At 37.7% G+C, this 135,325-nt stretch overlaps 6 protein-coding genes across 11 annotated transcripts; 2 read left to right on the plus strand and 4 right to left on the minus strand.

The window, feature by feature from the left end:
- The first annotated feature begins 3,158 nt into the window (after positions 1-3,158).
- On the plus strand, positions 3,159-15,138 carry gucy2f (guanylate cyclase 2F, retinal). Its single transcript, XM_084418815.1, has 19 exons — positions 3,159-3,820; positions 5,008-5,801; positions 6,731-7,032; positions 7,119-7,473; positions 8,110-8,194; positions 8,286-8,382; positions 8,475-8,603; positions 9,053-9,133; positions 9,226-9,402; positions 9,544-9,700; positions 9,813-9,962; positions 10,074-10,222; positions 10,956-11,119; positions 11,220-11,412; positions 11,589-11,763; positions 11,928-12,026; positions 12,109-12,203; positions 12,649-12,734; positions 13,331-15,138. The coding sequence occupies exons 2-19, from the start codon at positions 5,057-5,059 to the stop codon at positions 13,413-13,415; spliced, it is 3,324 nt and encodes a 1,107-aa protein (XP_084274941.1). The 5' UTR covers positions 3,159-3,820; positions 5,008-5,056; the 3' UTR covers positions 13,416-15,138.
- A 5,087-nt stretch (positions 15,139-20,225) lies between these two features.
- On the minus strand, positions 20,226-24,196 carry serpinh1b (serpin peptidase inhibitor, clade H (heat shock protein 47), member 1b). 3 transcript variants are annotated; one of them, XM_084419766.1, is made up of 6 exons: positions 23,926-24,196; positions 23,195-23,242; positions 22,038-22,651; positions 21,559-21,657; positions 21,238-21,470; positions 20,226-21,153 (listed from the first exon to the last, which is right to left on the minus strand). In XM_084419766.1, exons 3-6 carry the CDS (start codon positions 22,618-22,620, stop codon positions 20,851-20,853), a joined length of 1,218 nt encoding a protein of 405 aa, XP_084275892.1. In that variant the 5' UTR covers positions 22,621-22,651; positions 23,195-23,242; positions 23,926-24,196; the 3' UTR covers positions 20,226-20,850. The 3 variants fall into 3 exon arrangements, with proteins under 3 accessions (XP_084275892.1, XP_084275893.1, XP_084275891.1); XM_084419767.1 differs by lacking the exon at positions 23,195-23,242 and having other exon boundaries at positions 23,926-24,014; XM_084419765.1 differs by lacking the exon at positions 23,926-24,196 and having other exon boundaries at positions 23,195-23,404.
- Positions 24,197-28,095: 3,899 nt separating this feature from the next.
- On the plus strand, positions 28,096-87,639 carry gdpd5b (glycerophosphodiester phosphodiesterase domain containing 5b). Of its 4 annotated transcripts, XR_014628796.1 has the most exons (18): positions 28,110-28,431; positions 50,394-50,568; positions 62,731-62,834; positions 66,516-66,609; positions 66,821-66,880; positions 67,144-67,242; positions 70,915-71,008; positions 72,407-72,552; positions 74,343-74,425; positions 76,209-76,359; positions 76,980-77,201; positions 78,161-78,318; positions 78,675-78,822; positions 79,154-79,236; positions 81,240-81,254; positions 83,421-83,533; positions 84,944-85,179; positions 86,447-87,639. XR_014628796.1 is itself a non-coding variant. In XM_084419528.1 (17 exons), exons 2-17 carry the CDS (start codon positions 50,452-50,454, stop codon positions 86,512-86,514), a joined length of 1,755 nt encoding a protein of 584 aa, XP_084275654.1. In that variant the 5' UTR covers positions 28,110-28,431; positions 50,394-50,451; the 3' UTR covers positions 86,515-87,638. The 4 variants fall into 4 exon arrangements, 2 of the variants coding, with proteins under 2 accessions (XP_084275654.1, XP_084275655.1); XR_014628795.1 differs by lacking the exon at positions 81,240-81,254 and having other exon boundaries at positions 28,096-28,431; XM_084419528.1 differs by lacking the exon at positions 84,944-85,179 and having other exon boundaries at positions 86,447-87,638.
- hspa13 (heat shock protein 70 family, member 13) lies at positions 87,612-95,368 on the minus strand. Its single transcript, XM_084419531.1, has 5 exons — positions 95,239-95,368; positions 94,346-94,686; positions 94,058-94,271; positions 90,492-90,659; positions 87,612-89,404 (listed from the first exon to the last, which is right to left on the minus strand). Exons 1-5 carry the CDS (start codon positions 95,261-95,263, stop codon positions 88,836-88,838), a joined length of 1,317 nt encoding a protein of 438 aa, XP_084275657.1. The 5' UTR covers positions 95,264-95,368; the 3' UTR covers positions 87,612-88,835.
- A 936-nt stretch (positions 95,369-96,304) lies between these two features.
- Positions 96,305-114,731, minus strand: samsn1a (SAM domain, SH3 domain and nuclear localisation signals 1a). The gene is made up of 16 exons (XM_084419325.1): positions 114,622-114,731; positions 110,951-111,094; positions 110,571-110,617; positions 110,391-110,428; positions 110,011-110,094; positions 104,222-104,313; positions 103,994-104,047; positions 103,479-103,575; positions 103,017-103,354; positions 99,433-99,513; positions 99,098-99,226; positions 98,585-98,690; positions 98,345-98,496; positions 98,048-98,266; positions 97,207-97,357; positions 96,305-96,705 (listed from the first exon to the last, which is right to left on the minus strand). The coding sequence occupies exons 1-16, from the start codon at positions 114,643-114,645 to the stop codon at positions 96,602-96,604; spliced, it is 1,860 nt and encodes a 619-aa protein (XP_084275451.1). The 5' UTR covers positions 114,646-114,731; the 3' UTR covers positions 96,305-96,601.
- A 4,036-nt stretch (positions 114,732-118,767) lies between these two features.
- Positions 118,768-119,987, minus strand: LOC311297644 (uncharacterized protein). Its single transcript, XM_084420031.1, has 3 exons — positions 119,796-119,987; positions 119,519-119,614; positions 118,768-119,077 (listed from the first exon to the last, which is right to left on the minus strand). The coding sequence occupies exons 1-3, from the start codon at positions 119,845-119,847 to the stop codon at positions 118,995-118,997; spliced, it is 231 nt and encodes a 76-aa protein (XP_084276157.1). The 5' UTR covers positions 119,848-119,987; the 3' UTR covers positions 118,768-118,994.
- Positions 119,988-135,325: the final 15,338 nt, after the last annotated feature.

The following is a 135,325-nucleotide window of genomic DNA, read 5'->3' on the forward strand; positions in this document are numbered from 1 at the left end:
TCTTTTCTGATTCCGATTTTTTTTATTCTTAAATTAATTATATATATATATATATATATATATATATATATATATATATATATATATATATATATATATATCCCTTTATATCAAGGGAAACACATGCCTAAGGACAAGAGTGTGTACATGTATATCACTGACAAACTCCTTTAAGGAAAAAGGAGTCATCATTTACATTGGGGTTTTATTTTTCACGGTTAAAAATGATGGTTGCCAACAACAATCATGATTAAGACTTTCCCATCAGTAATAATATAAAATTCAATAAATGTTTTAAAAAACTCTGACAGCCCTTTCACATTTTTTTTTTTTTTTTTTAAATGTAAAGTATCAAATAAAACACAATTCAGTCTAATTTGTTATTGATACATTCAGATGAACATATAACCTCATGTTGAAGGTTACCATTATACAACTTGAGATTAAATTACACACATACAAATAAAGGTTCTTTATCAGCATTGATGGATGGAACCTTTAACATCTGTTGAACCTTTCCATTGCACAAAAAGTTCACAAAAAAAAAAAGAAAAGAAAAAAAAAGGTATTTTAAGGACTGTTTACTATTTCTTTGAAAACCCCAAAAATGGTTCTTCTATGGCATTGATGTGAAAAACCACTGAATTTAAGGAATTAAAAAACTTAAAAGATGCATGTAATATTATTTGTATTATTACTTGTTCATTCATTTCTTGCTGGAACTCTTAACAAAGCCTCTTATATTTTTTCTGCTCTCTGCAGAGTTTCTAAACAGATTGATGAAGAAGAAGTGAAATAAAGAGAATGAGTGCAAGAAGCAAATGAAGAGGACAACAGTGGATCTGTAGTATAGTTTTATATTTGATAAAACATGAACTTAAAATCAACTAGTAATCTACACGTTTTTTCCCCCCTCCACTAGATGGCAGTACAATAAAACAAAAACAATTGTCATGAGAGTAAAACAGTTATAAAATATTATAAATTGTAACACAAATATTAGAAAGTATAGTATGTGAATTGCATCTTCAACAGTGGTTAATCAATTATGGCTACCTAGCCAACCCTATTAAAATCTTTATAGATATAACAATACAAACCCAGTAAATGTTTGAAAGGCCAAGACACTTAGGTTTGTTTCCTTTACTGAGTGCTGCAGATTGCTGTATTATTACCTGTAAGTGCTTTGGGCTGTGGTTGCTGAGTTTGCATCATCTGTTTCTGGTTGTAGGGCAGAGGTGTCAAGGTGTAACTTTTAAGAAGCTCAGAGGCTTATTGGATATGGGTCAGCACATCTCTCTCGTCCTCCTCCCTCTCTCTCACTCTCACTGCACAAATCACCAGAAAATCTCTACAGTAACCTGACGGCAAACGTACACAGGCCTACATCGATGCCCAGGTGCATTAAGCTCCTCAAGCAAATCAGAAATCCCAAAAAGTCACATGATCAATCAGAAAGTCAAGACTTACGCAAGCTTTTCACAGCAAACGTTTCTCCAATGTGAAACAATGATGTAATACTGATCACACAGTAAAACAGCATTCGTCCTGTAAATGTTTGTCCTTACCTGTGCTCGTATATCTCTGTAAACCATAAACATTATGCTAATAGTCTAAATGAGCTCAGAGAGACCTCAGATGTGTTCTCAAAACACAAGGTTTAACTGATGCAGGCATATGTAAGAGAACTCTAGGGATCGTCCAAGGGAGCGCCCTTCGTTAACTTTAATTACCCAATACACCTTGTGCAAATTCATCTGAAGTGGGCCTATCACAACTACACCAAACAAATGCTTAATTACACTGCATAAACGCTCATACGCCAGGGGGTTTCCATGGAGAGAGGTGGAAATGGGCTGCTGAGACCTTGCTCAACCTTAAATATGAACTTTAAATATGAAAGACGAGAGCTCAAAAACTTAAATAAAATGCTAAAAAATTGTAGTTTGGCATAAAGTTTCATTTTTGTTTCTTTGAAAAATTAGCAATGAAGGTGTATAACATGAATATTTGAAGCTTTTGTCTGCCAAATCAAGCCATTGTCATGCTTGTCACCTAACCCCAAAATAAACATGAAGAAACATCATTCAGACCCTCAACAAGACTCTGTCAAGTCTTGTGTGTGTGTGTGTGTATATATATAGGATATATATATATATATATATATATATATATACATCTTACCTGCATAATGATCTGATATACACACACACACACACACACACACAAATCTTACATCTTAACCTGCATAATGATGTGATCGATATATATCTATATATACATACATACACACACACACACACACACACATATATATATATATACACACACACACACACCTATATATACACATACACACACACACACACACACACACACACACACACACACACACACACACACACACACACACACACACAAATCTTACATCTTAACCTGCATAATGATGTGATCTATATATATCTATATATACATACATACATACATACACACACACACACACACACACACACACACACACACACACACACACACACACACACACACACACATATATATATATATATATATATATATATATATATATATATATATATAGGCCTATATATATATACATACACACACACACACACATACACACAGACACACACACACACACACACACACACACACACACACACACACAAATATTACATCTTAACCTGCATAATGATCTGATCTATATATGCCTTGTTATTCATAAATAATGATAATAACAGTGATGGTGTTCATAAATAATACAAGGCATGTTTTTAATAATAAAAACATTTTTGCAAACTTATTTTAACATATTTTATTGTTTTGAACAATACAATTATTACTTTTTATTGTTTTAATTCACACATTTTCCAAAATCCTTACACTTACGTTTTTTAACGATTTCTACCTTTTACCACGAATATAAAATATAAATTAATGTAGCCTAAAATAAAATGAAAATCACTTAGTATGGCGTTATGATTGGTTCAGTGCACTAATTATTCTTTTCAGCCCATCAAAAGGTCTTCGTCTTCTTTAACGCTTGTGATGACTGTAGCCTACACCATAATGTGCATTAACAACAATATTTTATATTTCCTTCATTTTTCTTATAAAGGTAACTAATTGATTTCATGACTAGCTCAGTCAGTTAGGTGGCGGGTCTGAAGCGTTAACGTATGTCTGCAATCCTCTTATTTTGTCCCTGACCAAGTATGGATTAGATTCATCCACGGGTCACTTTCAAAGGACTTTCATTGAACAGAGAAACATCTAGGCCTTTTGATATTTTCAAGGAGATTTATATCGAATATCGCTTTCCATTTTATTTTACTATAAAATGTATTTGTTGTTTTTTGAAATCGTCAAGGATTCCAGGAACCTGCGATATAACGAAACTAAGGTAAATAATTTAGCCCAAATTGACAACACTATCGAGAATTTCTGTACAGCAATATTTATAACAGTAAAGCTAGAAAATGTCGCTGAACGTTAGGTGTGAATTGTGAAGGTGCAAAAGAACACCTTTATTGATGACTGCAGGCATTAAGTAGCTCTCCAGGGTGCTTAAATTGAATCTCTCAACGCCACTGACAAGCCTCAGCAAACTGTTGTTTGTGAGCTGAGATCTGCTCACATTTATTTATGCCCACGGAACGACTGATGCTGGAAAACCGTCGTGAAAGTTGACCGTGTAACTCTATGAAGGATATACATCTACTTTCTGAAAGAACCCACTGGAAGAAAAAGTGAATACTTTGTGGAAATGTTTTCATGCATCAAGAGGCCCATATGAATAATGGTAAGTTCAATTTCTAAATGATATTTTATTTAACAATGTGTATTATTATTTTGTGCACTAGCATAACTGTAAGTGGATACACATTTGGAATTACATTGTTTTTGTTGCATTTCTAGTGTATGCAGATTTTAACTAAACAATACAACAATAACCTAAGAAAATATGATAATACTACTGGAAAAAAAATAGTGTGTTGGATTTACATGATTTAATAGTGTACATCGGTTCCACATGAATCAATTAAGTAACTTCAACATCATGGAATTAAGTCAATTTAAATGACCCAATTAAGTAGTCTCAAAGTGAATTTTTAAAAGGCTCCCTGATATGATTCAGGTATTCAAATTCATATATTCACTCATTCAATAAGACTTCATTTATTTTAGTGTAACACAATTGAGTCGATAGACTATAGTTAGCAATAGCACTTATTAGCATCTTAAATGCTATAAGATTTACATGCTCCTTCAGCCAGAGTAGTTAAATCCACAGCATAACCAAATGCTCCACTCTTCTCCACAATGTAACTACAATGTAATTTAAATGGTTCTAATAATTCCAATGTAATTGAACATTCTATCAAGTCTTCTCTTTGTCTCATTTTCTCAAAAACACAAACACAAAAATAACACTTAATTTCAACTTAATTCAGCCATATGCAAAGCATGCTGGGAACTAACAAGCACCGCCCAGTTTCAGTTAATGCAACACAAATCATTCATGTAGCCTAATCAAACACAAACGGATTAAGTAAACTTAAATTTTGCATATATTTAAGCAGATTGAACACAATCAAATTAGGTTAGGACAAAATGTATAGAAATTGTGTTGCTTAAGCCCATTTTTATTAAGCAGCAAAAATCATTTTTTTCAGTGATGCCAAAACCAAAAATGGTTCCTGTCAAAAACATTATAAATCCACTATGTTCTAAACGTATAGTTTAACTTTATTTTCTTCATCAGTTATTACATTTAGAGTGGACAAATGATCGTATCACTTCTGGTGGTAGATTTGGCTTTGATTTTATAAAATAAATAAAAACTTGAACTTAAGTTTTCAATTTTAGTGAGTTGAAATGTTTACATTGTGTAGAAAATATACAGCCTAGCTATTATGTAACAGATAAGTCTATATATTGAATGTTTAGCCTCGAAAATGATCTATTATCTATTCTGCTGTTTTCCAGGTGTCTCTTTGTGACGTCCATCTCTCATAACGGCTTCAAAAGGAGGACAATGCGACATATTCACCTCCCATTTGGAGGTGCTTTATGGGAGTTATCCAGTTACCCCTGCTGCCCTGTCCTCAGGAGCAGACACAGCCTCTCAACACTTCCCTTTTACAGCATTACACTATGGATCATTCTTGGTGTGTTGACGTTCCCATGCTGTGTCCAATGCCTGATTTTCAAAGTAGGAGTCCTGGGGCCTTGGAACTGTGACCCTTATTACTCTAAAGCACTTCCTTCCATTGCGTCCAGACTGGCTGTTGGCCGCATAAACGAGGATTTTAGTTTAGACCTGGGCTGTACAATGGACTTTGTCATCCTTCAGGAAGCTTGCGAGACATCAAAAGCATTGACCTCATTTGTACAATATGAGAACGTAGTTGATGCGTTTGTAGGCCCTACAAATCCAGGATACTGCAATGCCGCTTTGCTCATGGGTAAGAATTGGGACAAGTCTATATTTTCATGGGCGTGCATTAACTATGAGTTAGACCGGGTCCAGGGCTACCCAACATTCGCCCGGACTTTACCATCTCCGACGCGGGTGCTTTACAAGGTGCTTAAGTATTTCAGCTGGGCTAACATAGGCATCGTGTCTTCTAATGAGGATATATGGATCGACACGGCTGCCAAATTGGCTAGTGCTCTCAGAAACCAGGGCCTTCCTGTTGGCATTGTTGCGTCCATGGGGAATAATGACACTATGTTGGAGAACACGTTGATGAGCATTCAAAACGCAGGGGAGATAAAAGGTAAAGTGTTTTGGACTTATAGATTCGCATTGTTAGCATGAACATTCATTTTAGGGGAGGAGTTTACAAGGCTATTTGCCACACATTTTACAATGATTTCTCAGAGTTTTGTGTGTGTGTGTGTGTGTGTGTGTGTAGACATAAACCTGAAAGACTTTTTAAGATGACATGTTTAAACACTAAAACAATAATGTAATTGTTTTACAAACCATTGTTTTAATAAATTGGAACCTTTTAACATTTAAAACACATGACAACTCTTCCTGGTCAACCTTTCATTATTATTTTTTTCAAATATCTTTATAATACATATAAATACTATATAAAATATATATAAATATAACTATTCTATTAATATTATAACTTTACTGTGGTTTTATTGTCTACTTTAAGCATTTGTATATGTACAGGTAATTGGAACAAAAACTATTTTAGGAAGAGAGAGAGAACTAGGTGTTTAAAACTAACTAACTAACAAAAAAAAAAAAAAACAAGCATAGCTGTAATTGGAATTTTCACTCAAAATCCTATAGTTAATGAAATACAGCTCATGTGACTAAACAGATTAAACAGATGACAGCTTAAAGTTTACTTAATCTCTCATCATTTTCACTTTCTTTTGATAGAATTGTCAAAAGATTTATCTTCAACAAAAAAACATAACATGCATTTATTCAGACATGTGTAAAAGCATGCTCTACATTTGTTACTCAATTAAATGTGAAACGAATGTATGTGGAATTTTCCAGTGCACACACTGACTGAAGGTTTGTCTTCAATTGTCAAACTAAAAGTTTCGGATCATGGCCCTTTTAGAATTTAAATAAAGCATGTTATATTAAGATAAAACCTACTGCTTAGACCGTATATTAGTCCTAAATGCTTTTAAAATTCAACATGAATTAATTCAGTTTTCATATTTGTTTCAGTCATCATTATGTGCATGCATTCAGCGCTCATTGGAGGAGAGCAACAATCTTCTTTCCTGATGAAGGCCTATGACATGGGATTGACAAATGGTCGATATGTGTTTATACCGTACGACACACTCCTGTACAGCCTACCCTACACCAACACAACCTACTTCCCACTGCAGAACAACACCAAACTGCGCAAAGCCTATGACGCTGTGCTCACCGTCACCGTGGAGTCAGACCTGATGTCATTCAACGAAGCGTTCAATATGGCCAAACGACTCGGAGAGCTGGTAGTGTCACAAGAGCCAGAGCAGGTGTGGGTGGTGCACTTTGACACATTATGAATCTTATTTGTACACTCGCGTTAAATGCTCGATTAAAATATCCTGCTGCATTTCAGGTCTCTCCTCTCTTTGGTACAATCTACAACAGTTTGTACCTGTTTGCCAAGTCCATGCACAATGCCAGAAGAGCAGGTAAGTGGTTCTCCGGGTCCAACCTGGCCTTCTTCACGAGGAACATCACATTTTCGGGGTTCAACCAGAACATCCGCACGGACGCCCAAGGGAACGGGCAGACAAACTTCGTGATCCTGGATACTGATGGCTGGGGAACTCAACTGTATCGTTGTTTTAAAGTAGACCTGACTTCGGACATGGTGCTGTTCGCTGACAAGTCCATTCATTTCCCTGGAGGTTCACCTCCACCTTCAGACTCCAGCTGCTGGTTTGATCCCGACGCCATCTGCACAGGAGGTACGACAGACCCACACAATGTTGTTCAGTGAGAAACAGATATTTGACTTTTAATTGTTCGACACTTAAAAGTTACACTCATTTCTCTCAGCCTCTATATATGTGTCATAGTTACATTAGCAGTTGTGTATAATGCTTTTTAAGCAAATTGGTATTTTTATGCTCAATATTTTTAGTAAATGATCAATATTAAAAAAGTCAAAGTCAAATAATTTCAAGAAATATGAATACGTATTTTATGCTAAAAATAGCAAAATGCAAATATGCTCAATGTCGTTTAGTAAATGATCAATGTTATTATTACTATTTTTTTAAAAGTTAATTTTAAGGAATGATTAATTAAAATTAATAATTAAAATTAAACAGTAATATTTTATTTTAATCTTGCTAACAAATATATTATTGCTGTTTTACATGATTATTGTTAACTGGTGCATATCATTTTATGTATTATGTGTAACTTTTATTATTATTATTAAAAGATAAATAAAAAAATAAAACAGTCCCTTCTTTTTCACTTTTAATCAATGACGTTGTTTTTATATGTCCACCGTGAACTGATGCATATTGATTTACATGTAATTTGAAACTTGTATGCTCTGTGTTTGTCAGCTAATTCATTCTCTTGTGTTTTAGGTGTAGAATTAATATACGTCATCATAGCGTTTGTGACGGTCTTCATTATAGTTCTTGGTTGTATTGTCCTAACTCTATTCATAAGGTAATTTTGCAATAGAACCTATGATTTATTTCATTTTATGAATATATAGAAGGTACAAGAAGTTGTACCTGATCTTGTCTGATCTTTGTAGGAGGCGAATCCAACAAATCCAGCTGATCAAAGGGCCCAACAGAATCCTGCTTACGCTTGAGGACCTGACCTTCATCAACCCGCAGCTGAGCAAGAGGGTATGCGTCACCTCATCATTAAGCATTAAGCGCGGTTTTCTGAAAATGTTATACTATGTTTTCTACATTTATTATGCACTCTTTGCTCACAGAAAATCACCCTTGAGGATCTTAGCGATTCAAAAAGTTACATTGAGGAGAAGAGCAATGGTGACCGGTCCCGCTCTGTGAACAGCACGGCAACGGCAACACATGAAAATTCAAACGTGGCCGTCTATGAGGTGACTTTATGTGTCATTTCATTTTATTTATTGAACACACCATGTCTTTATCTTAACTTTCCTGTCGCTCAAACAGTACGCTAGCAACGCTCGATAGCTCGATAAAATGTTAATGTGTACCTTTAAGGGATAGTTCACCCCCCAAATTTTTTTTTTGTCATCATTTACTCAAGTTGTTCTAAAGCAGAGTTTCTCAAAGATATTTGAAGAATGTGGGTCCCCATTGACTTCTATAGTATTTTTTTTATAAGTCAATGGGGACCAGCAACTGTTTGATTACCCACATCCTTCAAAATATCTACTTTTGTGTTCAACAGAAGAAATAAACTCATACAGGTTTAGAACAACTTGAGAACAATTTATTTTTATTTTTGGGCGAACTTGGGCGAAAGTTGCTTTGGATAAAAGTGTCTGCCAAATGTAAATGCAAACCGGTTTGATCTTTGCAGGGCGACTGGGTATGGCTAAAAAAGTTTAAGGAAGGACATTTCAAGGAGGTTAAACAGAGCACCACTAAGATTTTCACCAAGGTATTGGCTCTAAACCTTTCATTTAAAACTAACAGTTTGGTATGAGCTTGTTCTTTGAGTGACGGTTCCTATCATATATTTATAATTCCCAGATGAGGGACCTACGGAATGAAAATGTCAATCCGTTTTTGGGGTTCTTCACTGATTGTGAGATGTTTGCCATCGTCACTGAACACTGTTCTCGTGGGAGTCTACATGACCTCCTTCGAAATGAAGATGTCAAACTGGACTGGATGTTTAAATCCTCTTTATTGCTGGATCTCATCAAGGTACTTTCGAATGTTATGATATTATGAAAATGTGAACTTCTAATAACCTTCAGATCATTTTCAAATCCATTACGCACTTTCAATATAATATCTGTCTTTGTCTGCATTATAATCTGATGGTTTCTGTTACCCATCCAATAGGGCATGAAATATCTTCACCACAGGGAATTTCCTCACGGACACCTGAAGTCTCGTAATTGTGTAGTTGATGGACGTTTTGTCTTAAAGATCACTGATTATGGTTACAATGAGATTCTTGAGTCCCAGAAAGCTCCAAAGGAGACCCCACATCCAGAGGGTATGGGTCTTAATTAAAAAAAGACTTATTTACAATGCAAATCTCACTTTTATTCCATCTAATTTCCTGATATTGAAAAAAAGACATAATAAGGCAATTCTTTGCCTTTCAGATCTATTCTGGACAGCTCCTGAATTTCTCAGAGATCCGGAAAGTCCATGGAAAGGAACGTGTAAAGGAGATGTGTACAGCTTCGCGATTATACTTCAAGAAGTAGTCGTCAGAGGAGCGCCGTACTGTATGCTGGGCTTGACTCCTGAAGGTTGGTTGTAAATAAACTGTTCTTACAGTATTAGTTTGATGAACTGGTAAACAGGCTGTGATAACAGGAACTGGGCAGGTATTATCAGTGACATGTTTATTGCATCAACAGAGATAATAAGGAAGGTGAAGAAACCTCCGCCTATGTGCAGGCCCACTGTAGCTCCAGATCAAGCTCCACTGGAATGCATCCAGTTAATGAAGCAGTGCTGGTGTGAACAGCCTGATAGAAGGCCTGCTTTTGATCAAATCTTTGATCAGGTGAGCTTGGAGTGCATTGGCTAACAGAATTAAAAGCCTTAGGATCTAAGGAACGTAGATTTTAAAATGCTGGCTTACTTTGTATAATGATTCTACAAAATATTAGGCCAGCCATTTTATTTTAATTGATTATTTTATTGTAATAATTATTGCTTTTATATTTGTTAGATTTTATTATTACATTGCTTTATTTCATGTGTTATTTTATTATTATTTTTATTTTCATATTTAAAATTTGGGGGTCAGTAAGGATGCATTCAATGGAAAAATGTTTTTTTTAATTCACGGGTTTCCACAAAAACATAATAAGAAATGTGTCTTCAGCACCCAATGATCATATTAGAATGATTTCTGAAGGATCATGTGAAGACTGCAGTAATGATGCTGAAGATTCAGCTTTGCATCACAGGAATATATTAAAATAGAAAAGTTATTTTAAATTGTAATAATATCTCACAATATTGCTGTTTTTGCTGTGTTTTTGATTAAATAAACCCTTGGTGAGCATAAGAGACTTCTTTCAAAAAAAAATTTTTTGACCCCAAACTTTTGAATGGTATAGTGTATTTATATATTCTATTTATAATATGACAACATGTATGGATAGCAGTATTTCCAGATTTCAGGAACATTACAAATAAAGACACTTTAATTAAAGTTTCTTGGCATGTGTCTAAAAGACAACTACATCTAAAGATTTTTTTCATAATGCATCTTAATGGTCTGTTCTCAGTTCAAGCTCATCAACAAGGGCAAAAAGACCAATATTATTGACTCCATGTTGCGTATGCTGGAGCAGTACTCCTCTAACCTGGAGGACCTGATCAGGGAAAGAACAGAAGAGCTGGAGGTAGAGAAACAGAGGACTGAGAAGCTTCTGGCTGAGATGCTTCCTCCGTGAGTGTTTTCATTCTCCAGCACACTTCTCAAGTAAGACATGTTCCTGGATCAACAATCTTTCTATGTCGGATTAAACTTCTTTTCAATTTTCATTCAGTTCTGTGGCAGAAGCTCTGAAAACCGGTGCCTCTGTGGAGCCAGAGTACTTTGATCAAGTCACCATCTACTTCAGTGACATTGTAGGCTTCACAACCATTTCATCCCTTAGTGATCCAATTGAGGTTGTAGATCTGCTCAATGACCTTTACTCCCTATTTGATGCTGTGCTGGGCAGCCACGATGTCTACAAGGTAAGCTTGGTTCAGGGTTATTACAATGTTATTACAGTTATTTTTGGAAAATGGCGACAAATGCCTTCGATGCTTTAATAGTATCTCAATGATACTAAAATAACACTGGCTTGGATGTCCAGGACAACATGCCGATCGATTTCCATGAAAAGCCATTTAACTCATCTTCATCACAGGTTGAAACCATTGGAGATGCCTACATGGTGGCCTCCGGGCTGCCGAAGAAGAACGGCAACAAGCACGCAGCCGAGATCGCCAACATGTCCCTCAATATTCTCAGCTCCGTGGGATCCTTCAAGATGCGGCACATGCCAGAAGTTCCAGTCAGGATACGGATCGGCATTCACTCAGGTTAGCCTCTCAATCTCCAGCTGTTTTTATCTGCTTAGTGGCAATGTTATGAAAAAGCTCTTGTAATGCTCATGTAATCTTTTTGACAGATTCAATTTCATTGGTGAAATATGTAGTTATAAAATATTGCATCCTTTATCTTATCATGTTTCTTCTCTATCCAGGGCCGTGTGTTGCTGGAGTCGTGGGTCTAACTATGCCTAGATACTGCCTTTTTGGAGACACAGTCAACACCGCCTCTCGTATGGAATCTACAGGGTTGCGTATGTTCCATTCAGATATTTTTCTTTACAGATGTGATATAATGTAATGAGAAGATCGGTCAATAAACATAATTTCCATCAGCTTACAGAATTCATGTGAACATTAGTACAGTGAAGATTCTCCACTCACTGAACGATGGCTACAAAATAGAACTTCGAGGAAAGACTGAGCTGAAGGTACTAAAACAAACGCTTTTAATAATCATAATTAATTCAATTATATTTGAACAAAATAATTTCTTAATATGCACTACTGTTAATAAGTACGGGGTCAGTTTGATTTTTTTATTCAGCAAGGATGCATTCAATTGTGAAAAAGTGACTGTAAAGACAGTTATAATCTTACAAAATATTTCTATTTCAAATAAATGCTGTTTTTAAAGAAAATATTTTCAACATTGATAATAATAAGAAATGTTTCTAGAGCAGCAAATCAGTAAATTAAAATGATTTCTGAGTAATTACACTTTTATCAAAATGTTATTTTTAAATTGCAAAATTAATATTTTAAATTGCTTTCAGGAACATTAAACTGACTCCAAACTTTTAAATGGTAGTGTAAGCACTAACTTACTGTGGATATTTTTAGCTTTTTTAAATACATTTTTATGTATTTTTTTAGGGGAAAGGCATTGAAGAGACATACTGGCTTGTTGGAAAATCTAATTTTACTAATCCTTTGCCAAAACCACCAGAGATCAAACCAGGGTAAGATTTGAATAATATTTAACCATTTATTTTACATATAATTTTTTTCTGAAATATTTTAAATAAACTTAGCATTTAAAATATTGTAAACATATATACATTTATGTAAAGCAGTTTGACCTTTTCATTATATTGCCCTTTATTTTACTCTCTCCGAATAAATTGCACTTTCAGATTAATTTATGTGCTTTAGAATAATTCTCGTTGTACTTATGAATGGGATACTATTTACAAATGGGATAATTGGATTTATGCATCAGGGAAGACAACCATGGTTTGAGACCTGAGGACATTGAGGCTTACAGGAGAAGGAAAGCTGAGAAAAAGGCATGAACCCATAGCTTATTTGCAAGGAGGTAGTATCTTGCATGTTGTGCTGTATTTGTCATGTGGTTAGGTTTACTTCTGGTGGGTTTGTGCCGTGATGGTGTTCATTAATTGTGCTGGACTAATTGCATGTCCGTGTATTCGTGCATGCTGTGTATTTTTTTTTTTAGTTGTTGTGAAGTGCATTACTTACCAAAGTCCTAAAATGCATCTTCAGTTCTGTCTGTCGTTATCATTTATAACTTTCTACATCAATTTTCATCTTTTAGAGATAACTGGCAAGACATGGTTACGGAGGAGGTCAAGTCAATATTTCGCAAGGCCAACAGACAAGTGGACAATCCCAAAATCTGAGAAGCGCAAGGATGTTAAAACTGACGAAGAAGGAAAGACACATGACAAGTTGCATGGGAGAGACACAAAGGACAATTCGAGCATGTGTGTTTCAGTGCAGCTTACAAAGACTACTTTAATAGGATTGATTGTCGTCTGTCTAATCCGACTCTGCCCAGCACAGCAGAAACAACAGCGCTAATGAAATGGCAGCTGATGAACAGGTAGTCAGTGAAAGTGTGTTTCTTTCCCAATGTCTAACACTTGATCTGTTTTGGCCCCAGAGCCGCCCCATGTGCATCCCGTACCAAAGGCGAGTCCACGTTTTGGGGGTTTTTTTTCACAGAGGTTTCACATGTTGTGTTTTCATCCATATGTTACTCATGGGGGAGCTTTAATTATTTTTCTTTGATCTTCTCTAACCAAAAAACAGTGTAGTGACATAATCAGATTTGACGAAGCTTAGTGGACATCTGTTGCTAAGACCAAATGCGATATTCTAGCGATGTTTATGCAAAAGCCAAATTGACTGAGGTTGGTTGATACCAAGCAATTACAAATATAAGGCTGCTGTAAGCTGTCTCTGGACTCATGAAAATTGTGAAACGTGACTGTGTGTTTGCTGATTAAGAAGTTGCTTAAGAGAAATTACAAAATGGAATGCAATAATTCTGTGAGTTCTGTTAATTTATGCAAAAATAATTATTTATACTATGCAGAATAATTCATATTAGTTGCCATACATTTAGTAAACAGGGCAACTGCTTTTATTTGACGTATTAAATCAGTTTAATAAAGGGTCCTATCTCTCTCTCTGATGAAGCACTTGTGCTTGTACTGGATATAAAATGAAATGTTTAAGTTTCTTTGCAGTTTAAGTTGTATTAAACATGTAGGCTGGGTTTATCTGAGAGGGATTGACTGCCTTATAAGCTGTTTAAAATGCTAACTTACATTTTCTGTTAATCAAACGGTTTTATTTAGTTTTTCCTTTTTTTTATTCAAAATATTCACAAATTTGTTAACTATATCATGAACTATCTGATATTCTGATTCTCAAATATGTGTAAGTGAATGTGTTTTGTCATTTAAACACCTTTATAATGACCCTGTTAGTTGATATATAATGCCTGATGGGAACCACCATGATAGTTTGCACCACAGTTCAGAGAATCGGATCTTACAACAGTCGGATTTACAACACATAAATTCAACCACTTCTCCCAAAATACATTAAAGTAAGTGACCGATAAACTGAGAGAAGAATAGAGTAAACTATAGTCACCTATACAATGTGTATCTGATATGAATAAAACAGTTTGTCAAATTATTATTGAAAGGATTATTATTGCCAGTTCCATAGACATCAGTGTGTATTTAATGAATTTTAAATGTATTTTTGCTAGCACTTATGTTTATTATATGTCTGAAACCTAAAATAATCATTATGTGATTATTATGTTTGGCTCCAGCCGAAACGCGAAAGCACAATTGATTTTCAGCACGCGAATGCCCATGGAGTCGCAACGGAGCCAGTGCTGCATCCACGCATCACGGGCGACGAGACGACTCGACGCCTGTGAAGAGACGACTCGACGCTGGCGATATGTTTATGCCCTAAATCAATACACGATTAACTAACTGTATTTCTCTATGTACATTTCTGAAATGCACTTTCTGTAAAGCTGCTTTGAAACAATATGTATTGTGAAAAGCGCTATACAAATAAATTTGAATTGAATTTTGTGAAAGTGCGAGGTGACAAGGCTAGGCCAAAAGGAAGGGTAGCGAGACTCTGCTTCTGTTGCTCTCGATGTGAGGAGCTTGTAGATGGCGAGAGATCTGAGAGCGGCGAGGGAGATGTCTCTCGAACACCGCCACCAGCTTTTTTTGCCTCCTGAAACCTCTCAACAACTTAGTTGACAGCATCGCCGAAGAGCCAGAGGGGCAAGCAGGGCATCCATGAGAAAACTTGTCTTTCATACCAGACAAGTTTAGCCATAAATATCTCTCCGTAGCCGACAGGTCTGCCATAGACCGGCTGACTGACTTGGCCGTCTCCTTGGTTGCCCGGAGAGATATATCTGTGGCCCGGCACAGCTTTCTAAATGCGTCCTGGCCCACACCCTTGCCCTCATCATCGAGGTCTCTTAGCAGGTCATCCTGGTATGCCTGAGGAATGGACATGGTGTGCAGGCATGCTGCGGCCTGACCTGCCGCTGAATATGCTTTACACACCAAAGCCGAAGTTGTTCTGACCGACTTGGTGGGTAACGTCTGGGCCTTCAGGAATGATGCTGACTCAAGGGAGAGATTGCTAGGTAGATAGCTACCGTAGGCATCAGCCCATAGCAATGTTCCTTCAGCCCTAGGATTGAGGAATAATTTGAGGTCTGACCGTCTGGGAAATAAAGACCTCAGCCCACCTCAGTGTGGAGAACGGGGGGAAAAAGGCAGGCCCCGACAAGGAGGTTGTGATCTAGAGGGCAGGAAGTGTTTTTCTAGCTTACTTTTATCACGAACTTCCTGCTTCTCTGCTGGCCAGTCGATGTATAATGTAGCCACGGCACGAGTCACAACCCCCATAAGCTCCTCATAAGCAGGAGTGTCCTCAACATCTACCTAGATGCTAACAACATCACCGGAGCGGACCTGCCAACCTGTACGCATTTTGCGTAGCGGATAAGCATTTTGACCTCAAAGTACGCTGGTACGATTTGTCACTCTATCTCTGTGCACGCGCAGTCCTCAAATCAAGCAACAGCTAAAGAAGAAGAGTTCGACCAATCATAGCACTGGGTTTTTAAAATTCGTTAAATGACGAACATTTTACTGTTAACACATTATATGTCGGATTCGTCTAACTTATACTTGATATTGTTTTTAGAATAAGTGATTCGTTTTGCTATTATTGGACTCCTGTCTATATTCATTGTCAACTGTTTTCTATAAATATGTTTGTAATTGGCTAACATTTATTCAGCTAATGCGTGTCCTGTTTAAAAGGTGCAATGTTCAAATGCAAAGACAGCACATCACAAATAGAAGCCCTTTTTTCTGTGGGATTTAGTATAATAATTGGATATTGGAATAATAAATTAAGTAGTCTATCTTAAATCTTAAATATTCTTAATTTTAGACTAGTTGACCAGCACACATTATATGCAATGCATATCTCGAGGAACACGAGCCTATGCGCTCTCCTCAAAGAGCGCCCGGCGGGAGCAGAGCATCCTTGACGTTAGCTGCTCGCAGTGTACACAGTCAGACCCCTCGAGAGCTGGCAGTGCATGCTCTGCTCCAAGACAAACAACACACAAATCGTGTGTATCCCCACCCGTGATGTAGCGAGGGCAGGGAGGAACAAATGATCTAAAATGCTGTTTGCTCACCATTTTAAAATCTTTCTATATAACTCCTGTCTACAATGAAATGTATATGCTTGTGACAGACAAACACCAAATAGACCAAAGACAAGATGATTTCACAGAGAGCGTGAATGGAAAGTCATGATCCATGGATTTCCAGCCAATAAATATGTGTAGCCCCAGCTCATAAAAAACTAATTCATGCAATGAAATGTAATTAAGTTGGTCCAACTAAATTTTGACCAACTTAAGTGAGTTGGTCCAACTCAATTATGAGCAACTTAAGTGTGTTGGTCCAACTCAATTTTGACCAACTTAAGTGAGTTGGTCCAACTCAATTATGAGCAACTTAAGTGTGTTGGTCCAACTCAATTTTGATCAAATAGTTTAGATGAAATGGATACATTTAAAAAAATTGTTTTATGCTTCTTTAACTTAAATTAAAACATTTCATTGAAAAATCAGTTATTTGGAAATCCTTCTTTTGTACCCCATAGAGACAAGAGACAAATCTTGATCGAGATGTTTTTATTTAAAACTCAATAGTTATTTAATGTGAAAAGTATTTAATACTTAGAACAATTATTTAACCAAACAAGCTAGTTGCGACAATGCAAGTACACATTTTAAAGCCCAAGTACACATTTTCCAGTCTGGAAATTTGCCTTTGTGGCACATGAACAGTTTATGGAATTCCAAAGTCAAAAACTTGACTATTAAAAACAAACAAAATAAACTTGACTCTAAAATAAACTTCAGAATCATATATACATATGCATAATGGCTTGTCTTAAAAGGGATAAATGAAAATTTTGTCATCATTTACTCATCCTCAGGTTGTTCCAAACATGTACAAATGTCTTTGTTCTGTTGAACACAAAGGAAGATATGTTAAAGAATATGGGAAACTGAACAGTTCTGGGCCACCATTGACTTCCATAGTGACTTTTAAGTAAAGTTCCAAGAATCTGCATCCCAGGCCAGCATAGAGAGCAGTGGATTGCTTTCAGGACCAGGTGTCAAGGGATACTGACCAAGTTGTTGGAGAGTTTCTCAAAGTTTCTCGAAGCAACACTCGATACACACCGTTTTGTGGTGAGTGAATTTCTGGAAGATTCCTCCGGACATGCTCATTTGCAAATGATACAATAAAAATATCATTGCCATTAGTTAACTGAAAAGTGAATATGAATTTGTTAGGCATCTGAACTGGACACTAATTTACTGAAATACAAACCGGTATTTGATCAGTAGTACGCAGGGAACACAGATATCCTTTCTCAACTACTGCTGTTAAGAGCGTCTGAGGTGCATCTGCTCTAGCTTCTGCTCAGAATGCTGCTGTCATCAGTGGGGAAACAGTAGATAAATATGAATAGGCCTATTTATTAATGAACCATGCTGAAAATCAGTCTATTTGAAAAATATTGTTATCGATACTAACTGGCTAGCTAACTAGCTAGCTAGCTAGCTAGCTGGTGCTAACCTGAGGTCATTTTAAAATATAAAGTTCACAATTTTTTATTCAACCACTTAGCTAGATTACACTTGATGGAAAAACAAAGGATGTGATGTTCAGACCATGATAACTACAGATAGTGGAAAGCGTCGCCCCCTGGGGGCGTTTTACCCCACAGACTGAAAATTAGATCACTTAGGCGCCTACCCTGAAATCAGTTTTCTCTAAGGTACGTCGCCAGTGTAAGCTTCACAGTGAATACTTTTACATCACTTTTTTTTCAACTTAGGCAACAACAAAAACATATAGTGACTTTATCTATAGGTTATTTTGGGGAAAAAAACAGTAGGGGGCGTTTTACCCCAACTCTACCCAAATGTGTTTTAAAGCTTGTTGTTTTGCAGAACATCACAGTTATGATATGAGAATAGTAAGGCATGTAGTTAGGGAGTAGGCTACATGCTATTTAAGGAAAATATTTGTATTTTTAGAATGACAATTTATTTTCAATCCATGAATATTCATGTAGCCTACTAATATCTGAATTATAGTTACTTCAACATGAACTCATGATTAGTGAAGATATAAACTAAAGTAAAGATGAAAAACCGCACTCTCAATGGCTTAGGCCGAAACGCGTCTGTGAGGACATGGTAGTAATAAATGTATGAAAATAGAACTTGAGAGTGCGGTTTTTCATCTTTACTTTTGATAAACGTTTTTTATTACTCGCACCCATAAACTATTTTGCGAGTTGAGCGCGCCTGCTCTGAATACTATTTGAAGATATAAACTAATCATGAACCAATGAAGAGCTATCCTTAACTACGACTATGCTACTAGGCTACATGTTAGCAGCATGTTTGATAGCTCATGCATTAATTAAAAATTAGGGGTAAACTGAAACAATCTGGCTCCATAAGAAGGAATAATAAATGTGTTGACTTTGAAATGATAATTAGTGACTTGTTAGCCTTCATTTTAAGCAGTGACAGCCCCCCAACCGATTTTTTTTCTCACCGATAGGCCTATAGGTAAGCAAGAAAGGTGTGACATGATGTGCCATAAAGAGTAGGCTATGCTTTATGAATTGTGTCTAACAAACCCCTGATACATAAAAGTTTTGTTTTATGTTATTATAGTTATAATGTGATCGTGCGTCTGTCGTTCCATCATTTTTTGATGAGAAACATTTCTCAAAGAAGGGTAGGACTAACAAACAAAATGTTCGAGAACATCAGGACGTCATGTCTGCATGCAGTTTTGTTGCTTACCACAAGATGGCCCTATTATATATGTTTTTGCACTGTAGTCCTTCAGTAGGTCCCGTACATTTAGTAGGCTGAATATTCTCTTTAATCATATCCCTTAAACAAGTTGCTTTCATTTATGAACAGCATATTACATTAAGTCTGCAGGGTTATCCTGACAATGTTTACGCATTGGTTAATTATCTTGACCAAATCTCTTGGCTATTTCTTTAACCTTTCCCGATTGGCCATATCACCATGAGAGCCCTTCACTCCAGCCTCTAACCCGTCCTTTGTATACGTCCTCTCATTAACACATTCAGCCTACAGGATGGGTCTGCTAGTGTGAAAGGAAGTAACTGATTTTCCACATCAAATGTGCTCTTTGTGGTTTGGGGGTTTATGGTGGTGCCATAAAGACAGCAGGCTGTCTGGAAAATATATGTCTCCTAACAGGTGAGGAGGTGAGACAACAATTTAAGCCCTCAGTGGAATAAACACACAGATTAAGCTCCACATTCCAGCTCACAGAGGAATTGGTCACATCAAACCAGGCGGAATGACTGGGATTAAACTATAAGGCTTGACAGAGCAATGACAATGTGCTGTGCCTTTATCTGTCATTATTGATTTTCAGTCATTCATGACAGTGTGACTTTTATTTTATTATTATATATTTATGTATTTATTTATTTGAAGCATTACTTAAAACATATAATTAAAAAAAAAAATCCAGGACAAAATATATATTTTTCATTTCAGTTTATTGAAAAAACATAAACAGAAGGAAAATTGATTTAAAAAAAATCAGCACACTTTCTCAAAAGATATAGATAAAGACAATGAAACATGACATCTAACAAATTGGAGAATTTAGAAGACAGGCATCAGTGCAGGAGTCAGAAAATCTTGATGGAAGTGAAATCAGATTACCTACAATTGTGCTTGAGGAACACTTGCATAGGACTATACCTTTTCCCCTTTAAACATTAAAGATAAGGCAAACCCTACACAGATCTCACATGCTCATAAAGAGGGCTTCTACAAACACAATCATAAATACCACAATACTACAGCTTAACATCAATGACACTACACTTAATGTAAGCATAGTGTCTGATTGAATAATGCACATTAACTAATTGATGTCAAACCTTCGTATACATTTGTAGGGTTCCAATTCCTCACCTATAGGACTGCATTGCTCCTGATGTATATCACCAATCTCCTTAAAACAATGGTTTTGTACTGACAGGTTGACTTAGATTGTCTAAACACAGATAATCCATTGGAATGGGCTCATGAGGTAATAGTCACACCTTTAACAACAATAATACTATTTTAAAACCCCGTAAAATAGAATTCAAATAGCATAAAAGTTACAATTCATCTCTCATTTTGTCACCCTTTGGACGAACAAGCCTGCCAATAAAAAGGATGGAGTTGGTCTTGTTGTCTTTCACAAGGAAAATGAAGGGATGGTCGGCGTAGAAGAGCTTGGGGTTCCTGATCTTATCACTACCATAAATACTGGTGTCAAATGGGTTTCCCTCCGTGTCCCACTCAAAGGCAGAGGCATGGAAGACATTGGCGAGGTAAAGATCTTTCTTGCCAGAAATGTTGGACAGGTCAGCTTTAGACTTGTCCACAGCCTCAGTGAGACCAAGTTCTCCCAGGTGTTTCTGCAAAGCAAGGAAAAAGAAGTTCATACATCATGCTTAAAATTTTAGTTGTGGTTTGCAACCAGCTATATAGCAAAAATTCACCTGAAGGTCGTGGCTGACTTCCATGCTAACTTTAGGCAGTGAGATGGCGACGGCTCTCTCCTCGAGCTTGCTGACCCAGGTGTCCAGCTGCTGGCGAGTGAGCAGTTTCTCCAGTCTCTCCAGAGGCTCCACGTGGTAGGGCATGATGAAAATCATGCTGGACTTCTTATGTGCCAAAGGCATGCTGACCACAAACAGCTTGTTTTGTGTGTCTTCATGGAAGCCGTAGATGCCTGTAAAAGGCCAAGTTAAAAAATGTTGAGTTCTTTTGTAGGTAGTAGATTTAGGGTAAGAGACCTTAAGATAAGCTGCTGGTTTTACCCGTGCGATGCATCATTGGGACAGAGATCGCGTGAGAGCGGGAAACCAGGAAACCACGGTTATCAACCATCTTGTGGTGGAACTTCTCATCCCAGTGGGCTGTGGAAATAGAAACAAACATTAACATTTTTAGTCAGTACTGTGTTTTCTTGTTATTTTTGCCTTGCTCTCTATTATAATATAATTTTATGGACATTCCTGGAACTATCAGAGTAAATGTCCATTCCAACTTTTAAAAAAGCCAGGACGTTACAATTGGGGGCTCGTTCCAGATCTATAATTAGCAATAATTTAATAATTAATTAAATTTGACGATATATGAAATAGACTATCCTGGAATTATTCAAATAAAAATCCATCCTAAAATAACAAATGGGGCTTTTCCCAGGTCAATAATAAATATAATTGAATAATTAAATACATTCCTAAAACTATACAAATATCTATCTTAATTTTAAAGAGCCAACATAAATGCTCACGTTTAAAGAACATAGCATTGACGATCATAGCACCGTCTGTGTTTTTCACATCCTTGGTAATTTCTGGCAGCTTTCCGGCAGTGGACGTGGCAGCCCACTCATTGATGGAGTTGATGGCGCTTCTCTTATCACGGAAGTTGATCTTCGAGTGTTCGTAGTTGTAGTGCTTCTTGCTATTCTTGACGAAGTCCTCTGCGAAGCTGACAGAGCTGGGGCCGTACAGCCTGTTGCTGATCTTCCACGTGACGTTGCGGGCCTGGGGGTCGCTCACCTCACTCAGAAGCTCGGACAGGCCTGTATGCAGATGTTCGTCCTTCAGGGCGTCAGCCTTCAATAGGCTCTTCACTTGGGACGCAGTGGAGGATTTGCCTCCCATGGCTACCATGCCCAGAGAGGAGGCCACCACCACAGGAGAGATGAGGATGTTGTCAAGTCCCTTTTCTTTGGCGACGTTGTGGTAGAGATTGAAGGCCAGGTTTGCGCTGGTGTCTGCCATGGAGGTTGCATGGGCACTCAGCTTTTTGTCCTCACCGGACACGGCCACAGCCAAAAGGCATAGAGTAATGAGGTTGGACGCCCACATGCCTGCTGTATTTTTGGGTAGTAACGAAAGCCTAGAGGAGAAGAGGGGAGATCAGTGATACTGAGTGCAAATTCACCAATTCTTCACCAATGCTAATTTTAAAATGTCTATGTGTTTGTTTTAGGAACAAAAGGCTGCATAGTAAATAGTTTGTTCATGAGTTTTATATCAGTTTGAAATAATTTTGTCTTTTAATTTAAGTTTTACATGTACCCTAAACTGGTAAACCTCCAGAAATGATGCTTGTAGGCCATGATTTCTAGGTCAAGCGAGTTAAACAAAAGCAACGGCAATGACTAATCAGACAGGAATGCGTGGCTTAACATGAGCCTGCTTATTTGCTAAAGTTCTGAAATGTGACACATCACTTTTAATTAAATATCAGAACAGTTTACTGCTTATAGAGATTACGTTGCATGTTGAAATTACGATTTAAAACTATGCTTGAGGGTAAAGTTGGTTGTAAGATGTTATGTGTCCTTATTCACTATCAAGCACAAGATGTAAGTCAGCGTGGTTGATTATTCAGATATTGTTTTCTTCTTTGTATGTTGCTTTTTATCATCTGTGATACCTTGATACGTTTTCATATTCATAGTTGTCAACGATTGCGATTTTCACTCTGAAAGACAAGAGGTGCATTTGGGTAATCTACACAAAAATATATTTATGTACATTGGTTATAGTGCAAAACAAAGTCACATGCAAAATCAGTGACTTGAACTCCTTGCTTCTCGTCCTAATTAAGGCTCGATTTGAAGCAGAAATTTGAGAAGTCTGCACTGCTGCCACTTCATGCACACAGAGAAAGAAAGACACGTAGACTCTTCTTATCGGTTAGAGGATCTTAGGGAGAAACTTTCAACCAATCAGAACTTCCACAGTAGACCCGCATGTGAATTGCACTGATTGAGTGATAGCATAAAACCATTCCCAATGGAAAAATTTGATCACTCTTTACAGTTTAGTGTAAAGAAAAAAAGAAAAACAACTGCACAAATTTACATCACTAAGAAGAAACTAAACATATATATAAAACAACTATTAATATTACACATCCTTTAACTGTGCATGCATATAAACTAGTTTTGACTTGTTTTGCATGACAAAAGTAAAGAAATGTGTTTCCCCTAAATCATTACCAACCTTAGTTGATTATGGATTAAGTTGCATGTAAATACATTTAAAAAATGTAAAAGAAGTAAAAAAAAAACCTATATAAATATATAATAAGAGTAAAAAAAGTATTCTCTGACCCTGTGTTTTTAGCATACAAAATAAAGCCATGCATTCCCCAATAATTACCTTGGACAGCTGTTTGGATGTGTTTCTCTTCTTTTCTTGGATGTGCTCCTCTTGTTTTCTCAGAAGTGCTCCTCTTCTTTTCTCGGGTGCTGCTTTGCTGCAGAGTGTTTGAAGCAGAGGCCTTTATAGTCCGGGAAAGAAACTTCTAGAAGCTGGAACTGGGCTATTCAAATGAGGATGTCTGGCTTTGCTGGAGAAGTTGGGAGAGCCCTCCCTCTGGATCCAATGACCTCAACTCTGACATCCCACCACTGCATGGTCCTAAAGCCTTCTGAAATCGGCAAAAACATTTTTTTTGCTGAACTCTGCAACTAAACAAGTGTCTTCTTTATTAAAACCTGCGAAAAACCGTATATATATTGGCATCAAGTGTGTAATGGAAGATGATAATGTGTTGCATTTTACCACTGAGCCTAGATTTGCTCTGCTGAGTTGGCAGTGTTTTGCAGAACAGAATGTGCATTTTATGCTAGAGTATAAAAGTTAAATAGACTGTTTGTCGAAAAAACTACACAAATAACTTCAGGATATATAAAATAACTGGTTTAATTACGGAGGTTTCCATCTTTGTCAACATTCCTTCTAGATTCTTCTGTCGGGGGATGCAGAGACATGCTCAAATCCTCCCCCAACACTGCCACGTCAAACCTTGAATTCTTTTTCAGGCCGTGGGTGCGGTGCAGGAATGGCTACTATTTGAAACGAACTTTTATTATTTTACCGAGCTTTTTCTGAATGTTGTGGTAATCAGTCTTTTTTACATTTTTTTTTGTTTTGTTGAGCTTATTGGTCTGAGCTCTTTTGCTATCCTAATCACTTTTTCTTTATGCAACTTTTAAATTTTTCATCAAATGCATTTACAACACATTTACCTAATTTACCCACTTTATTACCTTTTTTCTGACCCCTAATGATACACACACCCATGCTGCTGGGTTAAACCATAAATTCTAAAGGCATACAGTCCACTTAAAAAAAGCTATTTTCTTTCTTTCTTTCTTTCTTTCTTTCTTTCTTTCTTTCTTTCTTTCTTTCTTTCTTTCTTTCTTTCTTTCTTTGTGTAAATGAGCAATCCATGCATTGAATGTGCATCAGAAATACATTAAAGATATTGAAAAAAAGCTCGAAAATTGTCCGATTTTTATTAGGTAGCCTACATTTTCAGTCTCGCATGAATCAGATGTCTTGCTTGCAACAGTAGCACAACGCTTGCATGTTAGTTATCTGTTTAAATCTCAGACAAATCTGCACAAAGCAGACATTGAGTTATGGGCTGAACTGGGGGACTGTGCCAAACATGTATGATGTAAGATGTGAGCTAAGTTACTTCTCAAAAGCTGATGTAACTTGATGCAGCGTTGCATGTCTTTAATTTCTTTAATAAGTAGGAAAAGAGATTTCAGTAAGAGAAACAGACCCCCCCCCCCCAACCCCAACCCTAACCCTAACCCGAATCCTAACCCTAACAGATTCATTAATTTCCTACCTGAATTCATGCAAATCATACAAAATAGGCTACCACAAATGAAATTGTGTTGTTTTAGCATTGCAGCAATCAAACGTTTTTATCATGTAGTTAGAGTGATCTGGAACCCCTATTTGTTTTTTGTTTTGTGTCTTTTTTAAGAGGCACAATTTTTTTGCAAGTCAAAATTATTTCTTAAAGGCTGTTCACACAAAGCACGTAGCACGATAACTATAACAACAACAACAATAATAAAGATCTAATATAAAAGAATATAAAAAATAGCAGAATCCACACCACAACTATAATGAAAACTTCACAGAGCTGATTAACGGTAAAAACATTGACAGCCAATCAAAATCCACCCTGCTTTAAAGAGCTCGAGCATTTAAAGTGGCAGATGACTAACGTAGGCAAGCACGCGCTTAGAATAAACAGAACGATATCGTCCGCTGGTGTGCACGCTGCACGCTATGTGTATTATCGTTAAAGTTATCTTTATATAAGCTAATTATCGTTTATTGTATGAACGGGCCTTTATTCATAGATCGTTCATATTTTTATACCACTGTAACGTAAGATGTATGTCGTTGGAAAATAAAAGCAAAATGTAGGCAAACCTCCTCAGTAAGTAGTTAGTTAAGTGAAAGTTATTAACTATGATTTTGGCTCTGTCATGACTAAATGGAACACAATCTTTGCCCAGACTGATGAGGAGTAATTCCCTTCATTGTCTGGGCCTTTAATGAACAGGCTCTTAGTCATCAAGGATAAGGAGTAATTGGCTGTGACCTTAGTCACTTTTACAAATTGAAGTCACAATGATTAGTTCTTAAGGTGTTAATCCCAAAATGTGGCTTGGTATGTTTTAGGTTTTGAGGTAATTATTCAGATAACCTTTCCTTTGAAATAGGAACAAAAAGTTGCATAACTCAAAACTTCTTTTTTCACCCTACACCATGTTGATCACTAGATGGCGATAAAAGAAAGCGGTTGAATAATACAGTGTTGGCTTTCTCAAATTCATGGGTAGTCTGTTCCTTTCCTTTTCCCTCATTAAATAAAATGAAATTGGTATTTGGGGTTTGGTATTTTAAAACTTTTGTTTAGCTACTGTCCTTTTATCAGACCTTTTTGACTCCAGATTCATAGAAAATAAAGATGCCTGCATGGTTATCCACAAGTACCACAGACAAATAGAGGAGTTTGGAGATGAATGAGTTGATTAGAGGATAGGTGTCCAGTTTATTTGAACAGGTCCTAAAATGACAGGGTAAGCAATTATCCTGCTGCAACCTAAACAACAGACTAGTTTTTAGTCTTGGTTCTTCACTTCCACTATTTAATGCATTATGTATTAGTACTAACTTAGCTATTCATTTGAAAGCACAACTTGATTTAACAGTTTTTACATTTTTCCACAGTTAGAAGAATTGTTGAACAAATTTTATTTTTTTATTTAAAAATATGTATATTTTTTTAGGTTATGGCACTTGCTATGTGAACACACACACACACACACACACACACACACACACACACACACAATCATGGACATGATTCAAACAGGTTAAATGGCCCTGAAAAAAAATTGTCACACTTGTGCTCCTCGCAGTCAAAAAAGACTGCATTGGAAATTAATGGGAGACGAATTTCATCTAATGAAAACTTTTGGTACTGCGGCCAAACAAACTCTTACTGAAAGCAATTTTTTGGAGATATCAAGCTCAAATTTGGAACACAAATTGTTTAGATTCATGGTTTGGGTTTTCTTGCAGTTTTAGAGTAAAACGTTTTTTTAATATATACATTTTTTTTCACTTCAGCAATAATCTGCCAAGTGTCATCTTTGAAAAGAGATCAAACTTAAGTCTGTGCAGAGAATTCAAGATTTACGACATTTAATTTTCAGGTCTATGCTCAAAAAGTGAATAAATGGATTATAAATACAGTGTAAATATAATTTAGTACCATAAAAATTCTCTAAAATAACAAAATATTAAATAAAAAACATTATAAAACTAAAATATAGTACATTAATTTCATTGAAATACTTTTTTTGACCGACATGCAAAGAGCAGAGGGTTAAATGCCTTTTAAATAAAAATGAAGTAAGAATATAAAAAAGATAATGAAATAAGTGTACACATTTTAAGGTGTCATTGTTACAGTGTACAGTAATTATATATTTAAGTACTGAGTAATATTTATTAACTACATGTACTTATAGGGTTAAGGTAGGATTAGGGTTTGGTTGAGGGTTAGTTGCATGTAATTATGCATAATTTACTGTTATCACTATAGTAACTACCTGTAACATATGTAACAAGGACACTGTAAAATAAAGTGTTACCGGTATTACATTAAAAGCCTTTGTTTGAACAAAACAGAATAAGGACTTTTTGTAATAATTCACTCCTGCACTTGAGTTCCTTCCTCTATAATGGTCAAACTCTTTTTTAAACTATATGCAAATAATGTTTTTTTCTTTGACAGTTTACGATTAAGAAAGTAATTTACAAATGAATGATAAAAACACTACATAGAACATAACAAATGTTGTATTTTTAGCTCACGGCATTGCATTGAAAATTGGACTCCTTCAACTGGACAGTAGGGAGCACAATAAGACAGAGCAGCATTTGGCCCCGCCCTCAGCGCATAGGCCCCGCCCATAAGCTAGCGGCAGGACTGCTCTGTGCTGTCTTCACTGTCTCCCAGAAGCTGGAGTGCAGGTACACACAAAGACCGCCCGGAGCCCAGAAAACAAACAGCATGCCCTCTGGACCCTTTTAGTTCAGACACTTTTAGTTTTTAGTGTTTTTCAAATTGCTTCTCGTGTCTGCCGTTGCACTCGCACTTTTAATTTACGTTAGTCTCATATTCTTTAAATATCCTTCGATAGAGTTGCTGTGTCAGTTGTTGGCTGCTACCTGTCCCGTTAGGTGTTGAAGGAAAGACGGAAGGAAGGAACGCACACAGGAAACGTTCCTCCAGAGTTCACCAGCTAAAAAACTACAGGGCAAACGCGTCGAGATAAGGTAAGAAACTCGCTATAAACGTGTTTTTCTTATTTTCATTTGATCCTCCGCACTTTAAATGATTTGTTTAATCGCTGACCACCATTAATGGTGGAAAAAACTGTTAAAGCCCTACATGTATTGTGTTAAATTAATGCAAGGCTATTCGTGTAATGTAATATTTAATGTAATATTAAAATTAGAAGGCAATCAGGTGTTACAATGGTACGTTTTACAATGTTGACAGGGTGCGGTGGGGGAGTCTTAAAAATCCCCACCAATGGAAGTCAAAACAAAAAGTTGAGTGGGTTCATCTTGAAAGTATGTATACATTTTAAACATATATATGTTGGACTTTCAAATATTTCAGTAAGCACAAAAGTTAGATTACAAGCTCTTTAACCGAAATCGCGTTGTAGCCATAGCAACAGTATGGCGTTCTCGCACTTATCCAAGTGGTGCTCACTGCAGAGCCAGATGATGACGTCCAGCTTTCCCTCTCTGAACGTCATTGGTTAAGCTTGACCTAGGCTGCATCCGAAATGCCATACTTACCTTCTGTATAGTAGGTGAAAAACAGTATGTGACAAAATAAGTTTGTCTGAATTCACAGTACTCATTACAGAGTTGGCAAATGTACCCGGATGACCTACTACTTCTGATGAGATTCTGAAGTGTGCATATGATGGACACTTTGTGAACGGCAGAGGATTTGTAAACAGCAGTGAAGCAAAGCCACTGACACTGTCAGGTCACATGATAATGACAACATGACGAATGTAGCACATCCAGATTACATTCATACTACAGACTCATACCATATATAACATTCTTTTTTAGCGGTCGTGAAGTCATTTTTCAAAATAAGTAACTATTCGAGAGTATGCGATTCACATACTTCCATACTAGTAGGCCAAAAACAGTATGTGAAAAAATAAGTTTGTCTGAAATCACAGTATTCATAAAGGAGTAGGCAAAAAAAGTATACCGGCTGACCTACTACTTTGGCGAGGTTCTGAAGTGCGCACACTTTACTATCAGGTCACATGATAATAACAGCATGTCGAATGTAGCATGCCCGAATTACATCCATATTACACATTCATACTATAGAACATTTTAGCGGTTGTGAAGTAATTACTTGTTCAAAATAAGTATCTTCTCAAGAGACTATGTGATTTTGGACACAGCCTTAGTCCAGTTTCACCTATCTAATGGATCTAGCCTAATGGGTGGAGGGAAACTGTTATGGGTAGGGTTATGGTGTGGTTGGACCTTCTAGCTCCATCCATTACATCCAAATTACTTTGTTAGGAACATCATCAGATAAAACATGAGGTGCGTTCCAATTTGCATACTTACGCACTATTCTATGACGGTTTTTAATATAAATAGTACGTGTGCGAGTTCACACCACTGATCTATATAGAGAATCAGTACAATGGATATACATAGTGCATAAGTGCTGTGTATAGCGTGTCATTTGGGACGCAACTATAAACCTTGTCCTGTTAATTTAGATTTACATATTGCAAATATGTTGCCACAACTTGAGTGTTTTGTTTTGACTGCTATTACGATCGATGTTTACATTTAAGTTTAGCACAAGGAACACCAAAATACATTTTATGTCGCAAAAAACATCAACGGATTGTTCTGTAAACAAACTGTATTGTTTGGAATTCCCCTTGCTTTGCGCGGATACGTTGTTTCTGTTGACGTCAGGTGACACGATCTGTCTGGTTTCCCCCTCAACATTCATTTGTTATTCCTGGAGCAAAATTCAATCTCCTCAAATTTGAGCTTGTTTTGAATATCCAAAAGAGTGGTGACAGCTTACTCTGTTTTGGCCATTCACTTTCATTATTTTACACTATAGATTGTCAGAAAATATGACAAAATTCTGATAAACATTGAAATATTCTTACGCATGTAAAGTCAACACACTCAGTCATTAATAGGAATGTTGCCAGGAACATGTTTTAATCAGGTGAATCACTTTAGGTACTTTAGATGATCTAATCTGTACAATCATAACCTATATCTCTATGTCATTGGTTGTTCATCTTGCTCCCTGTAATCTTGTAATCTTAATTGACCAATATAAATGCAGCTAATTCTGAGTTAATTCTGACTGAGTCACATTTGTACGTTTTAAAGAAAGTTATGTATTTTGGAATACTAGTAGCACGAAGACTTTTAGATTTTAGATTCCATTTGATTGACACATCTAAAATGCCATTAGAAACAAAACCAGACCAAAAGCTGAAATTAAACCCATTGCTGTTGTATCTTGCGACATACACTTGACTTTTATATTAGCGTTAGTTTGGGAAGAGTAAAGATCTCTTCAAACATCAGTTAGCTGAGTAAAAACACCACTGCCGCCCATCTCTAAGGAAACTGTCTTCATTTATCTAGCATGACAGGTTTAACATTGAATTATCCCTCCTTATCGTAAGTGAGCCGGGTGATGCTGTGAGATGACCTATTATTATTGTCAGTCCTGTGGGAGCTGAGCCATGTGCTGTCTTTGATTAGTTCACACCCCCCAATCCCACATGTCAAGGAATAATGGACGAGACACTCAAAGAACAGCGTTGCATCATTAGTGGACCAAAGGACATCTCTACCCTCTTAAGAAACCGCATCTGAAGAGGTGTATTTTGGGAGTCTTTAAAGGTGCAATACGATATTCTCCACATTATTTTTTTTGTTATGATGGTTGAAAATCTCCTCATATTCTGATAGCAAACACTATGTTAAGCGGTCTAAGTGTATTTTTGTAAATGTCTGTGAAAGGCGTAGGACCATAAAATGTTCGGTCCGAATGAAATGAAGGGATGTGTTCCCTGTAAGTCAGTGTGTGTTTGCATTCACTGCACAGCCTGTTCACGCAGACATCATACATAATCACCGTGTTCACGTACGCTGTGTAGACAGAGCGAGAATGGCAGGCAAACAGTTGTTTACGTTCGTTATTGTAGTACTGTTACTCACTGTACTGTAAAGTTTTCTCACCGGTGAATGACACATGATATAATCCTATAACGCTGTCCCTGTTCGTCTCGCTTCTGTAGTGATGGGTCGGTCATTTTGAACTAATCTTTAATATGACTCGGGACTACCGAGTTGTCTCAGAAAGTGATTCGTTCAGTTTGTGTTGACCTTCTGTATCCGGTACTGACTGCATAGCTCAGCTTATGTGGCTGTCACGTGATGAACGAATGACCCGAACCCGAAGTCAAAAGACTCGAAACGTGAACTATAATAAATTCTGTATCCGGTACTACAGACTGCATAGCTCAGTTTATGAGGATGTCGGGGGATGAATGAACAACTCAGATCGGGAGGTGAGGTAAACTAACAGCCTGAAGACCAAGATAAATTAATAAATAATTTCTGTTTCTCATAATTAGGCCTTTTCATTGCATTGCATCTTTTTTCTTATTCTAAATGCGATCAACATTTTATGAGTTTGGGGAATTTGGCTAACATGTAACATTTTAAATACATTCTGCTGAAATGAACAAAATGACAAAAAAAAGGATTTGTTCATTTTGATGAATGAGATTCAAAGATCCGAGTCAGTGAAATGATCCGAACTTCCCACTTCTTTCGTGTGTTTTGGAAGAGGCGTGGCTTTGGACGGCGATTTGCAGGGAGGGCGGGATCATATGCTTTCAATGCTAGCAGGCTAAAGTTAGCATTTCCCAGATCACCCATTGCACCTTTAAAGGGGTGGTTGATTATGATTTCACTTTTGTAACATTAGTTAGTGTGTAATGTTGCTGTTTGAGCATAGACAACATCTGCAAAGTTACAATGCTCAAAGTTCAAAGCAAAGGGAGATATTTACTTTTACAGAAATCGCTTTTTAAGGACTACAACAAACGGCTGGTCGGGACTACACAAGCTTCCACCCGGGTTAGTGACATCACTAACGCTAACATTTACATAAACTCCACCCCCGGGAACGCATTTATAGATTATCATGACAGAATATGCTAATCAATGACTAGAAGAGAACTACACATAAGCTACATAAATGAATCAACTAAACATTCAGAAATGTCCTGTTGCCTCTACATGTTGTCATTTCTCTCCATCATTGTCTGAATCCAGTTTGAACATAAAAGGCTAAAAGTTTTTGAAATTTTCAGTGCATGTCCATGTGAGTGCTCTTAAAGCTCCGCCCCCTGTGCCACGAGCAGCAGCTCATTTGCATTTAAAGGAACAGACACAAAACGGTGCGTTTTTGCTCACCCTCAAAAAGTGACAACTTTAACATGCTATATAAAAAATATCTGTTGGGTATTTTGAGCTGAAACTTCACATACACACTCTGGGGACATCAAATACTGATTTTACATCTTGTGAAAAGGGCATTATACCACCCCTTTAATATTCATTGTGCTTGATGGTGAATGATTTTTAACTTGGTACTCACAGCAGAAATCTATGGTTAGTTTAAATCGATTGTGAGCCCTCACTTACGTTTTGTCTTTGGTGCACTGAAAAGTTGCATTGAGATAAGATGGAGTCAGGTAGAGGATCAGCTCTTGCCCCCCTCACACTAACTTTTTTTTTATTGAAGTGATATGTTGTGATGACCTTAGCTTGCCAAATTTAGTTAATTTTGGAGCACAGGTTAAGGCAAAGCAGAGGTGTAGTGTTTGATGATTAAGTATAGCCTGTATCATATCATCAGCGAACAAATTGAAGCTTACTGCTGCACATAGTTTTCACGTGATGTCAAACCTGGAGGGCAAAACAAGGCTTCTTTCCTCCGCTGCCCTCTAGTTATTTTTACCAGCTAATGTACTAAGCTTTTATCAACTAATGTACTAAGATGGTGCTATTAAAGGGCAAATTCAGTATACACCTTATTAATGATGCATACTACTGTGTATTGCGGCAAGCAGCAATGCCCTGAATATGAATGCAACACATTACATTTCATGTAAGCATTTTCCCTTTGAAAACCAGAAAATGCTTAATATGGCTTATTTCATTTAGACAGTGATATTGGGGGACCAAATTCAATATACACCTTATTAATATAACATACTATGTACCGGCAAGTAGATGACTCCAGAATCTAAACGCAGTGTGCAACGTTTCACATTAAGCATTTTCCCACAGAAAAACATTAAAGAAACCACTTAAAATCTCAACATCCAATGAACAAACTATGCTTAAAATGAAGAATTCAGTAATACACTTGGATTTGCTTCACAATTTGTTTCATCGTAACTTAAATTGTTTTATAATGTGTAGCAAAATACTGCTGCGGGTGCTGTATATTGATTGCAACACAGGTGCCCAAAACTTGTAGTTTGTTCACATATCTTTGTTTTTCTTCTTTTGAGTGGTGATCTAAAAATTTGCTGCTTGAAACAAATGGAAAAATGGACAGGCTTGTGCTGTAATTCAAGGGATGTTTTGCCCTCCAGATCTCCGCGGCAGTCACATGATTGATACTATGAATTAGCCACGTATCCCATGTTGCCATTTCAGACAGATGGCACCTGTGTTTCCTGCCTCTGAGATTTCATATGGCACCGGAAGGGTTAAGGATTTGATGGCCTTCGTTTGTGCCAGAACAATGTTCCTACTGTTTCCGCATGCCTCGAATGCCTTTGTCAGGTGCCGGTTTTCCAGGGAAACATTTCAGCACCTACTGTATGATTAAGGTCTGATCCAGTATTACTTTTTTTCTCACACTGGACTTAATCTCCAGGGGTTGTTGCAAACTGCTCCATTAGGCCATTCTTGTGCTTTCTGCATTAGCATTTTGGAGGGCAGCGGGTTCAGCTGAATGGAGAACGTGCCAAGCTCAGCATCCCTCTGTTTAGAGTGAGTGAAGCCATCTGAACACAGTATGTTTATGCTGGTTTGTTGTTCGTTTTGATCTGTCCTTCGTGTGTAGGAAGTGTTAAGTCCTTCATTTTGTTTCAAGATATTTTATTCGAAAACATTTTATTGGCAAAGACCGCTTTTTATAGACGGTTGGGCCACTGTTTTTGTATTTGATTTAATTTGCATTGAGAATTGCTTTAGGGATAAAACGATAAATATCCTGTTTGAATTCCATGTTTTGATATTCCACACTAACGTACCCTGTTTAGAGTTAGAGTTTGCCAATATGCCAAAAAACATGCCAGATTTTTGCTGGCAGTCTGAACAAATCCTTAAAAGGCTCTCAAAACGCAACTGGAGAAAGCTTGACACAAGAGTAAATTCTAACCAAATATGGTTGATTGCAGGCAGTCAATTAGTTGGCTGAGGAGGAATGATTACTTAAAGAGCACCACTAAACAGTGTTATGTCTTTAGCTCCATTACCACTCTCCTGAATAAATGATGGGGCATTAAATTAACCACATTTGATCGTTCAAAAATGGCGCTGTTCCACATTAGCACAATGATGTATGGGTTAGAATTGATGCCCTGTCATCTTTAAGCTTTCTGCTCGTAATTAAAACTATATTGTCTCTGATGTGCATAGACAAGCTTGGGTTTTAAAGATGTCAGAGAAAGAGAGAGAGAGATTTATTTTGTCAACTGTTGTATGCACTCTGTTGCAGTTCCAAAACCTGAGGCGAGAAATTCTAATTATAAATTAATCCTGTTTATATTTCATTCAGTACTGAAAAATCTATAAAATAGTTTTTAAAGTGCAATTTATTCCTGTGATAGTAAAGTTGAATTTTCAGCAGCCATTTCTCTAGTCCTCAGTCACATGATCCTTCAGAAGTTATTCTGTTTTGCTGCTTAAGAAACATTTCTTATTATCAATGTTAAGAGCAGCATATCATTTATATTGAAATCTTCTGTAACATTATGTTACTTTTGAGCAATTTAATGCATTCTTAAGACCCCGATATACTTCAAGCGAAATCAAAGAACGAACTGATATGACGTAATTTTGAACAAAATCAATCCAAAATTAAGTTAGGTTTGTGTTCGCTTCAGGAATTCGAAATGGCTTTGCCGAAGCAAACTTACTGGAAAAGTCCACTCTGGCTGGTAAACACCTTCAAACTCCCATTGGTCCATGGCGATTAAGTAATAGGTAGGTGTGCGCTGAGGCTCCACCTTCTTTCACATAGAACTCTTATCGGGTTTATTTCTTCTGTTGAGTCCGTCGATGTCAGACGTCCAAAGGTAAAAACACGAAACACACTGGAGAGGCGCTTTATAGTAGAAAATGAAGTTGTACTTCTGATGAAACGAGACACTGACACTGTTTTTCATGTTTAATACTGTAAAGCTGCGTGCTTTTAAGCAATCTATTGTATAAAGGGCGCTATAAATAAACGTGACGTGAATTTCTGAAGTGCTGAATTGCAGAGCGCGTGCAAACATATTTTCAAACATATTAAAACATACTTTTCTTATGCTTTCTTAAAAAAAAATGCTTGCTGTATTCTAATTTTTGTTGTGTTTATTTTGTTATTGGGAGGAAAGAGTGCAGCACAGATTTACATATTCATCTCAGCAGTGTGGGTGGCGTCGGGATGTTCGCTTACAGTATATCGCTGCTCACGTATTTCAAACTTCTTTTTACCCCTAAGCGAAGAACGAAAAAGAACTTCGCCGTGAGTATATCGAGACCTTTACTGGATAAACTGTACTGACCCCATCTTTTGAGTTTTGGCAGTGGAAATGTATTATTTTACCTAATATTTGTGTGTATACATTGTATGCTTGTTAGAGTATCATTCCATTATCTTAGCAACATGGTAACATAATTAGATTTAAATCAATTGCAAGTTGAGTCTCCTCTCATTTTTGAGCAAATGTGTTATTGGCTATTGTTGCTTATACTTAGCAGGTCAGTTAGGATTTTGCCTTTTGTTCCTCTACTGTCTCACTCCCCCCCCCAAATGGCACCACCTGCTGCTTTTAATTAGTGCCAGTGAGTAACTAAAATATCCTGAGTACACAGACTCAGCCCAGCTCTCATCTGTGGCATTTTAAATCATAGACTGTCTCCAGTCAGGGAGGAAGGAGGCATCTGTAACACTATATTGCTACCCTTATAATTACACTGATGGGCATTTAGCACTGTCGGTAGTTAGTCTGTGAAAAGTGCTTTGTGTCACTTGTCAAAACTTCTAAATAATGCCTTCAAATATACCATTTTACCAGGGTTAGGGTTAGTTAGGGTCAGATAAATTAGTTGGATTCATAATGGCTAGTAATTGGCTGGTTTTTTGTGTGGTTTTTTGTGCGTTTATTATGACATTTTAATTAGGGCCAGTAAATAATTTTCTTTGTTTTTTAAAATGAAAAGTCACTGTGTCCTGAGAGTGAATGTTTCTTCTAAAATAGACGTCAAGTGGAAAAATGACAGCATCTAGCATCCGTGTTCAAGACAACAGCAGCTTATACAGTAGAGGAAGGGAACTATATTTAACTCAAATCTATTACAGTGTCTTCGGTCAATCAGAACAAGGTCTTCCTAGATGCTCATTGCTCAACGTTCTGCTGACTGGGTGTTTTTTTTTTTTTTGTCTACTGAAGATGTCCTCTCCTTGTCCTGGGAGACATGACGAAAACTGTTTGCTGGAACTCTCCATCCAAGAGGACAGAGTTCTCAGTGAATGAGAAATTAATAAGGAAACGCATCGGACATGTGACCTAGTTCATATACCCTCACCAATTCTTGAGCGTTTTATCATGATTATTATAGGCTAGCTGTCTTGGTATGACAGTCTATTAGTCATTTAATAGTAGGAAATGAGGGACTTGCTTACTTGTTTTTTATTGCCATGTGTCCCTAAACTAGCCTTTGATTAATTTAGATGGCAGAGATTGATTTAAAAAAACTGCTGATTTAATTAGCTTTTTCCACCTTTAAAATACATTATTAAACTCTTATATAAGGAATAAATGGATATGTCATGTAAGGGATCAGGTACAGTCAGATGGTTTATCTTGTTTATCTTATTTGCACTTGATTGGCTTAAAGTTATATGTTTGTAAGTTGTTATAATCTTTCCCTCTTTCCACATACAGCTGGCTTTCCACCGAAATTACCTATCATTAAACATTAATGTCACATTAATGTTTTCTGGCAGTGTAGATTGCAATCCTCATGCATTCTCTTCGGGTTCATTTCATATCTTGACTTGAGGTAATGACTTGAGGATTTATGTATTATTTGTGTCACTTAAATAGTGGTCCAATGTTTCACAAGCAACATATTTTGCTGTCACATAAACATTTTCCATTGCAATATTTGTGTCATGAGCTGCCCTAAAAGATAAAAAAAAACTGCATTAATGCGTTGTGCTATGTTGGCATTTTGGACCCTCTGAATGAACAGATTTCCACATCAGAATTTTGCCATGCTCATTAGAATTCTGAGCGAGCTGTGGACTGCGAAGTTGGCACGTCTTTCTTCACAACAGAATTCTTCAACAAAAAGATTGATGTATGGAATCAATCAAACACTGACCTTTTCGTCAATTTCTGTCACCAAGAATAAGCCTAATTGGACTTGAGCGGTTTTTCCATAAATAATATAGCATCCAAGAATATTTTCAAAAAAGCTCTTGCGGCCAGTGCACATTGCTGTGAGAAGTACCCATAAATTCATAAAATGTATTCATAAAATTACTCTAAAGATTATTTCGTTTTTATATGTTGTCGAATATGGTTTTATGACTTATGAATTTAGGCCATTTCAAAAGCCATTCGCATGGAGTTGAGGACCAGCATGTCTCAGAACTCATTTGACACTGTAATAATGACACTGTTATACACTGTTCATGCAGACATTGGTGAAAAACGAAATAATATAGAGGTCTTGATTAAAGCATTCATCGACATTAGGGGCCATTCACACAGAACACGTTTTCCATCCGACTGTGCTACTTTTCCATTGTTTTTCTACCAAAAGGCAGATGACATGAAAGCAACACTTATTTTGGTCACCATTTCCTTAATTCACAAAAGATATGCCCCACGTTGGGCATCAGATATGCTGGTTGTTGAATTTTTAATGTGTTACACATACACAGGTTTAATGTCCTGGATATTCTTGATTTATCTCGCTGTTTTTTTAAAGGGGTCATCGGATGCCCATTTTCCACAAGTTGGTGTGATTCTTTAGGGTCTTCATGTAAAGTTTGTAACATATTTTGAACACATTTTGGTTAAAATTGGAAATATGCTAATACGGGACAGTCCGTCAGTGGTCGGGGGCGGAGCATGAGCAATATGACATCATATTGCTCAGAAAATCCAAACGGCTTGATGAGAGTGTTTAGACTTTTTGACAGTGGCGGCTGGTGCTAAAAAAATGGCGCAACAAACTGAATTATTAATCCAGGACTGAATGTAGGCTAATTGTTAAATAACAATTTAACAGTGATAATGTAGCTATCATTAGCCTAAAGTTTAGCTAAAACTTCAGCCGGTAGGGTTGGGAAATAGCCAATTGCCAAATAAATCTGAATTTTTGGGCTAAATGGCGATGTATGGTATAATCTGAGTATTTAATTATTATTTTTCTATTTGAATAAAAAAAAAAAACTGTATTTAATTTTTTTTTTTTATATTTAATATCCTGATCAATATTGTCCTACAAACAATGTTCATATTGAAGGTTATAAAAACAAACATAGTGAAACCTTGCTGTCTATCTGCAGTCTATCCAAAAAAGGGGTCAAATCACATTACAATCTAAAAACAAAATAATGCTTTTTAAAGTAGTAGTTAAATTTACTAAACTTAAAATAAAAAATTAAAAATAAAAACAAAGCTAATATCATAAAAATACACATGTAGGTTTGAAATTCTCTAGCACATTTATGTTCACCAACAACAACAAATATTCAACAACAAATATTTTAGCTAAATATATTTATAATTTAGTGCTAATGTATATTTTAGTCAGAATAATTGCCCTTCTGTTCTATTGCGCTCCGTCTGTTCGGCGCGCATGCACGCGGCGGCGCTCGTTCACGGAAGTTTAGCTCATGACAACAAGCTGGAAATATTGCCTTTCTAACATTTACAGATGGAGAATATGTCCGTGAAATGTAAGTTATGCACTGAGGAAATTATTGGATGTCACTTCAGCTTATGGCTAAATATTATTAGAGGTATATTTGTTTCAACCAATCGCTGCACAAGTGAAGTTTACGTGTGATGACGAAAGCACGTTAGTGCGAGCCTTCCCGGAACCCATAGAGAATGCATTGCAGTGCCTGCAGTTCGAAAAAAAAAATCTTTGAATGTAAGTCTATGGGAACACTCTGGGCGATTTTCGGCCATAGTGAAATCGCCCAAAAAGAGGCGGTACTCCACAGAACGTGACTTGGCGCTGATTGGACTATATCCAGAGGCAGAACAACAGTGAGTGACTGCTAGCGTAACTCTGTGGTTGAATGAGATTGTGATTGAAAAAGTCCCTTTCACACTTTGGTGGTGCGTCGCCCAATCGCCCTAATGAAGAAACCGCCGCTGCTTTTTGAGGCAAAAAAAAAAAAGGAGTGAGTGAGTGAATGGATTTCTTTCATTGTATGGTGGTTGTGTCCACACGCTGCAAAGACACCATATAAAAGTGAATTTGCAAAACTCTTGGTCTTATTATGTTTGGAGATTACTATACTGGATGAATTTCAATCTCTTGAGGGAAGTTTTATCTACTAGTTCTTGTGAAATAAGGTTGTTATAAAAGTTAAATCCAAATCCAACTTTTTGATAGGCAAACGTAGGGTACATTGCACAACCATGTAACCAGGTGTATGCATCATTTTCAGTTTGTTCGATAGGCTCAGTTTCTCAAACAATATTCTAAGAAACAACCTCCACCACCCCAAATATTATTTCACCTCCAGCCGCACCAGCTCTGCTGGTCCTCCGCCGCTCAGACCCTGTCTGTGTTTATTTAGGTGTGCTGTGGAAGAGGTCAAGTCCGAACTGTTTGTGGTCTTTGTAAATTCCAGCCTGAAGTGTTTTAAAAAGGGCCATCTGATCTGTGAGGTCACATTCACTCCCTCGTTGTAAGGGAATATTTTAACTCGGGCTTTGCGCAAGGTATTTGGCAGTTTTGAGCAAACAGATGGTTACTGGAATATCTTTTAGTTGTTATAGAGAGGGCGAGTAGGGGGCGGGCTGCTGACACAGCATTGGAACGCTTCCATTTCGGAGGGAGTCAGACATAAACAACCTGCTAATATGAGTCAGGCCATGGCAGAGCCTGTATCATCTTAATCACCACCCCTCCATTTAGTAAAAACAACATGATTTAGACTAGTTAGATGCCAGTCTAGTGTAACGTTTTTTTTGTTACTGTTTTCAAACTGAATCCTCATGTTAATCAGTATTATTTTCTGTGGTAACAGTAACACACACAGGGTGTCTGGGAATAGTTTTTATTTCCTTTAAGCACCGGTTACTCTGAACATCTGAACTGGAACAAATTGCTCCTTAAAGAATAATTTACCTGATACACACGAAGAGAAGCTTAAGAAAGCAATTTGTCTCCTCCTGTGGAAAATGCAACACCTTTGTCCTTTAAATCGATCAGATTTGACATCTTACGCCTGAATAAAAATGAAAAATCTGCAACCTTTCCCTAAGGCAAAGGGGTGATTGTTATCATTTTCTTCAATTGTCTCTTCACTTGTCGAGGACTGATGGTAGTCATTTGTAGCGCATCAGTTTGAGGAACCCTTGATTGTCTGCGGTTACTTTAAATGTCTCACCAAATTGACCGTGGTACAGTGTCATCTTAAAAATGACTCAGTGGCTTCTGGCTTGATTAGTTTGTCACTAGGCTGTAAACCGTTTAAACCTGCTTATCTTTCACTCAGTGTGACCAGTACTTTAACCTAAGTATATAGTAAACATGTTTAAGATATTAATAGTGGACCGACTCACAGTGGACATTTCTGGCTAAAGGTGCAGTCAAATTTACGGTTGTTCGGCGACTTTCCCAGGCAAAATCCAGGCATTTTAATATGAATCCTCATGGGAAATTTGAATCAGGGCGAAAAAGTTCCACGCAGACTTTCCAACGGGTTCATGGTCATGGATTTGCCACACAGACCTACAAAAATCTGCTTGAAAGTGACTTTTCTGTGCTTCATGCATCACTAAGCTATTGACAATAAACAATGGACCTTTTTTGCCCACAAACTTTTGCCAAAATTTCACTAATGTGACTGCACCTTAAGGCTCTTGAGACTGTCAATGATACTGACTCTTTTTGCCATGGGAGGTTCCTTCTAACTCAACCTTTCCCTTCTAACTCTAATCTGAGATTCAAACTGCTGAACCGTTTCCCTTAATGGAGGCTGTTTTCTGGCTATAGGAAATGAAGCAGCAAAAAAGGAGAATATTGTTCCTAAACTCTCTCACCCATGTCAGAACCCTAAAAGTATGGTGCCAGAGTCAACTAGAGCTTTCAGTGCTGAACAACAACGATTGCCTGATGTAAAAATTTCACATAGTTGACAGAAACTGACTCTTGCCTTATTTGGGTGTATGTTTATGTATTGCACAAGTAAACATTTGCTGGTGTGAGTTCTGTTGATTTCATCATGTCATTATGCTAAAATTATTTAGCTGGCGGATGCAGAGGAGATTTTATTATGAATGACAGTCTTGAAAATATCAGTCAGAGAGCAAATCTGAACATCAGTGTTTATGAAGTTTTAATTTTTTCCACAATATGGATATTAATAACTATTGACACAATATTTTTCCATATACGAGAAAGCTGAGTGTGTGACTTACTCAGACATTTTATGCTGACATCATTAGTGCTGCTGGCAATTTTTACCTTGTACAACTTCCAGGAAATATGATAGACATCATAGAGGAAATACACGATTCCACTGACAATGTCTAAAAGGGAATCATTAGTTCTTCCCAAGTGCTTACCTTCTTCCTTTCACCTGATAATTAAGTGAACTGGTGACCAGGCAGAAAGTTGATATATTTAAAGAGACAGCAGAGTTTTTGCGCTGCTTCGCCGTGGTCTTGTGTAATAGCATGTTTTCTATCTCTCTGAGGGATCTGTTGAGACACAGAACAGGTGACGGCCGCATTTCATCTCCAGTTCCTGACAACAGTGACTAATCCTAATTATTTTAACCTTCACACTTATTTATTTATTGGATGATATTAATGAATAAATACATGATGATTCATTCTAATTTAGTTTATTAAATGGTTCATTCTAGATGTATCCTGGCACACAAATATTAAACATGTAAAATATTGATGTAAAAAGCCTTCCAGCCATGTCTGGCATTACCAGATCGAATTAACCCTATAATTATCCCACCTGTTAGATTACCGTTCCCCTTCTAAATTTTTCACACACCCAGCAGTAAATACAGGAGATGCTTAATTATTCAACAGTTCTCCAAAATGGCTTCTCTTCTCTGCATGGGAATGCAAGAATAATTGCTTTCTTTTTAATGAACTAACACTGACAGCTAATTTACAGTAATGAACACGAGAGAAGCATTTGAAGCTCATTTTTGTTATGAAAGAAATTATTTTTGTTATATAACACACCCTTGAAAAAGCATATTTCAGTCTGCCTTGTACAAGCGGAGCTTTTTAATATAATTTAAAATATTTCACTCCAAGGACATGGCAAAGCAAATTAGCGGACGCTAATTCAACAGTGTGGCCTCTTAACATTCATCGTAGCACTATGCAGGTTCATGATGTCAAAATGAGGGGACGTGACCTCTGATGTTACCTGTAATCTTCAGTTAACCTAAAATGTCTTTGCTATCATGTTTCCGTGTGCATTTGGATTGAGGGTTCATGCACATTCACATGAGATCTTGGTGACGCAACTAACTCCCATTGCTCTGTTGGCTCCTCTAATTACCGGATACACCTCCCACCAATACAGTGCACATGAAAGGCTGCTGGTGGTCTCTATTCTCTGCCTGATGTCCCTGATTACTGTTTGGGTGAACTCTGCAATGAATCATTTAGCAGATAAGAAGAGGAGGTGCTCAGAGATATGATAGTCATGCTTATAAATATGGTGGTGGTTGGTAAGATTTTGAAATCTCTGCTCTGCTCAAGAATACAGAACAAAACATATTATTGTGAAATAATTTAACAATTTTAAAATGTAGTTTATTCCTGTGATGCAAAGCTGAATTTTCAGCATCAATACTCCAGTCTTCAGTGTCACATGATCCTTCAGAAATCATTCGAATATGATGATTTGGGCCATAGGACACATTATTATCAATGTTGAAAACAGTTGCGCTCAGAATTCTTCTCAGAAAAAAATTCAAAAGGACAGCATTTGTTTGAAACCGTTTAAAAGTCTGTACTGTCTATTTTATGCATTTTTGCTGAATAAAATAATTAATTTCGTTCAAAAACATTAAAAATCGTACTGACCCCAAGCTTGGGTACTGTAAACATAGATTCTTAAACGTAAAACGTTTAAGCAGATTTGTAGCGGAAATCTAAAAATGAACAACATTGAAAGCACTTCTCTGTCAGCTTTTCCGCAGGATTTGTGTAAATGAAAAAGATGTCATTAGATGACAGTGTTTTGGCTGATGCCAGTGCTTCACTGCCTTCCCTGATAAGGGTTCCAGAGGCTTAGTACCTCATAGAGACTGATAAGCAGTGGAAAATCTCTGGGCTGAAGCTGCAAGAATGTGAATTTATTCTCTTGGGTAATGCAGTGATGATTACAATAGGCACAGCGCCGATCTGGTGCCTGACCCACATGAACACGAGAGCAGTTGAGGGTCCACAAAAGATTGATCCACAGACAGAAAGTAGTCTGAAAGCAGTCTCTTATGCTTACGTAACAAGGCTGCATTTATTTGATCAAAAATACAGTAAAAAGAGAAATATTGTGAAATATTATTCCCACAGCTTTCTTATTTAATATTATAAAATGTTGTTTATTCCAGCGATGCAAAGCTGCAGCCATCTTTCCAGCAGCCATTATTCCAGTCTTCAGTGTCACATGATTCTTCAGAAATCATTCTAATTGTTTATTTAGTGCACATTTCATATTAATATTAGTATCATCTATGTTAAAAAGTTGGCTGCTTAAAAAGGAACACTCCACCGTTTTTTCATATTAAACTATGTTATTCCCTTAACTAAGACGAGTTGATACATACCTCTCTCAGTGCGTGCACTCAATCGCTCTGGTGCGCGGCGACACTTTGATAGCACTTAGCTTAGCCCAGTTCATTCATTAGGGACCAAACAGAGATGAAGTTAGAAGCAACCAAACACCTCCACGTTTTCCCTATTTAAATAGTTACACGAGTAGTTACACGACCAAGTATGGTGACACAAAATAAAACGTGGCGCTTTTCTAAGCGGGTAAAAAGGATAACTATAATGTATGGCGGAATAGCACTTGAGAGCACTTCAACTCGGCGCAGTAAAAAGTCACGTTGGTTCTAATGACAGAAGTGAGAGGGAGAGGATTTTTCAGGAGTGATGATATTACTGCGCCGAGTTATCCTTATTTACCCGCTTAGAAAAGCGCCACGTTTTATTTTGTGTCACCATACTTGGTCGTGTAACTACTCGTGTAACTGTATTTAAATAGGGGAAACGTGGAGGTGTTTGGTCGCTTCTAACTTCATCTCTGTTTGGTCCCTAATGGATGAACTGGGCTAAGCTAAGTGCTATCAAAGTGTCGCCGCGCGCCAGAGCGATTGAGTGCACGCACTGAGATGAGAGAGGTATGTATCAACTCGTCTTAGTTAAGGAAATAACATAGTTTAATATGAAAAAAACGGTGGAGTGTTCCTTTAAAATTTTTGTGAAAACCGTGACACGTGTTTTTTTTTTTTTTTGGGATTCTTTGATGAATATAAGGTTCAAAAGCAGCATTTATTTGAAATATAATCTTTTGTAACAGTATAAAGGACATTCTTGCTGAGTAAAAGTAGTAATAAAAAAAACGTCTCAGGTTACGACTGTAACCTATGTTCCCTGAGAACAGGGAACGAGACACTACGTCAGAATGACGCTATGGGGAACGCCTCAGGCGTGACAGGTGTCTGAAATCAATATCAAATCACGGCAATCACATTGACCGGCGACAGCCCGTGAATCATTACGTGAATGATTAACATGCGACCTGCAAGTATAAAAGGGCGCCTTGCAAACATGACAAACATCCTATCGTCTGAAGGGACTGTTGCAGGCAGGCCCCGAGGCATGGCAGGAAGACGTAGTGTCTCGTTCCCTGTTCTCAGGGAACATAGGTTACAGTCGTAACCTGAGACGTTCCCTTTCGAAAGGGAACTCTACACTACGTCAGAATGACGCTATGGGGAACGATATACCAACGCCACCATGCTAAGGGGAGTGCATGCCAAAAGGCAGTGACAACTGTCAGAACCGGCAATTCAAATGAACGCTAGTACCACTCACCCCCAGGTCACACTGAGCTGTCAGTGACAGCACTCCCTACGGTCATAGCCCAAGCTAAATGACACCACAGAAAACCTCCATAAACATAGTTTAGTGAAAGGTCTACCTGGGCCTGCTCAAGGGCCTAGGACCACAACTTCAACTTCTTAGAAGGGGTCCCTTCTAGGGAATGTGGCTAGGGGAACCTGAGGGAACCCCAGCCAGTCACTATTCAGGGGAACGTGCCACCTGAAATGCCACCAGGCAGGCCTGACCTGGTGTCACCATATAAGACACTACAGTCTGGCCACTTCCTGTCTGTCCGAAGACAGAGCCTCTGGACACTTGCCTTTAGGAAGGCATCCAACCCGAGGGACTGCGAAGCAGGCAGTGAACCACTCGGACCGGATCTCAGAGACGGGATATCCTGGAGAGTATGACTCAGCATAGTGCTTTACAACCCTTGCCAGCGAGGGGAGTTTCTCTACTCGATCCACGGATCAACCCAGTGTTTGTGTTTCAAAACACTAAGGAGGCCTGTGAGGGCCTAAGGACTGATCTAACTGGGAGGCCTCATAAGAGGCCTACGACCGACTGATCAGACTCAGGAGACCACATACTCATACTGACCCTCAGTGAGGGGAGCATTAGATCTACCTGGTAGGCAACCAGGCTGTAGCAGGATAAAGAGGTTCCAGGAGGGAACCCGTAGCAGAGAATACAAACTTGAGTTGAGCCAGGGCGCAAGCTCACCTTCGGTAGCTGCCTGATAAGGTCTGCTAAACTGAAAGTAAGCGGCCACTAGCTTACAAAAACCCAGCACCACAGTGAAACTACTCAGGGAGACCTGGAGAGGCCTACTACCTGACAACCACAGTATGTGGGAGCTCACCTTCAGAGAGGCCTGGTGAAGCCTACTATCTGATAACCACAAAACGTGGGAGCTCACTTTCAGAGAGGCCTGGAGAGGCCTACTACCTGACAACCACAGTATGTGGGAGCTCTCCTTCAGAGAGGCCTGGTGAAGCCTACTATCTGATAACCACAAAACGTGGGAGCTCACTTTCAGAGAGGCCTGGAGAGGCCTACTACCTGACAACCACAGTATGTGGGAGCTCACCTTCAGAGAGGCCTGGTGAAGCCTACTATCTGATAACCACAAAACGTGGGAGCTCACTTTCAGAGAGGCCTGGAGAGGCCTACTACCTGAAACACCATGCTAAGTGGAAACACACAGTAAGTGGGAGCTAACCTTCCAAGGAGGCCTGGAGAGGCCTACTACATGATAACCACAGTATGTGGGAGCTTAACTTCAGGGAGGCCTAGTGAGGCCTACTACCTGATAACCACAGTGCATGGGAGTTCACTTACAAAGAGGCCTAGAGAGGCCTGCTACATGACAACCACAAAACGTGGGAGCTCAACTTAAGGGAGGCCTAGTGAGGCCTACTACCTGATAACCACAGTGCATGGGAGTTCACTTACAGAGAGGCCTGGAGAGGCCTACTACCTGACAACCACAGTATGTGGGAGCTCACCTTCAGAGAGGCTTGGTGAAGCCTACTATCTGATAACCACAGAACGTGGAAGCTCACTTTCAGAGAGGCCTGGAGAGGCCTACTACCTGACAACCACAGTATGTGGGAGCTCACCTTCAGAGAGGCCTGATGAAGCCTACTATCTGATAACCACAGAACGTGGAAGCTCACTTTCAGAGAGGCCTGGAGAGGCCTACTACCTGACAACCACAGTATGTGGGAGCTCTCCTTCAGAGAGGCCTGGTGAAGCCTACTATCTGATAACCACAGAACGTGGGAGCTCAAGAAAAACCACATTAAGTGGAAACTCAAAGTATGATGGAACTCAACTCCAGGGAAGCCTGGTGAGGCCTACTACCAGAGAGCCATGACATGAAGGAGCTTACTTTCATGGAGGCCTGGAGAGGCCTACTACCTGAAAACCACAGCTGACAGTGGGCCAGACTGGCAGTCCAGTTGACTGTCTATGGGGCTTTGCCTTCAGGGAGGCCTTATGAGGCCTACTACCTGATAGTTCAACCTCAGGGCCACTTAGTACCACAGTATGAGGGATTCAGCCCTCAGGGAGGCCTAGTAAAGCCTACTACCTGATCCCCACAAAAAAATGTGGGAGCCCATCTTCAGGGAGGCCTAAAGAGGCCTACTTCCTGAAACGGTCTAATCAGCTGGATGTGTACTGCTGCTGGGGACTCGCCTAACAGGGAGGCCCGGTCGAGCCTACTAGCTGATAGCGAGTCTTTCTGCTACTTTAATGAACACTGCTGGAACCATACTAATAAAAAACTTTCCTAAAGTTTTGACCTAGTGTATGCTCCACAATGTTGTGACCCACCTCCGAGGAGGCCTGTTAAGACCTACTACTCGGTAGTGAGTCTTCTTCCTCCTTGCCAGTATGACTCCCTAAGTCTATACAGGGAACGAGGTCTGTAGAGAAATAAATGTCAGTGTTATTTGTACACACAGATATTCTTAAAAGACCAATCAGCTCACCTGCGGCATGCAGAGTGAAGACTCCACCAGAGATTCACAAAAACCTGGGGTCCACCACTTTTACATGCCTAAAAGAGGCGCTCACACTAATCAAGCCAAGGCGGGCCAACAGAACATAGTTCTATCATGGGCCCAGCCCCAGGCCTGATGTAGCAAGAACGCCTGGGGAGTCAGGAAGAGAGAGAGGGCTGGTAGAAAAAGGCCCTCCAGGGAGATCAACCCTTACTCACGCTGTGTGCGCTTGCGCTGGATGACCTCCCTTAGATCCCTCTTCTTGCGGGAGGCTCGCCTTCTCTGTGTCCTACTCCTCCATGGAGGGGGCGCACGAGAGGCGACACTGGACCTCTGGTCCTGTCTACGGTCCTCGGACCGAGAGGGACCAGGGCCTCCCGTCTGCCTGGGCTTGGACCCGGATCTCAGCGGTATACATGTCAAAAGCAGCTGAGTGTGCCTTCGCCTCTCTAAACTTCCCAACCACCGTTCATCCACGGAGGTAAAAATTTAGAAGGCGAAACTGGTGAATTGAGGAGAAAAGGATTTCTCTTTCTCCCCGATATCAGCCATGTTAAGTCACAGATGCCTCTCCGTGGCCACCATCGCTGCCATCGATCGGCCGATCGCGGCAGCAGGCCTGGAGAGACAAAACTGTGGTTCGACGCAGCTCAGCAACCGCCTCAGGGGACAGCCCCGCCCCCTGGTCGAGATCCCACAGCAGGTCAGCCTGGTAAGCTTGCAGCACCGCCATGGTATGGGGAGCAGCGCCGGCCTGACCTGCTGCCGTGTATGCTCTGCCATTCAAACGAGCTGATACTTTAAGCGGTTTGGATGGCAGGGTTGGAGCTTTAAGTGTCGACACCCGCCCAGACACGAGACATTTTGTGAACGTCTCGTCAATCGGCGGTATCGACACATACCCATGCTTCCCGATCCACTCAACATCAGCGAAATCACCCCGCTGATGTCAGTGAATACGAGCAGAGCATGGGTTCTTCCAAGCCCTCTCGATCTCAGTATGGAGATCAGGAAGGAAAGGAAGGCTCACCTGAGCTGGTGGCATATGTTCAGGGAGAAACCGATCGTCAAGCTCCGCGAGCGATCTCTCCCTGAGCGCGCCGCCATGGCAACTGAAGTTTGTCGGCGGCGCGCCCCATATCAACCACCAGCTCAGCATACACGGGGCAGGATGGCTGACGAGGCTCTGGTTTTTTTTTTTTTTTTAATTCATCCTCATCAGCCATTTCTTGCCCGTCCTGAAGAGCACTCACTGCAGTACCAGTAGGAGAAACGTCTCCGTCATCCACCTGCAACACGCTCTCGTCAGTCGATGACGCATCTGAGAGGGTTTTTTTTTTTTTTTTTTTTTTTTTATTTGCACAGGACGCTCCCTCGAGAGCGTCCCGTGCGTGCTCTTCACTCAGACAGAAAATGCACATTTCATGTGTGTCACCCGGCAACAAAAACCTTGGGCCAACACATATAATGAAATTCTTTACCTTAGGACTTGCCTTAAGTGTGCGCTTCATTTTCTAATTGCCGTTAATGCTTGACATTAAGACCAGACAAAACAGTCCCTGAAGACGAAAAGATGTTTGTCATGTTTGCAAGGCGCCCTTTTATACTTGCAGGTCGCATGTTAATCATTCACGTAATGATTCACGGGCTGTCGCCGGTCAATGTGATTGCCGTGATTTGATATTGATTTCAGACACCTGTCACGCCTGAGGCGTTCCCCATAGCGTCATTCTGACGTAGTGTAGAGTTCCCTTTCGAAAGGGAACTTCTTACTGACTTCAAACTTTTGAACTGTAAATTTCAACATCTTTAACAAGCACAAATTGAACTGTAATGGTCAGTTTTAAGAATTATGCACCTACAGTATTTAGAGGACCTGGAATGGCATTGATCAGTGACAGTGTTGGAATTGGAAAAACACTCTCAGTTCTCCACTCCTCCCCTCTTATGATTTATGGATGTGTCAGCCATTTGAAGTGTCACATGGTTCTAATGCTAATCTACTGTTTGTTTTATGCAGTGCTCTGTGTGTGTCTTTCTGCAGGGTCATTGGCGGTCAGTGGGATGATAGTGAGGTGGGTTGGAGTCTGGATTGACGGAGCATGGTGAAGCACCAACCCTTACAGGTCTATGAGAGACAGCTGTGTTTGTCATGTCTAACCGGAATATACGGCTGCCGGTGGAAACGCTACCAGCGGTCACATGATGACACCACCAAGGTGAGTTACCCTGTCTCTAAGCCATCTGGCTGTGACTTGAAGACTTTATTAAAGCTCAAATCCCACAGGTAAAATGAAAGATGTCTCATTTTAATTCATCGCACACACCTTTTACCTGAGTGTTTTTGCGAACAGTTTTGCTGTGGTGAAGTTTTTTGGATCAGATTTCAACAGTGATTAAATCCAGTTCACACTGCCCCAACAAGCGGCATCATTTCAAAGAAGCTAATGTTGTTTTTTCTGATTCTTAGTCATTTCATTCTGTTACTACTTAAAGACTCAAAACAAATAAAGAGTCTGTTTAACCAGTTCTTTTATCAGAATCACATCAGTGGTTCATTCGCGAATCAGACTACACTGATCGTGACATGTTTGTTGTTGTGTGGTGTCCAGTGGAACAGTGGAAGTCAACTGACTTGGCCATAGGACCCACATTTTCCATGGTCATTTAGCCACTACCCATTTTTTTAAAAAATTTTTAGGAATTTGACCTAATTCTATTTATTTAATCCTATTTAATTAGCCTATATAATTATAATAAATTTGCGTAAAAAACGAAAAACAAATGTATTTCACAAAATTGGTTGACACACAATGGGGTTATGGATACAACAGTTACCATGGTAAATACACAATACTAACATGAAGTGTTTATAAAATGGAAATATGGAAACTGCTCCTGATTAATAGAATAAACATGCCTGCATGCAAATCCTTCCCAGCTGACACACGACGTACCAGTTATATAATTTATTGGTGCTTTGGTAATTTCATGACTTACTAATTGACAACATAACTACGACGTTGCATGCTCGGAATTTATTTTTGCACTTTATGAAGTGATATACATCACATGCCTCCGCATTTGCACGCGCTATGAGCACAGTATAATGGCTAACAGGACAGGAAAGTTTTTCTGAGTTGAGATACTTTATATTTTGTAATGAAAATAACGCTAAAATAATAATACTGACATATAACCTGACATCTCATCTGACTGCAGAATCTAAACGTTTTTCTCAGGCGCTCTTTACTTAAACTGCGTCTGACAGAAGAGTCAACAGCGTTCACACGTCTTTCAAAATAAAAGTCTTGCATTAAAAAAACATAGAATTATGTTTATTGTTGTTTCTTTGACTGCAAACTCCTCGAAACTTTATCGTGCGTCCCACAGAAAACAGCTTAGGTTCATAACGTTTAAGTAACAACCTAAACATATACAGATTGTTTTGAAAGTGTAATAGGTTAACTGGGATTGGAAATTAATAAGGTCACATGATGAGTCATAGTTTCCAAGAAAACCTTTTTGAGAAGATCAAAGTTCAGATTAGTCAAGGGTCACTGTGCCGTCAGGTCAGAAATTCATTGGCTGATTGCAAACTCTGTTCCCTTGTGTTCTTTATCTGCGTCTATCTTTGTTTTGTGCATAGACATAGGTGATGTAGTGTCAATATGAGAACACAAGCTTATTAAGGAACTCTAGGTCACTTAGAGGTCAGTCGTTTAAAAAACTTTCTCAGTGTAGTGAACCAACATTTGTACTGTATAGTATACATGTGAAATAACCAGACTAATGAGCCTTATTCATTAAAAAAAGAGAAAAAACAAATGGAGCCTGCCATTAGATTTCATAAGACTTGATTTTAATGTGTTTTAATGACAGATTTTAATGTATTTTAGGATTTACTTGTTATTGAGGATAAAATAATTTACTTAGGAATCACATTAATCATAATCTTTTTATTTGAGGGTCTTTTGACTGGGGTTTGCTTACGTCTGCTTCAATAGAGTCAAGTATATGTAAGTAACGATCGGTCTCATGCGTCAAAGCACTTTTTGTCTAGGATGCCGTTTCCATGAAGTTAATTAAAGGACATGTGCTGAGCATCAGGGGAATTGTGATGTTATATATGTGTGTTGAAAGAGCTGCCTCCAGACTGCCAACAAATGGTATTACCCTCGTTGTCTAATGCAGTGAGCGAGGCCAAGAGTCCACGAGGGTGCTTTAGTAAAAGAAGACTTTAATCAAAACATTGCAGGTCTGTATAAATTTTACGTTAGTGGAATAGTGACAGCGTCAAGGGAACATGTGGCCTTTCATGTTGTACGTACCCTTTGATTTGCCACAGTAAGTGTTACGCTAATAAACATCCTCTAGTTTTTTTTCTTTTCCATGATCTCTCTAAGGACTTTCAGTAGCTCAAAAACACACATGTGTTAGTGGAAAAACTATAACCCTTCCTTTTCATGCATGTTTTTTTTAAGCAAGCAAATAAAATATCCAAAACTCCCTGGAGGTGCATTTATTAAATGTTTGCTTTCCTTCAGAGAGAGTTTTGCCTTTGAGCATTACTGTTTTCAGTTGTGTACTCAGTAAAGGTCCCTGTGGGAGAAGAGAGTTGGGACACAATTGCTTGTCAGAGAATCGGGCTGTAAGATGAGACGGGAGCAAAAGGAGAAGACTTTGTGTTGAAAATCAGTGACACAGATTTTTGACCGGTCATGTTGCTGAGAGAAGCAGGAGAGATGGTTGTCAGAGAAACCAAGATAAAGTTGGAATCTTATCAGTACAGATGCATGTTAATAGTGAAAGGAGGAGCATCACATGGCACCAGGGAATCTAAATTTGTCTAAGGAATCTGTCTGAGAGTAAGTTTGATAATCATTGTAAAAAATGTACTGTAAACCACCACACTGCTGTATACATATACTGTAAAATTACAGTAGACATAATGTATAATTTGTTATTGGTCCTTATATTATAGACATGACTGATTCATCAAATAATGCAGGACAAACTCCAGTGGATCTGACTTTAAAAATTTTGATAATAAAACTGGTGAATGAATCCCATAGACTTACAATGAAGTACTTGAGACCTGTTATATATACACTACCGTTCAAGCATTTTAGATCGTTAAGATTTTTTTAAAAGAAGTCTCTTCTGGCTGCGTTTATTTGATCCAAAAATACAGCAATTTTAATGCATCCTTGCTGAAAAGTATTTTACAATATTGCTGTTTTTGCTGTATTTTGGATCAAATAAATGCAGCCTTGGTGAGCAGAAGATACTTATTATATATATATTAATATTATTTTATAAATAATATTATATATTATTATATAATGAAATAATGTTTTCGTTTATATTTGCTTTTTTTGTTTTGGGAAATGTACTTTGGTAATATATTTGTGGTATATCAAAGTGTAATACTATTTCCATCCAAAAACATTGCCTTACCACCTTCATGGTAGGGCCATGAGTTTGCTTTTTTGGATTCAGAACATAATGTGGGAACCAGATGAAGATGTGCATCGCATATCTCCTATCAGTGTGCAGTTGGATCAATGCCTAATACAATAAAATGAGCGAAAAGGGAGCAGATATACATTTCCATTTTAATTCCACAAAAGGAGACTAAGCCATTGCCCTGGTTTCCTGTTGTTCTCTGGCTCTCAGATGCTTGTACTGTGCTGTCAGCAGTTTCGGCTCAGTCTTGACTGTCCATAGCGGGAGGCCTGACCCTGTCCACAGAAACAGCCAGTTCAGCTGTCTGTAAGTGAGAGAGACAGATAGAATGGTGTCAGTTCTCAATGAATGCAGCTAATGTCGGTTCCTGTCACTTTTAAATGAAACAGGATATGATATTTTACTCATACACAACAATTTGACCTTTGTCCCATCTTGCCACAGTTGACCGCTTCAGAGCCCAGCTCTCATCCTCATATGACACACTAAACTCTTGGGGTGTGAGGTCTGGGATTATACAAAGCGCATCCATATTTCATGATTCCAGACTCAAATCTGTGGAATCACTGGAGCGGTGAGATTCCATGTGGCATTTCAAACTCAATACAAAAGCTTTGTGATTTAACCCCAGAACAGCATGGCATACAGGGATCTAATACGTATAATATGTTCTGTTTAATTATTCTACTGTATATGAAGCCTGTATTTGTGTCTGGGTAGTGTGAGTTTGACAGAGAAATGTGTGATTGTCTCCTGTTTAAGCTGTAAGCTGTGCTCCACTGAAAAGAGATCCCTCCTCAGTAATAATTGAGAGTTTTTCCATTTACGCATCCCAACACAAAGGACACATGAATAGAAGTGTCCTTTTCTCCCATGGGCCCCTGGTCTGTACAAGCCAATATACACAATAACAGCAGCGACCGGCATGTAGTGAATCAACTGTGATCAGTTACATACACTACCATTCAAAAGTGTAGGATTTGTACAGTATTTTTTTTTTTAACAGTTCCTCTTATGCTCACCAAGGCTGGATTTATATGATCAAAGATACAGTAAAAAAAAAAAGAAGTAATTGTGAAATATTATTCCAATGTAAAATAGCTGTTTTCTGTTTTAATATATTTTAAATTGTAATATATTCCTGATACCAAAGCTGAATTTTCAGCATCATTACGCCAGCCTGCTTTCATCCTCTCAGATTTGCTGCCAAAACCTCTCAGGATCTACCCACTCCACACAGTTCCCCTCTTTTTTAATCTGAGAGAGGTTGACAGCTCTAACATTAGTGATTGACAGTAAAGATTAACTCGCAATGTGTGGTATACATGTGTCAATGACACGACAGACAGCTAGTTGTTTACTTTGCTTTCATTCATACAGCACTCATCAACTGAAATGTCACTGGTTATATAATATATTTGTCAGTGTCTTTCATAACAAATTTGGCTTTATGCTAACCATATTTAACTATATTTAGGGGGAGGTGGGGTGAAATATCCCTTTCAACATCTTTTTAAATGGAGTTCAAATACCTTTTGGTCTGGTGAAAACACTTTAGTATAAACATTCTCCTTTTCCAGTCAGTACTGAGGGCAGGGTGTCACCATAGGCATGATACACAGTGATAGACTGTGACTCCAGTCTACAGCAGGTTCAGAACCGCCACCAAAAATCTGTGTTTTCCCTCAGGGTGAAGACTGTCATTTCCAGTGGATTGGAAGAAACCCACAGACCTGTACATGCATCTTCAGACCGCATCAGCAACAAACTGAGGCTCTTAAACTCTTGCCATCCCTCAGGAATACAGATTATATTTGTGATTGCTTTCTGTTCCCCAGACGCTGTTTTGCACGTAGTAATCCGTTTCACTGCAATGTTCTTGGATTCACATGTAGGAAGACTTTGCTTTCAGATTCTCTCCACTCTTCTGCCAGTGCTGTTGCTGTCATTCAGGGCTCACGTTTACAGAAGAGAGCAGCATTTTTAAATGGCATTGATGAATTGATCTATGTGTGTATTCTAGTGCCAGCATTTCCTACAAGGTGACCTACAATGCATGGTCTTGTCAGATTTAATCTTTCCGGTCCATCAACATGGAGATTATTAGGTTACGGTTATATTTTTCATTGGAGAAGAGAGAAAGATATTAAAGGGATAGTTCTAAATTCTGTTCTTTTGGATTCCATTGACTATCATTGTATGAAAAAAACAAAACAAAACACATTTTCCCCAATGACATCTTCAATCTGCTCATGTTCCTCGGGAGCTTTTCAATGGGTTGGTGACTAATTGATGACAGAATTAAAATGTTTGGGTTAACTATGGATTTGAAGTATGGATTTACAAAGATCTTGGCTATTCAGTGCTTTTAAATCGAGATTTATGTAGCTTCATCTGACCTTTAGTTCTTTGATGAAGATGTTTTTCCATGTTTGAAGTACATATTCCGTTTTGTTCCTTTTGCACATTTGAAAAGGCAGCTTATGAAAGCACTCTTTGTGGCAGCCACCACAACATTACACATTATTGACCCACAGTGATTTTTACATAACAATAAACATCAATGGAAACTCTTTGAATAGAAATAAGCAGAGTGTAATTTCAAGTGGAAATTAGTCGGGATCACAGCATTTACATTTAGACATCTAGCATGTCTGACTGTAACCTTCAGGCAGACACTGTCGAGCTGTAGTGAAACTACTTTCAGGACCAAAAATACCCTTATGTAAATGCCAACACTATAGTGAGAATTTACATAGCTCCTTTTCCACTACTGCTGGACTAGAAATGATCCAACTAACCTAGTAGTGCTATATTGAATCCATGTGGTTTTGTAAAGTCATTTTGCATAGTCTTTGTTATACTGACACTTTTAATTCCATCTGATCTCAATTTTACCTCCAGTGACATTTCTTTTCAGTTGTCTAGTCTGGTTTTTGAGACCCGTATTTGAAAGGTGCTTCTGTACACCAGTAAAATAACCACTCTATGAATAGAACGCATATCTTTTCTTTGAACGGTTCTGTTAATGGATTGTGTGACATCTGTTCCAGAATGGGTCAGTCTGTAAAAAAGGGACTTGATTTTGCACCTCACTCACCGATGAGACTCACAGCTGAGGGACTGTTATGAAAGGACGTTGTTCCGCTGCTCCCCCTACCTTTTCTCTCTCCGCTCATTTCCACCCACTGCCTCTCCTTTACTCTCTCACATCGGGCAGCTGGCCTCCCCGTGTTCTTTGCCCTTTGCCTACAGTGAGGAAAATAAGTATTTGAACACCTGTCTATCAGCTAGAATTCTGACCCTCAAAGACCTGTTAGTCTGCCTTTAACATGTCCACCTCCACTCCATTTATTATCCTAAATTAGATGCACCTGTTTGAGGTCGTTAGCTGCATAAAGACACCTGTCCACCCCATACAATCAGTAAGAATCCAACTACTAACAAGGCCAAGACCAAAGAGCTGTCCAAAGACACTAGAGACAAAATTGTACACCTCCACAAGGCTGGAAAGGGCTACGGGGAAATTGCCAAGCAGCTCCACTGTTGGAGCAATCATTAGAAAATGGAAGAAGCTAAACATGACTGTCAATCTCCCTCGGACTGGGGCTCCATGCAAGATCTCACCTCGTGGGGTCTCAATGATCCTAAGAAAGGTGAGAAATCAGCCCAGAACTACACGGGAGGAGCTGGTCAATGACCTGAAAAGAGCTGGGACCACCGTTTCCAAGGTTACTGTTGGTAATACACTAAGACGTCATGGTTTGAAATCATGCATGGCACGGAAGGTTCCCCTGCTTAAACCAGCACATGCCAAGGCCCGTCTTAAGTTTGCCAATGACCATTTGGATGATCCAGAGGAGTCATGGGAGAAAGTCATGTGGTCAGATGAGACCAAAATAGAACTTTTTGGTCATAATTCCACTAAACGTGTTTGGAGGAAGAAGAATGATGAGTACCATCCCAAGAACACCATCCCTACTGTGAAGCATGGGGGTGGTAGCATCATGCTTTGGGGGTGTTTTTCTGCACATGGGACAGGGCGACTGCACTGTATTAAGGAGAGGATGACCGGGGCCATGTATTGCGAGATTTTGGGGAACAACCTCCTTCCCTCAGTTAGAACATTGAAGATGGGTCGAGGCTGGGTCTTCCAACATGACAATGACCCGAAGCACACAGCCAGGATAACCAAGGAGTGGCTCTGTAAGAAGCATATCAAGGTTCTGGCGTGGCCTAGCCAGTCTCCAGACCTAAACCCAATAGAGAATCTTTGGAGGGAGCTCAAACTCTGTGTTTCTCAGCGACAGCCCAGAAACCTGACTGATCTAGAGAAGATCTGTGTGGAGGAGTGGGCCAAAATCCCTCCTGCAGTGTGTGCAAACCTGGTGAAAAACTACAGGAAACGTTTGACCTCTGTAATTGCAAACAAAGGCTACTGTACCAAATATTAACATTGATTTTCTCAGGTGTTCAAATACTTATTTGCAGCTGTATCATACAAATAAATAGTTAAAAAATCATACATTGTGATTTCTGGATTTTTTTTTTTAGATTATGTCTCTCACAGTGGACATGCACCTACGATGACAATTTCAGACCCCTCCATAATTTCTAAGTGGGAGAACTTGCAAAATAGCAGGGTGTTCAAATACTTATTTTCCTCACTGTATATGTGGACTAGATATTTAGCAGTCAGTCTACAGTTGGCAGATGTGTGTGGTAAATACTATATGAATAAATAATATGATTATGGGGCATCAGAGTTAAAGCACTCCAAGGAAAAGCTGTTTTTTGTTGTTGTTTTTTGCTGTTTGTGTGCCTCTATCTGTCATGTTTTTGGGCAGTGGTTCAGCTCGTTTCTTTGCTCAGGAAATGCTAAAGAAGCTAATTTTCATAATTGCAGCCAGTGCTTGGCAGATCTTAGTTTGAGATATTGTTATTATGCCCATATTTCAGCATCAGATAAGCCTGTTTAACTTAATGAAGATAATTAAGGGCAACCACTGTAACCATGCCATTTCACCCCACCTTAACCAATTAGCGATAGTCCAAGCCGTTTACATTACAGCATTAAAACTAATGTGCCATGCAAAGCTTTGCTGGGATCGGTTTGAAGGGAATTGTTACTTTGATTTTACCTTTAGATTTGTTCATAGAAGTGTTTCTGTGCCCATAGGCGTCGATTTCGGTGGGGATTTCGTCATGAGTCATTTTGTACCCACCACTGTTAACTTAACGTCCATAATAATTGGACTTTGGGTTAGATTTTTTGACAGTTTTCAGTGGTTATGAGGAGCAATATGAGAGAGAAATTTGGTGATTGTTGTTTCGGTACATTAAACCACGTAAAGCTTTTTCACGTTAGGACTTATATATATATAAAGCCCATGAGAACCGTAGGGAGTCAACCCACAGCCGCTCTGCTGCCCAGCTGAAAATGTGAAGCAGAAACGCTTAATGTCAGATAACGTCCATAATAATTGGACTTTGGGTTAGATTTTTTGAGTTTTCAGTGGTTATGAGGAGCAATATGAGAGAGCAATTTGTGGATCATTGATCGCTGTTTAGATACATTAAACCACGTTCAGCTTTTTTCCTTACAATAGGCTCTAATGAAGCAGAAACGCTTAATGTCAGATAACGTCCATAATAATTGGACTTTTGGTTTGGTTTTTTGACCGTTTTCAGTGGTTATGAGGAGCAGTGTGAGAGAGAAATTTGGTAATCATTGTTTAGGTACATTAAACCACATCATGTCATATTGTCAACTTATGAAGCAGAATAGTGGGTCATAGTCTAATGCTTTTTGAAAACTTAAGGCTTTCTTCTTCATAAAACGAGTCGGACATCATCACATTTTTGTATACATTTTTATTTATTTACATTAGTAAGCTACAGGACATCGTCTTTCAAAACATGACCTGCGCGAAAGAGAAAAAAAAAGAAATGAATGCGTCATTGTACCCAGCACTTCTGAAAATGCACTTCCGAATGCGTCTCTGTCCCCAGCGCATTTCAAACCGACGCACGCCCATGTCTGTGCCTGACATAACTCTGTGATTTGTAACAATAAGACATTTAAAGTCTAGACAGTTGACTTGCACAATACAAATTCAACACTCCCCTCAGGAAATAGTGGAGAAAAAAAAGTGAGTTTACTTTGGTACTAAGTAGTGAAGTGGCGCTGCCATCTCAGATCAGCGGGACAGAATCAAACTTTGAGGCTTAATGATAAGATGATATTCTCGTTTAGAGGAAACACAGTTTGCTCTGAATCCCTTCTGTCGAGTTGTCTCCTGGTTGTTGCTTATTGACCCTGATGATGTCATGGCAATCTGCTACAACCTCTACAGTGCCAAAAACACAGCTGAGTTTATCAATTCATATGCTGAACTATCTTCATCTTAAGATTGTGTGTTCAAGGTTATGAGGGATGAGTCATTCAGGCCATGAATAAATCCCTTACTTAAACTATTAAACTTGGCGCAAAACTTGTCCCACAAGGCCACAACGAATGATATCAAATTATGCAGCGTGTTTTCGAAGTGATCTGATCACTGATTATGATCTGACTTAATAATGCTAAATCTTTTGCTTAAAAAACATGACAGGCTGTCTGAATGCGCCAAATCAATAGCACACCATAAAACAGGTCAAATGTCAAATGTGGTTTTGTTTTTCCAAATGATTTTTCCATCGAGTTTAAAAATGACACCAGACTGAGAACAAAAGAAATGTTTAACACTGACATGGGATGTGGGTGGATGCAGGGTGTTGCTATATGGTGAATAAATCCCTAACTTAAACTTTCCCACAACGAATGATTCTTCAAATTATGCAGCATGTTCAGGAGAAATGGGCTTTTGGTTTTCGAAGTGATCTGACTTAATAATAAATCTTATGCTTAAAAAACATGGTAGTATTGTATATTTAATTGTGCATGCTCATTTTCCCCTTTCTCATATGTAAATTACCTTTGCTGTCATTGAATGCTCACTCAAAGTTAATCTTTAAAAACAACATTTCATATTTAGCTAATAAAAATGAATATGATTTTTTTATACTGTATATTATAATGTTAAACCGTATAGCAACACCATGCATCCACCCACATCCCATGTCAGTGTTAAACATTACTGTTGCTCTCAGTCTGGTGTCATTTTTAAATTCGATGGAAAAATCATTTGGAAAAACAAAACCACATTTGACATTTGACCTGTTTTATGGTGTGCTATTGATTTGGCGCATTCAGACAGCCTGTGATGTTGGTGTGAGATCTCAGGTTTAGCAGAATTTATTTGTGTGAATTATTTTTCTGCTTAGAAACTACCCATAATCCTCTTTATCCATCTATATTTAGGTGTTTTTGGATGATGGAGCTTAGGAATTAATACGCGCTTTCTAACTGCTTTTTGTCAAAACTGTTTTATCGCTCTGCTCCCTCATGGCAGACTATATTTTCATTCTTTGTGTAGTGACGAGGAAGAAGATTGACAGTATGAGTAGTTTGTGTCCCCGCTATTTTTTTTATTGAAGTAAGTGCTGTCATTCTGCATTGTCTTTATTTTGCAATGAGAACAGAGTGAATTTCTTTATGTAACCATGTTTTATGTTATTTTATTTTTCACTTTTATTTCATTTAAAAAATTAATTTTATTTGACCATGCTGTTCTAAAAAAATCAGGTTTTCATTATACTGGGTGGTTTATACCTGTACTTTTGTCTCCTTTCAGTTCATAATGTGAAGGAATTAGAAGTTGTCTGCCATATACAGAACTGACACTAAATCACCAGGGTGGATTAAAGAGGAAAACCATTAAGGAAAATTACTCGGATTTGAAAATTATAGTAACGTTAGTCCACTCGAACATTAAAAGCATTTTTTATGTCTAAATAAATGAATGTTTTTATTGTTTTTCATGGTTTATGTAATTGCACACTAGCCATATAATTAATCCACAAACCCAATTTTCTTGTGTGCTGTAGACAACGCACTACTCTGTGAGCCAAATAAATGATGATATTTTTAGCTTCGGACTTTATTCACAGTACATTGGTTATTGTTAAGAGGTTGGCTGAGCCAGGGGTGTATGTGAAAAAAAAGAAAAAAAAAAGTGTGGGAAGTGCTGGTGATATGCTGAAAATTAAACTCTGTCTCAAAGAAAGTGCTGTTGAATAGGCTACTTGTTTGTATATGTTTGAGAAATGCTAATATAAAATGCTAAATACCAATTCAATCCACTGGAAGATGTAAACTGGAGAAGAAATACCAGAGTGGCTAACATGGTACTAAAAGAGCTTACCAAATCAATGATATTTTCATTTCAGTCCATAATTTATCTATAATAAAACAAATCATTATAGGATATTTAACAAGGCACTTCCAGTTTTTAAATAAACATTGATGCGAAGACCAGCGGAGTAAAGTATGGGGAAATTTATATTTAATTATTGCAGATTTTGCAATAAATGTAGTGTTTGCGTTTTGATGCATCTCTTGATGTCTTAGAAAGTGAGCTGAATTCAGCCAACAAGAAGGCCCTCTGTTGTACCCTGCTGAGAGCAGAACTAATGTTTTAATAATGAATCTGTGATGAAGGCAGTTCTCACTATTGAACCAGCTCTATTCAGATTAATTGAGTTTCATATGAGTATGCAGTCATGTCCTGAGGCATTATGAGAGCTCCATATTAAATTTCACTAAATTTTTAAATAGTGTTGACAGTATTTAGAAAATTTGTTCTCCTTCAAGGTCTCGAGATTATCTTTTGGCACAGTTTCTCACAGTGACTGTATTGTTGCATGCTGATACCAACCTGTTTAATAATACTTGTTGATCGACACAAGTTATGGAACAGATTTATTTTAAAATCTTATTTTTTTTTTGTGTGTGTGTTTTTCTGTTCCAGTGGGAGTGTTTATGGACCTTCATTCTCTTCTGCACTTTCTCCTTGTTACTGGTGTGGTTTTACTTCTGGTGGGAGGCCCACAATGACTACAGCGAGTTTAACTGGTGAGTAGGCCTTTTAAAATCATACACTTTCATCAACGATCCCACAATCTCTATTTCTCTGCACAGATACATCTAAGAAACTCATGAGCTTTCCCGAAACAAATTTGGTATAATCCTACGCTTAAAGTAATCCAGAGATCATGGACAAGGCTCTGATGGAACAGATTGCAACTTTAATAGATAGGCTGGACTGTTTTTGGCTAGGATTTAGAATGGAATTGCTGATTGTACATACTGTGCAGTATATACAAATTCTACTTTTAGTATTTAAAACAGCATGCGTTATGCAGTGAATTAGAGTAGTATGCTACATTGCATTGCATACTGGTTTCATATTTAAATCCAGCTAATTATCATGTTGAATAAAAAAAGTTATTTTGTATTTTTAATGCAAGGTTGTATAAACAAAATGTGTTAGCTTTTGTCAGTCCAATTAATCATTGAGTCAAGAAACTTATGCTGATAATCGAGGCTGCTATTATTTCCAGTTAATTTGTCAAACATTAAACGGAATTGACACAGACGCTATCTATCTATCTCTATCTATCTATCTATCTATCTATCTATCTATCTATCTATCTATCTATCTATCTATCTATCTATCTATCTATCTATCTATCTATCTATCTATCTATCTATCTATCTCTATCTATCTATCTATCTATCTATCTATCTATCTATCTATCTATCTGTCACATAAATTGGTTGTCTGGGAGGGTAATGGTTTGTAAAAGTTAAAAAATGTTAACATAAGATATCTCTTTAAAAAAATAAATAAACATATTTAAATCTTTTTAAAATTGACTTTTGCAAATAACCTTTGTTAAATTTATAGAAGTATTTGTTAATATTAATGGACCAGAGCTTAAATAGTTTTATTTTTTAACTAACAACTAAAAAAAGATTTATAAATACTAACCAATATATATATAAATTTTAAATGGGCTTTTTTTATGAGAAGTTTTTATTTCTATGATGCATTTATTGGAGAGAATAATCCTGTCAGACGCACCACTGCTGTGAACGCGCGTTCACGTAAACACAATTTAAACAATGTATTATTCAATACATTACTTCTATATAATTATATATTAAGTTGCTCAATCAAGTGGTAAAATATTTAACCATGTACTTATATTAAAATCTTTTGTATTTAAATTTTAATACAATAAATCTTGCATGTCACAAAGAACTTGTTTTTCCACCTCCACGAATAAGACGAGTGTTGTTCATTATGTCGCCTTGTTGAGGTAAATTGTAGTTTTCCTTGCTTTAACTCAGTCTTAAAGTGAAAAATGTAGTAATTAATTAAATAAATTTATGGTGAGATTACTACATTTTATTTAATTAATCGCACTTATGGTGAAATTACTACATTTTCAGGTCAATCGGTGTTCATTTTGACCACGAAACATGCGCTGTCACTTTAATTCAGCGTTTGCAGCACAGCAGAAATAGACTCGGTGCAGAAACGATCTCTGCACTGCTGTATACGCACCGCAACTGGAACAGATCGATCATCGACGGACTGCATCCTCGTGCAGTGTGAAAGCTCTGTTAACATGGGTACGGAAAAAAAATACTTACCGCAAACGAAATATATGTGAAACGGGCGTTAGACTTGGAGCAGGAGAGCTACTCCGGCTGCTACTCGCAGTAGAGCGAGTGTTGCCATCTTCAGTTCAGCGACACATTTCCAGCCGCGCGCTCTCTGTCCGCTAGTGCTCAACTGTATGTGACGCAAGTGTTTGTTTGTGTGTGAGTGTGCGCACTCATTGGGATAATTGTAAACACAGACAGAAAAGACATGCCATCGTGGAAATAAGATAAATAACATATTACTTAAGGGCCATTTAGTTTTTTTTTTTAATAAAATAACAAATTGTAATCTGTCGCTATAAAGAAAATCAAATCAAATTTACTTGACCTCCAAGGGGGGCGGGGGGAGCCGTTAGGAGGGCGGGGCGCCCCCCTTATATAATGGTAGGGGAAACACTGAATGCCATATGCACAAACAAATAACAAGACAACAGAAGACACAGATGTAAACTGCAGCTACATATAGCATATTATTACTATTGGACAGTATTGGTTATATAAAACAAGTGAGGGGGCAGTTGCATTTTGATCAAGCTGTAGGCGTACCAATGAAGATTGACAGACACCTATATATAAAGCATTACAGTAATCGAGGTGTGACGAAACAATACTACATAATCTTCCATTTCCCAGGAGCCACATACTCCGTAAAACGGGTTGAGGACATTAAAAACAACGTGACGGTAAAAGCCATTGTTTGCTTTTTTCCTCAAGGTCGTTTTCTCCTGATCCTCCTGATCTCCTTTTTAATTCTGTTTTCTTTTCCTTTTCAATGTCACTTCTCTCCTTCTTTGTGGCCTCCACCTCCTCCCACACGGTCTCATGGGAGGTACATTGTCCTTGATTTTACTGTAGAGGACAAAAGGGGTTGATTCACAGCAAACTCCAGTTAATGCCCAGAGGGACCGTGCAAGCATGTAGAATCTGTGATCAGGCAGGAGAGGCATCAAACCCTCAATCTGGCTCCGCCCTCAAAGCTGTAGTTTAGCCTGTCAGTTCAGAAGGGTGATCTATGACATGCCCACCCCTTTTCCATTCTGATTCTAGGCTCAGATAAACATACTAACATATTGCTGTTGCTGCAGTATATACCATGTCAGTAAGATTTTTTTATGTTTTTGAAAGAAGTCTCTCATGCTCTCCCAGGCTACATTTGAATACAGTAAAAACAGTAATATTGTGGAAATATTATTACAATTTAAAACGGCTGTTTTCTAATGTCATTGATTCCTGTGATGGCAAAGCTCATTTTTTGCAGACAGTCTTCATTCCTTTAGAAATCATTCTAACACTCAAGAAACATTTCTTATATTATATTAAACATTATGTTGAAAACATTCATTTAACATTCTTTTAAAGGTGCTTTCACGCCATGTACAAAGCCTTCATGTGCTTGTTGTACATGACATTTTCTGAGAGCTATGACTTGTACCCCGTGGCCACTGTACCACCTGACCACTGCAGATTTAAAGTGTGTTCGACTTGAAGCTGCACTGACTGATCGGTGAATGACATCAAAGTACCGCGAGAGTGTTTCGAAAGCGTACTGAGCGGTTATTACGACATGGCGTGAACGCAGTGTAACGTTATACGACTCTCTGATTTAAAAATAGCATAAAGATGTCTACAGCATACTACAGTTTGAAGCATATTGTGGAATAATATGCACTTTTTCAGGATATAAAGGATACACACATCGAGTAAACGTAGGCCGGTATTCAATTCTGATTAAAGCCGTTGTGCCTAGATGTTGAAGAAAGCTAATACTGACCCTGATACTGTGCCTCATGGTCTCATATGCTTTATCTCCCTTTGTGTCAAAGATACGCACAAGGCAGATGATGCTTTTTGTAAAACAGATGCTTCTCTGATTCACCTCTTTGGTAAAAGTATACTTATATAATCCAGAGCTCTCATGAGAGCGAGCAAGAGAAATGTGGAGCCTGTCAAAAGATTAGTAGCTTCTATTTGTTTTTCAGGGGCTTGGTTATTTGGTTAGGTCTGAACATTATGGAGGACACCCACGAATTCTAATGCTGAATAATCAACTTCTAACAGTTTTCCGGTATTGTGCTCCCACAGGTTTTTATATAACCGTTCAGGGGAGTGGAGCGATGGAACCATTCCCATATTGGCCACAACGGCAGCTGGCTTCACCTATATTGCATTTTTAATGGTGAGTTGTAACTGCTCTGTAGCACTGATACGGCACTGTGGGTTTGCATACCAAAACCTCTCCAGAACCACTAACACTTTAAATATCTCTCTCACACGTGTACATGTCACCATTCAGCATTATTTTAGCTTGTTTTAGTTCTCACTTTATCTGAACAGTTGCTGTCACCCGGTTTTTCGTTAAACTTAATATTTGTCCTTTTTTGGTCCAGATTTTAGCCCTGTGTCATGTAGCTGTCGGACAGCAGTTAAACCTTCACTGGCTCCACAAGGTACCTGTCAACCATTGAAATGTTTTTCCCCAGAATAGAAATAGAAAACCTAGTCTGTTTATGTGAGACAAACAAAATTAACCTTGACACAGTGTCACAAACAGCTTATGCCCTGAGGCTTTCTGGCCACATTGAGATAGTATAAGTTGTTTTTCCTGTTTGTTTATGAACAGAGAAGGAAGCATAGTTTGGTTTGCTGGGAATAAATGAAGTAGAATTGTGTAATATGACTTTTAACTGAATTAACTGTTTCTTCTCACTAGATTGGTGTGACAGTCGCTTTGCTCGCTACAATAATTGGCGTGATATCTGTCACTCAGATGTGGGGAGAGGAATGGGATGTAGTTTGGATTTCTCTTCAGGTATGTTCTTTTAGAAATCTGATCTCCAGGTTTCAAATAGTCCTGAAAAGCCTGGTAAAAATGTCAGGGACGTTTCTATGTGCGTTTTTCTAGTTAGACTACCCTTCAAAAGTGTGGGGTCAGTACGATTTTTTGTTGTTGATAACACTTTTATTCAGCAAGGTTGCATTAAATTGATCAAAAGTGACATATGTAATGTTACAAAAGATTTATCATTCAAATAAATGCTGTTCATTTGTGCAATCTATTCATAAAAAATAAAAAAATTCCTGAAAAAAGTATCACTGTTTTCACAAAAATATTAAACATCTCAACTGTTTTCAACATTGATAATAATAAGAAATGCTTCTTGAGCAGCAAAGTATCATTTTAAAATGATTTCTGAAGAATTATGTGACACTGAAGACTGAAGTAATGATGCTGAAAATTCAGCTTTGCCATCACAGGCAATAATATTTCACAGTATTACTGTTTTTTTGCTGTACCTTTGATTAAATAAATGCAGCTTTGGTGAGTGTAAGAGATTTCTTTCAAAAACATTAAAACATCTTACAGACCCCAAACCTTTGAACGATAGTGTATGCTTCAGGCTAGAAGTTTGTCTCGAGTGTGCTATCTCTCTCTGTAAAATTATTTTTCTACAGACACTTTAAAGGCTTAGTTCACCCAAAAATTAAAACGATGTCATTATTTACTCACCCTCATGTCGTTGCAAACTTGTAAGACTTTCGTTTATCTTTGGAACACAAATGAAGATATTTTGGATGAAATCTGAGAGCTTTCTGTCCCTCCATAGACAGCAACGAAACTACCACTTTTTCTGACGCTTCAAAAAGTTACATACAACTAAAACTAATCCATATGAATTGAGTGGTTTAGTCCAACATTTTCTGTAGAGACACGATCGCTTTATATGATGAACAGATTGAATTTAGTTAGTTTAGTTTGTTCTTGCTGAAGCTCAAACAGGATGCTTAACACAAGAATGAACCTCATTGGTTCTTGCTGAAGCTCAAACATGATGCGTAACACACAAGAATGAACCTCATTGGTTCTTGCTGAAGCTCAAAACATGATGCGTAACACAAGAATGAACCTCATTGGTTCTTGCTGAAGCTCAAACATGATGCGTAACACACAAGAATGAACCTCATTGGTTCTTGCTGAAGCTCAAACATGATGCGTAACACACAAGAATGAACCTCATTGGTTCTTGCTGAAGCTCAAAACATGATGCGTAACACAAGAATGAACCTCATTGGTTCTTGCTGAAGCTCAAACATGATGCGTAACACACAAGAATGAACCTCATTGGTTCTTGCTGAAGCTCAAACATGATGCGTAACACACAAGAATGAACCTCATTGGTTCTTGCTGAAGCTCAAACAGGATGCGTAACACAAGAATGAACCTCATTGGTTCTTGCTGAAGCTCAAACAGGATGCGTAACACAAGAATGAACCTCATTGGTTCTTGCTGAAGCTCAAACAGGATGCGTAACACAAGAATGAACCTCATTGGTTCTTGCTGAAGCTCAAACAGGATGCGTAACACAAGAATGAACCTCATTGGTTCTTGCTGAAGCTCAAACAGGATGCGTAACACAAGAATGAACCTCATTGGTTCTTGCTGAAGCTCAAACAGGATGCGTAACACAAGAATGAACCTCATTGGTTCTTGCTGAAGCTCAAACATGATGGGTAACACACAAGAATGAACCTCATTGGTTCTTGCTGAAGCTCAAACATGATGCGTAACACACAAGAATGAACCTCATTGGTTCTTGCTGAAGCTCAAAACATGATGCGTAACACAAGAATGAACCTCATTGGTTCTTGCTGAAGCTCAAACATGATGCGTAACACAAGAATGAACCTCATTGGTTCTTGCTGAAGCTCAAACATGATGCGTAACACACAAGAATGAACCTCATTGGTTCTTGCTGAAGCTCAAACATGATGCGTAACACACAAGAATGAACCTCATTGGTTCTTGCTGAAGCTCAAACATGATGCGTAACACACAAGAATGAACCTCATTGGTTCTTGCTGAAGCTCAAACAGGATGCGTAACACAAGAATGAACCTCATTGGTTCTTGCTGAAGCTCAAACAGGATGCGTACCACAAGAATGAACCTCATTGGTTCTTGCTGAAGCTCAAACATGATGCGTAACACAAGAATGAACCTCATTGGTTCTTGCTGAAGCTCAAACATGATGGGTAACACACAAGAATGAACCTCATTGGTTCTTGCTGAAGCTCAAACATGATGCGTAACACACAAGAATGAACCTCATTGGTTCTTGCTGAAGCTCAAAACATGATGCGTAACACACAAGAATGAACCTCATTGGTTCTTGCTGAAGCTCAAACATGATGCGTAACACACAAGAATGAACCTCATTGGTTCTTGCTGAAGCTCAAACATGATGCGTAACACACAAGAATGAACCTCATTGGTTCTTGCTGAAGCTCAAAACATGATGCGTAACACAAGAATGAACCTCATTGGTTCTTGCTGAAGCTCAAACATGATGCGTAACACAAGAATGAACCTCATTGGTTCTTGCTGAAGCTCAAACATGATGCGTAACACAAGAATGAACCTCATTGGTTCTTGCTGAAGCTCAAACATGATGGGTAACACACAAGAATGAACCTCATTGGTTCTTGCTGAAGCTCAAACATGATGCGTAACACACAAGAATGAACCTCATTGGTTCTTGCTGAAGCTCAAAACATGATGGGTAACACACAAGAATGAACCTCATTGGTTCTTGCTGAAGCTCAAACATGATGCGTAACACACAAGAATGAACCTCATTGGTTCTTGCTGAAGCTCAAACATGATGCGTAACACACAAGAATGAACCTCATTGGTTCTTGCTGAAGCTCAAACATGATGCGTAACACACAAGAATGAACCTCATTGGTTCTTGCTGAAGCTCAAACATGATGCGTAACACACAAGAATGAACCTCATTGGTTCTTGCTGAAGCTCAAACATGATGCGTAACACACAAGAATGAACCTCATTGGTTCTCGAAAGTCAAGCGAACATGCTTGAGCTTCCGTTTACATTTACATTTACATTTATTCATTTAGCTGACGCTTTTATCCAAAGCGACTTACAATTGCTATATATGTCAGAGGTCGCACACCTCTGGAGCAACTAGGGGTTAAGTGTCTTGCTCAGGGACACATTGGTGTCTCACAGTGGATTCGAACCCGGGTCTCTCACACCAAAGGCATGTGTCTTATCCATTGCGCCACCACCACCCCGTTTACCACCACCCCGTTTACCACAACTGATGTGTGAGTTGGTGAATGTTTATGTGAATAAAAGCCTTAATTTGGACTAAACCATTCAATTCATATGGATTCGTTTTACGATCTCTTTATGAACTTTTTGAAGCATCAAAGTGGTAGTTGCGTAGCTGTCAATTGAGGGATGGAAATCTCTCAGATTTCATTAAAATATCTTTATTTGTGTTTCAAAGATAAACATAATTACAGGTTTGGAATGACATGAGGGTGAGTAAATGATGACAAAAGTTTAACTTTTGGGTGAACTATCCATTTAAGTAAGGTTCCTCAATTTTCTAGACATTTCTCTCATTCTGTCTATGTTTGTGTATTTAGGACAAATTAATGTCTCCATTTTTGTTCAGGCTACTGGTCCCTTCCTTCAAATCGGCGCTTTAGCTGCAACTACCGCTTTGGCCTGGCTGGTGGCGGGACAGGTGGCACGAGGAGAGAAAACCAGTAAGCCGAATTCACTTCCTCACTCAAAGATCAGGCTCTCAGTTAGACATCATTATTAACCAGATGTTAATTATTAAAGCGATACACAGAGAAATCCTCCATCCCTATTGATACATTCCTGTCGTCACACAGACACACATTACTATCTCCACTAGCTCAATGCTCTAGTGTTTCATGTTACAGCATTAGGGGCGAAATTAATAAACTGCTATTGATTCTTCATTTCTGTTTACCCAAGCTCATCTGATTCAACTACGCACAGATTTAACTGGTTTGGCTCATTTAGTTAATAAGAACAAAATTTATCTTCCTTCCTCAGGGACATACAGTATACAGAGCCTTTATTAACATTTATTACACTTCATTAACATGAGCTTTATTAACAAAATGAATAGGCACTACATACACCATGAAGGTGTGTGTGTGTAACGTGTGAACACTGTGTAACTCTGGTAACACCGACTATCGCAGCAAGCCTAATGCTCACCAAAGCTGTAGTTATTAAATCCAAAATATAATAAAATTATAATTAAAATAACTGTTTTATTTGGATATATTTTAAACTGTGATTTATTCCTCAGATGCAAAGCAGAATTTTCAGCATCATTACTCATCAGTCTTCAGTGTAACATGATCCTTCAGAAATCATTCTAATATGATGATTTAGTACTCAAGGAAACATTTATTATTAGTATCAATTTTGAAACAGATGAATATATTTTTGATAAATAGAAAGTAAAAAAAACGGCTATTTTTCTTTTAGAGAAATATTTTGTAACATTATAAATGTCTTCACTGTCACTTAATTTAATGCGTCCTTGCTAAATAAAAATTATTATGAAATAGAAGACCCCAAACTTTTTAATGGAAGTGTATTTTGTCTTCATTTGTAAGATTTAGAAAACTATTCATGTGGATTAACTTCGCATGTGAATTAAAATAGCTGTGTAAGCTCAATTCCACACATCATGTGCTCATTCATAGTGCAACACAAGAATGTTATACTGTATATTCAGCATTGCTGCAAGGGAAGATATTGCACATTTTAGCCTAAACTTCTACAGTTTTCTTCTTCAGGACAGCTGCTGTCATGGCTCCTCAACTGTCAACATAAATTTACTTACAGTAGCACTAATATTAGAAAGCACATTATGTACAAGGAGACCGCACACTTTAAATGTGCTGGCTAAGCATTCAGTTACTTGTTCTGAGCTAAAAATTTCATTTAGGCATTTCCTCTTAGCTACTGCAAAGATTATGACATACCACATGTAATCACAATTCAAATTGTTTAAAAACATCTAATTTAAAGCCATTTTATTCCTAAAAAAATGCTCTTTTTTTTTTAAGCTGTACCATAGTTTTAATTTTCAGATAACTAAGTTGTTGATTCTTTAGGGTTCCAGATGATGGTTCTCCTCATCTACCTGACTGTTCTCCTCACGCTGTACTTCATTCCGCTGTCAATCACCTCACCCTGCATTATGGAGCGTGGGAGTCTCAAAGCAGCACCCGCCATCATCGGCCATCAAGGAGCTCCAATGGTAAGCTGTCAAATTGTCAACATTGTTCTGTGCACTTCCTGTCTTCCCTAGATGCTACATCAAGCTCAGGCTACATCACGGATTGCTGGAAGCAGTTTGGTCCTTGCTCTCTCTTTCTCTAGGCCTCTATCTCTTTCCTGTGTCTTTTTCCATCCCTCACTTTCCCTCTCTTTTTCTTTCTTTCTCTCTCTTCATTTATCTTTCTCATATTTCTTTTCCCTGGCTTGTCATAGCTAAATATAACTCTGGTAAGAGCCAGTGAGAATCTCTGCGTAGGCGTTGTTCAAGGTTTGGTGGTTATGAAAGGTTTTCAATACGCTTGTGTGTATCAGTGGTGTATTGTGCTCTGTAATTGCAAATGCGCTTTTTATATTCGCGGATGTTATTTTTGTTTGATAGTGGCACAGAAAAAAACATGTACACTGTTGTACATTTGTAGTGAAATGCAGTATTTGGACAGGATTAGTTTTATGAACTACTTGAAGGTATGAATGAATATAGGACATCCATTATTTAATGTACTGATTCAGCTGAAATTGGACTTTTTGTGTCTGTGTCTAGTTGTGTACGTCACTAATTATTATACAATATATGTATGTGTATATGTATGTGTGTGTGTGTGTGTGTGTGTGTGTGTGTGTATTATATTTATATATATATATATATATATATATATATATATATATTAATATTAACAAATTTATTAATTTATTATATATAATTTTAATTGTCACTAATTGAGCACCTAATCCGCATATTAGAATGATTTCTGAAGGATCATGTGACACAGAAGGAATGGCTGCTAAAGATTTAGCCTTGCCATCACATTTTTTAATATACTGTATATTAAAATAAAAAACAGTTCTTTTTTAATATTTAGATTATTTCACAATATTACTATTTTTACTGTATTTTCTTCAAATTAATACAGCCTTGGTGAGCCTAAGATACTTCTTTCATAAACATAAACATAAACTTTTTACAGGTTGTGTTTGTAACTTTCTCTGTAGATTTTTGGGGTTTGTGTGAGAAAAAAAAAGAGAGATGTTTAATTGCTCTGGATTAAAATCATCTGTGAAAAACACAAATCTACCTAATTTCCCCTCGGAAAAATTGGTCCGCTTCTGAATATGGCTACAGAAAAATAAATGAGAAATATAATTAGTAATAACATCTCAGCGTTCTTATGTGTCTTTCTAGCAGCAGTGTTATGTAAGATTTCTGCTACCTTATTAGTGAATAATTTTCTATGGAGGAACGTCAAGTAATTGTCTTCTGCCACTCCTAAGCTGTAAACACCCAAACCTGGGTTGAAAACACATCGCTGGTTTGAGATCATAGGTGTGGAACTGACCACTATGGCTTTAAAAGCCAGAGTTCTGAGATGAGGGTCATAACCATAAGTCCTCTCCTCATTCTCTTGTGCTTAAAAGGAAGCATCTCACCCTCATTCTGCATTTGTCACATGTAGACCCGCTGTGTTCAGATGATCTCAAGTTGCTGCTTGCATGCCGTTGCATAAGCATGAACCACAGAGGAGCCGTAGATTGCGCATCTGTCTGGCCCTCAAGCACTCAGTGAACCTCTGAGGAGTTATTGATTTATATCCAAACAACAAGGAAGATGTTTTGCTATTGCCTAGCTCCAGGGTGAAAAGAGTCTCACATTTTGGTTTAACAATGCTCTTTCCTTTGCTGCTTCCATTGGGTTCACGTTTGCAGTACTTTAATCTTTGTATCATTTTCACTTCTTAATTAAGAGGTTTTTTTTTTTCTTTCTCTCTCGTTCAGCTCGCTCCAGAGAACACTCTACTATCCTTCAACCGAGCTCTGCAGAGAAATGTTAGTGGGTTGGAGGCGGATGTGACCATCAGGTATTCATACATTCATTCTGTCTGGTTCTTCTCTTGGTACAGTTCAATCAATAGATTATACAGAGCAGTGTGTGTCTAAAGGCACATGGCCACAGTGTGTGTTTCAAAGTGTGAATCCTTGTTTGGCAGAGCGAGACTGCTATAATGAGAGGTTGGCATGAGTGGTGACGTCTCTTTAACCCAGGGAGTGCGCAGTAATTGAACACTGGGACAGACAGGAAGACTTTATAAAGAAGCTCATTTAAGCTATAATCTACTCTGCCTGCACATCTTTAGATAATGGAGCAGAAATTGTCCATCTGTTGTGTTGTAATTTATCTTGGTTAAAGAGAGTCATCACTCAAGCTTTTTTGATTGAGATATCTCAAATACATATGGAAGCTTGTTTCCACCACTGAATAATAAATAAATAAATAATAAGAATTGCGACTTTTTATCTCACAATTCGGACTTTTTTTCTCACAATTGCGATATATCAAGGCAGAATTGTGACTTTTTTTCTCAGAATTGCGAGATATGAAGCCAGAATTGCGAGAAATTCTGAGAAATAGTCGCAATTTCGAGATATAAAGTCGCAATTCTGAGAAATAAAGTCGCAATTGGGAGATTTAAAGTCAGAATTGCATTATATAAAGTCGCAATTGCGTGTTATAAAGTCAGAATTGTGAGATATAAACTATTCTGAAAAAGTCTTTTTTTTTCCTTAGAATTGGACTTTATATCTCACAATTGTGAGTTTATATCTCACAATTCTGAGAAAAGATGTCAGAATTGCGAGATATAAAGTCGCAATTGCGTGTTATAAAGTCAGAATTGTGAGATATAAACTATTCTGAAAAAGTCTTTTTTTTTTCTTAGAATTGGACTTTATATCTCACAATTCTGAGAAAAGATGTCAGAATTGCGAGATATAAACTCGCAATTATGTGTTATAAAGTCAGAATTGCGTGATATAAAGTCGCAATTGCGAGAAAAAAAAGTCAGAATTCTGACTTTATAAGATGCAATTGCGACTTTATTTCACGCAATTCTGTCTTTATATCTCGCAATTCTGACTTTATAACACGCAATTGCGACTTTATTTCACGCAATTCTGCGAAATAAAGTCAGAATAGCGAGATATAAACTCGCAATTGTGAGATAAAAAGTCGCAATTATCTTTTAAAATGTTTTATTTTGTGGCGGAAACAAGCTTCCATAAATACAAGTGAATCTCTATATGGACAGAATCTCTGGCATAATGTTGATTACCACAAAAATCATTTTGACCTCATTTTTTTTTACTGAAGTTTTAACTGAAGAAATGAAAAGCAAATCATTTTTTGTAATCCTTTAAAATCTATTAGTAAATCTTTTTAATTCATCATTGAAATATTAAATGTTTTGTCCTGATAGCACATTTGTCCTGATCTTGACCATTGTGTTGCAATGATACAGCTGCAATTTTTAAACGGTTGAGTCAGTTAAAAGAACAATGTATATTGTAAGAAACACTATATAAATAAATGCAATTGAAAATGTAGTCTTGTGGACCGTTACTGCTTTGGGATTGGTTGTTTCAGGCAACGTATTGCTTTGGCTGGGAACATCTGGTTTAATTTCATTGAGAGGTGGTGGCACTGGTATAAAACCATATTCAAATCAAATGGGTTGATGTGGCTTAGAGTTTAAATGATCTTGTCTGGTAACCCAAATGGGTTCAGCCCTAATGGAAACACTTTCTCGGTTGCATCTAAGTGCTGTCTAATCACACACTGCTGAGTAACTCTGGCTTTGGCTGTAGTCTAGATGGTGTGCCGTTCCTCATGAGAGACCGGACATTGAGGAGAACCACAAACGTGAGGAGAGTGTTCCCAGAGAGACAGTATGAGGATGCTTCACTCTTCAACTGGACTGATCTGAGCTCACTGAACGCTGGCCAGTGGTTTCTGAAGGTATGGGCCATTTTGGCTCTGAACAATGTCTACAATACAGCTGAAATAGAGATGTAGTAGTGTTAGTAATTAGCATTTATTTATGGCAACACTGAAGAGTGTTTTTAAATTTAAATGGGGATTGGGGACTATAAAATATGAGTTCAGTCTAATATGTAGATGTACTTTAATTAATGCTCACACTAAGCCTCTCTCTTGACCATTAATGGAAATTATATTGCAAAATAGGTCATTTGGATAAAACATTTCACAGTTATGATGTCAGCACATTAGTATATGTTCGCCCAAATTTATACATCGACCACTGTTAGTTTTGTGCAATCAGCCCAACCTAATGAACAATAATTATAGTTATAACAGATATCATTTGCATATAGAAATCTTAAAGGTACAGTAACAAAAATGGTCTGTTGATCTCTAAGGGTTATGTAAATCAAAATTTTGACTTTTACTCCAGTTATAAGTGGACTTCAATGTAATTAAGCACAGTGTCATAGCTTCATAATTTAGGATAAATGTCCTCGTTTTCTTTTGACTTTTAAGTTAAACATTTTTACATTAGGAATGTATAAGTATGTATATCTGCATATAGCTTGACTAACTGATTTCACTGAACGCAGGATGATCCTTTCTGGACTGTACAGTACATGTCAGTGTCCGAGCGCTGGTCGGTGGGGAACCAGACATTGTGCAGCCTGGAGCAGATGCTGGAACTAGCGGCTAAATCCAAGAGCTCGGCTGTATTCACTCTGCGTAGACCACCGCCCAATCACCCCCACCACCACGACTGGGTCAACCTCACCCTGGACACTGTTCTGAGGTCAGGAATACCACAACGGCAGGTTAGTCTTGAGGGAGTGATGCTCACCTTTGATATGCTACTGGAAATCTCATTCGTCCTTGGCCTGGGGTTGAAATAGATACCTTTAGGATCCGTTTGTCCTTGTTTTTTATGGTTGTATAGTCGCGCCCCCTAGCTGTGAGTACAACTAATTACATTATGGTTGAAACCTTATAAAGCCTACTGTATCATATTTGATAAGCAAATTTCTAAGGCCTAAATTATCAACATGATCATGACTTTGCGGAAACACCTGTTTTACACAATCCACTACATGCCTGCTGTCATCTGATTGATAGTTTTTACATTTTTGTCAGCAAGCAAAAAGCCTTTTAATATAATTGTAAAAATGTTGTTGCTGTGAAAAAACATTTTGCTGTGAAACCTTAACTGATTTTTATCAAGTTAACGTAATAATAACTTTTATATTGTAAGTAATATTTTAAGATGAACACTGAAGATTCAAGATGATTATCCATACAGAATTTTTTTTTAAATCTTCAAATACGAGTATCAAATATGATACATCTGGATTTTGAGGAACATGTGTACATCTCTCAGTCTTCATAGTATTGCAATGCATTATATGTTTTGCCCCATACAATAAAATCTACAGAGCTTTGATCATAAAAAAGGAAGCATTTAAATATCATCATCAAAGACATTTTATTGGGAAATATAGAGTGACAACTGATATTTATATGCAATTTTTTGTATGTAGTCTGCTGTGCTGTTATAAAGTTCTCATTGATTTACATTAAAATCTATCAGAAATTCATCTTACTTTTTGTGCATAAAATAATTTGGGCCTCCAAATTATGGGTTCCATATTGTTCTATATCATCATTTATATCATATTAAATCTTATTCATGATACTTTTTTCATTTATAATTAGATTTTTCTGATTATTACTTTATATGTCAGGCTTCACAGGGTCTGTTTTGTGTATGTTTGTGTAGGTGATGTGGACGGTGGACAGTAACAGGGAGATGGTGAGGCAGGTTGCTCCAGGTTTACAGCAGACCTCAGTACAGAAGCTGCCCCTCAACACACTCCATCATAAAGACATCAGCAGGGTCCTGCTGCGCTACAACCAGGCCTCTGTGCAGGACGTCCGGTAGGCCTCTGCCCTACTTACAAACACCTGGTCTCACTTACAACATCCACATTACACGATAAGGGACAGCTTGGGAACAAAAGCTGCAGTGTCTGCTGCACTAGTGTAATGTAACGGAAATGCTGTTGTTCAGCCAAACTCAAGCTATGTTATAGCCAATGTTGCTATTCCAGGCCACAATTTAGCTTGTAAGCTTGTCGCTCACATCTAAATTCAACATAAAAAGTCATACAACAACAAACAAGCACAGCGAAAATAAGAGATTGACAAAAATTTGTTGCAGTTGGTGTGAATAGGCTTTTAGTCCCCAGTCAAGTGTGTAAAATCTCGTCCCATATCTGTGTTTATTTGAATAGGCTGTATAATGAGAACAACATCAGTCTGACTCTGTATTCGGTGAACGCCCCGTGGCTGTATTCTCTGCTGTGGTGCAGTGGGGTGTCGTCCGTCTCCTCTGAAGCCCCGCAGGTGCTGAGGAAGGTGCACTATCCGCTCTGGCTCATGGTACAAACTCTCATCTGCTTGTAGATTATTAGGCAATGGATTAGAAATATAATTGGTCAACATCTGCTGCTCTGGCCTTTATTCAAAATAAAAGCATACTGCTTTATTCAATTTATTTTGCTTATTTTTTTACTAGAATATAAAACAAATATACTAAATATGTTAATTGAGGTAATGACATATTTTGTATATAATATATATTGATAAAATTATCTCATGCAATATATTCAGGAGCATGTTTTATATGCATTGTACAATTTCTCTTGCACCATCTAGTGGTGTGTGTGTGTGTGTGTGTGTGTGTGCCTCACTAGCATTTGTGTCTTTCCAGACTCCAGATGAGTACTGCTTGATATGGATCTCCACTGATCTCATTTCCTTTGCTGTAGTTCTGGGAATATTTATATTCCAGAAGTAAGTGTCCACTTGTTTGACATGGTATGCTGTAGATTATAGGAATGATGTTATATTCAAAATAATTATTTTAGTATTATTTATACACTGTTAAGGTAATTATTAATATATTGAATTAGCTTTTATTTTTTTATATTTTCAGGTTTCATTGTAATTTTGTTGAAGTTTTAATAATCATGTTTTGTGCTTTTGGCATTTTTATTAGACTTTTTTAGTCAAGTTTATATATGTGTGTGTGTGTGTGTGTGTGTGTGCGCGCGCGTGCATTTAGTTTTAGTTAACACTAACAACAATATCTTCGTTCTTCATTCCAAATTTCCAACACATACACTAACATACTTTAATGAAATATTAAATATTCATCTCAATTTAAATCCCTTCAATCTCATCTACATTACGAGCAATACAATATTAGCAAATAGAAATATGAATGTTTATAGAAAGTTAGAGTATCCTGTATATAAATATTGAGTTTTTACTACTAAAGAGATATTTTCAAATGTATGTTCTGTATGAACCTGCTGTTTTTTACTGCTTAAATTCACCCAAACAGTACAGTTTTAGTCTAAAAGAAAATATGACTTTGAATGTTGTAGTAATGAAAGCTAAAGGTTGTTTAAAGTCATTCTTAAAACACCTAGATTGTAAATCCTAGTACACATACATTACATCACTTTGCTTCGATTGTTTCACACAGTCAAATTGTGTGTTGCAGCTTCGTTCGACCTTTACAGGCAAACAAAATATGAATGCATCCTGAACCATGGTTAGGAAAGAAGAATTAATAAGAAGAAAATGTGTTTGCATTGATGTTGTATTGGATGTTTAGCATACTCACCAGTTATTTTCCAGTATAATATTTAATGTTCCAGATCAGCATCACTGGTTAAAGGGATAGTTCACTTTGAAATAAAATTTTGGTATGTTTTAGCTTACCTCAAGGGCATCCAAGATGTAGGTGTCTTTTTTTCCGCAGTAGTTTCAATTTTGATATTTTTAGGTCAAACCGTTCTTGTCTGTCAGTCATATAATGCATGTCGATGGTCACTGTCTCAAAACACAAGCACAGAGTCCAAATTAAAACAATTCCCCATCGTCCAAATGAAACAATTCCCCATCGTAAGTACACATTGATGGCCTAAGACACGAAACGAGCGGTTTGTGTGAGAAAACGAACAGTATTTATATCGTTGTTATCTCTTGAACACAGCACACGTCCAAATGATCTGACGGCGCGGGCGGGTATAGATATATAAATAGATGTCGCCTTGGCTACTGCAGTTCATTGGAACGAAACCGTAGCCAAGTGACATCTAGTGTATACATCTATACCCGCCCGCGGGCGGGTATAGATGTATACACTAGATGTCGCCTTCGCTACTGCAGTTCATTGGAACGAAACCGTAGCCAAGGCGACATCTATTTATATATCTATACCCGCCCGCACCGTCAGATCATTTGGACGTGTGCTGTGTTCAAGAGATAACAACGATATAAATACTGTTCGTTTTCTCACACAAACCGCTCGTTTCGTGTCTTAGGCCATCAATGTGTACTTACGATGGGGAATTGTTTCATTTGGACGATGGGGAATTGTTTTAATTTGGACTTTGTGCTTGTGTTTTGAGACAGTGACCATCGACATGCATTATATGACTGACAGACAAGAACGGTTTGACCTAAAAATATCAAAATTGAAACTACTGCGGAAAAAAAGACACCTACATCTTGGATGCCCTTGAGGTAAGCTAAAACATATCAAAAATTAATTTCAAAGTGAACTATCCCTTTAATGTGTGAAATGAGAACTCAATGTTTTGTGGGGCTCCGGATCCTCCACGTTTGCTGCGCTTGCCATTGTGACATTTGCATCTGCTTTTCTGAACTGACCTCTTGATTCTCTCCCTTTCTTTTACCCCTTTCTTCCACCTCTCCTCCTCTTCTTCTTGCTCTCTGCCTGATGTGCATGCTCCTCTTCTCTGCTGCATTCTGGCATCTCTCAGCTATCACATAATCAGGTAATTGGGTCAGCACTGTTGGCCCATGCTGCCAGTGTATATCTCCCTTTCTTGCCCTTCTTTCTCTGTTTCAATCTATCTGCCTGGATCTTTTGTTTGACCTGGATTTTGTCAATGCTACTACTAACTCTTCTCACTAAACCTCAGCCCACATGATTACACTTTAATATCACTTAACATATAATTCATATTTAATTCAGGTTTATACAGGAAATACACTTTAGGATTGTGCTATGATGCTCAGTCACCCCATGTACTGGATGAGTACGGAATGAGCAACAATCACAATTGACTGACAGTTACGTTTAGCTGCTTTTGTTTCTGCAAGAGTCAAAAATTCTATTTATATTTTAAGGTCATCTATAGGCTCTCTTACCAGTCATATGGTTTAAATCTGATTGCCTTGTTTTTGAGCCAGCAACACTCCAAAATGCCAGTTGTGACAGATGGTGTTGGATATTATCAGGAAAAAAAAACATACTTTGTATAACAGATGGTCATTATAGATTAACATGCTTGTTTTTGGTTCATACAAAAATCTGAGTCTTAAGAGTTTAAATTATTCATACACTTGCATTCAAATATTTGGGGGTCGGTAAGATTTTTTCAAAATGTTTTTGAAAGAAGTCTCTTATGCTCACCAGGGCTGCATTAATTTGATCAAACATACAGTAAAAACAGTCATATTGTTCAATGGTATTACAATTTAAAATAACTGGTTTTTATTTTAATATAATTATAATGTACTTTCTTCCTGTGACGGTAAAGCTGAATTTTCAGCATCATTACTCCCAGTCTTCAGTGTCACATGATCCTTCAGAAATCATTATAATATGATTATTTTCTTCTCAAGGAACATTTCTTATTATTATCAGAAAATATAAAATCTATATAACATTAACAATGGCTTTATTTTGATCGATTTAGATTAGATTAGATTAGATTAGATTCAACTTTATTGTCATTACACAAGTACAGGTACAAGGCAACGAAATGCAGTTTAGGTCTAACCAGAAGTGCAATAGCAGCAAGTGCAGGATATACAGTGGTTCATAAGTGCAGAACATGGATATGTACTGAATAAATATAGAGTTGAATACTATTATAAACAAAAATTTACAGATAGATTGTCCTATGAATATAATATACAGATAACTCTTACTGTGAACAGAATTTACAGCTAGAAATGTACTGAATATAATAATATACAGATGGCTATTACTATAAACAGAATGTTTACAGATAGATATGTACTGAATATAATATACAGATGGCTGTTACTATAAACATAATTTTACAGATAGATATGTACTATGAATATATATACAGATGGCTGTTACTATAAACAGAATGTGAGCATAATATACAGATGGATATTACTATAAACAGAATTTTACAAATAGATATATGTATAAGTTAGGCTAATGAGCAGTATAACAATGGATTTAAAGTAGTGCAAATAAAGTTTGGACAGAAGCTATCCGAGTGAGTGCAGTGGAAAGTAATTGCATATTACAGTTAAGGTACGATATTGCAATGTATAACAGTCGGTACTGTAAATAAACAGTCGGCAGTGCAAATGAGCATATTCCAGTCAAGGTAGTAGTGCAAGATGCATATGTAAACAGTTGTTACTGTAATAACAGTCAGCAGTGCAAATGAACATTATAGTATTGCAAATAACAAAATGGAGGCAGGTGTGAGGAGGGAGAGGAGAGTCAATCAGTATATGAGGGGAGTGGGATCAATGAGGGTTAGAGTTTAATAAAGAGACAGCTCTGGGGAAAAAACTGTTCTTTAGTCTGCTGGTCCTGGTCCGGAGGCACCTGAAACGCCTGCCGGAAGGCAGGAGAGAAAACAGTCTGTGGGCTGGGTGAGAGGAGTCCTTAAGGACTAATGCAACATTGCTGAATAAAAGTATGAATTTTTTACTGACCCCTTTTGAACGGTAATGTAAATGCGTTGTACCATATCTTAGTGTCTACCAATTACGTTAATAAATCATTGTGAGATTCGTGTGTTAATTTGATTGTCAACACTGGGATTATAAATCAAAAAATGAATGTTTTATTAGCAGAGTCAGCTGTAACAACGCATTCTCTGTTTGGCTATGGTCACTAAGGGCGGTTTGTGTACGTGTGTGTTTGTGTGTGCACGTGATCACAGGTGGAGAATGAGTGGGATGCGTAGCTACAACCCAGAGCAGATCATGCTGAGCGCAGCTGTCAGGAGATCCAGCAGAGATGTCAACATCATGAAGGAGAAGCTCATCTTCTCTGGTAAGAGCCACCAAAACACCTCCTGTTGGCATTTCTCATACTGTGTGTGTGTGTGTGTGTGTGTGTGTGTGTGTGTGTGTGTGTGTGTGTGTGTGTGTGTGTGTGTGTGTGTGTGTGTGTGTGTTAAAGAGCTTATTGGGCAAACAAAATGTGTAATAATGACTGTTAAACTAGATATTTCACTAGTTTACATGGCAAAATACTGGTGCAACATGTACTTTTATTTAATGTCTCATTTATTACTCCTTAATGTCTTGCTCGTCATACAACCAAGCTCATTAGCACCATCTTGTGACTCAAAACTGAAGGGATTCACTATTAATTAGAATATAGAGTGAGTAAAACGTTTGATAAATGGCTAGAAACTCATGTTGAGGCCCAAGTTCCAGCAAGAAAGCTATAACGTCGCCAGGAACGTTAGGAACAAACCAGGAGAAAGTCCAAAGAGCTGAATAATAAAGAACTTAAACCTGAAGAAGTTATATTTGTTAGTTAACCGGTCCATAGATAAAGTAAATTGAATTGCAGATTAAAAATATGTAAATGAACAGTGTCGGGGGAAAGTTGCTTTTTAAAGTAATGTGTTTTAAAGTATTGCGCCCTTTCACACCAAAAGTGACATGAATAAACCTCAGGCTGAAGGAAATGCAAATTCACGTCTGTACAGTAGAGGGCGCATCTCAAACAAACCTTTCAGCTGCTGCCATTCTGAACACTCTTACTTTAGCAATAAAAACTAAAGTTTTAGAAAAATCATGTTAAGTGAGTATCAAATACATCAGGCTTTAAAGGAGGAATGTTCAGTTGTACATCTCTGTCATCTTAGTATTGCATTGCATTATATGTTTTGCCCCTCATAACAGAACAAAACTACAGTGACAGCTGATATTTATATTCATTTTATGTAGGTAATCTACTATCCATCTTATGTTTAACGCCATTTTGAATGTGTGAGGCTTCCAGTGTCATCCACTTCCAGTTATTTTACGCTTATAATCGTGGATACTGTTATAAAAGATCTCATTGATTTACATTACAAGCTGTCAGAATTTCATTTTACGTTTAGACCATATAAACATCAGCAACTGCATGAAATTGCTTATTTTTGCTCAGTTTGGGCCTCTGAATAAAACTGAGGTGATTTTTTCCCTATTATCCTTTATCATACTGTATGAGCCATAACAGCCTGGTGCATGAAATAAGATACTCAATAAAAAAAAACACTTGCAATCTTTTGTCTAAATATTCAATAAATAATGTTCCATAAAAAACTACAAAATCAAATGTCAGCCTTTACACAGGGTTAATGTCCGGTTAACTGTACACATGTTGCATGCATTTGTATTTTTGGATTAGCTTTGTGTGTGCATGTGTCCCAACGGTGTTCGCATGCCTCTGTGTGTTTTTAAGGTCAGCCACAGTAGCTGTCCACCTCCTGGGTTTGAGTCTTCCACTACTGTATGTCTCCGCATCCCTTCATCCCATTCCATCTCATTCCCGAATCCTTCCCCTCTCCCTCCTGTCTCTTACTGCCTGCCACCGTCCCGTCTCTTCCTGCATCCATTCATCAATCCATACTCCGCTGACATCCCACAGACTGAATGATCTGTAGCATCACTGGCCAGGGTAACTGTGGCCTGCGTATGGTGAGTATGAGGGGGAGGATCATTCAGATGTGTGGAATTCAAAAAGAACATCTACAATCACCAGCAGCTCTGTTCCAAGTGTGCAAACCACATAGGCAGCTTTACCTTCTAATAAAGCATTATTATTATGTTGAACCTCACATGAACCATTAGAAATCCTTCTTAATATCAATGCTGAAAACAGTTGTGCTGCTTAAAGGTGCAATGTGTGATATTTCTGAGGATCTATTGACAGAAATGCAATATAAGATCCATAACTATGTTTTCAGTGGTGTATAAAGACCTTACTTAATGAACCGTTATGTTTTTATTACCTTAGAATGAGTCATTTATATGTACATAACCGCGGCCACCCCCTTCTATGAAGGTCGACATATCGTGACGTCATGTTTCTACCGTAGCCGACAGCGAACAGACAGCGCTACAGAGCGCGTTTCATCACTAACTTGAATGAGAAGCAGCAGAAAAAGACGCGGCTTCCTACGTCGGCCACCGTAGCCTCTCATTCGAGTTTGAAATTTCAAGGAAAGGCCGCGAATTATTGACCGGTTGCAATTCGCAAATCTCACCACTAGATGCCGCTAAAAATCACACACTGCACCTTTAAAGGTGTAGTAAGCGATTTCTGCAAAATGCTGTTGACAATTTTAATCAACAACTAAACAATTTTGTGAATATTTGTTTGTGTATGTGTTTGTTTGGGTGTCGATTTTAAACGTCAACCGTGTTTCTCAGAAATCGCTGTGATTCTTTGATGAATAGATGGTTCAAAAGAACATCAATTATTTAAAATAGAAATCTCTTGTAACATTATAAATGTCTTTTAATTTGATCAGTTTCTATTGATTTACTGAGTAAACGTACTGAATGAAAAATTGTTTCCCTCAATTTTGTCTGAATACGAGAGACTTCTGATGTTAGCATCCAGCTAAGCTAATAAACAAATCGGCACAAAAACACGATATTGAGTAAAATGTTAAATTTTAGTTATATTGATATTGTTGAATAAAAGTAATAACATCTAACCTTGACTAAAAGTGAATAAATGTTATTTTGAGTGAAATACTAACTGACATAAGGTTGAAAAAGAAGCACACCTGATGCCTCATAAAATGCAGACTACGTAGGCGGCTCACTAAGGTTTGGGACAGAGCCGGTGTGTCTCAAGTGTGTTTAAAGATCCTCGGTTCGCGATTTTTGCATTGTCTTGCAAACGTCATATATGTTAAACTTTCAATTTATTGCCTTCTTTCATCTTTTTCCACAGAGGTGAGCAACGGAGTCAGCAGCGATGAACCATACATGGAAAATGGATTTAACTACTACACCAATTAAGGCGTTGCTCATTGACTCATGGAGCGAAAAACATGCATCACATCCTGAACCGACTTGTGGTGTATCCTCTGAACTGACTACTGACTTAACTCTTAGTCTACTGGTGATGATGGACTCTTGTACAGTTTTGTTTTTCCTTCTGCTAAGTTGCTCGTTCTAAATTCTGGACAATAAAGAGAAGTATGAAGTGTGGTTTTTCTGACTATTACCAAATCTGTGGCCTCTTCCCCCCACGTAACGCTTGAGGATGCTGGAATGCCTGTTACTTGCTTCGTATTGCAAGCATGCCTGTGATAATATAGTGGATTTTATCTATCGGTTTTTGGGGATTTCATTTTTTTCTAATCTTCCATAGCCAGCCAACGTGGAGTATAACGTATATAATGCCAGCTTTTTTCTTTTTTTTTTAATTTCTAGACCTTGATTTGATGTGATATTCACAGTCTAATGATGCCTTCTGTTCAAACGGTTGTAAATTTTGTAGAACTAACAGGTGTTTACAGAGTGCCTGCCTTTAGCCCTCCAGTGATATTTATCGTGTTTGATATTCCACCTATTTAGCATGTGGTTCAGTTGTCATTTTGAGAGGGAATCACCCAGCCTTATCATCTTGGTCGGTATGATGCCAGAATACATGGAACATTTAGGCACATGTTCTGCATACATACCTGTGGTTTGATTTAAGAAAAACTAAATAATCCCCTAATTAGTTTGGAATGGGGGATTACAGAAACCAAAAGTTTAGTTTAGTTTAGGCTGTAGTTGAACACTGTTTATAAGGAAAGCTGGCTTGGAGTTTCGATGCAGTGCAATATTACTTGGACACTGTCCTATAATAAAAGTGTTTGAATGTTGTTCAGTGACTTTTATTTTTTAAACAATTAAATTATAATTTTAGCGTCAACCCTCTTGTTTAAGTAGCTTTTCATGTATTGAACACTTTGTACAGGGCTTCGTGTTGCTGAGGTGCCCTGACCCCCAGACTTAATATTGTAAATGTGAGATGTGACATTGTTTACAGATGTTGTGCTGTCACACAGAGGACGGGGCTGGACGATTGTGCTGGTTGATGTTTTTATGATGTGTTTCAGAGGTCAGTCAATAAAAAAAAACTCTGCAGATTTTACAGTGTTTGTATTTCTTTGCACAGTAGCAAAAGTTAAGGATTTTAATGACACACATGAAATGGTACAGGACTTTTACAAAAATAGAATTATAATAATTCGATATTTTGAACAGTTACAGGAAATGTTTGGATATGCATTCACGCTGATAAATGTATCATAACATTTCTCTTCTGACTTCTTTACTGTGTTCTGGACTCTGACATATGTAAAGTGCAATAAACTTAAGTTCACACTTTGCATTATTGATTTTCACCTCCAACACTGAGCATTTAGTATTACGTAAACAGAACAGGCAAACACACACACAAAAAAAAATTATTTTCTTTTTCATAAGGTTAAATATACTTCATATATGGACAGAAAAAATAGAATGTGAAACTTTAAGCATGAAATATATATATTAATCTAAATCTTTTAATTCACTTATATTGTAAAAAGTTTCAGTTAGAATATTTATTGAACGTAATCCCACATAGGTCATGCTGGTACATTTTTTATGTTTTATATTTAACAGTTGGCAGTTACTGTTTACTACAAGACTAATATTTAACTCTATTAGAAAAACAAAACAAACTTGCATAAAAAGACAAGTCTTTTAAAATAAGATAATCAGACTATGCTTAGTCTATCAAACACATTTAAATGTGGAAATAATAAAAAGGCACAAGCAAAACTCCAGTAGACAGAAACAGCGATCTGTTCAGATAGCTAGCCTCTGCAAAATAAATAAATAAATAGCTGAGACTGGAATGATTATTCAGTTATATACAAACAGCTGCTTCCCTGAATACAACATCATTAAACCTGCCAAAACCAGTCGTAAAAGACTTATTGCACAGTTAGTACCAGTTAGGCACACAGATGGCAACAAACTAACCGATATTGTCCCAAGCAGACACTTGCTCGGGATAACAGGAGAAAAACATTCTCTCAATGCTATTTATATGATGAAGATCTAAATAAATACTCTGCATCTGTTCAGAAGATAAACATACAAATTGTGATTGGGGCAAAAAACTCCAGACATTAAGAACAAATGCTTTAGCAACCATTGCGTTTGGCCCGATTCATTGCAAAGCTAATGCATTTGAGGAAGCAAAGACATTAAACATGTCGTTTAACCAGTTTTTGGCTTGTTGGCACAGATCAGTCATGTGACAAATGCCCAAGCAGCAGTTCAAGTCTCTCGACCAATCAGCTGAAGTTGGTCTTGCGAAGGTGCCTGTTGGGAATTTCAATTGCGCTGACCTGGAGAGGCCAAGAGCCGCCCATGATGCCTGCCTGAATGGCCACCCCGGTCACCACGGCCAGGTCGGGGTCCACGGAGGTGTTCGGGTCCTTCCCAAAGTACTGACTGATGAGCTGTCTAATGCGGGGGATCCTCGTAGATCCTCCGACCAGGACAATCTCATCCACCTCCTCTTTCTCTAGATGGCCCTCTATGAGGACGGTCTCAATGGGTGCCAGAATCTTCTGGAAGAGATCCGCGTTGAGCTCCTCGAAGAGTTCCCGCGTCAGCTTCTCCTGAAACAGGACTTTTTCCTCTCGTGCTCCGTTCTCTCCTGTCGTCTGCAGGTGAAGAGGAACTCGGAGATGAACTTGAGAGTCCTGGGTGAGGTTGAGTTTGGCGGCCTCGACAGCCTGTCGGAGAAGGTGGATGTCTTCTTTAAGAGTAGGGGGCACGCCGTACTGCTGCCGCACTCGCTCCATGGAGAACTGCAACAAACGCTGGGTGAAGTCCTGCCCTCCAAGCTTGTTATTACCTATGGAGATAAAGACGTGTGTTAATCACGTGCTGAAACAGGATGAGGCTTGTGCACCTGATGTGGCATCATTTCCATGTGTGTTAAATGTCAGTGAGGTTTCAGTGAGAGTATTACCCAAAACTTTGCAACCTAAATACCCATTGAGGTCAAACCACTGAGCCTGGGGAAAAATGTGTATGTAAAATAAAGTTCATAACCAGGGTACCAACCTCCATATTCTAGGAACCAATGAATTTCAATGATTTTCCAGTAATTTTAACTTTATAGAGATAACACTCACAAAACATAATAACCAGGCAAAAAATATTGTAGAACTGAGCAGAACTAGAAAAAAATTATATTGATTAGAAATTTCCATGACCTTTTAATGTAATTCTGACATTAAGTACAATACAATTAAGTAAAAAGCAATATTCAATACACCCACATGAGATTTTCTACAGAACGAACAGTTTTCTATAGAAAGTGTTTTGAAGTGGTATGTGTCTCCCCCCTCAATTATTAGATTTCGCCATGAAGAAATGACATGGCAGGTGGTGTTTCACTAAACATCAGAGACAATCCTCACACTCATTGGCTGCTGTCTCTGTAGATACGCTAGTCACGAAGAGTAAAAAAAAATTAAAACATAAAAAAAAAAAAAAAGGTATGAGTCAAAATTTGTAATTAATCTGCCAAACACGGCAGACGAGCTGAATGAAAATGCAAATTCACTGTTTGGCAGTAGGTGGAGCTTGTGGAAAAGCAGTGGGCTTATAAACCACTGTATTAGGTATTATACAGAGGTAGGATGAAAAGAAAATGCCATGGAAAGTTTTCTCTCCCCCCCCCCAAAAAAAATCCTCACGTGTATAATTCATAATTAAATGAATAAGTGTGGTATAAGTGCAAAAAAACATTACAATTAAAATAAAAGAATTACGCTTCACCCAGTTGCGCCCTGACAACCATAAACAACTGTACATACACAGTTAAGCAAGTAATGAAAAGTAATCCTGCCCATTAATAGCCACAAATATATATATCTACCACAGTAAAATCTCTGTGCTGACACATTTATAATGTCAATCACAATCAGACTCACCTGCCATTGCTCTGGTGAGGAACATGCCACCCTGCTTATTGAGAAGTGACACATCTAGTGTTCCTCCTCCAAGATCCACCACTAGCACATTAAACACTTCTGCCTTGTGCAGTCCATAAGCCATTGCTGCCGCCGTGGGCTCGTTGATCACCCGCAGAATGTCCAGCCCTGGATAAAAGAAGAGATGCACAGTGATTGATCATTGAACTGTTAATAGATTTTAACCAGAACATTATCAACAGGCTATTTTCAATCATTTCAATAGAAAGACCTAACTAAGCTGTCACTGTCACACAAGGTGTGGTGACAAAATTTTTGTGCAAAAAAAAGATCCATTGTCAATAGCGTAGAGATGTATGGAAGAAATTGGAGAACAATATCAAATGTGATCACACCTGAAATGGTCATGAAACCCTAAAACACATTTTTTTAGATGTTAAAGGCCCACTGAAATCAAAATATACGTTTTTTTAGCTTTTCAGTATGAATATGTTAGGATTAAGGTTATGAATAAGCTGGTGTGTTCCAAACCAATGACAATCACAAAAAGTTGTACCAACGTCACGAAATGTGTCCGGACACATTCCGGCACAGACACCAGAACAGACACATTCCGGCACGTACACCGGACACGGTGTCCGGACACATTCCGGCACAGATAGACACCGGCACGTACACCGGTACGAACACGGTGTCCGGACACATTCTGGCACTGACACATTCAAGCACGGACACGGACACATTCCGGCACGGACATGGTGTCCGGACACATTCCGGCACCAGACACATTCAAGCACGGACACATTCCGGCACGGACACCGGACACATTCCGGCACCAGACACATTCAAGCACGGACACATTCCGGCACGGACACATTCCGGCACGGACACCGGACACATTCCGGCACCAGACACATTCAAGCACGGACACATTCCGGCACGGACACCAGACACATTCCGGCACCAGACACATTCAAGCACGGACACATTCCGGCACGGACACCGGACACATTCCGGCACGGAATTTTCATTTTTGGATAAACTATCCCTTTAAGGACAAGCGGCAGCATGTTTACTATTAGGCTACTGTCACTTTAAGGCCGGTACGCATCTAATATACATGCATATGCAGCCGATTTTCTCTCAAATGTTTGCTTTCACTTTAGACGTAACCAACTGCGGGTTATGTAAACGTTGTGTGTAGTTGACAGTATTAACCCAATAAGACTCGGAAGATAACTTAGTCCAGTAACCAGGTGCTGTTTGACAGGCTTTTAGTGCCTGTGTGCTTCGGGTGTACAAGCTCAGAAAAGAGCATGTTAGAGCAGCGCATCAGCACGCAAATTAAATGTTTAACCGGCAAGGCTTTAAAGCACATGCAAATAATGAAATTTTGTGAATTGCAGTATCCCGTGAGTGTAACTCGAAGTTAATGTGATGTGAATGTACGTCGCATTGTACAGTATGTTGAGACAGAGGCGCCAGAACTGAACTGATAGAATGCACTGTAACACGATACTACGAAATTTCTCCGAAAGCAGATCGTGGAGACATTTTAATCATCCACCTTCAAAAATCGTGATATCGCACACCCCTAATTCAAATAAATTCAGGCACAAGTGTCGTACGTGTATGTTCCCTCCAGTGTTAATTTCGTTGACGAATAATTTGTCATTATTTTCGTCAACGACATTTTTTCACAGACGAAAACGAGACGATAACTAAATAAAAACTAGTTTTGAATGACAAAAACTATGACGAAAATCTATTGACATTTTCGTCAACGAATAAAAACTAGACGAAAATGTTAGATAGTGACGATTTGGGAAGCGATCCAGTCTGATGTCCTGCATTTGTGGTAGATGTGCACATTTGTACTGTGACCTGCTGATCTACCCAGCGGCACACGAGTTAATTGGCATGCGCTGCATGTTTCATGAAACGTTAAAACATGTAAACGTCTGGGAGAATGAGTAGAGCAGACATGTAGATCTGAATAAAGCCCCTTTCACACAGAGATTCCGGAAAATACACGGATAAAGTGACCCGGGATTTGACCCGGGTTCATTTGATTTTGGTTCATTCACACTGCCAGTGATTTTCCGGAATCAGAGAGTGCGTTCACACACAACCCGTGTATGTCCCGGAAAGACACGTGACATCGATGTGACTTGTAATGTCTCAGCAGCGTCTTCAGTTTGCTTATGAGCTGCGATACCACGCTTGTGCATTTATTTCTCTGATTCGATCATAAAATTGCGCATTTCGTACCGTTTCACAGCTGGCGAACGATCCCGGCTTCAGCGCCATCACTACGACACGGCATTATTACGGCTTTTGTTCACACAGCGCGCGTTCCGGGACTGAACACGGCAATGTTACTAGGTCCCCAACCCGGCATCGATCCCGGCATTAAACCCGGGTCATGTTTGCGTTCACACAGAAGGCGTTCCGGCAATTTGCCGGCAATTTCCCGGGTTCAATGCGCTGTGTGAAAGGGGCTTAAGAGTGACAACGCAAAAAAGAGCTATATTCGGTACGGTTTTCTGTGCGCACACACCCGACCCGAAGCGTGCAGCCATTCACATAGACACCTATACAGCGCGCGAGTAGGCTACTGAATTGAGCTCTCATTCGTGTCTGAATGGACAAATACACACAACATTGTCTAAATGTTCGTTTTGGAGAGTATTCATGTAAATTATGTCGGTTATGTCTTAAACAGTTGTGAGTGTATCTATGTGCATCAGTGCATTGGATCCGCATGTCATTGGACATGATCCGATGTCTTAAAGTGACAGTGGGTAATAAACCTAATGCGATCTGTGTCCTTAATATTGATCAAGCAACAAAAGAAAAAGAGAAAAGCATTCACTGCTCGTTAATAGCTTTAATAAGGATTAATTATATTTAATTCATACAAATAAATATGTCTGCTTGAAAGAATAGAGAATGATGTATGCAAGTAGTTATAAAGAATTCATATATCGGTCATTGAAAAAAAGTGTTCTGCTTTAGGAAAAGTGGTTTTATTTAATTTTAAGATATTTTTTAAGTTACAGTAGTTAAATCTGTATCTGTATTGCACGTTCAAACTTTAAAATCATTCATATTAGCAGGTTAATATATGTTTTCTCCGGGAGTATATGGGTTTGGAAATTTTAGAGAAATTCTAAATAAATGCATTTAAATTTAAACCCATTATATTTTAGTCGACTAAATCTACTGTAGATTTAGTCGACTAAAATCTTATTGTATTTCGTCGACTAAAACTAGACTAAAACAATTCAGATGACTAAAATATGACTAAAACTAAATGGCATTTTAGTCAAAAGACTATGACTAAAACTAAAACTAAATCAAAATTTGCTGTCAAAATTAACACTGGTTCCCTCAGTAACACAGAAGTGCTGTTTGCATTTTCCCCGCATTTAGAGCTGGAGTTTGACTCCAAAACATGGGAGATATAATGACTGTAACACACATGAGAGCGTTTTTTGTGTGGAATGCCGCAATTTCTTTATTTTTAGTTTCATGACACTTTAAGAAGTGAGTAGTAAACTGACCAGCTAGGTTAGCAGCTCTGATGGTGTAGTTTCTTTGCCTCTCATCAAACTCTGCCGGTACTGATATGATGGCTTTATTAATAGGAACTCCCAGTTGCTTCTCCGCCATCTTTCTCATTTTGAGGAGGAGACGGGATCCGATGAATTCAGGAGTAACTGTATAGGTGCTGTTTGTAGAGACTAAGAATTCTGCACTCCCATTGTTGAATATCACCTGTAAAATAGTAAAAAGAAAATGTCAGAGATACTGCAAGAGTAATGAATGAATGTAACGTATGAAATGCGTACCTTAAACGGGTATCGTGCACTCTCTCTCTCTAAAGTCTCTTGGTCAAAAATCTTCCCTATAAATCTCTTGGCATCGTAGATTGTGTTTTGAGGATTTGTGTCAGACAATTCCTGGGCCTCATGTCCAGAAAACACGCCGGTAGGGGTGAACGACACCACACTCGGGATGCTTTTGCGACCTTTGTCATCTTCAATAACCTCAATATCGCCTGTGCCGGGGTGAAACACTCCCACCGAGCAGAACGTGGTCCCAAGATCTAACCCAATGACCCTGGGCTTCGGAGGAGGCAGGTATTGCTGTCCCAGATATCCTGCTAGGAATAAAGCCAGGATGACAGAACCTGTAGGGACATACAAATATATTTGACTGGTGAAATCAGGCAATGAGCTCCCTAACAAAAACGTATTGTGGTACAGTATCAGATGGCAATAGCATGATCATTTTATTATACCATACCCTATTGGTTACCATATGGATATGCCGTTCATAAACATTTCAAAGGATACCATGGTATATGTCCAAAAACACGGCAAAGACCACGTAGGGTACCTATCTAACGTTAAACAATATTCCTGAAGCCCAAAATGCTGTCTAGCTAACTAGGTTTTGAGACACAGCCGCTGTAACAACTGTAATATAAAGGACAAAAGTCAGCTGTTATCTATAAATTGCGTATAAAATCCGCTTATGTTTGAGTCTGACTGCTTTGTCTCACGCTAGACAATATAACTGTCTGATTTGGTTGAAATCAATCTAGTTATCCATGTACAGTCAGTTATTTGGGACTTTCATGCCAGATGCGTCAGTTCGGTTTCTAGCTAACGGCTAACGTACACTTCGGTTAAATTTGACATGTATCTTGCCGGGGACATTAGTTCAAATTAACACTCACCTATTATGGACATTTCTCCCGCCATGTCTCCAACACAATATGTTATGGATAACCGTACAAGAGATGTTCATTCAGTTTCTGCGCCGACAGTACGAACACATACACGTCAACCTAATACGAGCTGTTGGGCTGTTGGGAGTTGTAGTTTTATTCATCAGCGTCATGGTTACAAAGTGAGTGGAATTATCTATGTTGTAAACTACATTTCCCAAAATGCACTTTAAAACGCATGCGGACTTTTGCACAATTTCCTGTTCGAACCAAGGGAATTTGAAGGAAGTCAGTGCGTTTAATTATAAATAGAAATAAATAAGAAAATAAGTGTTTTTTTAAGTATGCAAGGTACAAACAAACAAATAATGGTTATAATAATAACAACATTAACAATAATAATACATTTAAATCCAATCTCAAAATTAAGTTTGAGAGTAACATTTTACAATATTCAAAATTAAGTGACAATTTAAAATATTTAATTCTTGGCAAACCTACATTTACAAAAAGAGTAGTATTATTAATCAAATAAAAATAGTTGTCCACTTTATTATAATATGTCTCTGATCTGATACTATATTTTTCAGAGCAGAGAAGTAAAATGAATAAATGTGGTCACAAACATATTTCTTGCTACAAGATCGTAGTAAAATTGATAACATGGAAACATTGGGAACATTGACAGTGCCGTCATTCAAATTATGACGCACCTATGCATTAATACAATTAAATATAATTAAGATCTCTGTGCCTGTCCTAATCTCAGTTCTTACAGACCTGTTTAAAAAAACGTTCCTTTTTCATTTTCCAAAAATAAGCACATTTTAGGTGGAATCCAATAATATCAGTAGCCTAAATAATAGACAGCAGCTCAGAGAGGGGAGTTGCATATTATGGAAAGTGCTTTGAAACCAAACCTCCTTTTAAAGCACAGGACTTCTAGTCATATGGAAACTTATCCAAACACCCACCAAAACCAAAAAGTTATTTTGAGAAACAAATAGTTAATGATCTGAATTTTAGCCGCAGTATCAGTGTGCACCTATTCCAAAATTAGAAACAAGAGAAAGCTGCAGAATAAATAATTTATTTTTTATAATTATATACAAATCAGTCATGATAAACATTTGTAAAAGTTCCTCACACACAAGTATGGTGGCACAAAAGTTCAAATGACATCTACATTGAACAGAAAAAGGTTACATCAACACAAAGCTGAACAAAACTGTGTAAATACAAAGCACAAGTATCTAAATGAAAGACTAACACGTATTATAACAAAAGAAAACATAGTTCTGTGTCTGTTTGTAGGTTTACCAATAATTATATCAGTATAGAGAGAGTATAGTTAATAACTAGTGAGAGCCTTTCAACAGTCAGGACACTCTGCTGGAATAAAACAACCCGAGTCTCTGGGACAGTCATTATCTTTGTCTTCCTCTTCATCGCCCTTCATCTCTCCCTCTCCGTCTTCTGTAGGTCAAAGCACAGAAAGGTTAAATCTCTCATACAAACCCCTGCTCGTTAATTTAATCTCTGCCAGTCAAATCAGGTTTGCGCAAAAACCCAAATGAAATTAATGTTAATTAAATGGCAGTATGTCTTCCTGGTTATTATCCCACACTCATATCAGCCAGAGCAGCCCAACCATGTGCCACCTGCTCACACAGTGAGCCCACATCCAAACAGCAATTAATCCTGGAAAGGTCTGTTCCTGACCGCACAGAGCGCCATGGATTAAATTAAAACAGATAAGGTTGTGACATTCAATATTACAGGACTTACAGTCTACCTCTAGTATTTCAAAAAGGCAGAATTTCATCCAAACACAAAAATAGACAATGCAAAGATGGCAGAATCTATGCCCTTCCTCCTGAGGCTTGCTGACATAATGTTTCCTGAGATGGACACAGAGAAAACCAAAATATGGTTTTGCCCACAGCTGTCAATCAAATTGGTTGTATTGACACTTACTGCTTGTGACATAGAGGCAGTCTGACGCAGCAAGCAACTTGTGTCTGTGTTCTGGATCAGTCACATTCAGCTCAATCAAATGCCTCTCTTTCAGATGTTTGAGGTCATCAACTGTCTGGTAGCCATTCAAGAGTAATGAAGATGCATATTCCTGTGACAAAAGAGATTTTAAACATTAAAAAGTTGCAATACAGCTATAAACTGTCCAGTTGAGGACAAACTCATGGACGTATATCATGGAAATATATAAATTACATTACATCTGGCCAAAAAAAGTGTGCAGTTGATTCTAAACTGTGTCCATTGGAGTAGATACTGTATGAGCAGGCATTTTCAAATCATTCTCTATGGGAGCTGAGCGATTTTTTTTTTTTGTAGGATTGATATATAGTGGTGTGTACAAAGGGTGAGAGTCTCAAAATGTTGTGAATATACATATGCAAAAAAAAAATTGTGATTCAAGTTAAAACAAAATACTTTGAAATACAATAATTAAAATAATTAAAGGGATTGTTCACCCCAAAATGAAAATGCTGTCATCGTTTACTCACCCTCAATTTGTTCCAAACCTGTTGTGGGGCACCACTGACTTCCATAGTATGGGAAAAAAAATACTGGTGCCCATCAACTGTTTGGTTACAAACATTCTTCCTTTGTGTTCAGTTGAACAAAGACGTTTATACAGGTTCGGAACAACTTGTGGGTGAGTAAATTATGACAGCATTTTCATTTTTGCATGAACTATCCCTTTAAGCTTCCCCCTCGGTCTGTTCGCGATAGGCCTTGATGTTTCTATGTTTCTATGTGTGTTCATGTGTATGTATGTCCAGTCTGGTTATACCTCTAAATGCAGTCTCTCTAATAACTCCAGAAGTGTATTCGGTCGTGGATTCTTGCATACTTTTACAGGTCTTAATTCCGGGGCCTCATCCTCTTCCTCCTTCTCTTTCTCGGGCAAAACATCCACATAAATAAACTTGAAATTTCCCACTTTATTATTGAGCATTCCAGTCCATATGCCCATAGGTGGTTTACTTATGATGCTGATGATGTCTCCCACCTAAAAAAAGACCGCCGACATCATTAACTTCCTGTTGGCAATTTTCGTTTTAAATTTGTGGTGATTAATTCAGCTCACCTTCAGTTTGAGGGAGTCTGTATCATATGGGCTGGGGACAAAATCTGTATGAACTTTTGCTCGTCCACAGAACTGTCCCGTGTAGGGCATTTCCTCCTCCAGTTTCAGGCTGTCTCTGTTACTGGAAACATCTGAATTGCTGGTCACACCACCTGAGCCAATAAATATATAAACAATAAGAGTATGATTACAATATCAAAACACTTTCTAATTCAGTCACATGTGTGTGTAGATACTTACTGGACGAACTCTTTCCACTGTAGAGGCTTTCTAATGAGTTGCTGGTGTGGTCTGAGCTCTTCTCTGCTGGAGTCCCATTCTCCGTTTCTCCTTCAGTGTCATCACCCTGCACCAATCAAAATATCAGTCTGGATATTACTATGATCTATTCTGCAGATTGAATGATAGGGATGACTGGGGTAATAAGAGTAATAAGGTACTTTTAAAAAAAATATGGGTAAAAACAAAAGTTATAAATATATATATATAAAAAAAAGTTAAGAGATTGAAATTTAAATATATAGGTCTATAAATGTTAGCTAATAGAGATAGAAACCAGTTCTATATTTATATAAGACTTATAAGCCTTATAAGATGAGATAATAATAACAACAAGGCTAATGAGGGGGATAATACATCTTTATACATTTAAATGTGTCAACCAACCCCCAGTCTCCCCATGGTTGAACAAACTGCTGATGAGTTGCCTAATCAGTGTCAGTAATTATATGAGGAACTTGCATTGTGACTCACCATGTCCTCAGAGTAGGATTTGACGTGTTTCTTGCCCATCCTTTTACGCATAGTCATCGAGATGGCCTTCATCTTTTTTCCCAGACTTCCTGGTTTCTCACAGTTCTCTGCTGTCGATTCAGCCTCTGCCTGTTTTGTACACAAATAAACACAATATGTTTTATAAATCCGTCTGTATATAAAAAAGTATATCTCTCCAGTGGCCAATTAGACAATTGTAACTGATTGTTTTGCAGTTAAGGGAGAAGTATCTTACGAGGAAACATAGCATCATAACGGGGCATAAACTCTTTAAGAGCAGATTAAAGTGTCTTATTCATCCAAATTCTTCTTACCTCAGGCGTTCCATTTTCCTCAATTCTGGAAGGGGAGTGTTGATTTCTGAACGTGTCAAATCTCCCAAAACTGGTGGAACGCTGTGTCAGGTAAATAAAACAGAGCACATTTACAACACTGTAAAAAATGATATGATCAATAAGTTATGACAACGTATGTTTTTGCATTGCTTTAACTTTTCAAAATAAGTTAAGCAATTTTCAACTTTTTTCGTATGTTGTATAATATAATTATACTATATATAATTATAATGTATAATATAATAAAAAATAAAAAAATTAAGTCAGTTTAACATAATTTAAGTTGAAATGACATAAACATCCAAGTTGATTGTACTTAAAAATTTAAGCCAGCAACAGTGAATAGATATAACATCAAAGCACATGTATGTAGGCCTACATTACTTTGTATAAAACAAAAATGGTCATTATACTGTCCTTGTCATTAAGCACTTCAGGTCATTAAACAGCACTTGACGTGCTTGCACTTGATATTCCTAATCCGCTCAGAACCTGTCAGCTCTTCCACAGAAAAATGACAAATAATTATCTAAATTAAAAATCCATGTAATCTCATACAAATAGCAAACTGAGTTAACATTAGATCCGACCTAGATGAAGCCATTCGTACTTGTTCAGTAATGTTATGTGGTGTCAAGATGTTGTTGGTTTTTTTTTGCTCCAGTGTCAGATCTACTGGGATATGGCAACACTGAATATGCCTTCAAATTAGTACCATTAAGATACATTAATAAAACCTACCTTAGGTTTAAGAGTTTTTGGTTTGTCTGAAGCATTTGAAGCAGCCCTTTGAAGCATCGCCTTGATGTGCGTTCGGTTTTTTCTTAAAATGAAACTGATCTGAAACTAGCGGTTTTACTTCTCTCAGCTCCACAAGTGTATAAATTGCAATGCCTCAGCAGAACAACCGAGCATAAGAACTTCCTTAAAGCACACAGGATGTGAGCCAATGCGCGCTCTGTCTATTATCAAGGCATCAGTTTTACAGGGGAAAAAACACTGAATGCTTGAGTCTGCATTTTGTGGTTTACCACTTCACAGTCATTTCGAGTAACACAAATTCATAAGTGTACACACAGAAAAAAAGAATTTCCATAGAGGTGCTTTTTACACAATCGAACCCTCCTTGCATCATATCGATTTCATGAAGGCCCTCAGATTGTAGAATAAATGCAAGATTCTGTGCTTCTACTGTCTTTCATATAACTTTTATGTTCATTGTCACGTTCATCATTTCACATTATAGGAAAACCTATAAATATAGTCAATTGAAAGCTTATTAATCAATATTCCTTTGCCCAAATTGCTAAATCTGGTTTCTTTATAGTAGGGGAAGTAAGCTCCATTGCACGCAAAGGAAGTGGACCCAAGCTTTTGAAATACTTCCCGTCTGCTTTCACAACTTTTAGTAAGGAATTTTTGCAAAACTGCACAACGACGAGTTTTGTCTGACATCCGTCTTATGTATTTTGTATATGCAAAGCATGTAGGTCACAGGCTCTTTATACAAATATAAGTAAGCCAAAACCAGCAACATTTGGTCTACCAATGGCGTGAGTTTGGGGGTGTGACTGTTTGTTTGAGCGGCCAATGAAAGACGGCGTAAGTGTTCCGGAAACCCATTTGAAAATAATCATTATTTTTGCAATATAACGTTGGCATCGCTGGAGGCACTGAAATTGAAAACTTCTCATTTAAATGAACAAAACCTTAATGTGGATTGCTGTAAGAGGCATGAACTGACCAATAGTGTTCAAGAAAACCTTACAGACAATAACAGCATAATCCAGCCGTGTGCAATCGGCCGCAGTAAAATCCAAATCCAGGATTACAGCATTATAATCTATTTCTTCCAGCTCCACAAGCCTTTGGAAACAAACAGCCCTTCCTAACCTTTTATGATTGCTTCAGTTTATCTGAGAGTGATATACAGTGTAGTAGTTCACCCTTACAAGATAGCCATATGAGAATCCAGGAAACAGGGACGGATTATCAACTTTACACTGTCTATATATACCTTTAGAAAACACTAGAAGTCATTACCCTGAATTGTTTTAAGCGTGTGGAAACGTCACTGGTTTGGCAGGCCAGGACAATCTTTGAGAGTCGTATATTGCAATAACAACATCGGCATTCAGCACTTGATGGGAGGTTAACAGCTTGAGTTTATCACATGAATTAAGCTTGAATGGATTGTGTATACTATATATATAGAAATTCAATTTATTTAAGCGCTTTGCAAAGGCTATGAGACTTTGAGATATGGAACCAACATATATTGCTGTATATATACTCTTCTATATAAGAAGAGTTCAGATCCGTCTGACATGGTTTCATTTAAATTAGCATTTTTTTAACAGGCTCCTATGTTTAGGTTCAGTCATTTCACTTTAATGGCAATGAAAAGGTTATTAGTCCCTTATTGAAATGCCTTATTTTCTAAAATGCCACTAGTCAAGTCACTGGTATTTAACTAAATTTAACTGTCTTTTTCTGCAAAATCAGCTAAGTTCATGCGTGTGCTTTTTTTGCAAAAACCTCTAAGTCCACCTCTTTGGACATCAAGACAAATGAAACAGTTGCAAAATCACTACAGATGAATCTGGAAACACTGCAAATGACGAAAGCAGAATTCAAAATGTAACAATGAAGAAACTGATCCACACAGTAGGGGGAGCTGTAAGTGACTGCCAGATTTTTACAGCAGCACAAGGAACACTGTTGTGTTTACTTGCTACTCACAAAATCCTGTCATTGCCACTGTAACCATGGATAAAACATGCTAAAAACTTTTAGCTTGGATATTGAAAGCACATCGTCATTCATCTCAGCTTCATAATATTGTTTTCTGATTGGTTTCTGTGGACTCAGAAATACTCTAGTGAAATACTTTTGAGAAATACTCAAAAATATATAATAGTACTCAAAAATATTATTTTTTTATAACTTTAATGTAACTAATGTAAGAATGTAGGTTTTTTAGGCGAGGATGTAGTTATTTAGACCTGAAATATGTGACTCATATAAACATAGCACCTATTTCACAATTTGTTTAGACGCTTTCTCAGACGCGAACTCCAGGCCAGCGGCCGTTCAGCGCTCATGTACCCACAGAGAACAGCTTCACCTTGCCCAGTCCTTCAGAAATTTGCCTCTGGCTCTTATGTAGATAGTGGTTAAACATGAGATATAACTCATATTAAGATTACAATGATTTCTATTTAAAATGAATGCTGTTCTTTTTAACTTCCTAAAAAAATGTGTCACGGTTTACACAAAATATATTACGCAGCACAGCTGTTTTCAGCTTGGTAAAAATGTTTCTTGAGCACCAAATCAGCATATTAAACTGATTTCTGAAGGATCATGTGACACTGAATACTGAGGTCACGATGCTGAACATTCACCTTTGCCACCACAGAAATAAATGACATGTGAAAATATGTTTAAATAGAAAACAGTTATTTAAAATGTAAATAATATTTCACAATATTACTGTTTTTACAGTATTTTAATCAAATAAATCCAGCCCTGCATGGTAGTTTATGTCAAAAAAGACTTACATTGGGGGCACAGAAATCCACATTGGTTGTGGAACGCACCACTCCTTTGGGCAAGGAGTCTCTCTTCATGTTTTGAGCGTTGACTTTATCTCCTTGACTTGGGATTCTGGATGTAGCGCAGTCACAGGTGTGGACACGATGTTCATTGTGGGGAGGTTGACAGGTGTTGTAGGCTTGGTACCAGTTTACAGCTGTTTCAGTGGGGTTACTCCAGCGATGCCTACTAGAGCGGGCTGTCTCCATGACCCTTGACCCGTCAGCAGAAATACAGTAAGTCTCCTGTTTATGTGACTGTTGCCCAATGTCATGCTTCATTCCTTTGGCACCTTTAATGTGAGCTTTGCAATAGACGTTAAAAAAAAACAAATCATTGTCAGTGACATTGACACAGAGCTTTAAATAAAAATCTTTGTTGCACCACAAACGTAATTGCTATTGCATCAAGTTAATATGTTAATTTACCTGTTGTCTCTTGTGTTGGAGCTCCTCTTTGACTGCTTTTCCTCTCTACCTTTTTCACCCTTGTCCCTCCTGTCATCTCTGCATTTTCTGTCTCAGGCTGTTAACAGAGAAAATAGTTAAATGACATTGTTACATTTTAATTTTGAAGGTAATTTAATTGATATAAAATAAAATACTTATAAGATAAATATAATAATTGTATGCATTTTATTCCACAACCTCATTATGCTAACAATATTCTCCACAGTCTTAATTGTTGGCCATTTTACAGCTGTCACTGGCCCTTATGCTGGTGAACACAAAACAAATTTAGCAGTCTCGACTGAATTTAATGCAATGTAGGCAAAGGGATTACATGGGTAGAACGTGCCCCACACCCAACCATCTGTACAGACACAATCAACCACAATACCCTTTTTGGGGACAACTGTTGTTCTGGCAGCTATGAAATACATGACGATCAGTTACATTCCAGCTGGCACAAAACCACCTGGGTGGACAGGGTTTGAACTCACCATGTCATTCTGTCTGCTGTTTAGGTTTGGATTACACCCCTCATAATAGACAATCTACCAGTAAAAGAATGAAAATTTTAAATAGAAAAAGTATGCAAACATGTATGTGTGTGTGTATGTTGATTGTTAGAGAAAAGGAGAAAATGCTACATTAAAATATACTGTTTCCATGATTTTTTTTTAAATCTCGATCATAGTGTTTTAAAAAACAAAATGTCGGTTTCTGACCTGGACAGGCATCTCTTGCTGTATGTTTCTTGAATTGGTCTTTCTGTCAGCCATTTTCTGGCTTTCAGCTCTTCTCACAGCTCTCACTATATCTGAAATTTAAACACATTAATTGAATTAGTAAGCAATAGTACTTAGCAACAAAGTCACTATGAATATTTAGCTTTTTATTTAATCATTTATTTTATTAGCAGACGACTTCAGTACATAAAACCACGACATTACAGAATCTCTGATGAGATTTAAAAAAAATGTTAACCAAAGCAGAGCTCAAAATAGCTCATTCCGTATGAGAAAAGTTATGTGGCTTTGCACCTCATTTCCTGTTTTGCTTCTTCACGTATTTTGACGAGGGGAAATACCCGCAGGATATTTTACTGTGCTTAGTCAAGGAAATGCGGTGCATCCATACCGACAGGTTCAACAACATTATTAACTTAAAATGAAGTTGCACAACCATTTGACATTCAGATTAGTGTAGGCTTACAATCTTTTCACCATCTATTAAAAATAATAGGCCTAGTGATTAAAATATTTGAACATTGTCTTTTATTAAAAACCCCACTAAGGGAAACTACATTTAACACTAGCTAGATTATGTTACACTAATCAGGAAGAAGTGGACAGAATGTAGGCCTATATGTGTGGCGATCTGGAAAAACCCACCACATGGTGAAATTTTACCTATTACAGGTTTTGATATCATATGGAAGCTTGTTGGTAGCAAAAGTTATGTTTATCTGAAGTCGGCCGATCGCTATGATTTTCTGGAACGGAATTTTGAGAAAAACAGGTTTAATTAACTGTCACCGTTGGGACGCTTCTTGTCCATCTCGCGATTGTTATAAAACTGCGTGACGTTATAGTTTAAACAGGATTGGCGCGAAATGAGCACTGTATAGTGCGCATTTCGCGCCAATCCTGTTTAAACTATAACGTCACGCAGTTTATAACAATCGCGAGATGGACAAGAAGCGTCCCGAACAGGATTGGCGCGAAACAGGATTGGCCCGAAACAGGATTGGCGCGAAATGCGCACTATACATAGTGCGCATTTCGCGCCAATCCTGTTTAAACTATAACGTCACGCAGTTTTATAACAATCGCGAGATGGACAAGAAGCGTCCCGACGGTGACAGTTAATTAAACCTGTTTTTCTCAAAATTCCGTTCCAGAAAATCATAGCGATCGGCCGACTTCAGATAAACATAACTTTTGCTACCAACAAGCTATGATAAAAATAAAAACAGATTTGGAAAGGGCTTGATACCAGCTTCCATATGATATCAAAACCTGTAATAGGTAAAATTTCACCATGTGGTGGGTTTTTCCAGATCGCCACACATATACATTCTGTCCACTTCTTCCTGATTAGTGTAACATAATCCAGCTAGTGTTAAATGTAGTTTATCTTAGTGGGTTTTTTAATAAAAGACAATGTTCAAATATTTTAATCACTATAGGCCTATTATTTTTAATAGATGGTGAAAAGATTGTAAGCCTACACTAATCGTCACTAATCTGAATGTCAAATGGAATGTCAAATGAATGTATTCACACTGTACATGTTATGTGGTTTATTTTAAAGGTAAACTATCTTTGTAGTGTTAAGAGATGGACAGGTGTATGGGATATATACGGCGATTGTTTTGTTTTTTCACCTCTGCCGGGCGTTAGAGAAAATGGTCGCATAGAATGCATTAGAGAAAGAGAGTATTTTCAGCTTGACACTATAAATCGCTGTTTTTCTGCACTAAACAAGGGAATTTTACCAAGATATTTTCAGAGATAAGAGAAAAGATGTTATAGAATAATAATTTAATGGAAAAAAAAATTTGACAAAAAAACTGACATTCAAACTATTTTGGAATTTACTGAAAATGGCCCAGCGCGACATCCGACAGGTTTTCCCAGATCGCATCACATATAACAAATGGGTAGTTGACATAAAATACATGTGGGAAGTTGACATGTCCTGCTATACTCCAGCTAAAACCAGGAATTGGCTTATTCTTTAAGATCATTATGCATCTTTTATGAACCTAAAACATGGAATGTTTGTACTTTTACTTCCTGTGTTCATTTCTGTGTCACACCACAGGAACATTTAAAAAGCAAAAGGATGATTCCTCGGCAGTAAAATGACAAATAAATGATGACCAGCTATGAAATATACACTTTTCTCCTATATACATTTAAAGGTAGGGTAGGCAATTTCAGAGAGGCTAGCAAAAGCAAGCTAGCTTTGAAAGCATAAGATCCCACCCTCCCTTCGGAGCGTCTCCAAAGTCACACCTCGTCCAAAACACATGGACACGTACAGCCAGAGCAGAGTCCGCAAAGATCCACGAGCCGAGAGATGGTGTTAAATGACCTACAATAATAATGAATGTAAACAGAGCTCTTACTTGTACCTGACTGCTAGATTAACTTCTGTGCTGATATAGAAACGTACGGAGCCCGGGAAGTCACCTGTGGGAGAAAAAAAAAAACAATCCATGGCGACGGTTTTGCAATCCGTCCGCTCAGTTTATAAACCGTAGGCCCTACTCACGAATTCTCAAACTGTTCCCTCGGTTTAACAAATCGTGCCCACGGATTAATAAACCGTACCCACGAGTTTCTAATCCGCGCTCTCAGATTTGTTAACCGTGCCTTCAGTTTTTGCAATCTGTACCCACAAATTCATAAACCGTGCCCACGCTTTCGCAATCCGTTCCCACGGGTTTGTAATCTGTACCCACGGATTTTTGGCTCACTCTCATTTTAGAAGAACACGTTGTTAACGAATCTTATTGTATATTGTTTTATTGTGTAATATTTAGGAGGATGAGGATGTTGTCCTGCATCCTCAATAAACAAGCTACAGTTAGGCCAAAATGCAGCTGCTAGAGTTCTTACTAGATCAAGAAAATATGATCATATAACACCGATTTTAACATCACTACATTGGTTATACTATAAAGTCCCGTATTAATTACAAGGTATTGCTACTGACTTATAAAGCCCTAAACGGCCTAGCTCCAGTCTATTTAACGGATCTTCTATCGCCCTATAATCCATCACGCTCTTTAAGATCACTAAATTCAAGGCTTTTGGTCATACCTAGGATATCCAGATCCACCAAAGGAGGGAGAGCATTTTCACATTTAGCTCCAAAACTCTGGAATAGCCTTCCTGATACTGTTCGTTGCTCAGACTCGCTCTCCCAGTTTAAAACTAGATTAAAGACGCATCTCTTCAGCCAGGCATTCATATAATATTTTTAATCTTACAGTTAAATCCTGTCTCTAGTTAATAAACGCCAGAGGAGAACAGGCCACTGACTGAGCCTGGGTTCTCCCAAGGTTTTTTTTTCTCCATTAGGTCACCTGATGGAGTTTTAGGTCACCATTAGGTCACTTGATGGAGTTTTTCGGTTCCTTGCCACTGTTGCCTTTGGCTTTCCCAGTTGGGGATATTTTGGGGATATTTAATTTTATCAATCAATAAATTCCACTAGAAACAAACCTTGTTGTATTATTTTAATTTAATACTGTGAAGCTGTACAATCTGTATTGTGAAAAGTGCTATACAAATATACTTGACTTGACTTGACTTGACTTGACTTGACTTAATAAGTGGAATACATCAAATTGTCTTAACTTCACTTAACTTGTCTTAACTTAGCGTCTGTATGCTTAAAGTGATTCTCAATTGTAGCGGGTATGGGTGGAATATACGATTTAATATGAATGACGTGCATCAAAATCTTTTGTTTATTTGTGATAATCTTAGCACTTTATTATTATTTTCTAACCTGTATTATGACTGATATTTGACTAATTGCTTTGTTCATTTTTTTGTAAGTTTTGGACAAAAGCGTCTTCTAAATATGTAGCCTAAAATGTAATAATAATAATAATAATTATTATTATTATTATTATTTGAGTTAATAACTATAAATGAGTTCACTTAAGACAGTAATATGTTTCTCATAAAATCATTTATGAATTATTTATTTTTAAGCAAAAATTATGCAAAAAATTTAGGCCTATTTTATCCAAAACTGTAAAAGGTTAGGTTATAGCCTATAATAATAAAGCATTGATAAATTATTTGATGACAAACATATTACTGTATTACTAAGTGAACTCGTTTATAGTTCATTTATAACAATATAATTGTTGAATAATTATTGAATAATTATAATAATAATAATAATAATAATAATAATAATAATTATTATTATTATTATTACATTTTAGGCTACATATTTAAAAGACGCTTTTGTCCAAAACTTACAAAAAAATGAACAAAGCAATTCGTCAAATATCAGTCATAATACAGGTTAGAAAATAATAATAAAGTGCTAAGATTATCACAAATAAACAAAAGATTTTGATGCACGTCATTCATATTAAATCTTATAGAATTTCCACCCATACCCGCTACAACTGAGAATCACTTTAAGCATGCAGACGTATGTCAATTTGATGTATTCCACTTAATATTCAATAAAACAATATACAATAAGATTCGTTAACAACGTGTTCTTCTAAAATGAGAGTGAGCCACAAATCCGTGAGTAGGCTACAGATTACAAACCCGTGGGAACGGATTGCGAAAGCGTGGGCAGGGTTTATGAATTTGTGGGTACAGATTGCAAAAACTGAAGGCACGGTTTACAAATCTGAGAGTGCGGATTAGAAACTCGTGGGTACGGTTTATTAATCTGTGGGCACGATTTGTTAAACCGAGGGAACAGTGTGAGAATTCGTGAGTAGCCTACGGTTTATAAACTGAGCGGACGGATTGCAAAAACGTCGCCAAGGATTGTTTTTTTTTTCCCCCACAGGTGACTTCCCGGGCTCCGTAGTAACGCATAAATCCGAGTCTGAGGATGTTAACTGCTCTGAGTAGAATGCAACGGGTTGTCATTTGTCAATTACGGTAATTACGACATGACGTGAATGCAGCATGAGCTCGTTTTGGTGCAGGAGGAACTGTAAAAGGTGCACTAAAAAAAAAGGTGCCTTCAAATTTTTTTTTTTAAAGTCACTCAACTTAAATTGCATTAAACTGACTTAAAAAATGTGTTGGATATTGTAGGTATAACTTGCTGATTGCTTGCATAATTGCAAATTGCTTAACTTATTTTGATGAGTTAAAAAGATGTAATGTAAAAACACATGTTGTTAAAACTTAATGATCATTTAATTTTTTACAGTGAGAGCCTCATGTCATGGAACATGCTGATGACGTGTGATGTCTGCAAAGGTATGTAAATACATATGTTGACAGGCAGGTAGGACATCTTATCATTGCACTAGACCGAATTCAATGATTGGATGAAAATTATGTTGGTCCTGAGACTTCCACAGAAGATATATGTACATTTTTTACAATTTCAACCAGTATAAGAAAAAGTGTTTATGAAAAACATTGCCTATCCTAGCTTTAATCTAAAATCTTGAATGTTGATTTAAAAAGTCCATGACACATTTTGTCAACTACCCGAGTACTTTGTCATTGAAAGTCCTCAGTGCCCTAAACTCCAGTGCCCTATTTACAATTAAGACCCTGCTGTTTCTTAATTAATCCCACGCAGGAGAAGCAAGTGCTTTAAGTGAGCTGAAGACTGCTCAACACTGTGGGTGTGTTGTACACACTCTCCATTCACTGTGAATGGGATTTGACGCAATAAGGGTTTCTGATTGGCCAATGTTAAGCGGCTGTTGCTTGCCTGTGTGTGTCTTCTAAATGAAATCTAGTCGGGCTTAACCTACAAATCCTCACAGTGGTTTTACCTTCATTCTGATCGTTCCTCAGGAGGACTAAATCTTCCTGCTTTTTGGCAGCCGGCCAGCCAGAATTAGTGCAGATGGTATTATCTGCAGGAGGGAAACCAAAACAATTAGAGATTTATTCATTTAAGGTCCACCAATGTTCCATGCTTTTACTTTTTTTCACTCTGGAAATCTTGATTGGGGGGGAAGTAAATTTAGACAATCTTGTTTGTCCTGTCATTCATGTATATAATGATCTGATAAACACTGTACAAACCTTTTTCTTTGTTTGCCTGTCAGTCTAGTTTCTTTTTTATGAGTGTGAAAGGACAAGGACGACAAGGGTGCATTATTGCAGCTTGGTCATGTGATGCAGAAGAAAAATGAAATATATCACATACCTAAAGCATCGGTTTCAGAAACAGACTTTGGTAGTGACCTGAAAGTTGACACAAGAAAACATTTAATAAAATACAAATATTCAGAGAGAGTTTACATTTTGCAATATGTCGCTATATGGAAGCCACACGGGTCCTTTCACTTTTACTTTACTTCACTAAAAAAACACAGACCGATCTCACCTTTGTTTCTTTTTTCTACTGTTGTCTGAACTGATTTGAGAAATTTCCTGAAAATAAATACAGTATGAGGCAGTATAGTGATAAATTATTGCATATATTTATGTGAAATGTATTCAAATGAAATCACATGCATGCATATGTTAACGTGTTCTCAAGAATACGCAAGCCTAACATTTCAGGTCTCTCTTTCACAAACAGACCTGAAATAGATGTTAATATATTTCCATATGGTTTCAGTATAATCAGTTAGTAGCAGCTTTTCTTTTAATGGAAGCTCATGATGTCCACAGCACTGTTATAGCGTGGATCCAGATGGCTGATACATTTCCCATGACAGTGCAGTATGCATGCAACATTCCAGCAGTCATTTGTATAGTTACCATGGAGATGGAACGCCCTGCGCTCTTCCTGTTGGTGGTGTCATCTAAGAGAACAGCTGGACTGTGGGACCTGCTGGGGATGGTGTACACCTGAGCCTCACAGGACTCCTGCACGGCCTCGTACAGGCTGTCCATCGAGCCCTCCTACAAAAAAACAAAACATGTCACTAACAATCTGTGCTGCTAATAAGCTAATAACGTTAAGTACAGTGTACTTATTACACGGGTCTTTATCCCCTTGGTGGACAGAGAGACGGACCTTGTTATTTACAACATACCTTATATAAAATGAACCCCTGGTTTCACAGACAAGGCTTAAGCTAGTCTTAAAATATGTCAGTCCCATTGTTTTGTCTCAAGTTGCGAACAAGTAATGTTTTTTCTAAGGCATGATTATAACAGCTACTTTAATGTCCTTATTGAACTAAGGCCAATAATCCTGGCTTAATCTAAGCCCTGTCTGTGAAGCCAGGTCTGAGTGTTGCTTTTAAGCCTAGCCTTTATTAACCAGAATATAGTATTTTATTAATATAAGTAATATATGAATGTATTTGCATATATTGTTATATTTAAAAAATCCATATATAGGTACACTTTAATTTCACTTTCTCAAATGTGAAAAATGTATCTTAAATTTAAGATTCTCAACTTTAACCTTGGTTTAAACTAAATTCATGCTGTATTTTAGTTTAAAGCAATTTTTTTTTAACAAAAATTAGTTTGAGATCAAATAAGTACTGCAGTACAACCACCAATTCCACTAAGAGTCACAGACCCCACTGAAGACCCTGAAGGGTATGTTTACACGACAATGTTCACATGGATCTGCGAAAACGACTAAAACTGCTGTATTATGCATGCCATGCCAGGCCAGTAGTTGGCGATGTCCCTTTGTAAAAAAACATTACACGAATATAGACCTTATTCACAGCAGCGCCATCTTTATTTTTTAAAGGGAATAAAAGGGAGGCTGTGTGGGATAGACATGCATCTCTTCATTGGGTTGTACAGTTATGTAATGTGTTTTTGAATTGTTCTGCTGACGAAACACTGCAAAAATATATTTCCAAGAAATTTTAGTAGAACAAAAAAACTCTGAAATATGAGCTGTGGAAAAATGTGAAAAGAATTCTGATTGATCTAGGAGCTTTATACAACAGATGCCATTGAAAACACAATAATGCCAGGTACACACTTAACGACTAGCTGAAACATTCCATGACTGAACTGAACACACTTACAGACTGTTTCCAACAACTGGAGCTGATTTTAAACACCGACTGTACGCAACTCGGTGCGTTTGGGCATGATCAGTCATAGTATCAAATTACATTCATAATCGGCCTTATAGTCGTTAAGTGTGTACGCGGCTTTAGACTTTCCCTCACAGCCTCGCTTTTAAACCTGTAATGGCCCTGCTTTGAATAAGGTTTATAGACTGAACGTATACGACTGAACACATAATATGCATTGGGCATGATGTCACAGTTTTCACAAATTCGCATTTCTGTCCGTTTTCAAAAGTTTGCGTTTTCAGGCCCACAAAACGGCAATGTCAAGCAAATGACCGGCCAAAAGGCATGAAAACTTTGTGAAAATTTCAACTTGTGAAAATGATATTAAAATATCTGTTTAAATTTTTTTCCATTGTTGTTTTTAAAAATATCTTTTTGATTTCTTTTAAAAAGTAAAGTAAAAAAAAAAAAAACATTTATTTTATATTTAAATCATGAAACTTTATGTAAAAAAAAATGTGTCCCGCATTTTCACGTCACTACCAAAACACTGTGTTTAAGTCCATTGGCTGAGACTCCATTGTGTGCCTCTTATAGCCTCTCTTTCATTATAGATATAGGTATACCATCATGTTGAGGGAAATGTGTTCAAAAGTCTGAAAATCTGTGTGTAACTTTAAGGGACGTCACTACCAAACACATTTTTTTCTGCAATTAAGCAAACTTTTTTGGGTGTAATTCCATAAAATTTAGTTTTTATGTGTGTACAACTGTTCAGAACTGTGCTAGGTAACCATGTGCTGGTTATCATCTTTGAACTAGGCTCAGAAAATATCTTAAATTGTCACTACCGAAACAGTCACTACCGAAACATGGTTAAAGTTTCGGTTGTGACATCATGTTTTTTTTGTGTGTTATTCGATAAAATTTTGTTTTTGTGTGTGTACAACTGTTCAGAACTGTGCTAGGTAACCATGTGCTGGTTATCATCTTTGAACTAGGTTCAGAAGTATCTTAAATTGTCACTACCGAAACAGTCATGACCGAAACATGCCATCATTGTTTTGGTAGTGACAAAAGGGAACACAATATCATTTATTTGGGGGAAATAAACAAAATTTTGTACAGTTATGCAAATCATTAGTATATTAGTGTGTTTTAGTATGCGAGTAAAAATTCTGTAATCTGATGTGGTCGTTACCAAAACATTACTGTCACTACAGAAAATGTGCCGTCGCGACCGAAACATGCATGTTTTGTCTATAATAAAGTATACTGAATTATCAACTAAGATGTTATTATAGTGTTTGGTTCAATGTATATTCAAATTAATGAATCCTTAACTTTGAAATCAGTATGATTAACTTTTTACAAAGTTTTTTGGGTTCAAAATACAACAAATCTTATAAATTACACTTGAAATATTGTTAAAATTGTAAATGTTATTGATGTACCATGTGAAAACTTTTTTTTTAAATAGCAAAAAATATATTTACAAGGTAGATGTAAAAAAAATATTAATAGGTCAATATAAGCCTTCTTATTAAATTATTTATTATTGTGTTTCGGTAGCGACAAATCTGGGGAGAGGAAAAATATTCCAAAACTTTCTGAAAATACAATATGATCATTAACTGCACAATGTGTACAGAAATGTGTACCTTGGATATTATACAATTTGCACACATTCAAAATTCAAGACGTTTCCAACTCTGACTTTGAACCATTTCTGTAGAATGGCACATATAGTTTAGCATTTTATTATTTTATAGTGCATTCGAGTGCAAATCCATTTGCGCAAAAGATAAGAAGCAGAATAACAAATAACCAGAAGCATTATATTGCTTAATGCTTATGGAAAATCTGAGCAGCGTAAATTCAGTGACGCGAGACCACCATTAATCCTATATTGCACAAAACAACATCTGGCAGAGACATTTTTCACCAACACTGTAAAAAAAAAAAGTTGCTGCCTTAAATTTTTAATTTTTAAACCTAAATTGCATTAAACTGAAAAAAAAATAGTTGCATCTTTTATAACTTATAAAAAAAAAAAGTTAGAAAATTGCTTAACTTATTTTGATGAGTTAAAGCAATAAAAACATAAGTTGTTATAACTTCTGATCATATAATTTTCTACAGTGAATGTTTTTGTTTTATAAATAAAATAATTCAAATGAAATTGAATGAGATATTGTAATAAATAGTTTATCTTTAATGCAAGAGCTACCAATGTAAGCCATAATACACAACACACTGACTTGACTTCTTCACTGTAAGGAAGCAAAACTAAAGGCCCTCCGAAAGCGGCTAAAGCATGGTTCCTGATCTTCATGCACTGTCACATGTTGCCTTTGAACCCTCCAGCAGTTCATGTTTCATCCACACACTGTCGATCAATAAACCACAGAGAAGAAAAGCAGAATCACATCTTACCAGAGAGAAGCAGAAGAGATTCATTCTGGGAAGTATGGTTTCTTTCCAGTGGCCACAGCATAGGATGAACAATGGGACGAGGCAGGCAGACAGCGAGCAGAGTGCTTAGTGTTCCAGGCTGCCTACTGCTCCACAGATTAATACTGAATGACATCCTTTCTCTAATCCAATAGATGTGGAGGACCATTACCACTCCAGGCAACCCCTCTATCAAGTGCTGAGCTTGTTAATGCTGATGTTGTTTACTTACTCGAGAAGTGGGTTGAGAGCTTTTGTTCGGGCCATGATGGAGTCAGAACAGTTGCTTGAGTAATTTACTGTAGATTCCAGTCACCAGTCTAATTTAAAAATGTGATCCAGAGGCATCCTGTCTTTACACAGGCACGTAAAAGACTAAAGCTCGGAGCATCTCTGATTCTGATTTGGTTCTGTGTGAATTAAAATGTCATATTTTCATTTATAGTTTTCACATTAATTAACATTATTTCTGAAATGATTATTTGTGGATGCTCCGTTCACATACTTCAGGCCAATTCTTGTAACTAAAAAGAAACTTTATTATATTTCATATTTTATACTGTATTTAGCATAAAATATTGTAGAAATATTTTATTTAGCCATATGTCCCCTAAAATGCAAGTAACTATGTAGACAATGTAAACGTAAATGTATGTGTATGTATGTGTGTGTACACACACAAACTCAGCGGCCACTTTATTAAGTACACCTTGCTAGTACCAGGATGGACCCCCTTTTGCCTTCAGAACTGCTTAAATTCTTCAAGGCATTGATTCAACAAGGTGTTGGAAACATTCCTCAGAGATTTTTGATTCCTCAAAGATTACATATTGACGTGATGGCATCACGCAATCGCTGCAGATTTGTCAGCTGTCGCATTCATGATGCAAATCTCCTGTTCCAACACATCCCAAAGGTACTCTATTGGATTGAGATCTGGTGACTGAAGGCCATTTGAGAATAGTGAACTCATTGTACCTTTGTGACGTGCGTTATCCTGAAGTAGCCATCAGAAGATGGATCACTGTGGTCATAAAGGGATGGACGTGGTCAACAACAACACTCAGGTGTTCTGTAGCGTTTAAATGCTCATTTGGTACTATGAGGCCCAAGTAAATATCCCCCACACCGTTACACCTCCACCAGCAGCCTGAACCATTGATACAAGGCAGGATGGATCCATGCTTTCATGTTGTTTATGCCAAATTCTGACCCTACCATCTGGATGGCGCAACAGAAATCAAGACTCATCAGACCAGGCAACGTTTTTCCAATCCTCTATTGTCCAATCTTATTGAGCCCATGCCAATTGCTGTACCCCATCGGCTTCAAGGTTCAACATGTTTTGCGTTCAGATGATGCTTTTCTGCATGCCTTGGTTGAGTGACTATTTGAGTTATTGTTGCCTTAGTATCAACTCGAACCAGTCTGGCCATTCTCCTTGACCTCTGACATCATCAAGGCATTTTCACCCACAAAACTGCTGCTCACCGGATATTTTAGTTTCTGAAATACAAAGACTTAAATGCCCCTCTTGGCGAGTATTCAGTTTAACACAGTTAACGCATGTTGTGTAACAGTATATTGGACATAAACTCTTAAAGTTACAGCAGCCTAATATTCCTGCTGCTGTCTGTCATGTTAATCAAAGAACAGAAGACAAAGAAAATCACTTTCTGTCTCTGCTCTTCAATAACTAATTGTAAGCATTAATCTGTATTACATTTTTTTTTTACAATGAAGACTATCCAGTGTTATTTTACATTTGATTACATTAATTTCTGTAGTATTTCTTACCTGAATAGGCTACTGTTCGACCCACCTGAAAAACTTTCTTTTTTCTACTGCATTTGCTTGCATCGGTGCATCTCTTAAAACATTGTAAGTAGACTGAAGACAATTAAGCTATAGGAACACAACACCAGCTGTCTCTACACAGGGAATGTTGACCTCTTTAGCTGGTGACATAAAAATATACTTAAAGGCAGTGATATTTTATTAACCAAGCACCATGCTCTGTCTCCATCCACAGGGAAAATGAAGGTGACATTAATGCATAGCTTTTAGGAAAATCTATCATTTAAGTTCCTTGACTGCACTGTGTGGGGCCATCTGGATTATCTATAGTTTTAAGTTAAAAATATTATTTAATATGGCTGAATCAACCTCATTAGGTAAGGTACGACCACCGAAAGTCAATTGTATAAGTCAATTGTCACACAGAAATTAAGTGCAGAGTTTCACTTTTTACATTGTATAACCCAAGGAGTGGCATGGTATGTTGTAATAGTCACTTGGGTAAATCTCCTAATCCTAGGGAAAATCTCTTCATCCATTCTCAGCTAGAGAAAATATACCCAGCTGAGGATTCACCGCCTTGGCATATGACATTACCTGCTAGCACAGCGAGTGTTTTTTTAGCCAAAGTGTATGTGATGTCTTGTCAACAACCCTTAGGACGTTTATATCTGGAACTGTCTCAAAATATAGGCCCAGAGGATTATGGTGCATGCACAGCGCTTCAGATAGCAGGAAAGGAGGTGAATCTGGTATAAGAATGTGTAAGCTGTTGCAGAAAGTGGGTCACCATGAAAGCAAGGTGTTCATGGGTTCTCTCTGGCTGTGCAAACAGATGATTGTGAAGGTCACCAGATATTTGATTTGCTTCAGTGATAATCTGCTTGTTTTTATTTTTTGGAATTGTGCCAAATTATGCAATCTGTTCATTTCCTTTATGTTGCAATGAAAAGGGCAGTTTGAGGTGATGGCTGGTCTGACAGAGAAAGCACAACTGATGCACTCAGATAATTAATGTGCTCACATAAATTAAATGATTAGTCCTGCATACTTACGAAAGCATATTTTATTAAGGTAATTCAAGTAGCAGATTTCATTTGAAAGTCAACAAGAAATCAAAATGAAGCCTATTTAATTTCTTAAAGCATGTTCCTGGTTTTATTGTGCATCATTCATTAGTGCATGCAAATTCCAAATTGGAAAAAAAAATTCTTTTTTGCAGTAATCTTTATTATATGAATTAAATGAATTCATGTCTTCACATAATGCAAATTATTTGGGCATCATTTGAACAAACTTGCATTTCTGTTCTGGCTCTTTTCGGTGGGTAACACCTACCTCTCACTGTCCAATCAGTTTGCAATATTTTAAATTAACCCCCACCCAACTTTTTTTTTTTCTTATTCAATATCCAGTTGCAAACTGGAATTCACGTTAATCGTAGCTAAGCCAAGATGGCGATACCTTTTTTACAGTCTCAATTCAGTTTAAGTTAATTCATCACTGCAATGTGTCCTGTTTCCAATTTTCTTCCTCTTTCTTGACAAATCTTGATCTCTCTCTCTCTCTCTCTCTTAATCAGCAAAAGAGCTCAGATTCTGAGAAACGACAGCTCATTGGCTTGCTCATTTCTTAGAACTTGTAAATTGACAAAAATGTCATGTCAATTCAACCCACCTAGGCCTCCGGCTCTTAATCTTTTGCTGTCCATTAGAGAACATGACAAGATAAATTGCTGTCACGGGCGCTGTGTGAAAGAAGGTGCGCAGGTTTCCAGCTGGTTATTTCAAAAGAAGAAAATCCTCAATCTCTTTAATCATAAACCCTGCGGTCAGGCAAAAAAATAAAGGAGGGAGGATTAATTCACAGCTGACCCATATTTCCTTGTTTGAATTAAGATTATTAGAAGCTGCCCAACTTATTTGTGTACAAGAAGCATGTAGCATTATTATAATTAGTATTATTTTAAATATTATAACGAGCAGCACAACAGTTATCGGTGCAAAAGTAAAAGTTACTTTTGTCATAAGACTCACAGATGGAACAATAAAGTTCAATAACCTCACAATATTGTTGACTAAAACTTCTGAAGGGTTTATGAAAATGCACAGAGCATCTCATCGAGTTAAGCTTGTTTGGAAACGAGGTTATTATGTTTTAAATCACCCATGATAAACATTTGATATGCAGTTTTGCATCGCATGTTTAGCTTCCAGTCTTCTCATCTGTTAAAAGCAGCGGTTAATCCAGACAAATGGCATCGTAACATCTCTCTCGAATGACCTACATCTCTCTGATACTGCTTTGACTTCAACACATACACAGCTTTTTACTGAGTAGTTTTTATTTCATTCATAAATCAAATCATACAGAGCTGGGACAGAAATCATGGTTATTAAAAATTCATTTAAGCAGTGATAATGTAAAACAATCCATGTTGAATCAGATGGAAAAGGAAAGCATACACCTACAGTAACCCAGTGCTATTACACCATTACAATAAACATTAGTGCCTGACTCAAGGACAGTAGATCAACAGGATTGGTGACATTGAGAGATCAGTCACACAGATCAGAAGTGCAGCAGTAGGTATTCAATCCAGGCACACAGAACTCCTCACATGTCCGGGAGAACACAGTGGCTGCGGTTAAAAACATATCAAGAAAAACAGGTCAATCATTTCTAGAATACAGAAGAAAAAATTTATTTTCCTTTTTTAATCACCAGTGGAGCGGTAATAAATATGAAGCTGTTTTAGGGTCATTATCATGAACTAGAACTAAAACCATAAAATAAAATAAAAACATTCAAAACATTAAACTTATTTTATTTTAGTTAGCTGCCAACATTTAGTACTAAAACAAGTAGCCTACTATTAGTACTAAATAACAAGTACTAAAATACATCAAACTAAAATAAAAACTAATAAAAAACTAAAACATACAAAAACTATATAGATCAAATTTAAATACAAATATGAACAAAAACTATAATAGTATAGCAATGATAGCCTATCAAAATTATACTCACTATTACTGACTATTGAAAATAGTAAATAACTAAAATAATATTGTTTGCTTACGTGTTGCAACAGTTTTGCAGAAATTGCTTGAGGATGGGCATTCAGTTGGGGTCTTGCAGTCCTCATCCACACAGGTGTAGCATGTCAGCGAGTGCACTGATGAGAGATTACATATTAGACAAATAGATGATAATGGTGACCTTTTTCTGCACTTTATCAGAGTTTTTTCAATTTTTACATTCCAAACTTACTCCGAGACATGATAGCTAGCAATGTCCAGTTCGTTATATTAGATAGATAGATAGATAGATAGATATTGAAAAATCTTTTTTCTTACCTGATGCGCTGCAGAGGAGCACCACAATAAAAGCACACACTAGGGCCTTCATGATGAAAACTGGTCTGGTCACGAAGAGGAACGTGATTCTTTATATACCTTGGCTACACCTTTTACCGTAAATACATTCTTTCTTCCACAGAACAGTAATGCAGCATGACAGGTTTAATGTAACTAGATCTAGATGTCAGCTTAGTTCAAGGAAGTAAAATGATTTTGTACATTGCAGGTCTGGTAATTCTTTGTGCTTAGCTTATTGTCTCTCCTTGATGCAAGAACTTCTATCAAGCCTGTAACTCTAGGGCATCTTTTTCTAACCTTTTCAACTCTTTTATCCATCCTCTGCCATCTGATAATTTAGTTCTTTTAATTTTACTCAGGAATAAACCATTTGATGTCACTTTTTTTTCAACTAACTCTGAACTGTTTTGACTGTGCTTCTATTTTATTATATTCTTTAGTACAGTTATTGAAACCATGTTGGGGGTAATGCATAACAAGTAACAAAAGTTTCATTATCAGATTACTTTTTCTAAGTAACTAGTAAAGTAACTACTTTACTTTTAAAACATTATAATGCCTATTGATGCACGTGATGCTTATTGTAGTTCTAGACTAAATGCAAGCATGCATTTACTCATCTCACTTTCACAAAAACCGATTTATATTCCTTAAAGGGAATAAAAACAGTGAAATAAGACAAATATACTTTATGCATTTAATCTTACTTTATTAACCAACGTCTTTGCTGCTGATCTTCGATGACCTGATTGAGCCATACTAGTAAGAAAAAATGACTTTAGATAAACATAATTTTGTGTTGAACTATCTTTTCCTGCATCCTATTCAATCCAGAATGGCAGCAGCTGAAAGGTTTGTTTGAGATGCGCCCTCTACAGACATGAATTTGCATTTCCTTCAGCCTGAGGATTATTCATTTCACTTTTGGTGTGAAAGGGCCTTTCACGAGTTCACACTTACATATAATTTGAGGGGGTAAAGTTTAATGCGTATTTGGCGTGCTGTCCGGGGGGAGGGCTCCGAGCTCGGAGTTTGGCCCGAACCCAGAGTACTCCCCCCGTATGTAAGTGCTTAGGACTAGAAGCGTGGAGAAGGGGTGGTGGAGGGATGCTGCAAAACTGTCAATGGAATGAGGTGAGACTGCTGAGTACATATACACACCTCTTACCATTGATTGCTGAGTACTCTCCACTTGTGTTAATTATCTGAATGTGCTCCTCCCGAACCTTGTTAATAAAACATCATTTAAAATAGAACTTTTAGGGAGTAACGCAATATTGTAATGCATTACTTTTAAAAGTAACTTTCCCCAACACTGATTGAAACCATAAACCACCATATTTTTGTGAGATGGGCATCTAAAGTGCAGAGCCCTTTAATTCAAATTCCACCTGCATTTCTAAGCCTGTCAGGTACCATAGAAAACCATCCAATTAATCTCCCCAGCAACAATCCTCTGGTGTTCCACAGGGATCTGTACTTGGACCACTTCTCATTCTTTACTAAATCACTCAGTTATTTCATAACCTCTCATAGCCTTTTTACCTCTTATTAAGAACGTAAATCTCATCTCAAAATAGAAATTACAGGCCAGCTGGCAAAATGATCTCTAATAGCATGGACCTTAGGGCCTTAAGGCCAAGTGAATTCAATGCTTATTACAGCTGGGGCACGGACAGGCCTTATGGGTAATCTTTCTGAAGATTAGTATTGTATTGTTTTTAGGCATTGGCATTTCCATAGACGTTTGAGGCTAGTTATTGCTTTGAGGAGAGATCTCAGGGGATCGGAGGCCATTGCCAATGTTCAGCTCTCTAGACTAAAGTCAGGTTGCCAAATATGAAGAATATTTTCCACTTGAGAAACCATATCAGACAAGAAATTTCACAGCTTAACACAAAGTTGTCATGAATGTGGATAAGACTATGGGCCCTATCTTGCACCCAGCGCAATTGACTTTGTACACCGACGCATGTATCATTCCTATTTTGCACCCGCGCACAGCGGACTTTTCCCTCCACAGACGCACGTCGGTAAACTAGCAAATGCATTTGCGCTCCCGGAGGCGGTTCAGCGCAAAGAGGAGGCGTGTTCCGGCGCAAACGTGTTTTGCAGGTTTAGAAAACAATTCCGCCACTGACTTTAGACTAGGTTTTTCCTGGTCATTGTGGCTGGAACACGCCTCCTCTTTGCGCTGAACCGTCTCCGGGAGCGCAAATGCATTTGCTAGTTTACCGACGTGCGTCTGTGGAGGGAAAAGTCCGCTGTGCGCGGGTGCAAAATAGGAATGATACATGCGTCGGTGTACAAAGTCAATTGCGCTGCACATTTTATTCATATGCTATTTTAAGGGCACATGCTTGGCTATAACCAATGTAGCGTGTGCACAACGCGCATACACTTTGCTTATCTCATCTACAGACGCAGCAGTTTTCATTTTTAGAAAACCATACATTATTACAAGAAAAAATATTAACACATGAGAGAAATCATTGTTGTGTCCATGAAGATGTGAAAAAATAGGCATAATTCTAGCTTACACATTTACCCAAATTATTATATACCTGTTTAACCGAAGCTAATTTGGGTGTGTTTCTCCATCCCCAATGTAACTTCTCTGTCTTTTACGGCCCTGACGAGAACGTCGGTCTCCTCGGCTTTGAACCGCTCCTGGCGTGCGCCTGGCAAATCCGCCGTTATAATAGCAATCCGCCATGGATCAAGCGCGCCTGCTCTTAAAGGGAATGTGAGATGTCACTCTGATTGGTTTATTTCTCGTTACGCCCAAACCACACCTATGAATAATGAAGCTACTTCAGACCAACCCATTTTAGATTTGCGTCGGGCGCAAGAGTCATTTATCCCGCCGGTATAATAGCAACAGCGCCCAAGACCCGCCCACAAAGTTACTTGCGTTTCACGCTTGATACTTGCGTTTCAGATCGTTAAAATAGGGCCCAATGGATTAATTACTTAGTTAGAGCAAGTAGTGTTCATTAAACATTTTTATTTCATTGCTAGTAATCACAATTTTGCAAAAAAAAAAAAAAAAAAAAAGTACTGTAGGCTATATCTTGATGATAACATTATATGTGATTAGTAATTTAAATATGTAATAGTAAATAGTAAATGAAGATGTGTTATCTAGGATGAGGTATCTGTGAAAACAAAGAATACCTAAAAAAGCCATAATGATCTTGAAATCATTAGGTAAATGCTGTAATATGGAGATTAAAAAACACAAGGGTCTAACTAACACAGACAGCAGGGGGCAACAAAGATCAAAAGTAATTAGACAAACATTTAGCAAATACGTGGCCTTCATAAAATAAATAAAAAAAAAGGTAAAATTAATACTGGAACACGAATGGATTAATGTGTTTATAATACTATTAAAGGGGTGGTTCACCCAAATAAAGATTCTGTCATTTACTCACCCTCAAGTTGTTCTAAACCTGTACGAGTTTCTTTGTTCTGATGAACACAAAAGAAGATATCACAACTTGAGGGTGAGTAAATGACAGAATTTCCTTTTTTGGATGAACTATCCTTTTAATATTTTGTAAAAAGATGTATGTTTTTGACAGCAAGAACATCAGAACCAGATTTCATGCAGTGCGCTTAAGACAAAAAATTGTCTTAAATGAAAGCATTGAAAATATTTCTGTTTAATATACAAAATTTGCGTGTTATAATTAATGCTTAAGATAATTATGACTTTGGTAGAAGAACATATTCCTCAGCCTAAACATCCATATCCATCTGTCTCTCTCTTCTCTTTAGTTATCCATCCATCTATTTATTCATAAATCACTCAACCATACATCTATCGATCCATTAATTCATTTTTTAATAAAAGCAATTTATTGGAAAGCTTACAGTTCTTTAGTAGGCCTATACCACTTAACAAAATGAAATCTTCTAATGTAATTTGATGCATTAAATGAATTGCTAAAAGTTCCATTTTGTAAGCAGTTTAATTCCTGTATAAATAATCACTTCAATAAAACATTTGGGATTTCATTTTGCTTCTAAGAATACAGGTGACAGTGATCATGACTTGTGATTTAGGGTTGTCAAGGTTGAACTTTAGAATAGCACAATTTACAAACTTCTTCACAGGCTTTTTAAGCAAACAAAGTTGAGTGTTTTATGGTTTTGAACTGTGTGTTGGCCATGTGACCTTCTGAAGGGGTTCTGCAGTGACATCTCATAATTCCTTCACCTGTGCCAATGACATCCAGAGGAAGATGTCTAGATCATAACAGTCTGTCTTGCAACAAGCAACTTGCAAGAATATAAATAAAACATTCACAGTAAGAAAATTTATAAAATAATTGAATCTGAAAATGTAAAGGCTAATACATTGCAGTTTTTTAGAATTCATATTACTTTAAGTAATGTATGGAAACAGCCCTAAATAAGCAAGCACTGCAGTACCATTGACGGCCAGCAGATGCTACCATTGAGCCAATCCTATGTGTAAGTGCATGACTTATTTTGTTTGCGTTTCACGGCTAAATAGCTAAAAATCTCCTCAGAATGCAGTTGGTCAAAATAACCCACAATTCTAATTTCATCTCTGAAATAAATGACACCATTTGCAAAGTGAAACAGTCTGAAGGGGCGAGTAGTCCGGTCTTGCTGCTTAAAAAAAGTCATTCTCTCTTCCAAAGCGCAATGTAGTGACTGTAATGGATAGCAGAAAACTTCTGGTTTCCCATCTCCCTCTGTAAATGGCAGAAACAGAGTGTCCTCCATTAGGCTCCATAAATCTGAGCTGATGTGACAAAGGGTAATGAAGCAGCTTTCTAATCGGCCTGCCCACGGCCCCCTCATGTCACACTGCAGACAGGCCTGTTTCCAAATGCAGATTCCCGAACAAAGCTAAACACACAAACATTTATTCCCAGAGCCAGACAACTGCATCACGTATGTCAATAATGCTATACGTGAGTGAAGGCTTCGCGAAATTTCTGCTGAAAGTTGCTAGCATTTAGAGAAATCAATAATACAACACCCGACAAGTTTAATGAAAGAAGACTCGGTAATGATCCCATTTATCCTCAAGCTAAATGTGCCTAACCAGAACATTTGAAAAAGAACAATGAGTCCATTTCGAAATGATGTTTTATTATGTAAGTGGCTCTGTTTTATAAGAACAAGAACTTCTTATAAACTTGGGAGTCGCGCTTTACCCTCTTAGGAAGGTGTGTGGAGCAACCGCTGCAAGATGACATTAAACTCTCGGCTTGTCCCATACAGTACATGTGTTCCTCTTGTCCTTGTCTCTGAATTGGAACAGAGCTTACTACAGCGAGACCTGGCTAGCGCTTTATCACATAAACCTTCGGTATACCTAATCAAATAACCACCCGGGCGTGAAAACATATTCCACTCTGTTCACGTAGCCTTGCGATGAGTGCCTTGCAGAATCAAACAGGACACGGGATTAAGTGATGGAGTCGGAGTCTTCCAGAGGGCCTTGTGCTACAGCGATTAGGAGAGAGGTATTACTGAGATTGTGGGCGGTGCGACACATAAAGAATGGGGACAGAAGTGCAAAGTAGCTCTCCAAGACCCATCAGGTGCTCATCTGTTGAAATATCGGCTTTTTATAAAATAACAATGCCAGGAGCTTTTATTTACAGGAAATGTCACACCTGAAGGTATATTGTATAGCAGCTGAATTTGGCCAAAGAAGAACATTTAAATAATTAGGGGTAAATAAACCTTAAACCAGAAAAATAAATAAACCGGAACCCTCTGTGGCAATTCACTCGATCAAACTTAGCTTTTTAAAAATACACATTTATATATACAGTGGGGTCCAAAAGTCTAATGAAAACAATATAATACATGTTTTATTATTGTTGCATTTATAGAACATTTTTCTTTTTCTTTTAAACTTAGAACCAAAGAAATTTGTGATAAAAATAATAAATATAATTTAATAAATTATATAAAATATGTATACATTTACAATAATATTTATTATTATTATTATTAACATTTATTATTCTTTATTTATATTTAATAAATGTAATTTAAATTTTTTTTTTTTTTATAAAACTTAATTTACAGATTTTTTTTTTTTTTGATATTTGACACTTGCAGTGCTGAATAGTGGCTAATGGTTCACTAAATCCACATCCCTTTCTTTGTCTCTCTGAACTCCTATCTTTGCATTCGGCTAAGAGACTGAGAGGTCGTGACCTCTGTGGCCTTTTGTTCCCTCAGTGAGTTGGGTTACAGACAGTGCCTCATCAGCCATGCTGTAGATGACCTTCTGTACTCCTGTCCCTCAGAGCTATGCAGGGCCATTGGCCTCTCTGTTTCAGTGTTAAAGCTGCCTTTTATAGAGCAGCCTGGCCCAGCAGCACGCTGGGAGACAAACAGAGACAAATGGCCTTGTATTTTTTTCTTCAGAATAGTTAAATCAACAAGTGTGACATAGAAAATGGGTGTAAGGTGGATTAGGACACACACGCACGCATGCACGCACACACGCACACACACGTTTACTTAGCTATCTAAATGGGGACATTGCATAGACATAATGTTTTTTTATACTGTACGAACTGTATATTCTATCCCCTTAAACTAACCCTACCACACAAAACGTGCATTTAAAAAAATAAATAAAAAATCTTTAATTACTTTTGGTATTTTTTCAGGTTTTGGTAACTTCTGGGTTCACATTTTCCCCCAAACTATAGTTAAGTAGGTACACACACACACACACACACACACACACACACACACACACACACACACACACACACACACACACACACACACACACACACACAAAATGTGTGTTGATATCAGTCTAAACTGTCTCTCTGAAATCTAAGACTTTGCTAACTTTACAGCGATGCTTATGTTGCTAAAGTTTAAGTAAGGTACAGTGTCCTCTGTAAGAGGCTCTCAACGCCGTTCCAAGTACTCTCGGAGTCCCAGGAAGTATTTAAAGCTCAGACGTGATGCTGTAAAAATAATTCAAAGAGCAGGAAGAGGAGTTATTAAACCGAAAGGAAAGTTGCACAAGAGAGGAGGGGAGTTCAGACAGCAGGGGTCTTTGATGAGCGTATCCGGACTGGGCCCGGATGAGAGCTGAGTAATGTGGGGGAGCTTTATCCAGGTGCACACATTGTGCTCTTGAGTCTAGCACTCTATTCTGCCCTCATCCGTCTCTCTTTCACTCATTCGTTCTCTTTCTCCCCCCCTTTCCCTTCTCTGTCTATTCAGCTCGAGCGCCAGGAGTCAGATAGATGGTCCAGCTGCATCCTCTTGGTCACTATGTGCCAGTTTATTTAAGGTCTTCTTGGAACAGAGACCTCCCTGTGAAAGTCTTAATATATTGCCTGTGTGTTCGTGTTTGCCTGTGTTTGTTCTCGGGAGAGTAAGTCACGGTCCCTAAATACATCTCAGGGTCGGTTAGATTTAGAACGCTGAGTAAATACTACACCGATTTTGCTTGCATGAAATGGAGTGTAGTTATGGCTTTCTCATTATGTTTTGGACTGAGGAGGTCCATAACACCTGGAGAAAGCTAATCATTAGCATTCCCATTCATCTCAATGGCACTTTCTCAGGATGGCACAAGATCAAGGACGCACACAGTTCCAAAAGTCTTCAGTAGTGACTATTTTGAGGTGTAACGTGACAGGCAACAATTTAAGGCTAAATACTGTTGTAATACTGTTACAATATAATAATAATTATTACTATTATCAATGCTGAAAACAGTACTGCTTAATATTTTTGTGGAAAGCGTGATACGTTTTATTTAGGATTCTTTAATGAATAAAAACATTTGAAATCTTTGGTAACGTCATAAAATCTAACCTGTCATTTTTGATTAATTGAATGCATCTTTGTTGAATAAAATAATTTCTTTCCATATTATATATATATGTATGTATATGTATCGCATATATATAATGTATCACAGTTTCCACAAAAAATTAAGCAGCACAACTTTTTTCAATGTTGATAATAAAAAATGTGTGTCACAGTTCCACTGTCCGCAGTTCCCTCATACACTCCATACTCCATTCACACACACGTAGTACAGCCATATCACTCAAAACTACAATCACCTGCACTTGATCAGCATGCTCATCACCTCTGACATAAAATCATATACATCATATACACTCATTGTCTGGTCTACAACTAGGACTTCAGACTATTGAATTAAATTAATTTTTGGATTAATAGCTAAATGAAAACTACTCTCTGATGTCGTGGAACGGGCTGCAAAATTCTCCTTGACTCCACAGAGATAGTCAGGTTTGTCATTTTTTTTATTCAGAACGGTCATTCTAATTGCAATATAGCCTTGGTTTCTTTTTTTTGTTTTCAGCTGCTATGGGCCGTCCACAGGCCATCAATATTGATCGCCTTTCTATATGTCTGATGAAGAGCCTGCGTGCTCGAAACGTTACCGCTATGCGATAGTTGTCTTGATAATAAATATTTTTGATAATTTTGGAGCTTAGGTGTTGCCGACTTTATACTTTATTTTTTACTTGTTGTTTTTTAGTCGAGCACCCTTTTGAGATTGATGTGCGTGCTTTTGTTTCATTTTTCTTCGCCTTTCTATATGAAATACACTCCATCCTCATGATAATGACTTGCACTATTGATTCTTTAATTTTAAGTTGACAAAAGCTGCATTAACATTAGAAAAATTAAAGATGTTGAATTTATTCAAGTCAATCAATTATTCATTTCATTCATTTATGCATATTTATATATTCATTCATGTATTAATTTATGCAGATTTTGGAGGCTGTAAAATGCCACAGTCCTTCAATAGACATATGACTTCACATTATACTAACAGCTCAGCCTGTCCTGTCCAGGAGGAGGTGACTCAGAACTTTTATTGCACCAATACTGCCTACTCATCTGCGCTATCCCTGCACAGCCTGGGCTCTCCATGCGTCATAGAACAGTGTCCTCACTGGGACCTTTAACTTCTCGTGACCCCTGAGGGGTGGAGCTCTTCATTTCCTGCCCTGCTGGTGACTCACACCCATCAACGAAGGTGTTTATCAGTCTGACCTTTCATGACCTCTTCTGTTTCCTGCTGATGATTGGATGACCCTAGTGGGTGACCTCTTGTTGATTTTTATCTGGTTTTTAACACATATTCAGTTTATGTCTCAATGCATCTTGTCAGAACGGCCAGTCAGAAGCATCATGCCTGTTCAAACTAATTTGTTTAGCTAAGAGGATTTTTAATGCAACTTACTCACAAACAAATATATATGTATTCACACACACATACATAATGTATATTTGAAAATGTGTTCCTAAACTGAAAACTAGCACTTATTTACAAATAAAAAGATCCACATAGTTGTTAGAATGTGTTCTTTTCCCCCATTGGTCATGTCTTATCTTGCCTGAAGCAGCAAGTGAGACAAAACTGCCAAAAAAAAAAAAAAGATGTACAATCGTGACCCTGCCTCCAGCAACTCATAAATATGCCATCATGACAGAGTTTAATAATGTTTGTGTAATGCATGTGCATTTTAATTGCAAATAGATTTCCTTTTATAAATGACAAAAAACATTGCAATTCAAAATAAGAATAAGATAAAATATGTGGATTAGTTTTCAGTGACACATATTAGCCCCATTATTTTTAAAGATTTTTTGGCTTCCATCACATGTAATTGTTTCATTTCATCTCAGCATATGGGACTGTAATCGTTGCTTTTCAGGCAGCAGAAACAATGAGCTTTTTGATTAAGGATCCAATATGACCAATTACCAAACTGTAACTAGCCATGTTGGCAGAATGTAGATGACAGAAGATCTTTAATGGCTTGTACATTCCATAACAGCATGGATGAACAAAATCTGTTATCACCATATTAAAATACAAGATGCACATTTATCACCACAAAACGAGTTTAAAAGCATGGATTACTTGGCAGACAGCATTGTCTTACTAGAAAATTACGGAGACAATTTACAAGGTGACCGTCTAGTCTAAAATATAATTTATAATGTATTTCAGAGAAAGCATTGTTTAACAACAACAACAACAACAAAACATGTTGCTATAAAAAAAGTTTGCATACTGTAAATGTAGCCTAATTTTGTTATTCCATAATGCGCTTTGTGAAAGATGAACAGCTCCTAAATGCATGACCACAACAAAAAGTGTATCTGAAACTCTCTGCGTTTTTTAAGTTACCTCAAAAGCAAGGCCAAGAGCACGGACTAGAGATGCAGGACGAGGCATGGGAGGGGCAGAGCCTTCATTGTCTCCTTGAGGACCTTGCTACACTTCATCATGCATTCCTTTTCATCTCCGTGTCCTCAACTTCCAACGGTTTTCCGCATCACCGCCGCTGGAAAGCACAGTACGTGATCAGGGTGAACCTGCCGGCTGTGGGAATTGACCCGCTATCCTCAGTTTAGATGTCAATAGTGGGCAATTTTTCCCTCTTCCTCAAGGTCATTGTGACCTGGAGTGAATCCATAAGAGACTAGCCTAATTACTGAGCAACAACAGGCAGTGCTGCAATAACCTAATTATTCTTGGCACATATTAGATAAAGGGGCCTATTGCTGGCTTTCCTGCAAGGGGCCTGTTGAAAAGGAATTTGATTTCCCCAAATACTTCATCACCAGATCTCTCCTTGTGTTAATTGGGTACTTTAAAGCAATGAGGGATACCTCTTCCTTGCAAAACTGAAGGGATGGCTCTTGGAATATAAAGGGACAGTTCCTCAAAAAATGTCACTGTTTTGTAGCTCAGAAGAGGTATTTATTTAACCCTTACCACAAGGTGACTTTTATTTTCGAAAGATGGTGAGATGAAGAAGTTACTGAGTGGATCTATGCAGTTTTATTTATGGATCTGTTTCTCTTCAGTCAATCCTACCCCCTGAATAAGACACGTTGTGCAGTGGACAGCAAACTAATGGAGGTTTCCCTGCAGGCCATACCAGTGTGATCCTCATTGACCATGTCATGATGAATTAGCTTCAGCTATAGGCAGCTGGCTTTCTTATAATACACCTACAGGTCAGGAGCCAGAGTTCCTTGATTTGTCATGGCCACAGTAAAGAGAAAGGTCTTCGGATGCATGTTCTTTTAGTGACTCACTATCTATAAACAGAGAATTAAGCTGGAACATAGAGGACACAGTAGCTTATATTTGGATGTGCGCAGTCAGAAATAGAATCAGAGATATCACAAGGTTATTTAGTTTGGTCTCTGATTTAGATCATTAAAATGGCTGCCACTGTGTTTACTGTCATTTTATTCGTCCAGTGCATTTGGACAGTGCATTTGGTAAACACCTTGCCCAAGGGTACAGTAGAGATGAGTGACCTTTCAGTTTCTGGGTTACTTGGATCCAACCTTATAACCTTTAGCCATCAGTCAACTAGGTTTGCTTTAGGACCCAGATTTTACACTTGACTCAACACCAATTTCTCTTCTATAAAAAAAAAAAAAAAAAAAGCTTAATAAATTCATTTTAATTTAATTTAAAATATTTTTGAGTTAATTTCACTGAACTGTTAATTCAATCTATACCTGTGTCATATGGGTATTCGGGAAAGCAATATTAACTTACCAGTCCAGCACATACCCTGAACTCTTGGTTGATTAACCCAAACCTTCCAAAACTGCAGTGTGGAGTAAGTTCAGTCAACCCGGAGTATGATACTCAGAGTTACAGGTATTCCAGCATTCACGTGGTATAAGTAGGAGCTCTCAGAAAATTCCCATCTTACAAGCTATAATTACGAGCTCTATAAGAATGTGAAGTTGAAATCTTGTAATTATGGTAATTGCTACATGGCATAAATGCACCTATGCTTCTTTCTTCTTCTTTTGTTTAGAGGCGATTTACATTCATATCACAGTGCATATCGTCATGAAATCTGTCAAACCCACTGGAGCCTCATCAATAGGACAATAGTAAACTAACCCTGGAACATAAGGTTATGTTCAGAAAATAAGTTGCTGTGGCTACTTACATACCCTGAAAGTTACCTCAGGTTTTGGAACAGAAAGTTGATTTACTCTGAGTAAACTTACCCAGGTAAGTCGGATAACCTGCTTTCTGGAAAACCCCCTTGTTATCTACTCCCTATGTCAAACTGTTGTCAAGAGTATGAACTGACAAAGGCTGAATTATTCTTCCAGAGAGGAATGCCACAATGTTTCCACGGAAGCGCTGGTGCAGCAAGACTTCATATTCAGTAGATCAATGTGGCGTCCAATAACATGTTGTGTTGCCTTCTCAACGCGCCTTGTGTCTGCATGGCTATGTGTGTGCGTGCTTGCATATGGTGCATATACTAGTGTGAGCAAGTGTGGTGTTGAACAGCAAAGGCTGATCATGGTGTTTGAGCTTGTAGCCGCTGATGCATGAAATGGAACTCAGACAAGCAGTCTGCTTAAGCCTGTCCCCATGTCCTCCTCCATATACCTACATCACTCCATTGATTTTGCAGCAAGAGATGGAAGTGGGGGTAGAGGTAAAGCTGGCCTTGAGTTTGTAAGTCCAGTAATTCAGACACAGACATGTTTACAATCCAGAAAACATTACACAAATTCTCTAATTAAGAACTTAATAAAGGAACCCAGCAGGTTAAAAAGGATCAGATGTGATAAATTGTGCGTTTTCATGTTTTATGGGGACTTTCCATAGACGCAATGATTTTTATACTGTACAAACTGTATATTATATCCCCTACACTACATCTAAACCTACCCATCACAGAAACCTTTCTGCATCTTTACATAAAACACACACACACACACACACACACACACACACACACACGCACGCACGCACGCACGCACGCACGCACGCACGCACGCACGCACACACACAAATATATATCTTAAAATAAATAGTAAACATCATCTTTGGTTGATTTGATTGCTTCTATTGAGTGAAACCATCATTAGATAAATGGAAATTTCTCTCTGTGATATGCCAAATTAAAGGTTGTTAATCAAGAAAATACTAGTTTAGCATAATATAATAATGTTTGTTGATGTCATTAATCAAAGTTAATGTACAGTGTTTCCAAGAAAATCTGTTATTTTCATCCTAGGGGGTCTTTGGGTTGTCTGAGAGTCTGACAACTACTGCTTTAAACCACATTCCTCTTGCATTTTTAATGATAATGATAATAATAATTTATTCATACTTCATACTGCTCTAGCATTCTGTTTGCAGCTACAAAATTCAACTACTCAACTACTCAAAACTATTCCGGACAAATAAAACGTCACAAAATGAGGTGCAGAAGGCTAAAGCCCTTGGGATTCTGGGATCTGTCTTTTGACCTCCAAAAGCAAAGTAGCAAGTTAATGAACATCCATTACAACAAATCACACATGGGCTTGGAATACTAAACGGGTCTTAATTGCAAACCCACTACCAATGGAAAATGCACACCTCTGCAAATGGCAGATGCTTGATCCTGATCAATAGCAGGCATGCAACTATCAATTGCAAAATCAATATTGTTGTATTTGGTTCTCCAATCTTCTGTCTTGTTGGAAATAAGGGCTCTAACAGAGTGGCCACGGATAACGAGCTTGACCACTGAGACCTTTGTCTTTATCTATCAATGGGTCAATCCTTAAGTCTCCAGTGACCTGAGGCTGCTTCACCACATAGCCATTTAGACCTATTGTGTATGTGTTTTTTTTCCCATTGCTTAGAAGGTTAGTGCACCTAAAAATGCTAATTCTGTCATCATTTACTCACCCTAGTGCCATTTCAAATCTGTATTTCGACTGTTTTTGTCCATAGAATAAAATGTCAATCTGGTCTAAAAGAACATTTGGTGCTACTGATTTTCATTGTCATTAAAAAAACATTTTTCAAAATATCTCCTTTTGTTTTCCACAAAAGAAATTCACGACATGAGAGTAAGTAAATTATGTCAGAATAATTCATTTTTGGGTGAACTGTCCTCTAAGATATCGTTTGACTTCAGTGTTAGCTTCATAAATACCTGAAGGCCTACGGTGTCTTATTATTTTGCAGTACACTGAAAAAGATATTTACTGCTCCGTGTTAATAAGGAATATTTAATGAGACAACACAGGTCGTAAACCAAGCAAATGTTCATTTCTGAGTGCTGTCGAACACCAGAACACACCCTCTTTTTCCATATTTCACATAAGCCTATCTATTAAACTACTTTCAATGCACCAATTTGTCTTTGGCAGATGAATGTCCTTGTTGGCACAAGATTGCTTTAGTCCCTTTTTTAGCCAGTAAATGCCATCTGTGATTGACAGAGAGATATGAGCCAAGAGTACATGCCTGGGCAAATGGTGTCCAGTAAATGCTAAAGTAACATGGATTATGGTTTAATTTGCTGAAGGATGATGGATTTCACATAAATTCTCTGACACTACTAATGTTCGACTGACATGTTTTCGAACCCCTAGGATATTTTTGTATCTGACCTCTGAACTGTAACAGTACATGAAAAAAAAAAAAAAAAAAAAAAAAAAAAGACATTAGAACCCATTTAATCCTGTGATGAGGACAAACGGGTTAGGGCGGAAATATCTAATGGTTCTGTTCTTTATTTAAACAGCCAGTAGCCTTAGAAATAATGTCATGCACCAAGATTTGATACTTCATAATGCTATAGGCATATATATATATATATTTTTTGTACTATATCAAGAAACCATTTTATTTGGACAAAAATATGTAAACACCTGTGAGTACGAGATGGGTCATTACTATTGTTGATCTGTTTTTCCCAGAAGACAACTACATTATAAATGTGTATTTCCCACCCAAATTTCTGTCAGTATAGTGTAATTTTGTACATTTTAGTGTATAGATGAACTTGAACCTAACAGACTAAAAAGACCCATTCATGTATTTTAGCTGGTAGTGCATGGAGCTATAACAGGGCCAAGGTTGTAGGCTCAAATGCAGAAAGTTGCTTTGGATAAAAGCGTCTGCTAAATGCATAAACATAGAAGCCACAAACCTCAATTTTGATATCATGAAGCCTTGACTTCCTTTCCCACTAGCATACATGTGCAGCAGGTATATGAAACTACTCTTAAAAAGCTGGTGACTTGTAAAGAGAATTAAAAAGTGAGCTAGCTTTCACAAGGCTTCTTTCACCTTGAGCACAGAGTTATTTTCAGAGAATAATAACGAAGGGCGTCGTAGATAAGGAGCTCGGCAGACAAGGACAAGTGAAAATCACGCCGTGCAAATGCGCCGCAATTGCGGAGGCCCTTTTGAGAGATCACCGGTGGTTTAAATTGCAAAGATGAGCGTCAAAATGGATGAGGCGTCTTCAGGCTCTCTGGCACTCGCCTTTGCGATTTGCAGTAATTACTCATTGAATGGGGGACATCAAGAAGCTGCTGACGCCGTCTCGTTTTTCAGCAATAACAGAGCGCTTTCCACATCGCTCTGCGTCACAATCATTCAGTCACCTGGAAAATGTGAATCCCTCCCCGCACAA

This window comes from Rutilus rutilus (genome assembly GCF_951802725.1).
Source record: "Rutilus rutilus genome assembly, chromosome: 9".
NCBI lineage: Eukaryota > Metazoa > Chordata > Actinopteri > Cypriniformes > Leuciscidae > Rutilus > Rutilus rutilus.

Coding starts and splice junctions, on each gene's coding strand:
- gucy2f (XM_084418815.1), top strand. CDS start 5,057: ATGCGACATATTCACCTCCCATTTGGAGGTGCTTTATGGGAGTTATCC. Junction 9,963..10,073: donor GCTGGGCTTGACTCCTGAAG/GTTGGTTGTAAA, acceptor TTGCATCAACAG/AGATAATAAGGAAGGTGAAG. Junction 12,735..13,330: donor CCACCAGAGATCAAACCAGG/GTAAGATTTGAA, acceptor TTCATCTTTTAG/AGATAACTGGCAAGACATGG.
- serpinh1b (XM_084419765.1), bottom strand. CDS start 23,262: ATGCACCTCTTGTCTTTCAGAGTGAAAATCGCAATCGTTGACAACTAT. Junction 21,658..22,037: donor CAATGCTATGTTCTTTAAAC/GTGAGCATTTAT, acceptor CTATTTCCACAG/CCCACTGGGATGAGAAGTTC. Junction 21,471..21,558: donor CCCAATGATGCATCGCACGG/GTAAAACCAGCA, acceptor GGCCTTTTACAG/GCATCTACGGCTTCCATGAA.
- gdpd5b (XM_084419528.1), top strand. CDS start 50,452: ATGGTGAAGCACCAACCCTTACAGGTCTATGAGAGACAGCTGTGTTTG. Junction 62,835..66,515: donor GACTACAGCGAGTTTAACTG/GTGAGTAGGCCT, acceptor GTGCTCCCACAG/GTTTTTATATAACCGTTCAG. Junction 76,360..76,979: donor CTGGCCAGTGGTTTCTGAAG/GTATGGGCCATT, acceptor CACTGAACGCAG/GATGATCCTTTCTGGACTGT.
- hspa13 (XM_084419531.1), bottom strand. CDS start 95,263: ATGGCGGGAGAAATGTCCATAATAG. Junction 94,272..94,345: donor GTGCACGATACCCGTTTAAG/GTACGCATTTCA, acceptor ACTATTTTACAG/GTGATATTCAACAATGGGAG. Junction 89,405..90,491: donor CCTCACCAGAGCAATGGCAG/GTGAGTCTGATT, acceptor TTATCTCCATAG/GTAATAACAAGCTTGGAGGG.
- samsn1a (XM_084419325.1), bottom strand. CDS start 114,645: ATGAATCTCTTCTGCTTCTCTCTG. Junction 103,355..103,478: donor TCCAACACAAGAGACAACAG/GTAAATTAACAT, acceptor TCTATTGCAAAG/CTCACATTAAAGGTGCCAAA. Junction 98,497..98,584: donor CAGTGGAAAGAGTTCGTCCA/GTAAGTATCTAC, acceptor TTATTGGCTCAG/GTGGTGTGACCAGCAATTCA.
- LOC311297644 (XM_084420031.1), bottom strand. CDS start 119,847: ATGAAGGCCCTAGTGTGTGCTTTTATTGTGGTGCTCCTCTGCAGCGCA. Junction 119,615..119,795: donor GCTCCTCTGCAGCGCATCAG/GTAAGAAAAAAG, acceptor ATCTCTCATCAG/TGCACTCGCTGACATGCTAC. Junction 119,078..119,518: donor CTGCAAAACTGTTGCAACAC/GTAAGCAAACAA, acceptor TTTTAACCGCAG/CCACTGTGTTCTCCCGGACA.